This window comes from Manis javanica, chromosome 13 (genome assembly GCF_040802235.1).
Source record: "Manis javanica isolate MJ-LG chromosome 13, MJ_LKY, whole genome shotgun sequence".
Taxonomy (NCBI): domain Eukaryota; kingdom Metazoa; phylum Chordata; class Mammalia; order Pholidota; family Manidae; genus Manis; species Manis javanica.
The window spans coordinates 31,866,440-32,010,618 of record NC_133168.1 but is presented as its reverse complement, the minus strand read 5'-3'; the positions used below and the strand labels follow the sequence as shown (position 1 = coordinate 32,010,618).

The following is a 144,179-nucleotide window of genomic DNA, read 5'->3' as shown; positions in this document are numbered from 1 at the left end:
TATTTGTAATAATTTATAAATCTGGTATAGCAATATGTTTGATCTATGAAAGAAAACTACATATTCAAAATAACACTCAATTCGAATGCCCAGACCTTCTCTGCTCCTGTGTCTCTCAGCCGCTTACAAGGATGTGCGAGCTGCAGATGGTCTTCAGTGTGTGCTCCTCCTGCTCCTAACACGGAAGCGTGGGAGAAACACGCTTGAAAATATATAGGAAGCCTGCTTCCCAACTTAAATGTCATCTGCTATTAAGAGTATTACAAAGTATCGTGTGCTCTTAAACCAATAATTAATGAAGACTGGGTGAATATAGTACCACAGCAGGACTGATCATCAGATACACAAGAAGCCACGTTTATTTTTTTTTCCCGGCAAGAACAAGTATTGACCAATACCTTTTCTGGCAGAAACTAGAAATCTCCCTACATAATAAAGAAGAATGAGAAACATAGGTATATTTGATTCCACTGTTTATAAACTCTTGTCAGTTTCAAAAAAAATAATAATAATTCAATAAAATTCTCAGCTCAGTTACTGTATCATCAAAGTCATCAGGCACATTTCTTTCACCTGCCAGAAAAAACCTCTTCGGTATTGTTGCCTTAATGCACAAGGAACTTTTTAAAAAATGAATAAATGAGATTTAAGGAAATTGCTGATATCTGCAGGAACACTTTGGCATGACAGTGAGGAAAACAAAAGAAATTTAAGTGCTCCTCTCTTTAGTTATTTTCACCTTTTTAGATTCCTTGTTAACATCCAACATCATTATGACCCCATTAGTTTCCATATTTCTCATCTTAAAATACTACTTGTTTTATATGATAATAAATTATATACCTGATAGGTATCAAGCACTTTCACATGCTATATTGCATTAAATTACTATAAATACTGATTCAATTATTCAAATTAGTTAGCATCTGTTATGGCAAACATATGCTATGAATCTTGACATAATAAACATATGAATAAGGTAAACTCACAGCAGAGTTGGGGAAGCAGGATGTGGAAATATGCTTCTAATATACTGTTACATGTAGTGTAATATATGTAAGCACATTGCTCTGCCAGATCATAAGGAGTTAAATAAAGCACCCTGGGAGAGATGACCCTTTTGTTCAACATCCAAGAGTAGATGGCCATCAGACAGTGCAAGTGGAGAGGAGGGACCAGCACATGCTGAGTCAGAAGAGCTGTGGACTTGCAGGTGCATCACTGTGACTAGAATATAATTATAACATGGAGAAAATGCAAGAAAAGGATTACAAGATAACCAACTATGAAAGCCTTCATATCTCATGGTAAATATTTTAGATTTTATTGCAGTGTGGGGCCATAGTTGGAGTTTAACCAGTCGAATACTTGTTCAGATTATCATATTAGAAAACACTCTCTGGCTGCGGTGTGAAGATTACACTGGAAACAGGCAAGAGTGCCAATAGGGAGACTGGTTCAGGTTTGTCGTAATCCAAAGAAGCCTGAGGAAGTCAATGGCAACAGGGATAAAGAAGAGGGGAAGATTCCAAACAGTGGATGTGACTCTGGTTTTGGGATGTGAAGAGTAAGGAAAGAGAGTCTAGGTTTCTGTCACAACTGAGTGTATAGTGGTGCCCAAAACTAGCAAAGGAAATTAAGAAGGGGATAAAATTTCACATGGAGGATGGTGAGTTTCTTTTTCCACACATCTACAGAAAATACCTGTGGTTTATCCAAGGTCAGACATATTTTGATCAGTTGGTGAGGGCTTAGTTGAGATGTGGGTGAAAGATGAAGATCTGAGATTTACCACATCTTAGTTGAAGCTATGAAAGTGGATGATACAAGCCAGGAAAATTTATAGAAGATGGAGCAAAAATTTTAGATCTGGGAAACATTGACATTTAAAGAGTAGGCAGAAGAAATGGAAAATAGAGGCAAGGGGATTTCAGATATAAGTGAGAGGAAGTAGTCCCTGGCATCTAGAAAAACTAACAATAGAAAAACTAACAAGTTATTGAGATTTAGCATCCTGGTGGTCACAGGTGACCCTTGGTTAGCTCTTTTGAGGTATGAACGTCATTTCGATGTTTATATAGACAATAGCCAGCCTGTAGGACTTTGAGAATCGATTGGATTGTGGGGATCATTGATGATGGTTATACAGGGAGTGTCTACCACAAGAACTTGCAACCAAGTGGGTGAGTGTTGGCTAAACATACCTACTTGGTTCACTCAGTAAGTGTACGCTCTGGTACAGGGTAGTATATGTCCTGAGGAATGCGCAACTCTTCCTAATTTTTTACAAAAGCATTAATGGGTTAGCTGGAGCCTTAGGGAAGATGCTATTCCCCATAACATTAACTACAAAGAGGAAAAGGAAGGGAACAGAGGGATATATGATCTGTTTGATTTTTAAGGGTCACCTGGATTTTATCATACTTAAAACCTAGAGGCTGAGACACAGTAGAAAGAGACTTTAGAGACAAGTGAAAAGGAAAAAATATATCAGCAGAGGCCCTGATCAAAGGTAGAAGAGAATGGGATCTAGAGACAATTTAAAAAATTGGACTTGGGGGTGGAGGGAGAGATTTCACTTTTACTGATATGGAAAAAAAGGAGATAAGAACAGGAGAAGATGCAGAGAAGCTTACAGGTGAAGAGAAATAGCCAAAGACAAACACAAAACTGAAACAGGCAAAAATAAAACAACAAATGGTAGCCAAGAGAAACTGATCTGAAATACCAAAAGTTGTAAATTTGCTATTTGAAAAACACTTAATACACAAACTACTAGAACTTAATACAAAGTAATATGAGACAGATAATTCAGCAGTTTGTCCAGAATGTAGTAAAAGAGAGAGATAAATACAGAAAAGTAAAGAGAAACTAAGACACAAAAGGTAGAGTGAACAGTTCCACAGATATATAAAAGAAACTCCAGAAGAGGTTATAAAAGAAATGTGCATTTTGAAAGAGATAATGTATGAATTTTTTTCATAATTAAAGAAAGATATGAGCTCTAAATTAAAAGGTTCACACCAACTGCCAGCTTGAAAATAAAACAAACTCTGATTGTGATAGACCAGGGATAAAGAAGAAATATTCAAAGCTACAGGAGGGGAACATAGTTTACCTTTTGTGGCAGGTTGTATTATTTGCTTACAAATCTTTCCACTCTACCCTTGCCAAGATTGATGGTATATATTTTTCTGACCCCTTGATTTTGGACTTGCAAATGCAATATGGGTAGAAATATCCTATAGTTCAAGAATAAAACACTCTTGTGTTTGAGTCCAAGTATAAAGCTGCTCTTTTATGAAAGGCATGTCCCAGGTAGGCTATTTTTACAGCCTTGGTCTTAGCATTAAGAGGGGAGAAAATGATCTGAGCATAACTGAAAACTTGGAACGTAGTTAGACCCATGAAAGCCTGGCCAATGTCAGCTGAGCTGCAGTCAATTTACAGACCTGAGATAAGATAAATGAATCCTATTTTAAGTCAGTGAGATTTTGGAGTTCTTTTGTTATATAATATTATTGAAGCGGAAACCTGAGAAACCTACAAATAAACAGTAATTAAACTACTTCTCATTAAGAATAAAAATAACCTAAGCCAAATAATTAATACCCTAAGAGTCATGCAAGAAGAGTCAACTTAGTATTTCTATCCAATTAGCTACCTTCAAAATTGTGCATGAAATAAGGACATCTTCCATCATATATAGGCTATGAGATTATATAGCTCATAGATTTTCACTGAAAAACTATTAAAGAATGTATTTCAGAATGTACCCGAGAGAAGAAATAGGGTACATTCTGAAGTTATTCATAGTAACAGTAAATTTAGAAAATATTGTTAAGTGAATTGACTATAAAAATACTAATTTTTATTTAAAAATGGTTAATTCTAAACTATAAAAAGAAATGTGTGTATGTGTATGTGCACATGTAGGAGTGTGACCAATATGTAAGATTATATATATGAGTGTGTGTGTGTGTACATAAATTTATCTATTTATTTATTTATATACATAAAAATAAATAAATTATATTTATGTATATAAATCTATAACTGCATGTTATATGTAAACTTATAACTATTCTAGAATTTTTATATATATATATGTTTTATATGTAATATAATTATGTATAGACATGCACATACAAAATATATATTTTCTTTATTGTTTGGAATTACATATTTTTTAAACAAAAATTATTTTTATGGTCAATTACATTTATCAAAAGTTTCTAAATAACTGTGTATATATATTATTTACAATTTATATGTAATTCGTGGTTTCTATTACAAGATTAAAAAATGTCTTTATGACTAAAATCCATATAAAATGGGAAAAGGATGATTGAAGTGAGTCTGAATGTATCAGTACTTTCAATAAATGGACTAGCTACTAAAGAAAAACTGTATTGGCACTTCAAAACAAACAAAAAGACTATCACATATTACTGACAAGAGATTAATCTAAGTCAAAGAATTGCTGAAAAGAAAGATATAAAAATAATATGGCATAAAATTCTAACCCTTTAAGTGGATACAGCAATATTAATATTACAGAAAATAAAATTTAGGGAAAAAAGACTAATAGGTATAGTCAGAGATAGTAGATACTTATAAATGAATTCCTAGAAATAAAGGGTAATCATTTATTTTTTTGCATATAGCAAATTATCTAATGCAAACGGACAAAATTTCAAGAAGATATTGTCAAACAGTAATTACAGTAGTAGATTTTAACACATGTTCCATAAACCAATAGATTTAACTGATAAAAATTTAATAAGTCTATAATAAATTTGAATAAAATTACTTCATGAAATATATATTATTATACTATACATATCTTACATATATTATTTTTTCAATCTCAAATGGACTTGAGAAATTTACCTTTCATAAGACCAGAAACTCAAAGATTTCCAGAGTACATAATATACTGATTATTTTCTCTGAGCACAACTTAATTGAATCAGAAATTAACATACAAAAATGTCCAATTTCCTTATCTAATACTTCTATAAAAAAGATTAAATTAAATAATGTATGGATTAAAGTAATTCATTCAAAATTAGAAAGTACTAAAAGCTAAAATAAATTGAAAATATTATATAAAATATCATGGGATGTACCTGTGGACCAGTGACTCCATCTGTGCCCTTAATTCCAGTCCTTAAAAAAGATTTGTAACTTTAAGCTATTTATTTTTAAAAAATAAGAAAATTGTAAAATAACTTATTTAAGCATTCAGGAACTAGGATCAATTCAGGAACCAGCACAGAAAAATAATAAAAATAAAAACATGAATTACTGAGATGGAAACAAAAATCAGTAATACTAGAACCAATAGAAATGTTTAAAGAGAAAGACCTCAGTATTTGGAAAGATCAACAAAGCAGACAAAGCTGTAGTAAAATTAATGTGAAAAAAGTAAAAGTGAGATAACTATAGAATAGACATTTTAAACATTGCAAGACACATTTTTAAAATCAAGACATTTGAACCAATAAATTAACCAATTAATATATAATAAACAATTTTCTAGGAAAATACAAATAAATTTTGATGAAGAAATCCTAAAAATTAAACTATTAATCAAAAATCATTTATTCCAAAATAAACTAGTTTTAAATTGTTTTACAGATATTTTACCAAGCAGACAATCCCTAGATCATAAAATTTGCTTTCAAATAAGAAAAAAGAGAAAAATGCAATTAAATTAATTTTATGTTGCCTTAACATGCACCCCAGACAGGACAGCATAACAAAAGTCAATTCAGTCTCATTATTGGATATACATGCAGTACTAATTGATAACCCTCAGTCCACAATTTGAATGTTTCAAGGCCAGCAGGTAAATAACATGTGGCAAATGGGGCACACGTGAACATATTGTGAGGTTGGGAGTGTTGTCAGATAGGCCAATTTTTAAAAAAGGTGAATCCAGAAATCTGTATTCTATGTATAACTTCCTGTTTCAAATGTTGACAACATATTGAATTTTTGTTTTCCAACTTTTTGTGGGCTAACTGCACGTGTCCATAGGCAGGATTTGGTTGGAGGGCCAGAAACACCTCGAATATTTTCTGTCTTTGCTTATGAGGGCTTGGGAAGGCTTGGAGGAGAGGAGAACCATCCTGCTCCTTGACCTCTCACACCTCAGTGTCCAGCAGAGCCATCAGCTGTGCCCAGAGCAGAGTTCCTGACTAGGATCCAGGGATCTCTCCAATGGGTGGACCTCACTCAGCCAGTCAGTGGCCTCGAGGAAGCTGTTTGGTCATCTTGTTTGGCTCGATCCCTTTTCTTCACATTTTGCCATTTCTGCTCAAATATGTTTACCAATTTTTAAGATGATCCTAACTATTCTTGCCAACATCTTATAAAGTCTGTTCTTCTGATGTTTATTTTTTAAGGTCTACTGGTAGTGAGATTGTTCTTTTCTTTTGTGGCAGGCATGGTCTGTCACTGACTCCTTAAATTAAAAACTAATATTTGTAAGATTAAACTTAAAATTTATCGAACAAGCGTTATCTTTTCAAGAAAACACATAACCAAAATATTTCCTGCAAATTGTCCATCTGGAAAATATGGCATTATTCAATGTTATCAACTCTATCATGTTGAGAATATAGGACACCAATATTCTTTTTTCTATTCGGTGATTGTTGACCCATTATTGGCCTTTTGCTCTATGATCCAATGTTGTAGTTTTATTTAAAAGATTTTGATTAACTATTATTCCTTCTGCTTTTGTTATTCCTATATTGCAATATTGACAGATAAGATTTCTCTCAGCAGCACAGTAAAACAACTCCAAAATCATAACCAGAAACAACTCAAATGTTTTCCTTAGTAATATAAGGGGTCCATCTGAACTGGTCTATAGCTTGCCAAGAACATCAGCCTTTTAAGCAATAGGAAATCAAGTTACTTTTAAGGTACTCTTCCTGTTGCAACTTTCTTGATCAGATTATGCCTATACACAGAAAGGAAAATTGAATATTTCTAGCTTTAAACTTGTTTTTGGCTAATATGTTAAGATAAGTGATGCCAAGGTGATAGCTACAGTCCTAAATTAACTGATTTGTTTCCTCATTTCTTCATTTTACTTTGCATTTTGTGATACACTCTGTATCAGAAAATGGGATGGGAAGTACTGTGCTTATTCTAGGTATAGTGTGGGAAATCTAGGGGATTCTTAGAGTAGGTGCTTGCACATTTTTTAACTATAAAAAGGAAAGACTTTTATAAAATTATGATTATCAAGCCAATTCTTCTCCCCAGGTTTGATACTGCCTTCGTTCTAAAGCCTGTCATTATTCTGCCTGCAGAAGACTTGTATGAGCTTAAGCAAGTATATTTTCTATTTTATTTAGCATTCATGACCAAAACAGGGCTATTTTTGATGACTACAATCAACTGCCTTCATGCCTAATTCTAAGCTTCCTAAATCAGAAAGTGCCAGAAATTATACTTTGAACCTCCAAATAGTGTGAGATGAACAGAAGTGTATTTTTGGATACCAAATGTGCTCTCATATCCTTCCAACTCTGCAAAATCAAACAATCAGGAATTTCATTATCTGGGTGCTCAGCCTTTATTCCTCACAACTGGCCCTGTCTTCTTGTGATCCTGTTCCACTGCACTAGACAGAGCTGTAACTGTTTCTCAATGTTCATTTCCCTCATGCCATCAACCCCCTCTATCTCCCTCCTTCTCTCTCTCTCCTCTTGCATCAGTGAAATGCTGAAACAGGAGGGAGAGAAAACTCAAAGAATCCCCCTTTACTAACTAGAACTAAGATGAATTGTGTCAGAGTTCAGAGCCCCGTTGTTGCTTTGGTATGAAATCACTGCTTTTGGTTTCTGCCAAGGCGGCTGTCAGCTGGTGAATTATAACACTGGCAGACAGGACTGAGATAAGCAAAAAATACAATGACAGCTGCTACACAGAACTATTCTTTCTGGCCTAGTGAATACAAAAATATATTGTGTAAATAAAGACAGACAGCTTCATTATGCAATTGTCTGCTACTGTGTCACTGCTAAAGAGCAAGTATTGATTCCAGAAAATACATCCAGACTCTTCAAACTAATATGGTCTTGCTGTTGGCATGCATTGGGCATTAAGGAACAGTCATCTAATCTAACTTCTTAATATTAGAGCTGAACCAGTATGTAAATTTAGTATAATTTCTCATTACAATAGAAATTAGAAATTTAGTTTTCGGTTAAAAGTCTATTTTGTATTCAAGTTTACAACAAAAATGTATTTTTAAGTAAAATTCTAGGGCTTTGACTGAGTTTTCATAAATTATAAGTTAAGTGGGAATGTTAGTCTGCTCAAGTTGTCATAACAAATACCACAAAAAAGATACCAAATACCATAGAATGAAATACCACAAAATACTGGGTGACTTAAACAAAAGAAATTTATTTTTTCATGGTTATGGATGCTGGACCTCTCAGATCAAGGTCCAGCAGGGTCACTTTCTGATGATTCTCTTCCCATCTTGCAGAAGGCTGCTTTCTCACTGTGTGCTCACATGGCAGAGAAAACAAGAACAAGCTCTTTGGGGTCTCTTCTTAGAGGATACTAGTCCTATTGCATCAGGTCCCCACACTTACTTTCCCTATTTAACCACAAGTACTTCCTTAGAGTTCCCATATCCAGATAACCACAGTGGTGGTAGGGCTTCAACATATGAATTTGGAGGAGACACAAACATTCAATTCATAACAGAATGTTTGGGCCAATTCAATTTTAATTATAAATAAATTGTTTAATTAACTTAACTACTTAACTTCTGGTTAGTGATTCCTAATAACAACATTTTCAGTAAAATATTCTGTAGTGACTATTTTATTTTATGTTTTATTTCATTTGGTAACACAATACTAAAAATTAAGCAGGAGAAACAAGACATGTATATAGTTTAACAGCCTTAAACTTTGTTTAATGGACCAAAAAGAGCCTCAGTAAATTCAAAAATATTGACATTCTACCAACCAGTTTCTCAGATCACAAAGCCATGAAACTAGAAATAAATTGCACAAAGAAAATGAAAAATCCCACAAACACATGTAGGCTTCATAACACACTCCTAAATAACCAATGGATCAATGACCAAATAAAAACAGAGATCAAGCAATATATGAAGACAAATGACAACAATAACTCAACACCACAAAATCTGTGGGATGCAGCCAAAGCTGTGCAAAGAGGAAAGTATATTGTAATACAGGCCTACCTCAAGAAAGAAGAACAATACCATATAAGCACTCTGAACTCACAATTAATGAAACTAGAAAAAGAACAACAAATGAGGCCCAAAGTCACTGGAAGGAGGGACATAATAAAGATTAGAGAAGAAATAAATAAAATAGAGAAGAATAAAACAATAGAAAGAATCAATGAAAGAAAGAGCTGGTTCTTTGAGAAAATAAACAAAAGAGATAAACCCCTAGCAAGACTTATCAAGAAAAAAAGTCTACACACATAAACAGAATCAGAAATAAGAAAGGAAAAATCACTATGGAACCAGAGAAATACAAAGAATTATTAGAGAATACTATGAAAAATTATATGCTAACAAACTGGATAACCTAGAAGAAATGGACAACTTTCTAGCCTTCTAAGGCTGACCAAGGAATAAACAGAAAATCTGAAAAGACCAATTACCAGCAACAAAATTGAACTAGTAATCAAAAACCAACCTAAGAACAAAACTCCTGGACCAGATGGCTTCACTACTGAATTTTATCAAACATTTAGTGAAAACCTAATACCCATTCTCCTTAAAGTTTTCCAAAAAATAGAAGAGGAGGGAATACTTCCAAGCTCATTCTATGAGGCCAGCATCACTCTAATACCAAAACCAGGCAAAGACACCCCCCAAAAAAAGAAAATTACAGACCAATATCCCTGATGAACATAGATGCAAAAATACTCAACAAAACTTTAGCAAACCAAATTCAAAAATACATCAAAAAGATCATCCATCATGATCAAGTTGGATTTATGCCAGGGACGCAAGAATGGTACAACATTTGAAAATCCATCAATATCATCCACCACATCAACAAAAAGAAGGACAAAAACCACATAATCATCTCCATAGATGCTGAATAAGCATTCAACAAAATTCAACATCCATTCATGATAAAAACTCTCAACAAAACGGGTATAGAGGGAAAGTACCTCAATGTAATAAAGGTCATATATGACAAACTCACAGCCAACATTATACTTAACAGTGAGAAACTGAAAGCTTTTCCTTCAAAATTGTGAACAAGACAAGGATGCCCACTCTCCCCACTTCTATTCAACATAGTACTGGAGGTCCTAGCCACATCAATCAGACAACACAGAGAAATAAAAGGCAACCAGATTGGTAAGGAAGAAGTTAAACTGTCCCTGTTTGCAGATGACATGATATTGTTCATAAAAAACCCTAAAGAATACACTCCAAAAGTACTAGATCTAATATCTAAATTCAGCAAAGTGGCAGGATACAAAATTAATACACAGAAATCTGTGGCATTTCTATACACTAACAATGAACTAGCAGAAATAGAAATCAGGAAAACAATTCCATTCAAAACTGCATCAAAAAGAATAAAATACCTAGGAATAAACCCAACCAAGCAAGTGAAAGACCTATACTCTGAAAACTACAAGACATTCATGAGAGAAATTAAAGAAGATATGAATAAATGGAAACACATCCTGTGCTCATGGATAGGAAAAATTAATATTGTCAAAATGGCCATCCTGCCTAAAGCAATCTAGATTCAATGCAATTCCTATCAAAATACCAACAGCATTCTTCAATGATCTAGAGAAAATCATCCTAAAATTCACGTGGAACCACAAAAGACCTCGAATAGCCAAAGCAATCCTGAAAAGGAAGAATAAAGCAGGGGGAATTATGCTCCCCAACTTCAAACTCTACTACAAAGCCACAGTAATCAAGACAATTTGGTACTGGCACAAGAACAGACCCATAGACCAATGGAACAGACTAGAGAGCCCTGATATAAACCCAACCATATATGGTCAATTAATATATGATAAAGGAGCCATGGACATACAGTGGGGAAATGACAGCCTCTTCAACAGCTGGTGTTGGCAAAACTGGACAGCTACATGCAAGAGAATGAAACTGGATCACTGTCTAACCCCAAACATGAAAGTAAACTTGAAATGCACCAAAGACCTGAATGTCAGTCATGAAACCATAAAATTCTTAGAAGACAACATAGGCAAACATCTCCTGAATCTAATCATAAGCAACTTCTTCCTGAACCCATCTCCTCGAGAGAGGGAAACAAAAGCAAAAATGAACTCATGGGAGTACATCGAACTTAAAAGTTTCTGTATGACAAAGGACATCATCAACAAAACAAAAGGCATCCTACAGTATGGGAGAATATATTTGTAAATGACATATCTGACAAGGGGTTAAAATCCAAAATATATAAAGAACTTACACATGTCAACACCCAGAAAGCAAATAACCCAATTAACAAATGGGCAGAGGATATGAAGATACAGTTCTCCAAAGAAGAAATTCAAATGGCCAACAGACACATGAAAAGATGCTCCACATCACTAATCATCAGGGAAATGCAAATTAAAACCACAATGAGATATCACCTCACACCAGTAAGGATGGCCAGCATCCAAAAGATTAAGATCAACATATGTTGGCGAGGATGAGGAGAAAGGGGAACCCTCCTACACTATTGGTGGGAATGTAAGCTAGTTCAACCATTGTGGAAAGCAACATGGAGGTTCCTCAAAAAACTAAAAATAGAAATACCATTTGACCCAGGAATCCCACTCCTTGGAATATACCCAAAGAATACAACTTCTCAGATTCAAAAAGGCATATGCACCCCTATGTTCACTGCAGCACTTTTTACAGTAGCCAAGATATGGAAGCAGCCTAAGTGTCCATCAGTAAATGAATGGATAAAGAAGAAGTGGTACATATATACAATGGAATACTATTCAGCCATAAGAAAGAAACAAATCCTACCATTTGCAACAACATGGATGGAGCTGGAGGACATTATGCTCAGTGAAATAAGCCAGGCAGAGAAAGACAAATGCCAAATGATTTCCCTCATTTGTGGACTATAACAATGAGGCAAAACTGAAGGAACAAAATGGCAGCAGACTCAGAGACTCCAAGAATGAAGTAGTGGTTACCAAAGGGGAGGGTTGTGGGAGGGCGGGTGGGGAGGGAGGGAGAAGGGGACTGAGGGGTATTATGTTTAATACACATGGTGTGGGGGATCACGGGGAGAACAGTAGTAGTATATCACAGAGAAGGGGCATAGTGGATCTCTGGCAACGTGCTGCACTGATGGACAGCAACTTCATTGGGGGTATGCATGGGGACTTGATAATATGGGTAAATGTAGTAACCACATTGTTTTTACATGTGAAACCTTCTTAAGAGTGTATATCAATCATACCTTAATAGAAAATTTTTTAAAAAGGTATGTTTCGTGGACATCTATGGGTCCCCAAGACCTCTTTGGCAAGGTAAACCGATTCTCAGAATAAACTCAGTTGTTATTTACCTTTTCATTGTGTTGACAACCACACTGAAGGTGCAAAAGTGATATGGGAAAAATTACTCACACCTTAACATGAATGGAGGAAGTGACAACAAAGTAGAACTAATAGCCATCATATCACTTACCACTTGTAGAGTTTGGTGTCATTGCCTCAATTCATGTTAATGTGCCAGCGATTTTTACCTCTATCAGTTTTGCACCATCAGTATGAATACATATAAACACACATACATATGTATTTATGTGTTTATACACACACACATGCCAATTTCAGTTAACATTTTCCTTGATAAAAAAGGAAAATTTAATAAATTTTATTCCATTTCACTCTTGAGTACACATCTCTTTAAAATCTGTGTGTCAAGATGAGATGTATGCATAAAGTACTTACTACATACTGAAATATGGTAGTTGATGGTAATCCTGAGGAAAAGCATTTATGTGATTGAGTTGTAAGAATAACTGGCCACTTTTTTGTGAAACACCATTTTTACTTGCAATAACAATTGACAAACAAATTATAGTTATTTAGACTGGCAGACCTTTTCTTGAAAACCAGTGAAGTGAGCATGTTCCTTTAAGAAAAACAATTGATAGAATTTGTTTCCAGTGATAAAATTTGAGCTTTCAAGAAAAAATTTGAATTTTGGAAAACTTGTATTTAAGTACTACTGTGGCATGAAAGTATTTAAAAGACTTCAGTAATGTTAACAGATGTGATTTCTTTTTTTAATCATATATAAAGAAATGTGTCCACATTTAGCAGGTATATAACTTGGTGAACCACTATTTTTTTTTTTTTATATGATCAATGCTTGATATTACACAATCATTCATGAATAAAGGAGTCATTCAGCATGTACTATGCACAAGTGAATTTCTAACAGAATTCAAAGAATTCCATAGGAACTAACCTTTAAGGAACTACCTCTGATTGAGGTTTTCGCACAGTATCAAAGATTTAGATATATACAATATCTAAAAGGACCATTGAACAATCCTTTCTGTATCCATTTGTATGTTGGTATGAGGCTGAATTTTCTTCATATGCTTAAAGCAAAACAATACATTTTGACAGATTGAGCAGAAGCTGATCTGAGAATCCAGATGTCTTCTATTATACCAGACATTAGACAGATTTAGTAAACATGGAAAACAATGTCAACTCTTCCTAATTATTCCTTGTTTTGAAAAGAATGTTATATTTTGGTAAAAAATTGTTATTTATGTTAGCATGTAATGTGTTTATTAGTATTGATTTAAGTGAATTAATAATATTTTATAAAATTTTCAGTTTTATAGCAAACCTTGAGAGAGAGGGCCCACATAAACAATGCCTCTGGGGTCTTCAATAGTTCCTAAAGGTGTAAAGCGTCCTGTGACAGAAGCAATGTAACGACCACTGGTAGAGTGGAAAGGTGAGGGCATTTGGCAACTGGAAACATTTTGGTATTTTTTAGTGTAACTTCTGCTAGTTATTTTGTGAGTTGGGGAAAGAGACATAATTCTGAGCTGTAGTTGTATCATTTTATGAAATAGAGAAAATAAGGCCTACTTCACATAGTTTTTAATAAGGATTTATTTAATGAAATCATTAATATGAAAGCGCTTTATAAAGTGTAAAGTGTGAAATAATTTCAGTTCTTAGTCTTTAGCATAGACTTACAGAACTGGCAAGACACTGAAAGCTCACAGATTTTTCCATTACCTTTTATTCCTAATTTTTCCATCTTAATCCTACTCAACAACAAAAACACAACTGTGTTGCCCTTTTATTGAGGCTCTTCAAAACTTAGCCTCAGGTTACATGTCCCCAGGGCCTTGCAGAAGTGCTGTGTGTGATCAGGATTCACCTAAGGCTCCGGACAAAGGAGCTCTATGTGCAGGACCCACATTGTGCTTTCTGCCCATTCTGTTGTTCCTGCTTGGGAGGGTACATTGATCTGCTCCACCTTCAACACTTGTTACAAAATCCTTATGAAGCCATTCCTGCCATCCCCCTTCTCTCCTGAATTTGGAAGTAATTTTCTCTTTTTTTTTTACTTTGCATATTACTCTCTTTATATGTGCTTTACCTGGTTCACTTGCCTTTGTAGTTATTTAAGCTTGGGCCACTTCTCTTGGACAATGATTCTCAATCAAAAGAATTTTGTGAAGCTTACCTCTGCTATTCTCTAAAGAGAACATCATTCAGGGGAGGTATTTAATAAATACATATTGAGTAGAATTTAACTTACAAATACACCAAAGCCATTTTTATTATTTTTATTTATTTATTTAATTCTTGCAGTTTTTTAATTAAGGTGTTATTGATATACATTCTTATGAAGGTTTCACATGAAAAACAATGTGGTTACTACATTCACTAATATTATCAAGTTCCTCCATACCCCATTTCAGTCACTGTCCATCAGTGTAATAAGATGCCATAGACTCACTACTTGTCTTCTCTCTGCTACACTGTCTTCCACATGATTCCCCACACCATGTGTACTAATCATAATACTCCTCAATCCCCTTATCCCTCCCTTCCCACCTGCCCTCACCTACCCCTCCCCTTTGATAACCACTAGTCCCTTCTTGGAGTCTGTGAGTCTGCCTCTGTTTTGTTCCTTCAGTTTTGCTTTGTTGTTAAACTCCACAACAAATGAGTGAAATCATTCGATACTTGTCTTTTCTCCACCTGGCCAGTTTCATTTGAGTATACTACCCTGTAGCTCCATCCATGTTGTTGCAAATGGTAGGATTTGTTTCTTTCTTATGGCTGTATAGTATTCCATTGTGTATATGTACCACCTCTTCTTTATCCATTCGTTTAGTGATAAACATTTAGGTTGCTTCCACTTCTTGGTTATTGTAAATAGTGCTACAATAAACATAGGGGTGCATCTGTCTTTTTGAATATGAGAATATTTATTCTTTGGGAAAATTCCTAGGAGGGGAACTCCCAGGTCAAATGGTATTTCTATTTTTAGTTTTTTGAGGAACATCCATACTGCTTTCCACAATGGTTGAACTAGCTTACATTCTCACCAGCAGTGTAGGAGGGTTCCCCTTTCTCCACATCCCTGCCAGCATTTGTTCTTAGTCTTTAGAATGCTGGCCATCCTAACTGGTGTGAGGTAATACCTCATTGTGGTTTTAATTTGCATTTCCCTAATAATTAGCAATATGGAGCATCTTTTCATATGCCTGTTGGTCATCTGAATTTCTTCTTCGGACAATTGTCTATTCGTATCCTCTGCCCATTTTTTAATTGGGTTATTTGCTTTTTGGTTGTTGAGGCATGTGAGTTCTTTATAGATTTTGGATGTTAACCCTTTGTTGGATATGTCATTTATGAATATATTCTCCCATTCTGTAGAAAGCCTTTTTGTTCTGCTGATTGTGCCCTTTGCTGTAAAGAAGCTTTTTAGTTTGATGTAGTCCCATTTGTTCATCTTTGCTTTTGATTCCCTTTCCCACGGAGATACATTCTGGAAAAAGTTGCTTATGTTTATATTCAGGAGATTTTTGCCTATGTCGTCTTCTGAGAGTTTTATGGTTTCATGACTGACATTCAGGTCTTTAGTGCATTTCAAGTTTACTTTAGTGTATGGGCTTAGACAATAATTCAGGTTCATTCTCTTGCATGTAGCTGTCCAGTTTTGCCAACACCAGCTGTTGAAGAGGCTGTTATTTCCCCATTGTAAGTCCATGGCTCCTTTATCGTATATTAATTGACCATATGTGGTTGAGTTTATATCAGGGCTCTCTAGTCTGTTCCATTGGTCTATGGGTCTGTTCTAGTGTCAGTACCAAATTGTCTTGATTACAGTGACTCTGTGGTAGAGCATGAAGTCAGGGAGCGTAATCCTCCCAGGTTTATTCTCCTTCTCAGGATTGCTTTGGTTATTTGGGGTCTTTTGTGGTTCTATATGAATCTTAGAACTATTTGCTCTAGTTTCTTGAAGTATGTTACTGACATTTTGATTTGGATTACATTGAATCCTTAGATTACTTAGGCAGGATGGCCATTTTGACAATATTAATATTTTCTATCCATGAGCACAGGATGTATTTCCATTTATTGGTATCTTCTTTAATTTCTCTCATGAGCGTCTTGTTGTTTTCAGACTATAGGTCTTTCACTTCCTTGGTTAGGTTTATTCCTATGTATTTTATTCTTTCTGATGCAATTGTAAATTGAATTGTTTTCCTGATATCTCTTTCTGCTAGTTCATCATTACTGTATAGGAAAGCAACAGATTTCTGTGTGTTAATTTTGTATCCTGCAACTTTGCTGAATTCATATATTAGATCTAGTAGTTTTGGAGTTGATCCTTTAGGGTTTTTTATGTACAATATCATATCATATACAAACAGTGAAAGTTAACTTCTTCTTTACCAGTCTGGATGCCTTTTATTTCTTTGTATTGTCTGATTGCTATGGCTAGGACTTCCAGTACTATGTTGAATAGAAGTGGGGAGAGTGGGTATCCTAGTCTTGTTCCTGATCTTAAAGGAAAGACTTTCAGCTTCGTGCTCTTAAGTATGATGTTGGCTGTGGGTTTGTCATATATGGCCTTTATTATGTTGAGATACTTGCCCTCTATACCCATTTTGTTGAGAGTTTTTATCACAAATGAATGATGAATTTTGTTAAATGATTTTTCAGCATCTATGCAGATGATCATGTGGTTTTTGTCCTACTTTTTGTTGATGTGGTGAATGATATTAATGGATTTTTGAATATTGTGCCATTCTTGCATCCCTGGCATAAATCCAACTTGATCATGATGGATGATCTTTTTGATGTATTTATGAATTTGGTTTGCTAATATTTTGTTGAGTGTTTCTGCATCTATGTTCATCAGGGATATTGGTCTGTAGTTTTCTTTTTGTGTGGTGTCTTTGCCTGGTTTTGGTATTAGCGTGATGCTGACCTCATAGAAAAAGTTTTGGAATATTCCCTACTCTTCTATGCTTTGGAAAACTTTAAGGAGGATGAGTATTAGGTCTTCACTAATTGTTTGGTAAAATTCAGTGATGAAGCCACTTTTGGTCTTAGGTACTTTTTTGATTACCAATGCAATTTTGTTGCTGGTAATGGTCTGTTCATATTTTATGTTTCTTCCTGAGTCTACCTTGGAAGGTTGTATTTTTCTAGAAAGTTGTCCATTTCTTCTAGGTTATCCAGTTTGTAGCATATAATTTTTCATAGTATGCTCTAATAATTCTTTGTATTTTTGTTGTGTCCGCAGTCACTTTTCCTTTCTCATTTCTGATTCTGTTTATGTGTGCAGTCTTTCTTTTTAGCTTGATAAGTCTGGCTAGAGGTTATCTATTTTGTTTATATTCTCAAACACCAGCTCCTGCTTGCATTGATTATTTCTATTATCTTATTCTTCTCAACTTTATTAATTTCTGCTCTAATCTTTACTATGTCCCTCCTTCTACTGAGTTTGGGCCTATTTGTTCTGTTTCTAGTTTCATTAATTGTGAGTTTAGACTGTTCATATGGGATTGTTCTTTCCTGATGTAGGCCTGTATTGCAATACACTTCTGTCTTAGCCCAGCATTCACTGAGTCCCATAGACTTTGTGGTGTTGAAGTATTTTTGTCATTTGTGTCCATATATGGCTTGATCTCTGTTTTTATTTAGTCATTGATCCCCTGGTTATTCAGAAGCATGATGTCAAGCCTCCATGTGTTTATGGGCTTTTTTGTTTTCTTTGCATAATTTGTTTCTGGTTTCATACATTTGTGCTATGAGAAGTTGGTTGGTGCAATTTCAATCTGTTTGAATTTATTGAGACTCTTTTTTTGTGTCCTTGTATATGATCTATTCTTGGAAATGTTCCACGTGTACTTGAGAAAATGTGTATCCTGCTGTTTTTGCATGGAGTGTTCTCTAGATGTCTGTTTGGTCCATCTATTCTAATGTATTGTTCAGTGCCTATGTCTCCTAAATTATTTTCTGTCTGGTTGAACTGTCCTTTGGAGTAAGTGGGGTGTTGAAGTCTTCTAAAATGAATGCATTGCTTTTTATTTCTTCCTTCAATTCTTTTGTTATTTGTTTCACATATGTAGGTGCTCCTGTGTTGTGTGCACAGATATTTTTTTTTTATTTTAATTTTTAATTTTTTTATTTTGGTATCATTAATCTAAAATTACATGAAGAACATTATGTTTACTAGGCTCCCCCCTTCACCAAGTCCACCCCACATATCCCTTCACAGTCACTGTCCATCAATGTAGTAAGATGCTGTAAAATCACTACTTGCCTGCTCTGTGTTGCACAGCCCTCCCCGTAACCCCCACCACATTATACATGCTAATCTTAATGCCCCCTTTCCTTTTCCCCACCCTTGTCCCTCCCTTCCCACCCATCCTCCCCAGCCCCTTTCCCTTTGGTAGCTATTAGTCCATTTATGGGTTCTGTGATTCTGCTGCTGTTTTGTTCCTTCAGTTTTCCTTTGTTCTTATACTCTACATATGAGTGAAATCGTTTGGTACTTGTCTTTCTCTGCCTGGCTTGTTTCACTGAGCATAATACCCTCTAGCTCCATCCATGTTGTTGCAAATGGTAGGATCTGTTTTTTTCTTATGGCTGAGTAATATTCCATTGTATATATGTACCACATCTTCTTTATCCATTAATCTACTGATGGACATTTAGCTATTGTAAATAGTACAGCGATAAACATAGGGGTGCATCTGTCTTTTTCAAACTGGAGTGCTGCATTCTTAGGGTAAATTCCTAGAAGTGGAATTCCTGGGTCAAATGGTATTTCTAATTTGAGCATTTTGGGGTACCTCCATACTGCTTTCCACAATGGCTGAACTAATTTACATTCCCACCAGCATTTATAATGGTTATATCCTCTTGTTGGACTGACCCCTTTGTCATTATGTAATGTCCTTCTTTGTCTCTTGTGACTTTCTTGGTTTTGAAGTCTGTTTTTTATGATTCAAGTACTGCAACACTTGCTTTTTTCTCATTCATTACAAGAAATATCTTTTTCCATCCCTTCACTTTCAGTCTGTGTGTGTCTTTGCGTTTGATGTGAGTCTCTTGGAGGCAGCATATAGACAGGTCTTGTTTTTTATCCATTCAGTGACTTTTGATTGGTACCATCAGACCATTTACATTTAGGGTGATAATCAATAGGTGTGTACTTATCACCATAGTAGGCTTAGAGTCGTGATTACCAAAGGTTCATAGGTAACTTCCTTATTAACTAACAGTCTAACTTAACTCACTTAGTATACTATTATGAACACATTCTAAAGGTTCTTTTTTTCCCCTCCTTTTTCTTCTTCCTCCATTCTTTATATATTAGGTATCATATTCTGTACTCTTTGTCTATCCTTTGACTGAGTTTGAGGAGAGTTAATTTAATTTTGCATCTGCTTAGTAATTAATTGTCATACTTTCTTCACTGTGGTTTTATTTCCTTTGGTGACACCTATTTAGTGTTAGGAACACTTCCATCGATTGACAAGATTAGTTTCACTTTATCCTTTTTCAGGTACTTAAGGGATTTTTGTTTGAGCCAGTTTCCTTCGACCTTTAGTATTTGTATGTGACACCCTCTATTGCCCAGAAGCTCTACTCTGTGGAGCTGCTCAGCCCTTGGAGCAATGTTTGGAGTCATGGGGAGCAGCACTGGTGCCTGGGGGGAGGAAAGGGATGTTTCCTGCTTCCCAGCTGTTGTGCCTGTATGCACTCTCAGAACTAGTGGGCTGATCACACAGGTGTAAGCCTCTGTGCCTTGCATTTGTAGCTGCCATAGGCAGGGCTTCCTCTGGCTGGCCTGACACTAGGGTAGGGGCTGCCATTTTGTAAGCCAGTGCTGGCTGGCTGGGAAGAAGGCGCCATAGGCTGTGTATCAAAGTGGGGGGGCCCTGGAGCTGTGTAGCCAGCCAGGGAGCTAGAGCACCTGAAGATCATGAAAACTCCCAACCTGCTGGGCAGAGTGAGCCCAGACAATTTTGTCCACCTGTCCTTTCTCCTGAGCAGCAAGCTCTGTTCAGTCCTTGCCCCTTTAGCAGCCCTCTCACTGTTAGGAAGTTTGTCAGACTGTCCACTTTTCTTTTGTCCCAGAGCAGCCAGATATGGATCCCTGTTTTCCACAGATAACTAGAATCTCAGTCTCTCCAGGTATTCCACCTGTCTCAGCTTTCCAACCCAACTAATATCCAGAGCACCACGCAAAGTCAATTCATGCTTCCAGAGCAAATCTCCAGGGCTGGGTGTTTAGCAGTCCTAGGCCTCCACTTCTTCCCTTCTCCATTTCTTTTCCTCCATCCAGTGAGCTGGGGTGCAGGAAGGGCTTCTGTTCCACAGGTCACAGCTTCGGTATGTTACCCTGTTCTGTGAGGTCCATTTTTTTCTCCATGTGTATGCAGTCTGGTACAGCCTTCTTTCCTATTGCTCTTTCAAGATTAGTTGTATTAATTATATTTTCATATTTTATGTGGTTTTGGAAGGAGGCTTCTGTCTTACCTCTCATTCCACCATCTTTAATCCTATCTGTGACCACAGTCTTTTTTTAAACAGTGAGTACAATTTGTTTATGAGGAACAAGGTGGCATCTGAGGCTCAAATTCTTTTGAAGTCTAAAATCAATTATCTTAGCATATGTTAGAGGGGGAGTGTCATAAGGTTATTTGTGCTTTTCTTACTGAAGTAGGTAAGTATTGCTGCCCTCTCATATCTTCTCATAATTTCCTGTCATTGTTTATGTATATGTCATGCATAGCTTTACAGCACACCTATACGTTTCCATAGGCCAAGTCAGTGAGTTGATTCAATAAATTGACTTAAAAGAATGTTTCAGTTTGTGGTTCATTTATGAAGCATTATTTAGCTTTTGTTTTCCATTATTTACTTTTATTTGCTTCTGTAGAGATCACTGAATTATTTGTTCACATCTAGAAGTATCCCTATCCTTAAATCTATGTTTAAAGATGGCCTCATAGATTCCCTGTCCTTCTTGGTAACCCAGAAAAATCAGTTTAGTTTTGAAAAATAGGACTTCTACAGTGACAAAAATGTTCTCTATTTTTGTTGTCCAGAGCAAAAGCCACTAGTCACAGTGGCTTTTGAGCACACAAAATGTGGCTAGAACAACTGAGAATCTCAAATTCAATTTCATTAAAATTAAAATTTAAACTAAATTTAATTTAAATAAGATTGGCTAGGGCCACTGAATTTGATATCACAGGTATATACTGTGAATCATAAACTTTTGCCTGTCTAGGACATCTGGCTAGTGAAATGGTAAACTGAGGAAAATAATCTAAAAGAAACTCAAATTGTTATTTTCTTTTTTTCTAAGAAACACAAAACAGGAAATGCCTTTAATTTTAAACTGAAGGAACAGGGAAGAATAATAAATTGTGTAAGACAAAAAATGTAGGAATTGGAAAAACAAAAACAGATGTACAAAATGACTGACATATACTTAAACTAATAGGGAGGGAATGGAAAAGTAGACAGAACACTGGGGATTTTGACGAGTTAATTATATACATTTTTATTTTACCTTGCATTTCATTTGGATCATGTCTTCAGATTATTATTACTTCAAATCTTGCTCTTTTATATTCTTGTCATTCTCATTGTTCTGTAATTGTTTTCTTTCATCAAACTTAAGGAAAATTGGTGTTCCCTAAGATAATTCTAGAATTTCACTAACATGAAATGAATTCACTGTGTTCCCAAAGTGGTGTCTAGAAAAGTGTTATCCCTAAGGATGCATGAAAGTAAGTCAAGGGTGGTGTGGGTATGGATTTATTCAGAAGTATGAAGAAAGTAAGTATCAGATAAAGAGTATTCTTACTCATTGAGAAAGAGAAAGAAAATAAATATTGTTTTAAGTTTTATGGAAAATTTGGATATACATTAGAGAATCTGTAGCTTCTTCCTTGATCACCTCATTCCTTTACTAAATAATCTATGAAGCTGTAAGGGCAAGCATGTTCAGTAAATGCCATTAGGTTCCATAAAAAAGTTTTTTGCATTCTCTCCTTAGTAATGTCTGGACTATGAATAATACTGATTCAGCTATACCTGTTTAGACCTAATGAACACTTTAAGATGAAATCAAATCTATAACCGTATTGTAAAAACTTATGATGCTCTTAAAGACCACTACTAAAGTTGTGAGAGTAGTAAGTTGGAAATGTTGCACATGATATACTTCAAAACAGATTAAATTTATGTTCCCTACTTCTAAGAATACTTCTCACACTTTCGCAAAACTCTAACACTGGGGGGGATTATACCTTCCCAGTCTGGGGCAAAATACCTTTGAAACCAAAATCAGTGAAAGGGAGAAATAAAGTGGGAGAAATCCAATATTGCTAACAAATAGATGTCATTCGTGTCTCTCATGACCCAGCTGCAGAAAAAGGGACCCCACCCAACCTTTCAGGTCCAGATATGCCCTCACTACCCCTTGTAATTGCCTATTGATATGGAGATGGACTAAGGTCAGGTGAGAGATTCTGGAAAACATTTTTTTTTACCCAACATGCAATTTTACCCACACTCAAGACCCTTTAAGCAGTAATAATCTATAATATTGCTATGATTTCACTAGTATTAAAAAGGAAACAGTAAAAAGGAACTTTGAGGTAAATTTCATTAAACAATAGGTCAAAAAAAAGACAGTGTTTATTAAACTAATAATTGTAGAATATTGTGAAATTGATTTAGGGGCTCTCATCAGCTGTGTTTATCTCATTAAGCATAATAGAATTCAACCAGAGTGAATTGCATCTAGTAAAAGTACATATTATATTGTGAAATTTTGTTCCATTTAGATAAATATAGATTTATTTGTATATCAGTTACATGGTTTAATTTTTTGTTGTTATCGATTACCTTGCCATAGATTATTCTAAGTAATCATTCAATTGATTGAGTGCTAGTTCAAAACAGGGTTAACCTACATACAAAAGATACAAAAGCACACATTGTTTTTCTTAGCAATAGATAAAAATTCCAATATATTTTGTCTCCTGCCTCCCCTCCCCATCACAAGTTCACTTTGGATTTGGTGAGATGAATAATAGCAACAGAACATTAAGAGTAAAAGGGTTTATATCAAGCTTTATTCTAACAGTGGCAGGTTGAGCACTGGAATCATGTCTGCTTCTGGGGAGTTTGCAATCCATCTCCATCTCTACCTCAGTGCAGAACACTGGGCAAAGCTCTTTATATAGTAACACTGACAATTATGGTTCATTGCCAATGGGTGTGGAAGCATTATCCTAGCAGTAGGCCATTTACATCATTAAGGAGTTTAGGGTCAGGTGAGTATCTTAACTATAGGAACATTCATTTTTCCTGCACTCTACCCCTCCAGGATTCTCACCTCATAATCTACAAGCCCTCAATCTTCTGTGATGGTCCCTGTGCTAGAAGGCTGGAGCATTGTAACCAGATTCCACAACAGCTACAGAGGAAAACAACAACATACATATAACAATGAAAATTATGGTACAGATAACAAACAAAAAAAATACAATAATAGTCATCCTCAAGCCTGAGGAAATTGATTGCCACCAAGTGGTCATTCCAGCTGTATTCAAACCATTCCCAGTACTAGATTCGCACTTTCCATGGGAGGCTAGTAATTGTACTGATAGGGAGCTCCATGCATACCCAGTGAGTAGCAGTTTTTCCTAAGGTGTGTGCCCAATCCAGAGGGACATTAGAGAAGATCCACCATAATGGTGATAAGATATATGTTTTAATTATACCAACATAGGCAAATCTTATCCAGCAGGTAGGATACATGTAAGAGACTGGTCTTATGACAGAAGCATGGTAGGAAGGGGGTCACTTCTTGGTGTAGTATACCATGTCTTTACTCCTCTCCCTTTGGGGGTTACTTAGAGGTATATGTATAGTGCTATTGGAGGTGCATGCACTGGCCATAAAGCTAAAACAAAACTACCCAGTAAGATGATCTTACCTTTTGGCCATTTAAGGTATATGACTATGATCTTTGGGGGCCACTCTGCTGTTAGTACAGGAATACACAGGAGGTCAGCCTCCAGGCCTTGTCCCCAAGGTGCCAGGAGGGCCGGTCATCACTCTATGTTTTGAAACATCTAGGGCCATATCCATTGATCAAAGTCTCTGTCTCAGGTTTGTTGCAGTCAGTGCTGATTGCAAGATATTATTCTGATGGTCAAAACCCAGCTTCAATGATTCCTTCTTAATTTGTATTTGCAGTTGTATGGGGGAGGCAGCAATGCATTAGCATGTCTACAGGGCTCAGGGCCCCTTTCTGGGCTTCTCATTCAAATGCCATAGCACTGTCCATAAGGGGACTGACTGGCCATGTAGACTACTGCTGTCTGACTTCAGGACAGGTTTTAACAAACCATTCTACCTCTCTATCATGCCTGCCCCAGTAGGATTATAAGGTACATGAAACTTGCACTTTATCCTTAATTGTTTCACCCATTCTTGTAGTGCATGTCCAGTAAGGTGGGTCATGCTTAATTGCCTGTGGTCAGCCATAGGCTTCAAAGAGATGCTCTAGGCCCCTTTTGGTGGCTGATTTGCACAACATTCAGGAAAAGTAACGAACAGTCCAGTAACCATGTCCACACAAGTCATGACATACTGATATCCTTCTGACACAGGCAAAATCCCAATATAATCTATTTACCACCTAATGAGGGGTATCAGTCCCTTAACTATCATCCCAAGTTGCTGTGGGACTCACTGTAAGCCCCTTTTAGAGCACAGAATGCGCTCCTGCTGGGCTCTGCTGACTTATTCAAAGATTAAGGGCAGGCCCCATCAATGGCTACAACCCACATTTTAGGGAATGCCAACAGATGAGCCATCTGTGGACCATGCATCTTTGGGTATAGGGGCTCTTCCCTCCTGATAAGGCTCTCTGCCACTAATGTCCCTAAGGCAAATTCTTCCTGCTTTTCACTGGTATATGTTGCTGCCATAATAAGTTTTGGAGTTTTTCACTCAAGGGGCTAGTAGAGAGGGCACTGTGCTGCTGTAGGTATGTGCCTCACTTGCCCAGTGTGAGCATCTGTGCCACACCATTCCATGGATTTTGGGTCCAGTCTCATACCCACTCTACAATGGTATAGGTGGTTATTACCTTTATCAGGGCTGTTCCAGTGATGTGCTCCACAGCCATCAAGGCATGGGACATGGCAGCAAATTGTTTTTCTATTAAGGTGTACCTCTGCTCCATTCCAGAGTTGTGAACAGAACCCAATAGGTTCACAAGTTCATTCAAGGTGCTGTAAGAGAGTCCATCCATAACCATCTTTGGTCATATGAACATCCAGCTCATATGGCCTTGATGGGTCTATCACACTCAAGGCCTGCACAGCCTTTACTGCCCATTTTGCAGCAGTAAAAGCAGACACATGTCTTATCCTAATCCCACCTGATGTTCCTTCATACCAAACAGCAAAAGGGATTCAGAATTTGTTTCAAGAATGGGCTACTATTCAGTAGCCAAAAAGACCCAAAAACTCCCATAACAATGCCATAGTTGTAGGGATAGGAAAGGACTGGACTTTATCTATAACTGCTTCTTATATAATTTTAGTTTTACCTGACCAGACAACCCCCAAGAATTTGACTGACAAACCAGTTTCCTGAGCCTTGGTGCTGTTCACAGCCCATCTTTTCTCCTGTAGATGTTGCAGCAGTCTAGGAACTTCCCCTTCTAAATCTGCAAGAGAATCAGAAGTGAGCATGATATCATCAAGATAATATCACTATTGGCAGTTCCTCCCATGCTGCCAAGTTCTGGGCTACCAGTCCATGATAGAGGTTAGGCTGTGGAGGTAACCTTGTGGAAGGATAGTGAAAGTACATTGTTGTCCTTTCCACGTGAAGGCAAATTGTTCATGACTTTCTTGCTCTATGTCAAAGGAAAAGAAGACATTAGCAAGATTCACAACATAATGATATGTCCTAGTTCATGACTGAGGGTGTCCATAAGGCCTTCAATAGAGGGATGGCAGGATGCAAAGAGGGAATGACTTTATTCAGTTCTCTGCAATCCACAGTCACCTACCAGAAGATGTCTGGCTTTTTCACTGCCATGCCAGAAAATTTAAAGGACTACGGGTGGGCTTATGATACTCACCTTTTCCAGTTCCTGGAGGAATTCCCAATTTCTTTATGTCTTCCAGGCAATTTGTATATATTGTTATTAGTTACCCACTGAAGTACAGGCAAAACTGTGGGTGGGAGCTTAACATGTTCCTTCAGAACTGCCTTCACTGCACATATCCTCAGTCTGAACTCACCTGCAGTGATCTGTAATCCTAGGTCCTTCAGGGTATCTATCCTCAAAATGTATTTGGAGATTGAAAAGATATACACTGTATACTCCTTTGAGCATTGATGTTCTATTCCCAATGCTATTTGGGCTTGTTTCTCTCTGATATCCTTATCCCTGTATGCCTTATAACAGCAGGGGTCCTGGGAAACTGATCAGGGTTGCCATAAATAAGTGAGCATTCAGCTCCTGTGTCCACCAAAGCTAGGACATTTTGTACATTCTCTGTGGACCAATGAATTGATATTTCAATATGTGATCCCTGGTACTCACTTAGTCTCCCAAGGCAGGTCTCTCTACCCTCACCTCAGTTAAACCATATTGCCTAGCTGTCTTCCTGTGTGTGTTCAGGCAAGTTTGGTTCACCTCTAGCAGGAAGTACTATAGGTACACAGGCTGAGCTTGTGGCTTTGTCTCCAGCCTCCACTCTTGGTCCTCAGTGACCAAAACTGTTGTTCTGACTTCATTTGTTGCCACAGCTCCAGTAAGATTCTCTTTGACTTGCCATCCAATATTTCAGTCTGCTCTTTCCCCTATTAAATCAACACACACCTGGGTCTTCATGACCTTCATGGGCCCCAACTAAGTTTTCCTGTCAGTAGCAGACCATATTCCCTTCTGTGCCCACATTACCTCCACCTCCTATAAATCTACCACAGTACAGGTAACCACTGTCCTATGTGAGGAGCAAGAAAGGCCATTAAGGGCCCAAGGAAGAACAAGAGAGCCATTTGTCCTCATCCCTGCTGTAAACAGCTCCTCATCTGGGCCATAATTTACTGAGTTATAACTGTCATTTTTTATGCTTAACTCCTGTAGCACTTGTTGGAGCTCAGTATATATCTGCCATCTAGTGGGGGAAGATGGTAAGTCACCCTTATTGGGCCATCCAGTGTCAAGCATGGCCATTAGCCACTTAAGAAGTGAATGAATGTGCATTCTACAATTGCTGCCACAAAGCAAAATGAGTTGTCAGAGAAGCCAGCTTTCCTATTTCTGATCAAGACAGAATGATCTCATCCACCCTTACATCCCAAAGTTGCAGGAGCCAGGCTGATATGGACTCTGAGGGTTTCTGCTGAAACTAGGGGCCCAAATCCATCAACTCCAGCTCTGCCTATGTGAGGGATGAAAAGTAGAGTGCTCCATGACCTGGGAAGGGGATGCACACTCCTGCACCTCTCCTGGAGGAACCTATGGTTGTTGCATCTTTATTTCCTTGACTACAACTGTGTGGGATTTCAGTATGTGCCTCCTTGTTCTTCCTGGATCCTCCACCATTTCTGGGGCTGACAGCAGCTTCCTCATTTAGGATTAGGTGAGGATCCTGGCCATGGAATTTCCATTTTGATTTTCTCATGATTTACTGTGGGTGCCCTGAGGTGGAGCTCCTAGAGGTAGAATGGGCAGTACTGTGGAGATTCCCCCAATGGGTTTCCTGGAGATTTTAAGTCTCAGACTTGTTTCTAATGAACCTCTAACAAGTAGACTCAGTTCAGTTTGTCCTACCAGAACCAATCTGTGTTTATGCACTAGGTTCCTGCCATGGCTGTAACCACTCCTTGGTCTCTGCTCAGGTTAAGTTGTAAACACTCTTCTTTATTCGCAGCTGTTTCTGCTCCTGAGACTAAGCTCTGATAAATTGTAAATATGTTCATTTTTTAAATAGTATTTTGCTTTATAGTTTCAATATGTTCTCTTATCTCTAGAAGATATATAATTTTTCATTTGTCTTCACCCTCCTTGCCTAGTCTGTTTCCTCCACTTTGCTCATTTTCTGTTTTGGACTATTATTCACATTGAACACTGTCATGAAATGTCAGTGTTGAATATTTGTAACTATTGGCTCATAATCTAAGAGTAGAGTGCTGCTGAAAAGCTGGCTGGAAGCTCTGTGTGGGAACTGTGGACATGGTCTTCATGGTGGATTAAGCTACCTGGGCTTTGACTTTGTGGGACAATTTATGTCAGTGTCTTAAACCGTGGCTCTTTGCCATCTCTCTCCATCTTTGGGTTGATCTTTTGAATTTGTATATAAATTTTAGAATGTTTGTTATTCTTACTGATTTGTATTTTATGTAAATTTTATATGAAATTTAGAATTAGTATTTTGAATTTCCACAAAAGAAAACCTTTCTTGAATTTTAACTGAATTTTTCAATCCTTAAACACAGCCCCCACCAACATCCTATTTATTTAGGTTTTTATTGCTCTCATTGTTTTAGAGTTTTCTCTGTAGAGGTCTTGCATACCTTTCACTGGCTTTATCTGTAGATATTTGATGCTTTTAAATTTCCTTTAGTAAATGGTGTATTTTTTTAAAAAATTTTCCTAACTGCTTGTTGTAAGTTTATAGGATTATAGCTATTTATGTATAGTGACCTTTTTTCAATGAACTTTAAAATTAACCTTTTAATTTTATTTGTGTATTCTTTTGTAATTTCTCCCGGTGTAATCTTGTCTGCTAATTGGAAACTAAATTTCACTCTTCCTTTGCAATCCATTACACCTTTTGCTTCTTGACTCATTGTATTGCCTAGAACTATGGAGGAAAAATAAAGGAATTTTTGTCTCCTTACACTTTAAAAGTATACTGTTCCATAGTTCAGCAATAAGCATAATACTTAGATTTCTTTTCTTTAAAGATGTTACCAGATTCTGGAAGTTTCTCTTTATTCCTTGTTTATGTTGTGTTTTTTAATTGTTGGATATTTAATTTTATTAGTGGCTTTTCTGCATCTAAGATTATCATGATTTTTCTGTTTTATCCTTTTAATATAGTGAATTAAATGTATTAATTTTTAAATGTCAAACTAATTTTGCATTCTTGAAAGAAACGTATTTTGGTCATGATATATTATTTCTACATATTGCTAGACTTTGCTATTATTTTGTTTATGATTTTCATATGTATGTTCATAAAAGTGGTATCTATTGATTTGTAATTTTCCTTATAATGTCCATTAGATTTTGTTATCAAGTGTTGTCGGTCTCAAAAAATGTAAAAAAAAAAAATTCTCCTTTTTTCTGATTTCTAGAAAACTTTTATGAGATTGGTTTTATATCTTCTTTAAATGTTTGGTAGGAATAAATATGCACCTTTATTTGGAGATTTCTTTATTGGAAGGTTATTAATTTAGATTCAATTTTTTTTAATTGACATAGCACTGTCAGATATTTTATACCTTGTTGTATTAATATTAATTATTTGCATTTTCTTAGGCATTTGTCCATTTCATCTATTTTTTAAATTTATTGGGCTATAGTTATCTGTATTATACTCTGACTAATGATTCTAAAGTCAGTGATTCCCCCTTTTTTATTCATAATATTAATTATTTCTGTTAACTTTTTTTCTTTCAGTCTCATCTGAGGTTTATTCATTTTATTAGCTATTTCAAAAAGCCAACTTTTGTTATTTTTTCTCTCCAATCTGCTTTATTCTGTATTACTTCTGCTCTTATTATTTCCTTCCATTTAGTTTCTTTGGATTGACTTCCTCTTATTTTTATTTTGCTTCTCTGCCCTTGAGTTAATGAAACCATTAATATTGGGCATTTTTAAAGCGTGTACTTTCTAAAATTAATCAGGTGTGTGTGGTATGGATGAATGAATAATACATTAAAGACATAATTTAAAAACTGATTAACACTTCCTGTGAGAAAATTGTAAACAGCTTTTTGAGACAGAAATTTAAAACATTCTGATAAAATCATGTAATTGGGAAGATCTATATAGAATTAAAAGGTTTTGATCAACAAATGTCTTAGAGAAAAAAAGTTACCAAGAGTAACAACACTCTTAAAATTGTAAGAAGTGAGTATAAGAATTCTTTGAATTTATAATAAAGTAATGCACAGAATGAAACAAATTATTACTAAAAATTAACTTTAAAAAGCTATATGTAAATTCCAAATAAATTGCAATTATTGATGTATTTAAACTTCTAAAATAAGTTAGAAAATAATTCATACATTATTAATATTTATGTATTTTTACTTACAGAAAAGGCAACAATTATGAAACTATTATAATCTTCCACATGTTATTTTTAAAAATTATATATTATAGACCAGCTTCATAAAAATTCTGAAAGTCATGGAATAAATTTTTTAAATGTGAATTTCTCACACTGCTTTAAAAATGTACTATTATCAAATAAAATATTGAATGGATTACAAAATAAGATTTAATGATATTTTAAAATTACTATAAATTCATGAAAACAGCTTCCATTTTCTCCTTCTACTCTTTTTTTCCTTACTCTTCTGCTTTGATGTAATCTTTCCTTTAACCTCTTTTGCTGAACATGTGCAAGAGTCTAAATTGGCCTCATTTAAAATACCATTCTTTCAGAGTATATGTATTGAGTATGTTATGAAATAAGCTTTCTCATGAATATTTGTGATTAATAACATTCTCTCCAAGGCAGTAATAATGATTGGGTGATCATAGTTCATAATGGTTAGGCTATAACTTGTGCATTGTATTAGTAAAGAATCCTTAAGAACAAAACAATAGTCATTTGGGCTCATAATCTAGGACAATGTTTATAATTTATTAGTGTTTCAGGTATTCAGTATGTACTGCATAGTATACCATTCTACTTATATACAAATTCTTATGTAATGCTCATAAGAAATTACATAAAGGAGGTATTATTTGACTCCTTTAACTGGTAAATTAAGATAACTAAGGATTACAGAGGTTAAGCAGTTGCTCGAAGTAAGCTGAGTAATACTGAGATTTGAATCAAAGAATTCTGGTTAGAGTGCTCATTTTAAAAGTATTTCTTTAAAAATGCAGAATAATGAAAATAAATAGTATAGTTCTTTATTATTTAAACAAATGGCATCATGGAACTTAATGTTATCATTCAGGTGAAAGATATTTATAGCTCACTGACTAACATTTAGAGCTTTTTTATGTTTGAGTTGATCTTGTATTTGGAATTGATTTTTCTGAAGCCTTTGATAGTCAAAGATACCACTGAGAATAAATAGCAAGAAGCTTTTCTTGTTCTCTGAATATCCTCCTGTTTAAAAAGTGTGTTAAATTCACACAATGTTTGACTTATTTTTCTTGACTCTCAAAGAAGTAATGTTCTCTCGCATCAACAATGATTTTCCTCTTTAAAATATTCTGTTTACTTAACACCTAGATTTTACTGTTGAGACAAATTTTAAACACATTTGTAGAGCAAATATACACGTGATACAAATAATTAGAACTGCTTCTTTTCAAATCCAAGGGCACTCAATACAAACAAAACTTCATTTCAAAATACCACAAAATCTTAAAATTTTAGCTTTCTTTTCTCAATGGTCATTTCATGTTCAAATGCTTCTTATTTCCTGTGCTTTACAGACAAATAGTTTCACTCATGTAACCATGGCTGCCATCCCCAGCTCTTTTTCCTCAGTTGTAAGCTGTTTTTGTTTTGTTGGGAAAGAATTTGTCACTGGTTAGGTAAGGCTGATGAAAGAAAATCACATCCCACACAGAAGGGTGTTCCCTCAATGCTTTCAGAAATTAAAAGTAAATTGCTAAAATGGTGATGACAAGTTTAACCATTGTCAAAATATGGTCAAAAAAGAATGCAAAATTTGGTAGAGGATTTTTTTATTTTAATGCCAAGGTTACATGATTTCAAACTAGTTTTGTGGTAAAGAGAAAGAATTCCCTTCTGAAGCATGAAACAAAATGTCTACTAACAAGTACCCCATAGGATTGCTTTTCAGAATCTCTGTGTTTTTGTAGCAGTGAGAGATAAAAATTAATATTCTTGGATTCTTTTTCTTGTTTGTAGCAAAATCTGATGCTGTGAGTGCATGGTGCTTTCACCATGCCCGTATCTCAGAATATTGACAGTGAGTTTATGATGAAGCTTATATATCTTGTTTTCACTAAATTGGAGAGAGGAGATGTAATCATCTTGTGCACTTTATTGCTATTGAAGCATCATATTATCACTCAATGTGGAATGTAGTTGACATGAAGACTTGGTACAATTTCTTCCAAATTTATTAATTTCATTTTGCTCTGGAATTCACAATGCTATGGCCATTATTCTTAAATATCTTTGCTTCATTTTTTCCCAATCCATCTCCAATTTTATATCCTTCTCAATCTCTTCATAAAATAAAACCAAAACAAAGCAAATAGCTAAAGAAGAACATTAGTTGCAAGTATTCTCTGTTGTGATACTGAATAGTCTTACTATCAGTTTTAAGGATATCCAAGCAAAGGAGTACAGTAAGTTAAGTGATTAAGATGTTGTAACTGCATCTGTTCTGTGCTTTACTTTAATGGAGAAGCTAACAGGGTCAGAATCTACAGGTCTTTGTTTCTAATATATTAGTATTTTTAAATCAGTCCTTAAAGTTACAAAACACATTTGATTGTATTCTGTCTTAATATCGACAGATTTCACCAAGTCTATATTTTAGATTAGAAGAGCTGGACTGGCTCTTAAAGTTCATCTAGCTCAAACTGTGTATTTCAAAGTCAGGACAGTGGAATGCAGAGATAATGTACTGTGACTCACTCAGAGGCACTCAACCATGTGATAGATCTAAACAGTTAGCACAGGGTCCTGACTCCCAGCCCAGTATGCTTAGTAAGATCACGCTGCCCTCACCAGAATCCAACATCTATTGGTATGTACACTTTCATGTCCTAAAGTGTATATAAATACACTGTGCTTCTCTGTGTCTGCAAAGGAACATATATTGGTGCAAGATCAAAGCCGGTGGTTAAATCAGAGTACGGGAAGTCATGGAACTTAACCAATATTTTTAGGACAAAAAAGGAAGAACATACATAGCAAGTGGAAGGTATTTTAAGCCATGAAATGTTCTGTCAAACAAATCCAAACAAGCTGCATGTGCAAGGAAAAGAAAGTACATCCTAAGGAAGTTCTAGTTGGTTGAAAAGCTTGAGCTGGAAATGAACAAAATACAACGTTCACATGGAAAAGTTGGTTCAATGTCATCTTTGATTAAAATGTTTGAATTAATGTGTATCTGCTACAAACTAATAATCAAAGTAATTCATAATGTACTGAACAATGAATGTGAAATGATAATCAATTATTTATGTGAACTATAAGAATCACTGCTTAGAAAATTCAAAGATATTTATATTTGATTCTTTTTCTTTTCTCAAGAGATTTTTGCTTAAATAATTCATTCAACCTAGTACTGCTTTTTACCCTTACCTGGGAATATGTCTTACTGTCTGAAATGCCGTAATATTGCCCACCTCCAACTTACATGTATATATTAAATACACACTTAAGCTATGTTTTGCATCTTTTTTCCATATCTATTATAGCAGTAACTTCTTTCCAAAGCACTTTTCCTTTGAGAATATTAAACAATAAGAGCACTAGGAGTGCTTCTGAGTCGATAATACTAACAAAGATGTCTTAAGGAGCTTCATATTGATAGTTTTTCTTTGAGTAATATAAAAAGTATCTTAAGCATATCTACAAATTAGTAGACCATCTGATAATTAAGGATTGCAAATTTCATGACACTTGTGGTCACCAAGTATCCATCATATGTATTAACTTGAAAATAACAAAATTTTTGCCTTCTGATGTTCTGTTTCCCCCCCTCCCCAAGATGCTCAAGGCTATCAAATTAACCTTGTCTACATAGAAGGATGATTTTGCAGATTATCCATTGTTTGTGTTGCTATTATTTAGAGAGGTGGTGGGAAGTTCTTGCCCAACTACTGCTTCCTCAGTGTCCCATGTACTTATTGTTTCCTCTGGACACAAATATTCTGAAGGTCTGCCCTGCCCTGTCACCTTGTGTGTGCCTCAAGGAAAGGAGGGACACCCTTTAACTCCCTGATAGTACAAACCATTGAGATGATAGAAAGAGTAGAGGAAAGCTATGCTATGTGTCAGAGAGCCTGCTTCTCTAAAGGGGGAAGCTCCCTCCAGCTGATGGACTTTGTCTCTCCATTACTTAATGCATCTCAAATTCTTGCAAAACATTACCCAATTGTTTAAAAACCTGTAACCAGTTATTTTTCCAAAGTCTAAGCTTGTCCTTTAGACTACAGTTTGTTTGTTTTTTAGACTACAGTTTGTTTGTTTTTTTCAAGAAAATAACTGTTCATGTAAAACTCTTGGTAGGGATCAACAAATGGCTCAGAATACCTCCTGTTTTTCTTAAAAACTCTATTATATTTAATGTACTTACCATTTTTAAAGTATCTAGGAATAAGTCAAAAGTTATTGTATTGTGTTCTATGAGATCCCACCACATTCAGTTTTCCAAGTTTACTTCTAACCTGGTATAGGTAAAATGTTTTTCTTTACAAAACTTATCTGAAAGACTCAAAGTAGTGTTTAACTTCTCTTTTTCTTTCAATTTAATAAGCTTTTATTGAACTCTCACTGTGCGTGCTACTTATACTAGTTACTCATCTCACTATTCTGGATGCTAAGAATATGAATATGAAGAGAACTTCACCCTTGTAGATTTCTAATAAAATAAACAAACATTTACTATACTAATAATATGTGTAATTCATTAAATAAATGCAAGTACATATAAGGCCCAGAGGAGAGAGAAGTGAAGGATGACAGAGTCAGGGAGGCTTCCTGAGGAGGACCTGTCCGGCCAGGTTTCTGACAGTTAAATGATTATTTGCTTAACAGAGAGGAGATGACGAGGTGGGTACCCCAAGCAGAGATATGGTACTGAATAGTGTCTCCAACACCTTAGAATATGACCTTATTTGCATCTTTACCTAGTTAAAATTAGGGTAGACCCAGTACAAAACTTCTGGTGTCCTTAGAAAAGGGGAAATTTGGAGACAGACTGGCAAATCAGGCGAACACCATGCAAACACTCAGGAGAGATGAGGGTGGTACATCTCTCTTCTCCACAACATCCCTCAGAAGGAACCAACCCCACTGACACCTTGATGTCAGACTTTCTGGTCTCCTGAACTACAAGACAAGACATTTCTGTTGTCTAAATCACCTAGGTTGTGGTACTTTGTATGGCAGCCCTAGCACACTGGTACAGATGGGCAAAGTATTGGTGGTAGTGAGAAAAAAATATGAGTTGTTCGAGAAACTGCCAGTAGTTCAGAATGCTAGGCTCATAAAAACCTGTGATGGTGGAGTACCCAGGGGTGAGGTCCTGTCAGTTAACAGTCAAGGTTTCCATAGGGCTCTGCCCAGGAGGTGTACTTTATCAAGTAGATAATGGGAAAATCAATCAAGAATCTTGACTATAAAGTGATGTTTTCATATTTTTATTTAGAAACAGCAGGGTTAATGGTCTTTTGGGGAAGAAAGAGTAGGATGAGAAAATATTGTAAGCAGGGATCTCCTTGGTCACACTTGCCATATTCTAGCAACGCATGGGTATTTTAGAGGCATCTGCAGTGCAAACTGCAGATGGTACCAAGGAGTCTGTCCTGCAGAGAACCAGACATCAAACAAAATCAATAGGAAGTTCATTCACATGTGTGTTCTCCATGTTAAATAAAAGAATAAAAAATATTTCCTGAGTCTTACAAATGATCATAATTTCTTACTTCCAAAGTACAGTCACTATACTCCATGGAAAATATCTATAGGATAGGGATTTTTCTTGACTTATGGGGAATAAACAATATAGTAAGGTACATTTTGCTGATCATAGGTCTCTCCTGTACTAATAAATAAACTCCCAAAGGGCTAATCACTGTCTTTCATTGGATTTTTACTAAGTAACTTGTAGTGCAGATAATAATTTTCACTGAACCTGACATGCAGCCTAGTTGAACCAGCCTGGAGAAAACCTTAGGTTGAAAAGCCAAAGTCTTAAAAATGAAAATAAAGCTGAGAATACTTTTGAGCCAGTTGGTCTATTCAGCAGCAACTTAGTGTGTGACAATATTATAAAGGGGCATGACTGAAAATAAAAACAATTCTAAAAATACATTTCTATGTGCTTAGCAAATTATTACTCTTAGCATCACTGCTTAAATACCTCTTTGTGATTTATTCTTTTTTTTTGGTATAGGCTTAGTACGTACAACAGTATATTGACATTTTCATCTATGAGATCACTGAACATATGTGCAGAGCCTTACATACACATGTTCACAAATTTTCTTGTCCTATTATCATTTCTTATTTGTGCAAGTATATTTATATGTTTATATATTTATTTATAATTTCCTATATATTTATTAAATCATGACCTATATATTTCCCAGATCAGCCTACCAATGGCTTCTCCAACTAGCAACAGAAGTAAGACCAGTTGATCATTTAAATTGTAAACAGGAATAGGAAAATTTCTGAACAGTTTATTATGAAAAAGTATATAATACAAAAGTAAAATCCATACAAAAATTGCCCTTGTGTTGAGAATATTATTCTTCCAAAGCCCTTTCAAAAGTAAAATAGAGCTGTTAGGACAATCATGGCTGCAGGGTTTTAATAATACATTAACAATTCCCAGCATTTACTGAGTCCTTATTATATACCAGGCATTTTACCATATACCTTGTGTGTTTTATTTATGTAATTCTCATAATGCTATATGGGATTATGATTATATCCTTACTTCATAAGGGGAAATAGAGTCTTAGAAAGTTTAGCAAATTACCTAATACTTTAGTAAATGGCAAAGATAGTTTTTCATGTGAAGAAACAATCATTAGGCAAAACAGTGTCAAATGATCATGGGAAATGGTGTGTGTGTGTGTGTGTGTGTGTGTGTGTGTGTGTGTGTGGTGTATGTGCATGCTTATATTTGTGGTGTGTGTGAGATATGTATGTTTCTATTTGTACTATGTGAGTGTGTGTGGTGTGGTATTATTGCACATTGGGGTCAGGGGCTGTTGGAGGACAGGAGATACCTTCAGCCTTAAGGAATTTGTGTTGGTGTGACCTATACCTGTAATGGGTGTAATAAGATTTTTCTTTGTTTTTGAGGAAATAGGATTTACTCTATTAGTAGATTTTCTTAAATTAAGATTTGAAAAGGAAATTTGTCATCCTAAATGTGTATTATACCGACCTTTTCCATTTTCTTCACACTCACATTTCCACAGGAGCAAACACATGTTGTATACAACTCCATACAAGGCCACAATCCAAATGGCCCAATTCTCAGAAGTCCTTGCGAGGAACTTCCTCATAAACTGAACAAGAATGACCACATTAAAAGGAAAACTGTATGGACCTATAGAATGCACCTAATTATGTACCTCAAGGTACACCATTTTTGTGTATGAACTATGTATTGTATAATTTCAGTTGTCAGCTGCTACTTGATGATTCATACAAATTGGGGAGGTGAAACCACAGCTTAAGGAGAATGTTCTCTAACAAGTGTTAGGGTTCTGGAGGACATGTTCCTGTTTGCAGAATCCCTTCCCCCAAAGACAAATACTTTGGTACTACACCTCCAGATTTCTGATGGTGGATTATTTTTCCCTCAACTTCAAGTATTCTAATCACACTAAAATACTCACTTATATTTTTTGGAATCCCTTAATCTAGAAGGAAACTTCTTTTGGACAGGAATCAATTTATATAAACAAATGCAAATATTAAACTTCAAAAAAGAAGTCTAAAAATAAATTTCTTTAGACTGTGTGACCTTGGAAAATATCTGCCAGTTGGCAGCAGCCACTTTGTATAATCTTGCTGTTGACCTCAGACTTCTATGAACTCAAATAGTAACAGAGCTCTTAAATGAGAAAGGGACTGTTCAGTTTAAACATTCTGTTTTCAATTCTCTCACACCTGCTACTACACCCAGGGAGGAGGTTTGCAAACAGAGATAGATTCAGTGGGAGAGATCTTAGGTCAGGCCTACAAAAACAAACACTGTTTGTTTGTTTTGCAGTAACAAAAAATGGCCACTTCCTCTCTGAAGAGGAGTGATAAGCACTCCTGGAGGCTTCTGTTGCGCTCTTAATGAAATTAATCTTTCTATCTTCAGTCACAAAAGAGTCTACAACCTTCATTGTTAATGCAAAAGTCCACACCCCATCTCCTCAATACCACCCCTTCTTCCCCAAGCCTCCTTCCTCTTTGTTTCAGCCCCAACAAATTCAAGGGAGGTGAAGACACAAAAACCGTAAACACACACACACACCTCTCACAAGGATACCAGTATTTCCAGAGATTGATATTTCAGCTTGCAAATGGATTATCTAACATGAGGCAGATCAACATAAAACGTATATGTTCATTTCTTCTCCCCCATGCCATTAGTGTAGGAATACACTGCAGTCTACTGATAGGAGGAAAAGTAATTTCAAACCTATTGAAATACTCAATGTAAGTATTGTTAATTGCAGCAAATACTTGTTGAGTGTAGTAGATTCCTTCACTTGGTATTAGAAGAGTAGCGATTCAGCTTTGAAACATGTAAATAAATAGTACAAATTTGCTAATTCTAGCAGAGAAATGGCTCATTTAAGATGTAGATTTGAATACAATGTTTAATTATTTCTGCAAACCATTTGCTTGTTACAGCAACCTTCCTAAAAGACAAGAGGTAAGTAAGGCCTTCTAAGGCAGCATTAACCTTCCTGGGAAGGAATAGACAATAACCTTCATAGCTACCATAACAGGGTTGGAAAAAGAGACTGGCTTCCTAAGAGAACCATTTTGTGGGTTGATGTTTGACTTATAGTTCACTAGGAAAACACAAATACTAGAAGAGGCAATTATTTCATTGATTCTAACTGCATTTCAAAGAAAAGCCCAACTTGGGCTATTTAACTGATTCTTGTTACCATTTTTCCCCACAAACTTGAGACTTTTCTTTTCCAATGATAGTTTTTATTTATGGAGATAACATTAACAGTATCAAACTTTATCTAAAATGTATAGAGAAAGGATAGTTTTCTCTATATCTGCACTGTGCATGTGTCTATTATTTGAAATGCCACTCATTTCAATTGAATTTTTTATAAATGTAAAATGTATATTGGATTTCAAAGATTGAAAATAAAAATGTACAGTATCTTGTACATAATCTTTTAATATAGATTACCTGCTGAATGATAGTATTTTAGATATTTGAGTTAAATAAAATTTATTAGAATTAATTTTATTTGTTTAATCTTACTTTTTAAAAATGTGATGGCTCAAAACATTAAATTACACATGAAACTCAAATTCTATTTCTATTAGCACAGTGCTGCTTTAGGCAGTTAATTTTATTTTCCATATCACATGACCAGCTATGAGGATATACTTTGTGAAGGGCCCCCACCAATAAGATGGCGAACTTCCGGCTTCTCTTCCGGGTCCTTGGTTCCTGACGGCGCCACCTGAAGACCAATCACCTCTTTCCCCCCTCCCACTCCCAGCATCTAGCCAATAGCCACCAGCCCCATAGAAGTGACACCTCAATCAGCTCATGCCTCTTCCTATATAACCCAGCACCTTTCCCTAATGAAGCAGATTTCTCTGGTGAATTGCTGCTATGTGTCGCTCCTTTCCTTTCACTTTGTAAAGCTGGGTTTTAAAATTTCTTTTTTCAAAAAATACAACTTTCAATTCATAGATATTTGATATTATTTTTATTTCTCTATAGAGTACCCTGGCAGTTATTCAGAGTGAAAAAAGTTAAATTTAATGGAAATTTATCTTTTTACATGTGTTGAGTATTTCTTTGTTGTATGTATATGTCTATTTTGTGTATGACTAACATTTACTCTCTGTACTGTCAGTAATGTTTTACTCAAAAATACTGTCTAATCTTATTCCTAACAACCTAGCTCCTTTCTACAATGGCATCACTTTTGAAAGGTTCCTAGATATTCTTTCAGCCTTAAAAATCTGTATTTTTTAAATAGTTTTTGAATATTAGCTCTATAGAGAGTGGCCTATTCCACCCCAGAAATGACATGTCTGTCAGTTAATCACCAATATTCAGTATGTTTTCTTTGGCCTTGGGTCCCAGCTTATACTTTTGAACACATAGAATGAAAGTTTTGATTCCTACACTCAAGAAACTGATAGTTTTGTAGTTGAAGGGACAAATGACTTAGATTATGCACAGGTAAAATGATATATGATAGAATATTTCATATTAAAATCCACAATTCTGGCTTGTTTTGAAAAATGGCAATACTGGCCTGCATTAATATGATGGCAGTCATTATCTGATGTTATATAGCTTTTGCCCACATTAGATGGGAATACAATCTCTTACTTCATATTATCTGGCTGGCTCATACAGGTAGTTAAATTTTCAATTTCTGGTCTAGGTAATTATTAATGTCCCTTTCAATTACCAACTTTGATTATGAGATTTTTGACCTAGGAACTTAGGAATCTTCCTCAGAGGACTATATTGTCAAAGTATAATTAGGTTCATTATCCTACATAATTTCTACTGAAAAAGCATAAGCCTAAAAACATTCTTTTTCTCTACAAGTGTTTGGAAATATCTGAGGTGGTAGTTTACATAAGCATTACAGAAAATCATTTCTTATCTGGATGAACTTTTCATGATAGTAAAATGAACTCAGTATTTGACAGATACAGGTTCTACTCTTACTTTGAGATAAACTTTTTGGTAAATAAACACTGGCATGAGATTACTAAAATGTTATTCATGTGTTTATGCTATCTAACAAGTAAAAGAAGGAAAATCTGTATAGTAAAATATTGTGATGTTATTGTTTACTAGTCCATCCATAACCGAAAGTGATAAAATGCTGGAATGGAAAAGTGAATTGTCAAATTTTTTCTGTATATTCTTAGATATCAAAATATATGCTTGTCACATAAAATTCCCTATTGGGAATTACAATGAGCCAATATTGCTTTTATTAAACATCTCCAAGGAACACAGTATGTTAGTGATTTGTGGTATTATGTCCTTTTAAATACTAGACTGTGATAGAATTCTATCTAAAAAAAAGATACTAGGAGAAAGAAGTATGACAATAGGTAAAATGAATGTATTATTACAAGAAAATTTAAAAATCTCAATTACATTAACTGAAAAATAATAAAAATTATTGAATATACATTATGTGCCTTTATAAAAAATGGTAAGTTATTCTTTCCACAATGTAGATCAGAGTACTTTAAATAATTCAATATATAATTGGACAGCCCCTTTAAAAAATTTCTGCCATTAAACAACAAAGAGACATTGTACTGATTATTCAGAGCGATATACAAGAAAGCATTACTAATAGAGAAAATGACATTCTGGGCAAATGAGAACAGTTGTCTGAAGCAGAGGGAATGACCAGGCCACATATTAAAAAATTGAACTCTAGCTTGTATTTTTTTTATATATTAATTTGGTAGTTTTTCATTATTCAAGGACTGACAAAGAAATTAATAACCAGTATTTATCAACTCACTCTGCACACTGAATAGCTTTCTAGATTATGTGAGAGAAACAGTGAGATACAACACATAATTCCTACCTTTAATAACTAGACACTTTGTTTTGGGATTTGAGTTGGAAGTAGATAATAGACCCTACGTCATAATATGTGATTGAGTCCTGTAGGATTTTAGCAAAATTTGGTGAAGTTCCAAACTGTAATAGTTTGTAAAAGCTTCATGGATGAAGTAGGGCCTGAGAACATGGATGAGGCTGAATCATAGTGCCTGCATATGGTAAACGTGGAACAGGTAACAGGAAAACTTAGGCAGAAATTCCTTTTTATACACCATTTCTACATTTTATGTTTCTTTTTTAAGATGGCAAATCATGCATTTGAATTCTGAAACACTTTTTCACATGTGAAAAGGAGATAATACTACACTTTTTAATTTTCCCTATAATCCCTTATAATATAGAATGTGAGGCAGTCAGCTCACTTCTTTCACAGGCAAAGAACCTGAGTCCTGAGGAAATGAAGTCGTTTGGCCAAGTTTATTCACTTGCTTCTAGATGTTCATGAAGAAAATAAGCTGATAGCTACTACCCTGGCTGGTCTGTATAGAGAACAGATTAAGCATGTTTATAGAAGACTATAAGGTGCAACCTCAGAAATATTTTGGGGGGAGATGGCAAAAATTTTTATGTTAATATTGAAAATACTATCAAAATAAAAATCTGAGTTTTGAATTTTATACTTATTTTGTGGTTCAGGATTTTTGTTTTTTATTTTACATTTGAGTAGATGAGTGGTTATGAGTGAACATAGTGATTGTTCAGTGTAGGAATTCTCAAAATCTCCATATAACCCTTTTGCTTGACATTTGCCTTGGTCTTGGTCTTTACTTTAAAAGCCATCTTTACATTTTTATCAAAAGAATTTCAATTTAGCTGTAATTATTTATAATTCATATAAAAGTGTATATGCTACCCTCAGGCCTAGCTTCTCTGGGCCTTTCCCTTAGGTATGTGTCTTTCTCTGATGAATACCTGGACTTTAGAGTGGCAATTATTTCCTCCTAATGAAACCTGGGTGACAGACCAGGCATGCAGATGAAGGGAATCAGGCAACAGACATAGGCGGGTTTCTGTAGCCATGATCTGGGTTTTGCTTTTCTTATACCATCCTAAAAGGAGCAAAAGTTTTGGGTGGCCAATAGATAAAGGTCACACATAAGTTAGCAAAGAGGCAGCTTTTCCCATCAAAAGTACTCATACTTGCTATTAGAATGCACTTTTATGAATCAGGCTCTCAGAGATTAAAGGATCCATGGCTTGATCTAATACTTGCAAAAGAACATATTACCAAGAAGTAGGTTTAATGGGAAAACTGTTACATAAGAGTTGCCACACTAGTGGAAGGAGATGGAATTTCATTAGTCATTTATTTGAATATTACCTGAAGATCAGTTAAAGGGATGATTTTTATCCATATCTTTAATTCATCCAAATGGCTGGTAGCATATTTGGCCAGTAGAGTGAGAAACTTCATTAGATGTTTGAAATCTGCACCTTTGGCATATGTGGAAAGCTTCTTGTGATATTTATAATATAAAATAAAATAAAACTTGCATTTTAATCATCAGTGTTTTTTTTACCAATTAACCTTATATGGTTATTTAACTGAAACAAATCCATTATACAGTGAAATTGCACTTTGTTATTTGTTTATCGAGGTATAGTTGATATACAATCTTATATTAGTTTCAAGTACACAACACAATGGTTCACCAGTTACCCTGTGATCAGCTTATATTATGATTGAGAATTGTTGCCCTCCTACCCAGCCATCACAACCCCTTCCCCGTGGTAACCACCATTCATTTCTCAGTATCTCTGAGTTTACCGCTGTTCAGTTCATTTTGTTTTATTTTGCTTTTATTCTATAAATAAGTAAAATCATATGGTATTTGTTTTTCTCCATTGGTTTATTTCACTTAACATGATACCCTCTAGGTCCATCCATGTTGTCACAAATGGCAGTTTTTCTTTCTCTTTTTTGACTGAATAATATTCCATTGTGCATATACCATCTCTTCTTTATCCATTCATCTATTGAAGGACACTTAGGTTGTTTCTATAGCTTGACTACTGTAAATAATTCAGCAATAAAATAGGGGTGCATATATCTTCTTGAATGAGGGATTTTGTTTTCTTCTGGCAAATTCCTAGAAGTAGAAATACTGGGCGATATAGCATTTCTATTTTTAGCTTTTTGAGGAACCTCCTCAAAAACACTGCACTAATTTACATTCCCACCAACAGTGTAGGAGGGTTCCCTTTTCTCTCTGTCCTCACCAACTCTTGTTATTTCTTGTCTTTTGGATAGGAGCCATTCTGACTGGTCTGAGATGATACCTTATTGTGGTTTTATTTGCATTTCCCTGATGATTAACGTTGTGGAGCAGCTTTTCATGTTCCTCTGGCCATCTGTATTTTTTCTTGGAAAAATGTCTGTTTGAGTCCTCCACACATTTTTTAAATCAGGTTATTTGTTTTTTTGGTGTTGAGTTGATTGAGTTCTTTAGATATTTTGGAAATTAACCCCTTATCAAATAAATCATTTACAAATATATTCTCACATACTGTAGCTGCCTTTTTGTTTTGCTGATGGTGTCCTATGCTGTGCAGAATCTTTTTAGTTTGATGTAGTCCCACTTGTTCATTTTTTTATTTTGTTTTCCTTGCCCAGGAATATTTGTCCAGAAAAAAATTGCTTATGCTTATGTTCAAGAGATTTTTACTAATGTTTTTTTCTGAGAGTTTTATGGTTTCATATCTTACATTTAGGTCTTTGATCCATTCAAGTTTACTTTTGCTTATAGAGTTACACAGTAATCCGGGTTAATTCTCTTGCATGTAGCTGTCCAGGTTTTCCAACACCAGTTATTGAAGAGACTGTCTTTTGTTCAGTGTATATTCATGGCTCCTTTATCATATATGAATTGACCACATATGTGTGGGTTTATATCAGGCTTTCTATTCTGTTCCTTTGATATATGGGTCTGTTCTTGTGACAGTACCATACCCTTTTAATTACTGTAGCTTTGTAGTATAGTCTGAAGCCAGGGAGCATAATTCTGTCAGCTTTGTTCTTTTTCCTCAAGGTTGCCTTGGCAATCTTTGAGGTAGGTCTATTGTGCCTCCATAGGAATTTTAGGATTATTTTCTCTAGTTTATTGAAAAGTGTCATTGGTATTCTGATAAGGATTGCATTGAATCTATAAATTGCTTTGGACAGGATGGCCATTTTGATAATATTAATTCTTCCTATACATAAGCATCCATTAAATTTCCATTTATTTATGTCTTCTTTAGTTTCTTTCATGAGTATCTTAGTTTTCAGAGTATAGGTCTTTCACCTCCTAGGTTAGATTTATTCCTTGGTATTTTCTTCTTTTTCATGCAATTATAGATGGAATTGTTTTCCTGATTTCTCTTTCTTCTAATGCATTGTTAATACACAGGAGTGTAACACATTTCTATGTATTAATTTTGTAACCTGCAACATTGCTGAATTTGGTTATTAGGTCTAATAGATTTTTGGTGGAGTCTTTAGTGTTTTCAATGTATAATATCAAACAGTGAATATTTAACTTCTTCCTGAACAATTTGAATGTCTTTTATCTCTTTGTGTTGTCTGATTGCCATGGATAGGTTCTCCAGTACTATGTTGAATGAAAGTGGTGAGAGTGGGCATCCTTGTCTTATTCCCAATCTTGATTTTAGCTTTTCACTATTAAGTATAATGTTGGTGTGGGTTTGTCATATATGGCCTTTATTACACTGAAGTATGTACCCTCTATAACCACATACCCTGTATACCCATTTTGATAAGAGTTTTTATCATGAATGGATATTGAATTTTATCAATGCTTTTCAGTATCTATTGAGATGATCATGGGATTTTTGTCTTTCCTTTTGTTGATGTAATATATGATATTGATTGATTTAAAAATATTGTATCATACTTTTATGCTTGGAATAAATCCCACTTAGTCATGATCAGTGGTCTTTTTGATATATTTCTGAATTTGGTTTGCTAATACCTTGTTGAAGATATTTTCACTGATGTTCTTCAGGTGTATTGGTCTATAATTTTCTTTCTTTGTAATGTTTGACTGGCTTTGGTATGAGAGCCATGCTGGCCTAGTAGAATGAGTTTGGAAGTATTCCCTCCTCTTCTACTTTTTGGAATACTTTAAGAAGGAGGGCTGTTAGCTCTTCTTTTAATGTTTGATAAAATTTAGCTGTGAAGCCATGTAGACCAGGAATTTTGTTCTTGGGTAGTTTTTTGATTACTAATTTCAATTCATTGCTGGTAATTTGTCTGTTCAGATTTTTTGTTTCTTCCTGGGTCAATCTTGGAAGGTTGCACTTTCTAGGAATTTGTCCATTTCTTCTAGGTTATCTCATTTATTGGCATCAATTTTTCATAGACTTCTCTAATAATTCTTTGTTATTTCTGTGGTGCCAGTTGTACCTATTCCTTTTCCATCTCTGATTTTGTTTGTATGTGTCCTCTCTCCGTTTTTTAATGATAAGTCTGACTAGGGGGTTTGTCTATTTCATTTAGCTTTTCAAAGAACCATCTTTGATTTCATTGATTTTTTTTCTGTTGTTTTATTCTTCTCTATTTTATTTGTTTCTGCTCTGATCTTTAACATGTCTTTCTTTGTACTAACTTTGGGTTTCATTTCTTCTTATTCTAGTTTTTCTTTAGTTGTGAATTTAAAGTGTTTATTTGGGATTTTCTTGTTTCTTGAGGTAGGCCTATGTTGCAATGTACTTCCTTTTGTGGCATTCCACATATTTTAAACTGTTGTATTTTTGTATTCATTTTTCTCCTCCACATATTGTTTGATTTTTTTCATTGATCCACTGATTATGTTTAGAAGCATACTAGTTAACCTCCATGTATATGTGGGTTTTTTTGTTGTTGTTGTCTTCTTTTTGAAATTTATTTCTTGTTTCATACCATTGTGGACTAAAAAGTTGCTTGATACAATGTCAATATTTTTTAATTTATTGAGGCTTTTTTTGTGGCCTAGTATATGATGAAATTTTGCATTTAAATAATTTGTAATGCAATAGGTTTTTTCTTTAGTTGATTTCAGTTCTACCTGATACTGAATTAGGTAACCCTTTTGATGATAATTTCTGTTAATCCCTGTGCTAAACCTCTAGTGCATGGTAAGTGGATGTGAATTGATGAGGATGATATAATTTTGTCAGTGTCATGAAAAGGAGGAGCTGAAGCTTTAAAATAAGGAAAGATGTAAAAGCAAATTTTCAGTAGACTCAGCTAACATGCCTTAGTTGAAATTTGACTCTTTTTGGTTGTTTGTTACAGAAGATACAAATTCAATCTGCTTGTCTTGCTTTATTTATTTATGATACACAAATATTTTCCACAAGAATCTGGGAGAAGAGTGCCCCCATAGTAGACACATGTCAGGCAACGTTGTTGGAGGTTCTAATTGTGTTCTCTGCTCTACCTGTGGTACTACTTAATTTCATTGTGAAATAATGGGGACAGCAGAAGAATTCCTCATAGGGCTGCTATGATTAAGCTTTTCATAATTTGTTTATGTTGTATGTTTTATCAGAAATACACTGAGGAAATAGGATTTTGCCTGCATTATGAATTTGATTTCTTTGTTGATAGTTCATGAATATTAGTTATTGAGTGACAAATTATGTTGTATGTGCTAATAATCACTGCTCTCCAGAGTGGTTGTTTTATCTTGAATATACCAGCTGTCTGTTGGGACCACTTCACAAAATGAGAGGCTTTTCTCAAAGAATAGTATTTTTCTCCATAATGTGGAATTCAAGTTCTATTTTTTTCCTTCATTATTTGATAAAATTAAATACTGTGAAGGAAAAACATTTCCTTTTCAAATTATTTCTTTCAAATTAATGTCACTGGATTCAAAGATTTTTTTGTATTTTTCCCCAAACATGAGTAGTACAAAGAAATCTGGCTTGAATTTAAAGGATTTACATTGTAAACACTTCATAGCACATAGAATTGCCTTCAATAATGACATGTAATAAGCCACTTATGTCAATAAAACACTATAGAATAAAATCTGCAATTCCTAGAAATTCTTTATGATGAAAATTTACATCTGCAGGTAGGAAATGGGTATCCCACTGAAAGTAAATGTGAAACATAATAAATCTAGATAAAGATAATTGTGTCTGGTGCTAAACAAGATATTTTCATGATATCCCCCCTGTATTGAGAAGGAGTTTAAGTCCTAAATCAGGAGTAGCTAATATTGAAATCTATGTACATTTTACAATAGGTGATAATTACGAATTGAAGAAAGGAGTCACAGCTTCCTGTTAAAGGTGTAATGTTTAAAGACTGAGACAGTAAGTTTCAGATAACACCACTAAGATTGAGTTTAACAGAGAGCAGCAGCGGAAGACCATGGGCCTACTTGAGTATGAAAGATTGGTGGGAACAGGATTCCTTCTTACACTGGCAGATCTATGCTGGAGGCTCCGCTACTCCGCTCCACAAATTCATGGCTGACATATGGAAACCAGGAGGGTGGAAACATCATCTCTCCAACCCAGCAACCTAGTACACCAGGGTATACCAATAAGCTAGCCAACAAGAATCTGGCTGATGCAAGATGAAGAAAGTGAGCTATATAGGAATATAATCCAATTAATAGAAATTAGGCCAGCTTCACAGGGAAAAAAATCTTGGCAGGATTTGCATATTAAAAAAATTACGCTGACTTGCAAATCCTTTGTCCCCAAAATCAATTCAACCAATAAAAGAGAACGCTTGTAGTTCAGAAAGCCATCTTGCTTGGTCTTTTAGAGGGAGGGGAAAAAATTCCCAGTTTGTGATGATATTGATATCCAGAAAGGTGGTGTCTGTCAAGTGGTAGGAGCCCATTCACGCAGTGAATACTCTAACATCCAAGCAATTCTTTACATCTCCTAGAAGATCAGAATGTATCTTAGAAATCTTATTTTCTGAATGCAAAATCAGGGCCACTAATGGTTGAATCACATGCTCTAACTAGGACATGACTACTTCCCCTTATCTACCTCCTTAGGGCCAGATTGTGTGAATGTGCCCCTCTTTCATCAATATAGAGTTCTATCCCTTACCAGAAGCTAGGATTAATTCTGTCCACATGCAGTTAACTGTGTCTTTTTAAGAGTCCATGATCACTATTGTTAAGGTACACCTTTTCATTTTGGAGGTTGCAAAAAGGAGAGTAAAAAGATCACATCTTTCAGCTGGGGTAAATGTCCAAGTGTTTGTTGAGATACCAGGTATTAAGTACAGCATCATTAAAATATGTTCATAGATTTCTCAAGACTTCCTACCCAATCAGTGATATTACCCCAGAAAAAAAACTTATCTTCTTCTCCAGGGTGAGCAGTTCCACTGGAGCCTCCAGCATAGGAATGCAACCAAGAAAGCCTATGATAATCAGCTGGATCATTTCATCTTTCGAGACCTAGAGAATTCTTCTCATACCATTTGAACACTCAAGAAACTCTAAATAATGGAAGAGCACTTAAAGGCAGAAAGGCATTTATCTTCCTCATAGTTATAGAAGCTAAAGTTTAATGCAAATTTATGTGTCAAGCACTATCTTCAACACTTTATAAGCAATACTTTATTTTATTGTCTCAACACTTTTATAAGGTAGATACTAATATAACTACCATTAATTTTGTACTGGCTCTTTCCTAGACATTATTATTTATGTCCATAACAAGTTTTACCATATCCATTTTACATATGATAAAACTGAGTCTGAGCCACAGTAGCTCATCCAAAGTCCCATAAGCTAGGAAATGATAAAATTAAGATTTGAAACCCATGGTTGACCAGTTCCAAAACCTATCCATCTACTGGAAGGCTACTTTACAAACATCTATCTGGAAACATATTTGCTTTATTTGTAATTAACAAATGGTCAGTAACTTTATAGAAAAATAAGATAACAAAAATAAAGTACTGAGAATGGAAAAACCAAATGTGTAGAAAGCAACAATAGCAAATAAACAAAGAAAAATAACTTTATTGGTCAATAAGACATTTTTAAGTTAAAATAAAGGGATAAAAAAATTCAAACAAAAACCAATGGTAAGTCTGAACAAAATGATTGAGCCAGAGTTCCTATTTTATTCCTTAATAATATCCAGTGACAGTGAATATGCAAAAAGATAAGTATCCATATATACACTGCTCATGAGAAAGTCAATATAATCTTTCCAAGAGGAAAGTTTGGTAATATTAACTTGAAGCCCTAAAAGTGGATATTGACTTTGGTTCAGTAATTTCATTATTAACAATTTATCTTAGATTTGAGAAAGATATGATGAAATTTAGCTACAGCATCTTTTTGAATGGTGTAAGAATGGAAGTGAAGTGAATGTCTCTCAATAGAGATTGGTTAAATAAGTTAGGCTACATTTATAAAATAGAATTTGTTGCAGATTCTTCAAATGGTATTAAAATACATATGCATTGATAAGAAATAAGGTTACAATATAAAAGAAAATACTTAAATAGTATGTACACCAATGACAGCTTTTTTTGTTAAAAAGTTCATAGAAAATTCTGAATACACAGACTCTAAAATATTAGGATTTTTTTTTCAGTAGATTTCTGGATGGTTTCTTTCTCTGGTTTACTGAATTTCCAGTTTTTCTTGGTTGAGAATGTTTAAAAGTTAAGCAGCAAAGAGTCTAGTATATGCACACACATACATGCACACACACAAAGTCTCCAATTTAGAAAGGGTTATGAAATTACAACCAGATTTTCCCAGATGGGGATAAATTCTGAATCTCCAAACAGTTTAATGTCTGATAAATTAGCTTCAGGTACAATTTAAGTAAGAGTTGATATGATTTATCTGAATACTGATGAGCACTAAAATATTACATTTCTTTATTTGTAAGAAGACTATGGGGATTGAAAGAATAGATGTTTCTGACTAAACAGTTATTTGCTTAATAAACAAAGAAATCAACATCAAGATGAAATATACCCCATAGGTCAATTATTTCTTAATCTGATGATAAATACTGCTGATGTTCCCCAATATATAGTCTGAGTATTGTTTACCAACAACATTATTCACCAACAATGGATTAACATATTTAAACAACTAATAATTCTTGTATAGAAAATTTAAAAAATTTGATATTTATTCCCAAAATGAATCATTTTGACTTTAGGAGAGCAATAACATTATTGGTTATTTAACTTAAAGAAAAAAGTCAATTTGGTGTACCTTTATTAATTGTATCTTCATATAGATAATGTTTATTATATATTGCAATTATAAATTGATTAGTTTGATAGTTTCAGAATACCTTTTCACAGTAATTCAGATTTCAGTCAATATCCTTGTAGGATAACAGAAGAAAAAATATTATTGTTCAGGGTTTTAAAAAAATCACATATGCATAAAATGACAACTAAACTGAAAATATTTTTGGTCTGTGATTCCTCAGCTGTCAACACTTACCATTCATTTCTCTGTTCTATCTGTCATATATTTATTATAAATACAAAATTTATTGAGTGTCAGGAATAGAAATAAATGGACATATATACTAATTTGGAATATTACATATGAAATATTTATTTTTGAAATTGTATTTTGTCAACTAGAATAAGTCTCATTTGAAAACTGTAAGCTAATTCTCCGAAAAAGTCTGTACATTATCTAAAAATATGAAAAATTTAAAAAATCTTTTGACATTGATTTATAATGATAAGCAAATGTCAATTCACTTTATCAGTTTTGGGAACATATTTTTCTGTCACTCTTCCTGCCTTTCTTTTCTACTTAAGAATTATTTCTACAAGGAAAAAAGGCTTTTTTTTGATATCTATATGAAATGATGGATGTTACCTAAACTTACTGTGGTAATTTTAAAACATATGAAAGTGAAGTCATTATGTTACATACCTTAAACTTACATAGTGATGTGTATCAATTATATTTCCATAAAACTGGAAAAGAAAATGAATTATTTCATGAGAATTAAAGTGAATTATTTCGTAAGTATGAGCAGACTTCTGAGGAGGACTGTCCTGAGGATTTCTTAACTTGAATAAAAATTATTCTTCACACACACACACACACACACATACGCGGGGTAAAAATACAATAATAGAAGAATTGTATCAGGAAGAAGACTTTGTCATTGATAAGGATGAAAACTCTTAAGGAATTCTTAACACAAGACCAGAGAAACTGTAATTAACCACAGCCTTCTAACCCTTAGTTTCAAACAATTGGTCTTAAACGGCGTTGCGTCTATGATGTTATGCCTCATTCAGTACAATAATAAAACCCAAAGCTGTTTTTCCACAGTCAACTATCTGCTTGAGTTGGGGCCTCCTGAATCTCATAAATGATTTCTTCCTCTTTTAAAATTTATTATTAGAGACATACACTCTTCTCACTCCAGTGGAAAAGTGCTGTGCTGGCAGGCAGTGTTGACGAGTGCAGACTGTGCTTTCCTTTCTGGCTGAACCTGGAGGAAAGGAACGTGTCTTCCTGCAGCCCTGCACTGCCCTCCTGGTAGGATGCTCACGCAGCTGCACAGCTGGCCACCTGGGCCGGCGGCCTTATTCAATAGCTGGATATCCTGTTCTGCTTTTCTGATGCTGAGCTGTCCAGGATGATCGCCTGGGAAGTGAATTGTGACTTTCCAGGGTTTTAAGCTTGCCAAGATTAGTTAGGAAAACATGGTTTGGGGTTACACAAATTCCAAATCTTCTAGCATTCTTTGTGCATGAAATTTGATAGAAGGGAGTTGTGAGCATATATTTTCTAAAATGAGGTTTTTTGTTGAAAATGTATAAATTATCAGAGAATATATTTGATATGCAAGCCCAGGCACCCTATTGAAATGGCTTTTAAATGATGCGTTTAAAATTTACAAGCTCCCTTTGTGTTATGCAGATTAATGTGTGGAAATTGTTCTCAAAAGCAGTATGGCAAAATAAATGCTGAGTGTGGAAGCTAAAAAACATCTTTGAGAAGTGGTTGAATATTTAATGCACTCAAAGTTTAGAGGAATATTCTTTCTTTAGAATTATCTTGATGCTCCAGGAGATGGGGAGAAAAACAGATGCTTTGAGGGGAAACATTAGTTTTCTGTCTCACTGACAATCCTGATACTTTGCACAGAGGGTCCTACTACAGAACGAATTCAAGTGACAATTGGTTTAGGACGACCCTTAGCTCCCACAGCATCAAAACATTTGCTTCAGCCTCACTTGAATGGGTAAAGTCATGAATCTGCAAAGTCGGAATTGTAATGAATCTGACCAAATTCTCTCTACGTTATAGTGCCTACCGATAGCTCTTTGGCAGCTGCTTGTTAGGGAATATTCAGAATCATTGCTTCTGTTTGGTTTCAGATCATGTTTTGAAGTCCTGAGCTTTCTTACTAAAATGTCTGACATTTTTTTTGTCTAATTTAGCATTAAAAGATATTTCTTTTTTTAATTTTTGTTTGTATGTTTTAGAAGAGTGTCATTTGTGAATGAATCCATTATTTCTACCTTGAAGATATGCTGGCTTATGCAATTAAGCTGGCTGGATATGTTTGGAAAAAACAAGTATATTATTTTATTACAGAATTGAATTATTGATGTCACATATCAGATCTTATTATCAGAATATTTAACATTACATAGAGCTTTCTAGGTTAAAAAATAGCTTGCACAAAATTTAAAGAGTGAGTGAAAGAAAGTGAATTTATTACCTTTTTTTCAACTCCACCTCCACCCCCATCTTCTAGTCACACAGTATGGTCTGGTATGTGCCAAGCAATTTCAAGAAGACACTCTAGGAGGATATTTATGAAACATTTTCTTTCCTTTCTGGATCACCATTCATTTTTTGCTGTGCCAAATCAGACTCATAATTACTGATATTTTGAGAGGTATATAAAAATCAAATGCATTAAGAAACCATGAATTCACTAAAGGCTGTTATTAATTTGGGAGTATGCATTTTTATATGAGTAATATAATCAGATCTTCATCTAAACACTATAGTTCACTTTGCCAGTCCTAAACAATAGAATATAAAAACTAAAATTTCATTCGTAGAAATGATTATTTGCTACCGCCAACCTTCATAAACAATTCTGGGCTTAGAGTATTGGCCTCCAATGTTCTTTTCACTATCCTTATTATAATATGAAAAACTAAAATATCCAACTATTTTTAAAAGTATATTTATTTTTATGTTTTAGGATCTGTAGTTTAACTTGAAAATTTACTGGGATTGTATCAAAATTTTCCAGGTTTACCCCTGAGTGTATCTTTGAAAAGTTAAGTATATAAATGTAAAACTATTTGAGACTCTTGCCAAGAATGAATTTTTATATTCTATGATTTTTACTATGTATAGAGTTTTCTTAAAACTCCAATTTGAATTCTGAGGACCCGCTTCCTAAATGTGTAGGTACACACATACACACACACACACACACACACACACACACACACACACACACACACAAATATGTATGAATATATAAAAAACTCAAGAGTGTGGATCCTAAAAGAGGTCAGTTTTAAAAATGTATCATTTAAATTTTGATTTTATGTGCAGATGTGGCTTTCCCTCTTCTATTTTTAATAGAGCTGTATCTTCTGTTTTTAGTGAAAACAAAAGAGGGAAAATTGAATATTTACTTATGCTGAGAGTGAATGTCAGCATTCAGTCTATAGGGTAACTGTGTATGTATGCGTTTAATTTAATCTATCAATATGGTTAACCATGATATTAAATGGTGAATTTCAATTTTGTTAATCTAACAGTCTTAATTTGATTTAAGTTTTCTAATAAAGAGAATTAGGTTTAGAATAGCAACATTAAGAGAGGTGATATTTGTTCAACATTAATGTAATGTGAGTAATATAAGTCACCTTGTCTTTGAAGCTTAATTCCTAACATACCATCAAATAATCCAGACTGAATGTTCTTTGATCTCCATACTTCATTTAATTAATCTATTCACACAATCTTTATTGTCTGACAAAAGATTAATTCAATTTACTAAATAAATTGACCATAATAAAATAAAAAATATTTTGTGAATATTTTTATATTAGGATATAATTTTTACTTATCCTTACCTGTTTATCCAGTGAGGTTAAGAGAAGCAAATACTATTCTAAGGTTGACTATGGGAGGTGTCTATACTTTCTAGGCAAAAAATGTAACATCATTTTTATAATTTCACATCTGCACTATATGGGCCACAATCTCTTAGCATATTACAAACATGAAAAGTCTATAATGAAGTGGGTCAAAATATGTATATGGATCAAAAGAGGTGAAAATATAAGATAGAATACTTCAGAAAGTTGATTTTTTTGGTATAATTAAAAAGAATGAATTATATGAATGAGCATGGCATGGCATATTTCATTTATATGCTTTATATTTCATATCAGGTATAAATTTTATACATATCCAAATATAATACAATTTTAAAAAGATTCAAATCATTTTCTTAATATATATTTAATAGATTAAAAAAATTTAAAGATGATTTAATGAATTTAATCAATTTAAAGAAGAATTAATATCATCCTTAAACTCTTCTATAAAGGAAGGTTGAATACTTCCAGTCTTATTCTATGTAGATAGTATCACACTGTTGCCAATGCCAGAAAAAGATACTCTAAAGAGATTAAAAAAATCCTCAACAAAATACTAGTAAACTAAGTTCAACAGCATGTTAAAAGGATCATACACCACAATCAAGAGGAATTTATCCCTGGGATGTAAACATAGTTTAACATAAGCAAATCAATAAGTGTGTTGTACCACATAAACAGAATGAAGGATAGAAGTCATGTGATCATCTCAATAGATGCAGAAAAAGCATTTCACCAAAATTCAGCATACTTTTATGAGAAAAACTTTCATCAAAGTAGCTATAGAAGAAATATACCTCAACATAAAAAAAGGCCATGTATGACAAAACCACAGTCAACATCATACTCAACAGTGAAAGTGTGAAGGCTTTTTTTCTATGATCAAGAACAATACAAAGATATCCACTCTCATTATTCTATTCAAGATGGTACTGTAAGTCCTAGCCAAGAACTTTAGGCAAGAAAAAATAATAAGGCATCCATATCGGAAAGGAAGAAGTAAAACTGCCTCTGGTAGCAGATTACATGATTTCTTTGATATAGAAAACCCTATAAACACCAAAAAAAAAAACTGTTAAAACTAATTGCCTAATACAAAATCAATGTAGAAACGCATCAGATTTATATATATGCTAACAATGAATTATTCAAAAAAGAAATTAAGAAAACAGTATCATTTAAAATAGCATCAAAAAACAACAAAATACTTAAGAATAAATTTAACCAAGGATATGAAAGATCTATACACTGAAGACTATAAATAGTCATGCAACAAACTGAAGAAGATGAAACTAAATGGAAGTTATCTTGTATTCATAGATTGAAAGAATTAATATTCACCTGGCTACATCACCCAAAGCAATCTACAGATTCAATTCAACATACAAACCATAAATTTTTCAATAAATTGCACTGGGAAAACTGGATGCCCACAGGTGAAAGATGAAATTAGACCCCTTAGCTTATTCCCTACACAAAAAAATCAACTGAAAATCAATTAAAGGTTTCAGCATAAGAACTGAAACTGTAAAACTCCTAGAAGAAAATACAGGGGACAGCTTCTTGATAGTTTTCTTCGCCATGAATTTTTGGATCTGGCACCAATATCATAGGCAACAACAGCTCAAGTAGACAGTGGGGCTGCAGGTGAACTGAGGCTTCTGCCCAGAAGGAGGGAGCGCAATGGAAGGTCGACCTGCACAAGAGAGAACATTTGCAGGCCACATATCCAGTAAGGACTGATATCGAAACACGTATAAGGAACTCATATAACTCAATGGTGAAAAAATGACCTAATTGAAAAATGGGCAAAAGACCTGAATAGACGTTTCTCCAAACAAAATATACAAATTGCCACAGCTATATGAAAACAGCATTCAACATCATTGATCATCAGGAGAGAAATATAAGTCAAACCACAGTGAGGCATCATCTCATATGGTATCACCTCATACCTGTTAGGATGTTTATTACCCAAAAGCCCAGTGATAACAAGTGTTGGTGAGATGTATAGAAAAGGGATCCCTTGTACACCATTGGTCAGAATGTAGATTGGTGCAGCCACTATAGAAAGCAGTATGGAGGTTCCACAAAAATTAAAAATAGAACTAACATAAGATCTAGAAATCTTACTTCTGAGTATATATTTAAAGGATTCTGGATCTTAAAGAGATATCTGCACTCCCATGTTCACTGCAGCATTATTCCCAATAGCCCAGAGGTGGAAGTAGCTTAAATGTCCATCAGCAGATGAACGGATAAAGAAAACTGTATCTATATATGTAATGGCATGTTATTCAGCTGTAAAAAAGGAAACCCTGCTATTTCCATCAACTGGAGGACATTATGCTATGTGAAATAAGCCAGATAGAGAAAGATAAATGCTGTTTGATCTTATTTATAAATGGAATTTTAAAAAGTCAGACTGACAGCAACAGATACTAGAATGGTGGTCAGCAGGGCCTTAGAGGTGGGAAATGAGGACAAGGTCAAAAGGTACAGATTTTCAATGAGAATATGTTCTGGAGATTCAATGCATAGCATAGTGACTATAGTTAATAGCGATGTACTATATACTTGAGATGTTCTGAGAGTAATCTCAGGTGTTCTCATCACACACATGAAAATTTAACTGTGATCAATATCTTAATTAATTTGACTGGGATAATCATTTCACAATGTATACATTTATCAAAATATCACAGTGTACCTTAAATATATACAATTTTCATTGTCATTCATATCTCAAAGTTAGAAAAAAAATTTAGAAGTGAAATAAATGAGTTTGAGTCATTGTTTTAATTGATGTGATTTCTTCAGTTTTGTATTTTTAACATCTTTTTAAATCAGGATTTATACTTCAGTTACAATTATATATGTGTACATGATCTATATATAAACATATGTAAATAGATTAGAAAAATGACTAACATAATAAGTTCAATAAACGTTAGCTTGTGTTTAAAAAAATAAGAAAATATATTAACAAATACAATTTATGAAAGAGGCTCTTTCAATGTGAGTTAAAAGTTTAAATGAAAATGAAGACATATAAATCAGGAAATTGACTGAAAATGATGTTCTTATGTACATTTATTGTCTATCAACACAAATAAGACTATTTCAATATACACAGTACAGGATAAGTTTAAAAGCTCAGCATGGGACACTGGATGTGGTTCAAGGATACCAGATGTGGGAAGTATCTGCCAAATTTAGGTGAAAAAAGTATAACTATCAGGATGATTTGTGAATATATCTCTGAAACTACTGAGAACTTGAGATTGTGTCTACATATTTCTTATGGAGTTTGTGCAAATAACTGCCTTTATTTACTATTTAGTAAATACTGGTAGTTTACATTATTTTAGAAATACCAGTTGCTTTAATGCATAATTTATTTTTATTTTATGTAGGCTGTTTTGTGTTCAGTAGTTTTAATTGATATGAACATCGTGACAACAAAAATTGTCAAATTAATACATTGTTTGTGTGTTTGTATAAGATTCAGTTAAATTCAGCAAGCAGAATAATATAAATCTCAACCAATATGGAAAAGTGTTTTTTTAACTTAGTAATCCATACCATAAGAAGTAATTCGATTAACCATTCTACTATGAATAAAGCTCTTTTTAAGAAAGATGTGTGAGCCCAGAGTTGAGATTATTTTCTTCATGTTTCATCACGTTTACAAAGAAGGAGAAGAGGGAGAAACCAGAAAGGAGGAGGAGGAGCAGTGTCATAAAGGTCTTCAATTCTCAACAACTACTCAACAAATCTTAGATATATTATACATATACAGATAGGTAGTAGGCAGGTAAGTAGATTAAATGTTTATACTTTCTGACTTATTTCATTAGTCATCACGTATCTGTCCCAGAAGACTACCACTGAAAGACATCTTTTTCATTAACAGAATAATGGTAATGATATTTGCTAGTTAAAGAAACTATTGAAGACACAGGTATTTTAAGACCATTTCCCAAACAGTGCTTGGCAACAAAAGGCTAAGTCTCTAAAGCAGCTTTAAAATTTACCAATGAATGGTAATTTTAAATGTTTCTTTTGAAACATTATACAAGCTTATTTTCTAAAATGATATATTATAAAATTTCTTCTAAAAAGATTACAATTTTAAAGAAATCTGTGGAAACAATGAAACAAAGAAAAAATAAAGCAGATGAATATTTCATTGAAATACGGCATACATTTCATTGAAAAAATATAGTCTATATCTAATAATCTTTGTATTAATTTGCTAGGGTTGCCAGAACAAAACACCACATAATGGGTGGCTTAAGCAGAAATTTATTTTCATACAGTTCTGGAAGCTGGAAATCCAAGATCAAGGTATTGACAGATTTGGTTTCTCTTGAGTCATCTCTCATTGTCTTGCAAATGAATGGCTTACTGTTTGAACTCCTGTGGTCTTTTCTCTCTGTGTCTCTGTGTTTATAAATTTTCTCTTCTTTTAAGAAGTCAGATTGGATTAGGGGCAATACAAATGGCTTCATTTTAATTTAATCATATCTTTAAAAGATTTATCTTCAAGTATAGTCACATTCTGAGCTACAGGATTTTAGGCCTTCCACATATTAATTTTGGTGTGAAGCAATTCAACATATAAAAACCCTCTAGCCAAAAGTGAGAAAGCATGGGTATTTTTAAAGTAACTTGAAAGTTTTGCTTACAATACTTTTAATGATTGAGATGATTTTATCTGAAGTTAGCATCATAATTCAACTAGTTAACTATCATCAAGCACACTGAGGTGGAAGTGTTCTAATGACAATTTGATAGTAGTATTTGTACCAGCAACAATAGTAAGAGCGCTACCTGTACTGGTAACAGTAACAGTGCTACTACTACTGGTAGTAATGTTGGATTCCCCTGAGGAAGGCGCCGCCCCAAATCACTCACCAAAGACGTTTCTTGATGCAACAAGCAAGAGGAATTTATTCGGAAGCCAACTAGTTGGGGTCCAAGTCAGCCTGTCGCAGCAGGTCTCAACGAGGACCCCGAGCACACTAAGGCAGAAGGTTTTATAGTATTTTCAAAAGGGGTAAAATTTTCCATAATCACAATACAGAGTTTTTTCTATAGGCTCATAAATCTTTTGCTGGCGCCACATCCTGGGGTCTGATTAGATGAGATCACCTACGGAATGTCTAGGGTGGTTCTAGTAAGATAAGCTAGGCATATATGATTAACTGATTTACGGTTAGCTAACTAAAGGTCACTACAATTGACACAGAAAGGTCACTACAATTGACACAGGCTAACTAACTTGTTTTTCAAGATTCTAATGATTTTGCTTCTTCTGGGTTAGGGGGTGGTATTTAGGCCTTAAGATGGCTGTACTTATGCTAACTTTTGATTCTTCAGATCCTACATTTCCCCATTTCTCTTTTTGGGGCATTCCAATCATGGAATGTTTGTATCTTCTTATGAGTTGAGTGAGTGGTATTGTTGCTTCAACATTAGTACATGAACGGCACTCACTCTTTCTCTAACAAAAGTTATTAACCGGTTTAACATGCAGGGTCCTAAAGTTAGAAGCAACACAAGGATGAGTAGGGGCCCAGCCAGAGTGGATATCAGGGTTGTAAACCACGGGGACCTGGTGAACCAAGATTCAAACAGTCCTTGGCCTGCTTCTCGCTCTCTCTTCCTCTGATCTAGCCTCTCTCTAAGTTTTGACATTGAATCTCTTACTATCCCGGAATGATCTGCATAAAAGCAGCATTCTTCTCTTAAAGCTGCACACAGTCCTCCTTCTTTTAGGAACAGTAGATCCAGCCCTCGTCTATTCTGTAAGACTACCTCAGAGAGGGAAGTTAGAGATTCTTCAAGTTTTGTAATGGATTGCTCTATTGTTTTTAGGTCTTCATCAATAGCAGTCCTTAGTCCTTCATAATGCTGGTTCCCTTGAACAATAGCGGCTGCCCCCGTTCCCACTCCGGCTGCAACTCCTATCCCTAACAACACGGCTAAGGTCAGCGAGACCGGCTCTCTTTTATATCTATGCCTAGGTTCAAATTCAGTTACGAATGAGAGATCATCATGATACATTAACCTGGGTACTAGCTGAACCATAATACAGAAATCGCGAGAGGAATTGAAGGCAGAAGTAGAGACACATGGGGTCACTCCAGTATTACAAGCCCACCATCCCTCGGGGGGAGGGACTAGATACTCATTTTTACCTGAGGGGGTTATAGCTACGGTTTCATTACACAAGGCTTTATGGGTGGGGGGGACTGTACCTAAACATTTTCCTTTTCCAGTTACTTCAGTTAGAGTTAGTTTCCGGTGGCTTCCCCAGCTACAGATCTCGTGACGGGTTGTTTTATTAAAATTGCCTAACAATCCTAATCCTTCATAATAAGGCGGCCCAGAAGAGAAACACAACCAACAGGATTCAGTAGTTTTAGGATTGGTGGTGTTTAAGGCCTGAAAAGCTCCTTCAAGGAGGTTAAGGAGGCGTCGTCCTGTGCTAGGGAAAGGGGCAACTTGACCAGGAGTGGAAACAGAGGGAGCGGCGGTAGAGTCTACAGGGGGGGCTGGGGTCTGCTCGGGGGCCGGGGCTGGGAGACGCGGCCGGTCCTGCAGGACAGTGTTGGGTCCCACTGGGATAGCCGGGAGAGTTTCTACTTTTAGCCTGAGCATAAATAAGACTCCATTGTCATACCCACTCTGGTACAGTCTTAGTCCCCAAGTAAGCCCCTTTTCCCAGTTTGCTGCCCTTTTTCCTGCATCTGTGAAGGAGATATCAATGAGATTGCAGGTGGGATGAGTCTTGCACTGGGCATGAGTGGCACCTCGTTGGATTTTTATAAGGCCTGGAGGGGGTCTCCCTGCGCTTCCTGTCAGCCAATGGCATGTCCCTGTCTGTTCACAACCCCAATTCTTACAGAAAAAATCTGTCTGCCCTCCACATTGTGAGACCTCGGCATCAGTTGAGGGGGCCGGGCATACATAAAAGCAGGCACTTTGAATTTCTTTCATAGTCCCAGAGCCCCAATGCACTATATAATCCCAAGTGCTACATCCGGGTACTCCAACTGTGTCCTCATACCTAGGGTCTTGCTTGAAAAGAGTGCATACGTCTACAGTGAGGGTAGGCCACCAGGTTCCCTTAGGGTGTTGTCCTGTTATCTGGACTACTATTTGGCGGGAAGCTGGGGTAATGATTTGCCATGTCAGTAACCTGGGCTCATGAGGGTTAGGGTTCTGGTGGGTTGGAGGTAGCAGAAACATCAGAATTACTAACAGCATAATTCTTTTTACACAAGCGAAGCTTAAGGGGGTTATCAGTCCGAGTTACTCGCCAGTCTGGGTCCGGGGGTGCCTTCTTTAGATGTGAAGCGTGTATCCAGGAAGAGACGCCGTCCACTTTTACAGCTGTGGGAGTAGTCAGGAGGACGACGAAAGGCCCCTTCCACCGTGGCTCGAGGTTTCCTGTTCGGTGCCTTCTTACATAGACAGGGTCTCCCACCTGGAACTGGTGAGGCACTGAGAGTTCCTCTGGCCGATAGGCTTCCTTGATGGAGGCCCACACCTCTTTCTGCACAGCTTCCAAGGCTCGTAACCTTTCAAGCAAAAACTTATTAGTTGCACACTCAGGGAATACATGAAGATGTGCTGACTGAAGCGGAGCTGGGGCCCCAAACATTATTTCAAAAGGCGTTCGTCCAAAGCGGCCGGGAGTGTTCCTGACTCTAAATAGGGCGAAGGGAAGGAGGACTAACCAATCACATAAGCCAGTCTCTATGGACAATTTAGTCAAGGTCTCTTTTAGAGTTCTGTTCATCCTTTCTACCTGTCCTGAGCTCTGGGGCCTGTATGCACAATGCAATTTCCAGTCCGTCCCCAGGATCTTGGCCAATCCCTGACTTACCTGGGCAACAAAAGCAGGGCCGTTGTCGGAGCCGATTACCTTTGGGATTCCAAACCTGGGAAATATTTCTTCAAGGATCTTTTTAGACACCGTCTGAGCTGTCTCAGTTTTGGTGGGGAACGCCTCTGTCCATCCTGAAAATGTGTCTAGAAAAACTAGAAGGTACTTATATCTATACTTGGCAGGCTTAATTTCAGTGAAGTCAACTTCCCAATAAGCTCCTGGGCGATCTCCTCGAAGTCTTTTCCCGGATATTGCTTGATTTTTGCTCACGTTTACTAATTGACAGGGAACACAATTTTTTACAATCTCGTCAGCTAATTTTCCTAATTTAATAACATGATAAGGGGAGTCTCGAACTAAGGTCTTTAGGTTTTTTGCTCCCAAATGTGTCAGTTGATGTAATTGCCTTAAGTATTCTGCTGCCTCTCTCTGGGGCAGGACAACTTTCCCTTTTTCAGACTTGTATATCTCTTGGGGCAAAGAATTTTTGAACCCTAATTTGTCTATACAAATGAGATCTTCAGGTGTGTACTGGAAGCTCTTGATGTGAGTGGCTTCCGGACACACTTGGAGGGGCAAAATGTTCATTCCCTGAGCCGCCTGCTTTGCGGCTTGGTCTGCTCTCCGGTTTCCTCGAGCTATTGGAGAGTCATCTTTCTGGTGTCCAGGGCAATGTATTATTGCTACTTCTTTAGGCCTATGGATGGCTTCTAGCAAATCTAAAATTTCTTGTTTGTTTTTAACATCTTTCCCGGCAGAAGTTAGCAGCCCTCTCTGTCTATAAATAGCCCCGTGTATATGAGCAGTGGCAAAGGCGTATCTGCTGTCAGTGTAGACGTTAAGTCTCTTACCTTCTGCCATCCTTAGGGCCTGAGTCAGAGCGATGAGTTCTGCTCGCTGTGCAGAGGTGCCCGTTGGGAGTCCACTGGCCCATACAACTCGGTCATCATCTACTACTGCAGCTCCAGCCATTCTTTTACTATCCATGATGTAACTGCTCCCGTCCGTGTACCAAGTCAGGAGTCCTGTTCCCCTTAAGGGCTGGTCTTGCAAGTCCTGGCGGGTTCCTGTCTCTTCAGCCAGGATTTCCTGGCAGGTATGAAGCACTTCTTTCCCCAACTCGGGGAGCAGAGTGGCCGGGTTTAGGATGGCAGGGGGGGCAAACTCTACTCGATCACGATTCAGGAGTAAGGTTTGGTAGTGAGTCATTCTGGCATTCGACATCCATCTCTCGGGTGGCTGCCGAATCACACTCTCCAATGCATGTGGAGCAACCACAGTAAGTTTCTGTCCCAGTGTCAGTTTGTCAGAATCTTTAACTAGGAGGGCCACAGCTGCCACTACTCTCAAACAGGCAGGCCATCCACTACTTACTGGGTCTAATTTTTTTGACAAATAGGCGACAGGTCTCTTCCAAGGTCCCCATTGTTGGGTCAACACTCCCCGAGCTACTCCACTCCGTTCATCCACAAAAAGGACGAACGGCTTAGATACGTCTGGGAGGGCCAGAGCAGGTGCCGACAGGAGGGCCTTCTTGATCTCATCAAAGGCCTGTTGCTGTTGAGGTCCCCAAACAAACGGGGCTGCCCCTTTGGTCAGGGGGTACAGGGGGGCAGCTAAGGTGGCATATCCGGGTATCCATAATCTGCAGAACCCTGCTGTTCTCAGAAATTCGCGGACTTGGCGCGGAGTGGTAGGGACCGGGATCTGCGTCACAGTCTGCTTCCGGGCTTCAGTAAGCCACCTTTTCCCTTCTCTCAGGGAATACCCTAAATAAGTCACTTGTTGTTGGCAGATCTGTGCTTTTTTGGCAGATGCTCTATACCCCAGCCTAGCAAGTTCAGTCAAAAGGGCTTCAGTAGCCGCTTGGCAGACTTCCTGTGTAGGAGCAGCTATCAGTAAGTCATCAACATATTGTAACAAGGTTACCTGCGGGTTGGAGGCTCGGTAAAAGGCCAAGTCCTGGTGTAAAGCCTCGTCGAAGAGGGTAGGTGAGTTCTTGAATCCTTGTGGCAAGCGAGTCCAGGTCAATTGTCCAGTAGTTCCTGTGGAGGGGTCTTTCCACTCAAAGGCAAACAGCGGTTGACTACTCTGATGCAGGCGCAAACAAAAGAAGGCGTCTTTTAAATCTAAGACTGTGTACCAAGTGTTTTCTGGGGCCAGAGAGCTTAGCAGGTTGTAAGGATTCGGCACAGTGGGATGAATGTCCTGTGTTCTCTTATTAACTTCTCTTAAATCTTGCACTGGTCGATAATCTCCTGTCCCCGCCTTCTTTACGGGCAGCAAGGGAGTGTTCCATGGGGATTTACATTTTACTAATATCCCCTGCTCTATGAGCCTCTGGATATGGGGCCTAATCCCATCTCTGGCCTCTTTACTCATTGGATATTGTCTCACAGTTACTGGTGAGGCTGAGGCTTTCAATTCTATGACTACCGGGGGCTGGTTTACAGCAAGTCCCATACCTGCCGTTTCTGCCCAGGCCCCTGGAAACTGGTTGAGCCACCTCTGATTAACTCGGGAGGGTTCTGGTTCTTTAAAAAGGCGGTACTCGTCTTCTAACTTTATGGACAGGATGCTTAGGCCCAAGGGTCTCTTTTTGCTATCAGTCACTTGGGTATCTTCAGTCTGAAAGGATATTTGGGCCCCGACTTTGGTCAAGATGTCTCTTCCCAACAAGGGTGTAGGGCATTCTGGTATAACAAGGAATGAGTGGTTTACTTGTCCCACTCCTAAGTCCACTGTTCTTTGGGTAGTCCATGCATATTGTTTCTGACCCGTGGCCCCGAACACCCAAGACTTTTTACTAGAAAGGGGGCCTCTAGCTTGGGTCAGTACTGAATGTTGAGCACCGGTATCTACCAGAAACTCAACGGGTTGCCCCTCCACTTTCAGAGTTACCCTAGGCTCGGGGAGGGGCTCCGAGCCCCGTCTTCCCTAATCTTCATCTTCTAGCAGGGACAACACTTTCTTCGGAGGTCCCCGTGGTGGTTTCTTAGGGCATTCTTTCACCCAATGCCCCTTTTCCTTGCAGTACGCACACTGATCTTTATCTAAAGGAGGTCGGTTGCCCAGGGACCCTGCCTTACTAGTTTTACCACTAGAGGGCGGTCGTCCCTTACTTTCTACTATTGCGGCCAAGATCTTTGTTAAATTTCTCTCATGCTTTCTATCTCTCTTTTCTTCTTTACTTTCCCTCTCCTTCTCTTTCCTTAACTCTTTCTCTTCCTCAGTCTCTCTCTTATGATAAACTTTCTCTGCTTCTTTCACTAAATCTTTCAGCGACAAATCCTGTAAGCCTTCCAATCTCTGAAGTTTTTTCCTAATGTCGGGTGCCGATTGCCCGATAAAAGCAAGGGCCACTGAAGCACTATGCCCCTCAGAAGTGGGATCAAAGGGAGTATACCGCCTGAAGGCTTCTATCAGGCATTCTAAGAATACTGCAGGTGCTTCAGTGGCTCCCTGGCTGACCTCTCTTACCTTGGCCAAATTGGTGGGGTGTCTGGCGGCCCCACGGAGACCCGCCACCAGAGCCTGGCGATAGATGGTTAGTCGCTCCCTACCTTCTGGAGAATTAAAGTCCCAGTTGGGTCTAGTCAACGGGAACCCCCTCTCTATGTCATGAGGGAGTTGCGAAGGCCGTCCGTCGGTTCCAGGCACATTCTTCCGTGCCTCCAGGAGAATCCTCTCTCTCTCTTCCGTGGTGAAGAGCACCTGTAAAAGCTGCTGACAGTCATCCCAGGTGGGCTGGTGGGAAAACATCAGAGACTCTACTAAACCAGTTAGTTTCTGCGGTTCCTCTGAAAAGGGCGGGTGGTTAGCTTTCCAATTATACAAATCAGCAGAGGAGAAGGGCCAATATTGCAGAGGTTGGAAAGGCGGTTCCCCTTCTTCTCCAAGGATGGGAACTCCATAAGACCGGAGAGGAAAGATACCCGGTGGGTCCAAGATGGCCCCTCGGCGGCGCCGGGTGCCCTGGGCAGGTCCCGGAGCCGGCCCTACTGCCTCAGCACCAGGGACTGAGGGTGCCGGAGCTGGGGGTGCTGGGGGTGCTGGGGGTGCTGGGGCCGGGGGCACCTGGGGTGCCGTGGGGGCAGGAGGGTAAGGAGGGGGAGGGGGATCATCAATTATAAGCGAATCTTGAGTATCAGGGTAAACTTTGGTAGTTTCTTTTTCTTTTTTCTGAGGTTGAGTCTGGGCAGCTAAAACTCAAGGGCCCATTTTCTTTTGCACCCAGGGCTTTACCCAGGGTGGTGGGTTCTCCACCAACTCTTGCCAGACTACAATGTAGGGTTGCTGATCCAGGTGTCCTTGAGACGAATCCTGAAAAACAATAGCTTTTACTGCTAGTAAAGTGGGGAGATCAAAAGTCCCCTCCGAGGGCCACCCAACATTGAAGGTGGGCCATTCGGAGGAACAGAAAGTCTGCCATGGTCCCTTTTTCACTTCTACTGACAAGTTACGTGCCCTCGCTCTAACTTCCGTCCAATGATCTAGTGTCAGGCTAAGGGGGGTCGTCACTGTCTGTCCCATTGTCAGTATAACAATAATTAGACACGTAAAGGACACAAAAAACAAAGACACACACAGATTAGACACACAGCGGCCGCTTTTGGTTCTTTTCAGAGCCTCGAACAGAAACCGAAAGGAATCAGAGGGTTGAAATTCTCGGCGCCCAAAAATCAACCCTATCTCATCAGGTTCAGTTTGCCGGAAAAACAGACGGGAGGCTACCAGGCGTCCCTGGCCCCCCAACCTCCCTGAGGCGTCCCCCAGGGTTGCAGCCTGCGGTGCTCTAGTACGTCTACCGACCGCAGTCACAGCCCCTATACGGGATTGAGACGGCTGCCAGACAACGGGTACCCTTCAGAACTCTGACCAGTCTCACTGAAACAGAAAACAGAACACAAACAACAACTCAAGGCGCCACTAATCTTACCTCTTCCTCCAAGAGCGACTTCGGGAGTGAAGCGGGGTGGACAACCGATCCCGGACGAGCCCCCAAATGTTGGATTCCCCTGAGGAAGGCGCCGCCCCAAATCACTCACCAAAGACGTTTCTTGATGCAACAAGCAAGAGGAATTTATTCGGAAGCCAACTAGTTGGGGTCCAAGTCAGCCTGTCGCAGCAGGTCTCAACGAGGACCCCGAGCACACTAAGGCAGAAGGTTTTATAGTATTTTCAAAAGGGGTAAAATTTTCCATAATCACAATACAGAGTTTTTTCTATAGGCTCATAAATCTTTTGCTGGCGCCACATCCTGGGGTCTGATTAGATGAGATCACCTACGGAATGTCTAGGGTGGTTCTAGTAAGATAAGCTAGGCATATATGATTAACTGATTTACGGTTAGCTAACTAAAGGTCACTACAATTGACACAGAAAGGTCACTACAATTGACACAGGCTAACTAACTTGTTTTTCAAGATTCTAATGATTTTGCTTCTTCTGGGTTAGGGGGTGGTATTTAGGCCTTAAGATGGCTGTACTTATGCTAACTTTTGATTCTTCAGATCCTACAGTAATAGTAGTTACAACATTTATTTGTCCTATACTAGGGCCCTCTTTACAATAGTTTTTTCTTTACAACCACAAAATCATTATCATCCCCATCTTATACACAACAAAATATAAAGTAAGTAAAATAACTTATTCAATATTCTTAGCTAGTGAGTTTTAGGACAAGGGTTGCTCCAACTACTAAAAGCAGTAAAAGAATCAGATGTTGATTACGTGCAGATGACCTGTGGCATTCTTTATAGAATATTGCTTATGATTGTGGGATGAGGAAATATATTCATTTAATCCTTGAACAATATTTAGTGTGCACCTACTATGTTTCAGGCCCTATAGACATGACTGCAAGTGAGATGGGGAAAAGACAGAGGCAGCCCCTGTTTGGTTCAAATAGGATAAGGGGCCTTAAGAAAGAACAAAAGCAGGGAGCTTACCAACAGACACAATGAATATACCAGAACAGGATGCCTGCGGTGGGAACACCCTTGTTGTTTTTCTTTTTTTGCTAGCAGTAAGGGTCACATGAGCATGGCAAATTTGGAAATATAGACAACTTTCAATAAGATTGATCAAAACAAGGAACAGCATCCCAGTGGGAACCAATAGAAATTTGACAACTCATCTAAATCTAAGATATATACCCCTAGACACAGTCCAGACAGGCACTCTTGCCCTTCCCAGCATGCCTTGGGAGTTCTATACTATCACTTTTTCTAAATAAAAAGCCTTTTTTCCTGCTGGCCTACTTTGAGCATTTGTGAAGTTCATTTTTTGACACTATGAACAAGAACACTGGTATCCCATGCAAGACAGACTTAATATTCATGCTCACGAATTAAGTGCTAGAGGGAATATGTGAAGTGCTTCACTCGAGAGACAGTTTACAATTCTTAGAAGACGTTTTCTGCATTCCTTTATAGCAGTGGCTTGCAGATGTGCCAACAGCATTATTTTTACAGCTTGTTGTTGCTTAGTCATTTCTTTGACCTTTGGTGTTTTCTAACTTTTATTGTTTTGGTTTTGTTTTTTGATAGAACTTGATACTTTTAATGAGTTAACCCAGTCAAAGTAATTTTATTTTGATACAAGAAAATACTTTTCAAATAATTATTTATAAAAATAAATGTATGTTTTTGGTGTTGAAGAGTTTGGGGAAATGAAAAAATGTAGCACAAAATAGTCTGTAATTCCAATTTCAAGGTTTTTTCTTATAATCAAGATTTTTAAATTGTGAAACAGGGCAGAAGATTTCCTTAAGGTGTATATAATTGAAAGGAAGTGTAGAAACAAAAAGTCACCTCAAGTGTTTTCATTTGAAATGGAAATTATGACCAAGGATTTGTTCTTGTCTAATTTCTTATTTTATTAAATTCATTACATTAGTGAGCATTGTGTCCTTTTCCCCTGACATTCTACTGAGTGAAAAATGATTGAGCTCAGCTAATGATTTGATTATAGTATAGAATTGTACCTGATATGAAGACAAATGTTGGCACTAATACAGAATTTATGGATTTGTAGGCAGTAATTAATTTTTGGAAAGAAATCTCATCAAAATCATTAATTTATTATTATCAGAAGAACTGTGTGGCAGGTTTCATTACAGTGCAGTAGAAGATGCTGAGAGAAGAAATTTCTAGCCTGACCCTCATGAAATGTCCAAATCATTTTGAAAAGGAACAATTTTTATCTGTCTTGTCACAAAGATTTATACCACCACAGTTCTGTATAAAGAGAAACCCTGTGCCTGGAGAGAAAACAAACCTGCAAGTAAAATGTACATCAGTGTAAATGTGCCTCCATGTGCTCACTGGGGCCAGAGGTCTGGTTACCAAACCATTTTGTATTTGTGGCAAAAAACAAAAAAAGAAACTAATCTTTTAAACATTAAAAAAATTCTACAAAATTGCTTTAATGCAAAATTAATTTATATTATACTTCCCATATCTGTTGGCTTGAAAATAAGTTCTGCTTTTATTTTAAGTAAGATAACTCATAAGAAGAATGCTTCTATTCAACATCCAACATGCCAAGTAAAATATAATAACTTACAAGCAGTTTTCAAAATCTGGAATATTTTAAGTACAGTCCTATTCTTCCTTAAAGTGAAATGCTAAATTGAAATGTAGTTTTTCACCTGATCATTTTAGTAGTCAGTCCATTTGCTATATAATTTTAGTGATTTAGTGACACTCTTCTTAGCACATTAATTTTTTGTTCATGTATAGGGAAAGGCACAAATAAGCAGACAGCAGAAATAAAAAGATCATTCCTGAGTGACCTAAACTGAGGGTCCTGTGCTGTTATTTTAAAGAAATAACTAGTTACAGCGGACAGAAGCAAATGGTATGATTTCTCAGGGTAATTCATCTTGAAATGAAGTGCTTATGTAAATATAAGGTTTAAATCATACATGTAAAATCATGTGAATTATGTGCTCTGGTGAATAATTTAAAAAACAATGACTTCAGTATATTGAAAACTAAACTTTTCTGGTCTTAAGGAGTTAATTTGTTTTTTGAAAAGAAACAAAAGCAATTTACTCCTAGGGAGTAAATTATGCACGGGGAAAATTGGATTGAAAAATGAAAACTTGTAAATGAAAGCCAATCTTTAATGAATATTACCATAAAAATCTATAGAGTATACACAAGATAGCAATTCACAATTTAGTTGAATTATTTTGAAAGACAATCTTGATTATGGCCTAAATGGGAAATTATACATATACATTTCAGAACAATAATTTATTTTAAAAGACCTTCTTCATGACATGAGAAAAAATAAAATTAGAAGGTTTGAGGTTTACATTGAATATATACTTGGCTATTCCCCCCCGCCCCCCAGTTAATGACCTAATGTGATGAGCCTTAAAACTTTCTTCTTAAGAACAAATGTTGCCTGTGTTCATTGGGAATTTTTCTTCAGCTGTCAGTACCAAATGAAATGGATAGTAATGGAAGATGTGAACAGTTTTCCTTCTATAAGGAAGTATTTTATATATGAAGTGCTAATATTAGTGACAATAGCTTGCTTTAAATAAAAAATGAGGATCAGTGCCTACTTATCTAATGATCAGATAAACAAAGGATTTAGAAGAAAACAGGACAAGTATCATTTACTAAAATGACATCTCCACAGAATTTGTCCATGTCAAACATGGGTGCTTAATCAGGACTGACACATCCATGCTATGCCTTCTTACAAAGATAAACCACATATACATCTGACCACTATTTCAGGTCCTTCCCTGAGTGCCCTGATCTATCTTGAGTTGTTCCTGAGCTGTGGTCACTTCTAATCTGCTCTTCATCTCTTATTTATGGTTTAACTTCAGCCGATTAATTTTAGCATCTGTATTTGTTCTTTCTTCATTGATTCTTAGATCTCACTCAGGGACTTAGCCTAACATTCATACTGACTGTTGCTGTTCTCAACTTCACATTGAATTGGTTATGGACTCATGGTAGTTTTCCTCAACAGTCTTTTGATGAAACATTATGAATGGATTCCCCCCATATTTAATTAATACATCCATCACCTCACATATTTATCTTTTTTTTTTGGTGAGAACATTTAAGTTCTACTCTTGGCAAATTTCATATTATACAATACAGTGTTATCAACTGTAGTCACCATGTTCTACATTAGATCCTGCAATCCTATCCATCTTACAGCTGAAAGTCTATACTCTTTTATATTTCATAGCTTTGTGCTTTTGTATTTGTCTTCTCTACTATACCCTTCCTTATTTGTTTATGGCAAGTATAAATAAAGTTCTGAATATGAACACTAGCTGTGCACTGCCATAGGTAGGAAAATGTCATAGATGAGCTGAAACTTGAATGGCCCCCAAAGTATCAGTAGCATCATTGAAGACTATTAGAAAATAACAGGAGCCCAGGTTTTGCTTGATAGAGTATCCAACTATCCCAGTTCACATTGGACTGAGGACTTTACCATGACGCATCATTTTTAGTTCTAAAACTCTATAGTCCTGCACAAACGAGAAAGGTTAGTCACCTCGAGACGCAAGAGACTCTAGACAAAAACAAGTCTTTCTCTTATATGTCCCTAAAGTTTCCTGAATTTCTGCTCTAACCCTTACCATTCTCTATTGCAACCGTTTTATATTTGTGTCTGATTCCCACACTAGACTATGAGCATCTTTAGAGACCTGGTCTTACTCACCTTTGTGTTTTTAGCAACTATTTGGTTACCAGTCACATTTTTTCCCCCAGGAAATGTCTGATAACTATGAGTGGGGGAACTGATAAGTGAATGAATCAATGATTAATGATATAGAATGATTGGAAAGGCAGTACAGAACACATGCCCAAAGGTTTTAGACAAAGTAACAAAATGGATCAAGGAACTAAGACCTGGGACACAGATCTCAAAATCCAGGAAGGAACTTCTCAGATTGTGGGCAAACAGTAATTTAGGTCAACAGAAGTCTCTTGACCTCTAAAAATGTGAGGGGCATTAGTTTGAACTCTAGTTCCCACATTGCATGGAAATCTCTCTTCAACACCTTAGTAGATTCTGGGGGGTGGAGGATTTATGGGATGATGTTCACATCTGCCTTTGGGTTCTTAGTTCCTCAAGTACCACTGCATTAATACTAGCCAAAGACCGACGCAAAATCCGGTCCTGTCCAGAGATTTGCCCAAACAACCCACTGACTCAAGGCATCTGCTGGCTTGTAGAATCCTCTGAAAATTTGGAGTCAGGCAGAAGAAATGTTTATATCACAAAACTGTTAAAAAATAGCGACAACAAAACTTCTAAGTGAACATACGGCGCCTTTGTCTCTGTCCTAGAGCGCCCTCCAGCTACTTGTGAGGGGGAGTTCTCTGAGCCCCCTGGAGCTCCCTCATCTCACACAGACTTTGGGCACTTGTCTCTCTCCTTTTTCTTCTCTGTTCCTGTTTTTCTTCTCTTTCCACAGAAATAAGGACGTTTCTCTTTTTGTTTCCTACTGAGCAGTGCAGCCTTGGTTCTCTCGAACAGCTGAGTCCCCTCGGGCCCTTGCTGCTCCAAGTGGCTTATCAAGGTGTATCTCTATGAAAACAGTTCCCACCCTAAAGGGAAGTTCTGGCCAGTCTTTCTGATGATTAAATCTCTATCTCATTATCAAAGGTCAGAAATGGATTAATTACAATGACACAGATGATGAATCTCGGTGTCAGACAGAAGCTAATAATTTCTTGTTGCCTAATGATAGGCAGACAGCTCATGAGTGGAAATGGATTCTAATCTGTGGGTAGAGATCATTCTGATTCTAATCTGAGGATAGAGAACATGTGTAACCCTGGGGGGAAAATCCCAGGGCAAAATACCTTTGAAACCGAAATCAGTCAAAGGGAGAAATAAAGTGGAAGAAACCCATTTATTCCTTACCAACAGTCATCCACTTCTGCTCTCCCCTATGTCTCACAACCTGGTTGCAGAAGAAGAGACCCTACCCAACTTCTCTGGTCGATGATATGCCCTCTCGCCCTTGTAATTACCTGTTGATATGGAGATGTCGACCCCTTGGAAACAACTATTGATATGGATGGAGAAGTACTAAGGCCAGGAGAGAGATTCTGGGAATATTAAAATTTTACATGATTTATCTACAAATGTATCATTAGCACTTAGCCCAGTGCCTGGCACATGGTAAGTACTCACTAAGTGTTTTTGAATTTTGAAAGAATGAATGAGTTTGCAAGTCTGGTGACACAAAAATTTGATCTAATTAAGTCACTGAAATAAATGGTCAATTCTGGGAAAAGGAATCAGTTAACCTACTTAACAAAAGTGAATGGCTAGTTTATTAAATGCAATTTCTAGCAATCCTGAGACTTAGTACTGCAATTTCACAATTGTTTGAAAAATAGAAAAATAAAATTCTTGAATGATCCTTTTCATTTCACTGGAAAAAAATTTATATGTTAACTAAATTTTGCTTTAAAAAATTGGATAGGCAGAAATAAAATCAGATATAAGCATTTTTGACTTAAGTGTACTACAACACAAGGCATGTTATTGATTTGGGTTCAAAATTAATATTAAGGTATTACATAAATAAGTGTATATATTGGGAATCTATAATTAAATTATTGAAGTAAAGCAAACAGTCCCATAAAAGAATGTTTTATATTGTTAACACTATTTATTCAAAGTTATATAGAATGGTAAAGGTCTAATTTGTTTGAACAAACAATTCATAAATACAGCCAGTGATGTCAACATTACCAAAAATGTAGTAGTGATTTATTTCCATAACAGTATTAAAGAATATCTTCACTGATAATCACAGTAAATTTAATCATCAACATATATGAAATACAGTAACACCCCCCCTTTTTATCTGAGGGGAATATATTCCATGTTTCCCAGTAGATGCTTGAAACCATAGACAGTCTGAATCTTATATATACTATGCTTCCCCTGTACATACATACATACCTATGATAAAATTTAATTTATAAATTAGGCACAGTAAGAGACTACTAGCAATAACTACTAATAAAACAGAACAATTATAGTAATATACTTTAAAAATTTATGTTAATGTGTTTGCTCTCAAAATATTGTACTGTACTCATCCTTTTGGCGATGCTATGAGCCGATAAAGTGCAAACCTGATGAATGAACTGAGTTGAATGCCATAGATGTGAGGGAGTGTTAGGCCACTGCTGGCCTCTGACACCAGGAGGAGGAGCGTCTGCCTCCAGGGCATGGCTCACCACAGGGACTGAAACCCTGGAAGGTGAAAGTGTGGATATGAGGGAACTACTGTATGTAAAAACAACAACAACAAAAAAAACACACACAAGAATTTTAACTGCACAGTTACATTAAAAACAATACGTTAGCAGGAATGGTTTCAGGGGCTTTTGTCATTTTTAACTTCCTTTGTAGTTTTGTAACTTAAGCATACACAGACATTCAAAATATTTTTGGGAGCCCCGGAAACAATGTTTTGGTCTTTATTCAATTTCGATTATTCTTATGAATTATTTTTACACTTTTAAATTCAGAGTCAAAGAAACAGTTCTAATGACTTTTTAAAATTCTGTTGTTAACAGTCAGTTGTAGAGTATCATTAATGAAGTTCTGGTTTCTAATTTTCTAGACCACGTTTAATGATGGTTGGCAGGAACTTGAGAATGATCAAGAACCTAGATATTGTTTCAAATCTCTAAAAGTTAAATAATCATGAGATCATTTAAAGCCTATCAATGGGTTTGCTCTTAAAACAGTTCTTCTAAGTGTTTATTATTTTCTCCTTCCATTTTACAGTGCTCAGAAACGGGAAGGCAGATGCCTTTGCTCTGGCCTTCATTTTTCACTATCCCCCAAGTGTGACTCAGACATCAGCTATGTTAGCTAAAACATGAGCCAATTCTGTAATGTGAGTAGATTCAGATTGTTTAACAGATCCAATGACAAAAATTCCCATTTTACTATCTTTCTCAGGGATAGCAAGAGTTGCAAGCATTCCAATTTGAAAAAAAAAACAAAAAACTATGAGTAGGAAGAGAACTACTCCACACTGAAAACCTGATGTGAGGAAAAGGAAACAACTTTGATTTGTTAAATGAATCAGTTTTATAAATCTTTTGAATGACTGAAATCCAAATATATAACTAATATTCATTTTGATGTGTCATTTTTAAGACTTTAATTTTTAAAAATGGAAATGACTGCAAATATGGCACAAAATGGGTGCTTTAATTTTTTTCTTCTGAAAGTCTCCCCTACACTATGCTTTACCTCACATCAATTGTAGGTCCAAAGAGACTGTTGATTTACTTGTATTATTTATGACAACAAAGTCTGTTTCTGACTTCTTTTGGTGAAAAGGTGTCTGGGAAAATTTTTTATACAGTTCTTGAAATTGTTATATCACCCATGCCTTTTTTCCGTTATGAACACTTTAGTCACTGCTGAAGTTCAGTATTTTAAAAAGGGACAAGGCTGCCCTTAAACAAACAAAACACAATTTAATTAGAGGAATAAGGTATTTACTTGTTTGCTTTTCTCAGATAAAAAAGGATTATCCAGGGCCTGTGTATTGATCAGGCAAGTCGCCCTTGTTATACTATCAGGTGCCCTTGGGGAGTCACATTAAGTGGAAGGGAAAGCATGTGAAATGGCTTCCATTAAGTTGAAAGAGTTCATGCAAATTCCAAATGTACGTCCTAGAGTATAATTTATATGCATAAAAAATCCGTATCTTAAAGACCAAATGTATGTGTTATATCCCATTTTTTATCATTATTCATTATCATGGATTTTAAAAAATGAAACATTTTTAATGTTTTAGGTATTTAATTTTCCCAGAAGCAAAATTATTTGTTTATGTATATTTTTTTATTAAGGTATGATTGATATACACTCTTATGAAGGTTTCACATGAAAAACCAATGTGATTACTGCATTTACCCACAGTATCAAGTCCCCACCCATACCCAAATGCAGTCACAGTCCATCAGTGCAACAAGATGCTGCAGATCCACTATGTGCCTTCTCTGTGCTACACTGTTCTCCCCGTGATCCCCCACACCATGTGTACTAAACATACCTCACAATCCCCTTCTCCCTCCCTCTCCACCCGCCCTCCCACACCCCTCCCCTTTGGTAACCACTAGTTCATTCTTGGAGTGTCTGAGTCTGCTGCTATTTTGTTCCTTCAGTTTTGCTTCATTGTTATACTCCACAAATGACGGAAAACATTTGGCACTTGTCTTTCCTGCCTCGCTTATTTCACTGAGCGTAATGTCCTCCAGCTCCATCCATGTTGTTGCAAATGGTAGAATTTGTTTCATTTTTATGGCCGAATAGTATTCCATTGTGTATATGTACCACTTCTTCTTTATCCATTCATCTACTGAGAATATCTACTGAAATAAATGGTCAATTCTGGGAAAAGGAATCAGTTAACCTACTTAACAAAAGTGAATGGCTAGTTTATTAAATGCAATTTCTAGCAATCCTGAGACTTAGTACTGCAATTTCACAATTGTTTGAAAAATAGAAAAACTTGCAGGTTAGGTTGCTTCCATATCTTGGTTATTATAACAAATGCTGCAATAAATATAAGGGTGCATATGTCTTTTTGAATTTAAGAAGTTGTATTCTTTGGGTAAATTCCAATGAGTGGGATTCCCGGGTCAAATGGTATTTCTATATTTAGTTTTTTGAGGAACCTCCATATTGCTTTCCACAATGGTTGAACTAGCTTACATTCCCACCAGCAGTGTAGGAGGGTTTCCTTTTCTTTGCATCCTCATCAGCATTTGTTGTTCTTAGTCTTTTTGATGCTGGCCATCCTTACTGGTGTGAGGTCATACATCCTTGTGGTTTTTAATTTGCATTTCCCTTATGATTACTGACAATGAGCATCTTTTCATGTGTCTGTTGGCCATCTGAATTTCTTCTTTGGAGAACTGTCTTTTCATATCCTCTGCCCTTTTTTCATCAGGTTATTTGCTTTTTGGATGTTGAGGTGCGGAAGTTCTTTGTATATTTTGGATGTTAACCCCTTGTCAGAAATGTCATTTACAAATATATTCTCCCATACTGTAGGATACCTTTTTGTTCTGTTGATGGTGTCCTTTGCTGTACAGATACTTTTTACTTTGATGTAGTCCAAAGAGTTCATTTTTGCTTTTGTTTCCTTTGCTTGAGGAGATGGGTTCAGGAAGAAGTTGCTCATGCTTATATTCAGGAGATGTTTGCCCAAGTTGTCTTCTATGAGTTTTATGGTTTCATGACTTACATTTGAGTCTTTAGACCATTTCGAGTTTACTTTTGTCTATGGGGTTAAGCAATAATCCAGTTTCATTCTCTTGCATGCAGCTGTCCCGTTTTGCCAACACCAGCTGTTGAAGGGGCTGTCATTTCCCCATTGTATATCCATGGCTCCTTAATGGTATGTTAATTGACCATATATGGTTGGATTTATATCAGGGCTCTCTAGTCTGTTGCATTGGTCTCAGGATCTGTTCTTGTTCCAGTACCAATTTGCCTTGATTACTGTGGCTTTGTAGTAGAGCTTGAAGTTGGGGAGTGTACTGCCCCCGTTCTCAGAATTGCTTTGACTATTTGAGGTCTTTAGTTGTTCCATGTGAATTTTAGAATGATTTTCTCTAGTTCATTGAAGAATGCTGTTGGTATTTTGATAGGAATTGCATTGAATCTATAGATTGCTTTAAGCAGGATGGCCATTTTGACAATATTAATTCTTCCTATCCATGAGCAAGGATGTGTTTCCATTTATTGGTATCTTTAATTTCTCTTAAGAGTGTATTAAAGTTTTCAGGGTATAGGTCTTCCACTTCCTTGGTTAGGTTTATTTCTAGGTATTTTACTCTTTTTGATGCAATTGTGAATGGAATTGTTTTCCTGATTTCTCTCTCTGCTAGTTAATCGTTAGTGTAGAGGAATGCCAAAGATTTCTATATATTAATTTTGTATCCTGCAACTTTGCTGAATTTAGATATTATATCTCATAGTTTTGGAATGGATTCTTTTGGGTTTTTATGTACAATATCATGTCATCTGCAAACAGTGACAGTTTAACTTCTTCCTTGCCAATCTGGATGCCTTTTATTTTTTTGTGTTGTCTGATTGCCATGGCTATGACCTCCAGTACTATGTTGAATAGAAGTGGGAAAAGTGGGCATCCTTGTCTCGTTCCTGATCTTAAAGGAAAAGCTTCCAGCTTCTTGCTGTTAAGTATGATATTGGCTGTGGGTTTGTCATATATGGCCTTTATTGTGTTGAGGTATTTGCCCTTTATTCTCATTTTGTTGAGAGTTTTTATTATGAATGGATGTTGAATTTTGTCAAATGCTTTTTCAGCATCTATGGAGATGATCATGTGGTTTTTGTCCTTCTTTTTGTTGATGTGAGGGATGATGTTGACGGATCATCGAATGTTGTACCATCCTTCCATCCCTGGAATAAATCCTACCTGATCATAATGGATGATCTTTTTGATGTATTTTTGAATTCAGTTTGCTAATATTTTGTTGAGTATTTTGGCATCTATGTTCATCAGGGTTATTGGTCTGTAATGTTCTTTTTTTGTGGTGTGTTTTCCTGATTTTGGTATTAGAGTGATGCTGGCCTCATAGAATGAGTTTGTAAGTATTCCCTCTTCTTTTACTCTGTGGAAAACTTTAAGGAGGATGGGTATTAGGTCTTCACTAAATGTTTGATAAAATTTAGCAGTGAAGCCATCCTGTCCAGGAGTTTTGTTCTTAGGTAGGTTTTCGATTACCAGTTCAATTTCGTTACTGGTGATTGGTCTGTGCAGATTTTCTGTTTCTTCCTTGGTCAGCCTTGGTAGGTTGTATTTTTCTAGAAAGTTGTCCATTTCTTCTAGGTTATCCAGTCTATTAGCATATAATTTTTCATAGTATTCTGTAATAATTCTTTGTATTTCTGTGCTGTCTGTAGTGATTCTTCTTTTCTCATTTCTAATTCTGTTTGAAAAAAAGAGATTTTTTTCTTGATAAGTCTCTTTTTTTCTTGATAAGTCTGGCTAGGAGTTTATCTATTTTTTTATTTTCTCGAAGAACCAGCTCTTGCTTTCATTGATTCTTTCTATTCTTTTATTCTTCTCTATTTTATTTATTTCTACTCCAATCTTAATTATGTCCCCCCTTCCACTGACTTTGGGCCACTGACTTTATTGTTCTTTTTCTAGTTTCGTTAATTGTGAGTTTAGACTTCTTATATGGGATTGTTCGTCTTTCCTGAGGTAGGCCTGTATTACAATATATTTTCCTCTTACCATGGCCTTGGCTGCATCCCACAGATTTTTGCAGTGTTGAATCATTGTTGTCATTTGTCTCCATATATTGCTTGATCTCTGTTTTTATTTGGTCATTGATACATTGTTTATTTAGGAGCATGTTGTGATGCCTCCATGTGTTTGTGGAATTTTTCATTTTCTCTGTGTAATTTATTTCTAGTTTCTACCTTTGTGGTCTGAGAAACTGGTTGGTACAATTTCAATCTTTTTGAGTTTACTGAGTCTCTTTTTGTGGCCTATGGCCTAGTATATGATCTATTCTTGAAAATGTTCCATGTGCACTTGAGAAGAATGTGTATTCTGCTGTGTTTGGGTGTAGAATTCTGCAGATGCCTTTTAAGTCCATCTGTTCAAATGTGTTCTTCAGTGCCTCTGTCTCCTCACTTATTTTCTGTCTGGTTGATCTGTCCTTTGGAGTGAGTGGAGTGTTGAAGTCTCTGAGAATGATTGCATTGGATTCTATTTCCCCTTTTAATTCAGTTAGTATTTCACGTTTGTAAGTGCTCCTGTGTTGGGAACATAGATATTTATAATGGTTATATCTTTTTGTTGGATTGACCCCTTTATCATTATGTAATGTCCTTCTTTGTCTCTTGTGACTTTCTATGTTTTGACGTCTATTTTGTCTGATACAAGTACTGCAACTCCTGCTTTTTCTATTAGTTGCATGAAATAATTTTTCAATCCCTTCACTTCTAGTCTATGTATGTCTTTGGGTTTAAAGTGAGTCTCCTGTAGGCTGCACATAGATGGAAGAAGACTTTTATCCATTCAGTGACTCTATGTCTTTTGATTGGTGCATTCAGTCCATTTACATTCAAGGGTATGTACTTACTCGCATTGCAGACTTTAGATTTGTGGTTACCAAAGTTTCAAGGTTAACTCCCGTTTCTATCTAAGAGTATAAGTTAACTCACTTAATATGCTATTACATACACAATCTAAAGATTCTTTGCTTTTTCTCCTTTTTCTTCCTCTTTTATTCTTTATATATTAGTTATCATATTCTGTACTGTTTGTTTATCCCTTGATTGACTTTGGGGATAGTTAATTTAATTTTGCATTTGCTTAGTAATTAGCTGTTCTACTTTCTTTACTGTGGTTTTATTTCCTTTGGTGATAGCTATTAAACCTTAGGGACCCTTCCATCTATAGCAGTCCCTCCAAAAATACACTGTAGAGATAGTTTGTGGGAGGTAAATTCTCTCAGCTTTTGCTTATCTGGAAATTGTTTAATCCCTACTTCAAATCTGAATGATAATCTTGCTGCCTAAAGTAATTGTGGTTCCACACCCTTCTTCTTCATTGCATTAAATACATCATGCCACTCACTTCTGGCCTGTAAGGTTTCTGGCGAGAAATCTGATGTTAGCCTGATGGGCTTTCTTTTGTTTGTGATTTTATTTCTCTCTCTAGCTGCTTTTAATAGTCTGTCTTTAACTTTGATCTTTGCCATTTTAATTACTATATGTCTTGGTGTTGTTCTCCTTGCATCCCTTGTGTTGGGAGATCTGTGCACCTCCATGGCCTGAGAGACTATCTCCTTCCCCAGATTGGGGAAGTTCTCAGCAATTACTTCTTCTAGACACTTTCTATCCCTTTCTCTCTCTCTTTTTCTTCTGGTATCCCTATAATGTGAATGTTGTTCCATTTGGATTGGTCACACCATTCTCTCAATATTCTTTCATTCTTAGAGTTCCTTTTTTCTCTCTGCACTTCAGCTTCTTTGTATTCCTTTTCCCTTCTGTTTCATTTTTGTCTCCTCCACCGTATCCAATCTGCTTTTAATAACCTCCATCGTGCTCTTCAATGATTTGATCTCCAACTGGAATTCACTCCTGAGTTCTTGAATATCTTTCTGTACCTCCATGAGCATGTTAATGATTTTTATTTTGAACTCCCTTTCAGAAAGAGTCATGAGGTCCATGTCATTTAAATCTTTCTCAGGAGTTGTATTAATAATTTTACTTTGGTTCAGGTTCCTTTGGTATTTCATATTTGTATATGGCACCCTCTAGTGTCCAGAAGCTCTAATTTCTGGAGCTGCTCAGCCCCTGAAGCAATGTCCACAGTCGCAGGAGAGTGTTATTGGTGCCTTAAGGGAGGAAAGAGCTGTTCCCAGCCTCCTGGCTGCTATGCCTGCCTCCACTGCCTGAACCAGTGTGCTGAGAACACAGGTATAAGCTTTTTTCCCAGAGAAGCCAGATATGGATCCCTGCTTTCCACAAGCAGTTGAATTCCCAGTCTCCCCAGGAACTCCGCCTGTCCCAGCTTTCCAACCCCGTAATCACTAGAGTATGATGAAACCACCATGAAATGTAGGTTTGTGCTCCCAGAGCAGATCTCCAGAGCTAGGTATTCAGCAGTCTCAAGCTTCCACTCCCTCCTGACTCAGTTTCTCTTCCTGGGGAAGGGCTTGGGTCCCACCTGGCCACAGCTTTGGTATGTTACTCTGTTCCATGAAGTCTGCTCTTTTCTCCAGGAGTATGCAGTCTGGCTCAGTCCTCTTTCCTGTTGCTCTCTCAGGGTTAGTTGTATTAATCATATTTTCATATTATATGTGGTTTTAGGAAGAAGACTCTGTCTTACCTCTCATGCCACCATCTTTAATCCTTTCAGAAGCATATTTTAAAAAATTATCCTGACTACTTTTCTTAGTCAAATGATTTCAAGTTTTTTTAAATAACTGACCTGAAAAAATTTCAAGTTGGTACTCAAATTTTACCTCTGTTATCTGGTATAAATCCCTCAACTTTACTAAAGCCAATTTACCTAAATTAGTCTTCTGTACTGATAGTCTTGAATATGTGTGGAGTAGAGCAACTAAAATACCTCTGTTTTTGTTTCTATAAGAATTTATTGAAGTCACTTATTAGTTCTGAGTATCTTTCTTCTTTAAACTGTGAGATACATTTTGCTACATTTTAAAATTCAGAGTATCTGTTACATTTTTTTTAATTTATTTATTTTGTTGTCATTAATCTGCAATTACATGAAGAATATTATGTTTACTAAAGTCCCCCCTTCACCAAATCCCCCCGACATACCTCGTTACAGTACTGTCCATCAGCATAGTAAGATGCTGTAGAATCACTACTTGTCTTCTCTGTGTTGCACAGCCCTCCTAATCCCACCCCCAACATTATACATGCTAATCATAATGCCCCCTTTCGTTTTCCCCACCCTTACCCCTCCCTTCCCTCCCTTTCTCCCCAGTCCCTTTCCCTTTGGTAACTGTTAGTCCATTCTTAGGTTCTATGATTCTGTTGCTGTTTTGTTCCTTCAGTCTTTCTTTGTTCCTATAGTCTTTGGGTTTGAAGTGAGTCGCTTGTAAGCAGCATAGAGATGGGTCTTGCTTTTTTATCCATTCTATTATTCTGTGTCTTTCGATTGGTGCATTCAGTCCATTTACATTTGGGGTGGTTATTGAAAGATATGTACTTAATGCCATTGCAGGCTTTAGATTCATGGTTGCCAAAGGTTCAAGGTTAGCTTCTTTAGTATCTTACTGTCTAACTTAACTCACTTATTGAGCCATTTTAAACACTGTCTGGTCATTCTTTATTTTTATTCCCTCTTATTCCTCCTCCTCCATTCTTTATATTTTGGTTGTTTTATTCTGTGCTCTTTTGTGTTTCCTTTAACTGCTTTTGTGGGTAGTTGATTTTATTATTTGCCTTTAGTTAGTACTTGGTTGGTCTGCTTTCTTTGCTGTGATTTTATTTTCTCTGGTGACATCTATTTAGTCTTAGGAGTGCTCCCATCTAGAGCAGTCCCTCTAAAATACCCTGTAGAGGTGATTAGTGGGAGGCAAATTCCCTCAACTTTTGCTGGTCTTGGAATTGTTTAATCCCTCCTTCATATTTAAATGATAGTCATGCTGGATACAGTATTCTTGGTTCAAGACCCTTCTGTTTCATTACATAAAATATATCATGCCATTCTCTTCTGGCCTATAATGTTTCTGTTGAGAAGTCTTATGATAGCCTTATGGGTTTTCCTTTGTAGGTGACCTTTATCCTCTCTCTAGCTGCCTTTAAAACTCTGTCCTTGTCTTTGACCTTTGCCATTTTAATTATTATGTGTCTTGGTGTTGTCCTTCTTGGGTCCTTTCTGTTGGGAGTTCTGTACACTTCCATGGTCTGATCGATTATTTCCTCCTCCAGTTTGGGGAAGTTTTCAGCAATTATTTCTTCAAATACACTTTCTATCCCTTTCTCTCTCTCTTCTTCTTCTGGTACCCCTATAATGCGGATATTGTTCCTTTTGGATTGGTCAGACAGTTCTCTTAATATTGTTTCATTCCTGGAGATCCTTTTATCTCTCTCTGCATCAGCTTCTATGTGTTCCTGTTCTCTAGTTTCTATTCCATCAATGGCCTCTTGCATCTTATCCATTCTGCTTATAAATCGTTCCAGAGTTTGTTTCACTTCTGTAATCTCTCTCCAGATGTCTGTAATCTCCCTCTAGACTTCATCCCTTTGCTCTTGCATATTTCCCTACAACTCCATCAGCATGGTTATGAGCTTTATTTTTAATTCTTTTTCAGGAAGACTGGTTAGGTCTATCTCCTCAGGGTTTGCCTCTGTGATATTGGTCTGTATCAATTTCTTCTGCCTTTTCATTGCGATAGCTATATTTGTGGGGAGCTGGCATGTGTGTTGGGTAAAAGAAAGTCCCTTCTTGCCAGTTTGTGGCCTTCCTCTCCTGGGAGAACAGTGGCCTCTAGTGGCTTGTGCTGGGCAGTTGCATGCAGATGGGGCTTCTGATCTTGCCCGGACGCTATGGAGTTCATTTAGCTCTGCAATTGCTGTGGACTTGGCCTGCCTCAGGCTGCTTCTCCAATATGGCGGAGCCGCGTTGGAGGGGGAACAGGCAGGAGGCTGCTTATCCCAAGGAAGGGCCTCCGAGCTACACTGTGAGGGTTCATGTGCCCAGAGTTCCCCAGGACTCCTTGTTGCTGAGCTAGGTGTCCCGGGGCACTTTCGTCCAGCTGTGGGGTCCCTGTCCCTTTAAGACTTTCAAAAAGCACTCGCTTTTCTTTGTCCCTGGGGTGCCAGCTGTGGGCACCCACTCACAGGTCTTACTGTTCTGTTTCCCTAGTTTCCAGCACCCTATGCACTGTGTGTCTGCACTGTGGTGCGGATGGCTGGGGCTGGGTGTTCAGCAGTCCTGGGCTTCCTCTCCCTCACCTCTCCGACTCCTCTCCTCCTGCCGGGAGCTGGGGTGAGGGGCGCTCGGGTCTTGCCGGGCCATGGCTTGTATCTTACCCCCTTAGCGAGGCACTGGGTTCTCGCAGGTGTGGATGTAGTCTGGCTGTTCTCCTATGTCTTCTGGTCTCTCTTTTAGGGAGAGTTGTATTTGTTGTATTTTCAAAAATGTATGTGGTTTTGGGAGGAGATTTCTGCTGCTCTACTCATGCCACCATCTTGGTTCTCTCTGTGTGTTACATTTAATAATATAACACACAGAGAGAACCAATTTAATAATAGAAATTTCATGATTGTTTTGCTTTCAAGGAATACTTATTGAATTGCTTATGGATCAGGCTGTTATTCAAACTGTTATTTCCTTGCACTGCAAGTACTGGTTGATGTATCCTTCTAATGAAGTGATACAATATAGTAAAATATAAAATAGAATGTAATTTCCTTATTTTCTTTAAATTGAAAGTTGAAATGTACTCCTTCCCTGTGTGTATACATATACCAAAAAAAACTATGCCACCTCTGCATTTATTTGCCTAATATCTATTGAGGGTTAACTATGCCCCTGCTCTAGGAATTAAAGGATAGTTGTCTCAACAATTTGAGAAAATTACTTTGTCTGTGATCATTCTTAAAATTTCAGATAATCACCCTATGATGTCATTGCAAATGAGTTATATATTATCTATTAACCCTATGCTTCACAGATATTTAAATAGCAAATGTAAGCTAGTAACATAAATGCTCAAAGTCCATCCACAGTGTGTTCTGTTACTAGTATTTGCAGCAAACATGCAAGAGGATATCAACAACTTTCCACAGTGGCATTTGGGGAGAAAAAATATGAAAGTTTTATCAAGGAAAGTAAACCGTAAAATGAATTGCCTATTCTTTTGCAGCACAAAATATGGAGTATCCACATATGTATTTCTTTTTTTCCTTTTCACATTTTCTGTCACTAATGAAATATACTGGGCTTGGATAAATTATTTGACTTCTTAGAATTTTTTAAATGTATATTAACCCTGTGAAATTAATTCTTTCTTCTTGACTTTTCATTAGAACTTGGCAAACTTTGGATACAGAAGGTTTGTCTTCTTTCCTGAGGAAATAGTTTTTAAGAAGGATGAATCAGAACAATTGTAGATAAAATACTTTTCATGCTAGGAAATCCAACATCATAAAAAGTTAAATCACAATGTAAGTTATTAGTTACTGTAAGTGTCAGTTACTACCCTCCAGACAGCAGTCCCTCTATTGAAAAGAATATGGCTCTATGTATACCTAATCTGCTTTGCAATATCATACCCATCTTACAGAAGTTAGAACTCAAGTGAAAAGAAAATACTTCAAAAACTGAATTGTATGGAAAGTACTCAAGTATATGTATATGTCTCTGCATGTTTGTGCTATATATAGTTTCTCTTTTATATTGGGTTGTAACCTCTCAGAGAATTCTGAATACATATAGCTCTCAACAGGGAGAGGAATAGGAGACAAAGATAGAAGTCTAAAACAGTAAACATGCACATAAATATCAAAGGTAAGCCATTGAAGACCCAACACATTTTTATGAAAGTATATGCCATGATTAAATATGGATTTCAGTTTAATTCAAAACAGTTAATTTATATACAGGTATTTTGAATTTCTATGAATGTGTGTGTTGGGTATATGAAAGAGAGGGATCCAATTTACTTAATCTTGCTAAGAGATTAATTTACATTTTCTGTGTTTTTTCAGTCAACATAAAAAACAGTGGAACTGAACTGATCTTAAACTAATTCATGACTTTAAATGTTACTATTATCATAACAAATAAGTCTAATTAAATGTATCTAGTAATATATATAAAAATCAAAGTGTACACTCTTGAAAAATAATGTACTAGATTTTAGTGTTCACTGGACTTATTTAAAGTTTTTATAGTGGAACACACACACACACACACACACACACACACACACACAAACATACACACACATGCTCTTGAATATTGAGGCTAACCTCCCCAAAATCAGAATCATTTTCAACCCAAATATACTCAAGTATTAACATCTTTCTTTTTATATTTCTAAATAGCTATGAATAGTGTAGAATTATAAGACCAATTTTATGCCAAGATTCGATTTCATAGTGTCAAATGCCCCAGAAGTGTTTTAGACATTCATTCCCTGAGAAAGACATACTGTCTATCCTCACCAAGGCAACAGGTCCATGGTTAAATATTAGTCTCAGACAAAATACTAAGCACAGTATTTTTCAGACAGCTATAAAATACTTGATTTTCTCACAAGGAATCATTGTGATGTTTAAGAATCCTTCTATTCAATGTCATTGAATTGTCCATATTACAGCCATATTATTGCACAGTTTATGCTGGAATTTTATGCTAGAACCAACTCTCACTTTCTTCTTGTGTCCTTAGTAGATACAAAATTTCTGATACTTGCTAAACTATTAACAAATTTATTGAATGAATGAATGTACACATGAACAAATAACTAAGTTACAGTGTTTTGTTTATAGACCTTCACTGGCCAATATATATATATATATATATATATATATATATATATTTAAGGGTATTAGCATAGTTTTATTTTTAAATTTTTCCAGTTTTATTGAGAAATAATTGACATAACCACTGTATAAGTTTAAGGTAAGCAGTATGATGGTTTGATACATATATTGTGAAATGATTATTGTAGTAGGTTTTGTTAACACCCTTCATCTTATATTATGCATTATATTTCTCCTTGTGAAGGAACTCTTTGGATTTACCATCTAAACAACTTCCTGTTTATCACACAACAGTAGTAACTATAAATAGTTATAAATTATATCCCTTTATACATATATATGTATATGTACTACACATTACTTCACTAGTACTTATTTGTCTTCTAACTGGAAATTTGTACCTCTGACCCCTTCTTCCTATTCCCTCTCCCACCACCCTAATCTCTGGTAACCAGAAAAGTCTGATCTCTTTTCCTATGAGTTTGTTCAGTTGTTTTTGTTTGTTTGTTTGTTTTTTAAGATTGTACATTTAAGTGTACAGTGCTGCTCTTTCTCTATGGGCTATTATAAATAACACTGCTGTGAACATGAGGGTAAAGATATCTTTTCAATTTAATGTTTTCATTTCCTTTGTATAAATACCCAGACGTGGACTTGCTGGATCATACGTAGTTCTATTTAATATTTTGAGGATCCTTCATACTGTTTTCTATAGTGACTATAGCAATTTACAGTCTTACAAACAGCATAGAAGGGTTCTCTTTTTCTTCACATCCATGCCAGCCTTAATTATCTCTTGTATTTTCAATGATATTTTTGGTAATATTTAAGTATAAAAATGAATAATTCAAATTGAGTTTTCCCACTATTTCCATTGCATTGATTTCTCTCATAATATATTCAATATAATATAGCAGAATACTGAAGCCATGCTTTTCATGTGTAAGATAAACCTGCTCTGTGTGTTTCCTGCTCCCAAACCTGTAAACTTCCCTATCTGGGCTATGCTGGTTTCCCTCTATTTTTTCTCTTTATTTTTTGTCATGTCTTCCTATTGTTGCATTTCATTTCACCCTCCCAGCTCCAAAGGGACCTTGGTCCACCAGCAATTCTGCTTCCTATGCTATGATCACACTTTATCCCTCATTTATCTAAGGAATTTTTCAGTATCAAGTGTCTTCTAGCTTGAAACAGGAAATACAGAGTGGTTTACACTTGCTGCCCACCCTTCCTTCACTGCTATTCATGCCTTCCTCATGATCCCACTTCAGCTGCTCATACAGTTTCATTACCAGCTCCTTTACTGTACATTTTCCAGTTTTCATCTAATTTGACTTCTCAGCATTGACAGGATGAGTTTCCTTGTTGGAAACTCACTTTCAGAAAAACCATTCTATTTTCTAATTTGCTAGGTACTGCTTCTCAGGTTTGCAATCATATTTTTTCAAGATTTAAATACCACTCCTCCACTTCTCCCAGAGTACAGTCATGGGTCTTCATAAATACAGATGTGGGTCTTTATTCCGTATCCTGCAATCCCTATGAATTCATCCAATCTGACAGCTTCCGCCATCACTGAAAACAATGAGGATAACCAAAAAACGATCTGGATCTCAAGGAGAGGATCCCTCCCCAGGGCATTAGGGGCAATCCGGGTCCGGCAGTCCCAGAAGTATCTGGTGGCTGAGCCTGTCAGCTTCTAGGAAGTAGCTGGTATAGTTCTGATTCTAACTGACCTGTTTTAACTCTTCATGTTTTTGGCAATTTTTCCCTATTTAATTATGTCATTTAAAGTAAAAATAAAACTCAATGTAAATTGTTAAGCCTATGAATATTATGATTTTTAATTCATTTTATAAATAATAGGAAAATTTAAGGATTGAATTGACTGAACATGAGCATAGATTATAATACATAATGTTGCATTTATATCATTTTATTGTTTTCAAAGGAATACTCATATATAAATTTAAAGAATACTCATTTAGTTAATGAATCTCACAAACCACCACATAACCTATTATTATTATTTATTTATTATAGAAAACTTTGGCTTCTAGAGGTTTGTTGGCTTGCCAAAGATCACACCAGTAAATGACAGATAAAGGACTTGAAATATTTAGTAAAAATTACATATCTTTGCGTAAATACCACATAGTCTTTAATTGTTATTGATCACAAATTAAATCTGGCACCGCACCTAAGAATTTTCCTCAAAAATGCTACAAAGAAGGACATATTGTTTCTTATTCTTTGCTACTTATCCACTTTTTTGATAGAATAATTTAGTTCTGAGGCATAAGGCAAAGTATGTTAAAAACCACATATCAGCTGCAACTTGAGTTTTATAATTTGCATATAATCAACAGTTAGTTGTTATATGTATCCTTTCTTTTGCATGAGATTTACAATAAATGCAAGCTGGACAATCTGTATGTAAAATTGGAAAATAGATCTCTTTTTTCTTAAAGGATTGAAAAGGTACGTCACCAAGGTCAGAGAAACAGACTCTGCCTGGTATGTTTGCCGCTCTGCTCTCTCGTATGTCAACGGCCTTTGCCATTTACCCTAAGGCCTTTGCTGATCTTGCCACTCATTCCACATGTTTCAACAAAGCATACGGTTTTGCCAGTGCCCTGCCACCAATAGGGAAAGATAACCTCTGAATGAAGCGGAAGCCAAGACCCCATAACTCCCTAAGAGTTGATCTGGGACCAGACTCCTGGCTACCAGTGAGAGGGCAGTCACATTCCTCTCTGGCGCCTGCTGAAACACATTTCAGGAATGGTAACAGGCTTATTTCAGGGTCATAAAACTATCCGTCTGGGATCAGCAGCCTGCTCTAAGAGGAGGTAGATGCCAAATTCCAGCTATCACAACTTGCTTCTGTGAGAACCTCTGGCTCTGTCAGTCAGAGACTTGGAAGATGAACTTAGTTAAGACGATGCTCCACAATTCTCTTAAAAGACAGAACAAACCTAAACCGCAAATCTCCCTTTGAAAAACCTGGTCATTCCTTCCTGGTTTGGAATACTGGGTCGACATGAGGTTATCTGTAGGTTGGGTGTGAGCCCCCAAACAAAATATTTAGCCAACTGTATGACTACTTTGTGGTTTCAGGCTTTTATTTCAAAATCTTTGCAGTCCATTAATCACTACCATGAAAGAGTCTTCATCAAGAGTGCATGCACAGTTCACTTATTAGGTTACAGAATCAGTATTGGTATTTTCATAGCACAAGGAGAAAAGCATAACTGACAAGTTGAATCATACACATGCCTAGTATTTGGGACCTCTAAGCAAACATTGTTCTCTGTATAAGATTTTCAATGTACAGTGTCCATGACTGTACAGTAGCTATTTGGGTAATGTTAGTTTTCTTAGGGAGGGAAAGGTCAGTTCCACATGTCCTTTCTCAGGACCAGATTCATGACTAATGAACTGCTCACCAATGGGAAGAATAACTTACCTTCACAAAGTTAAGTGTGCAGCTGATTAGCTGCAGTGAAGTGTATACATAAATACAGTGTTTACTGGACCTGAGTGCTCTCAGATTATACTGTGTAAAGAGAATTTTCTAAATTATTCTCAATAGCAATTAAGTAATAGTTAACTATAATTGAATTCTTATTAGGTATAGGGCACTATTTTGTGCCTTTTTCTTGTATCAATGCATTTATTCCTCAGAATACTACTATGAGGTGTCTATTTTCATTATACCCATCTTACTGATGAGAGATCAGAGCCCCAGAAAAGTTAATTAACTTGCCCAAGATATCATTATTAGAAAGTAGAAGAAACAGGATTCGACCTTGGTATAATGGCTTAAAATAATAGGAAGCAATGGCTTGAAGACTATGCTTATTATTGTGAAACTTTCTTAGTCTTTTGGCTCCTCTCTCAAAACTCACAGGAACAATTTATAGACTAGGCATGTCAATGAAATGATAGAATGATTGGATTTTTAGTAACAGTGTTTTCCCCATTATTATGGTTTAGCTTTGTTATATGAGTGGTCATTTCCAATAAGTCAACTGCAATGTTAATACTCCTGATCAAGGTTTTGGATGGTGTACTAGGTTTAGAGTGAAGAAGCCTGGGTTTTTCTCTGTACATAGACAAACTCTGTCCTTAATAAGTCACTTAGCCATTTTGAGCCCGTTACCTCTCTATCTTATGGTGATAAGTTTTGTCCTGCTCTGGCTAACTAACATAACTACACATCAGAGACAAGAAATGTTAAATTATTGTGTCCACAAAAATGTGGATGTAAGGTATTATTTATTAATGATAAATACTAATCTTAAAGCCATCTGAGTGACTTAAACAAAAGCTAATAGCTGTTAATTATAAAGCCATAAATTCTGTCAGATGTTATAGTGCCGAATTTTGATGAAGTACAACATATTTGCTTCTTCAAAGCTTTTGGTGTGGTTATCTAAAAACTCATTATTCAACAAAATCACTTAGATTTTTATCCTATGTTTTCTTCTAGGTTTATAGTTTTGCATTGTACAATTAGGTCTATGATTCAGTTTGAGTTGGTGAAAGGTATAAAATCTATGTCCTGATTATTATTTTTGCATGTTCATGTTGATACCCAAATTTTAGCACAATTTGCTGAAATGACTATCCTTTTCCATAATTGCCTTTACTGCTTTGTCATATATCAGTTGACTATATTTGTGTAGGTCTATTTCTGGACACTCAATCTTGCTTAATTGATTTGTGTCTATTCTTTTTTTTTGTATCATTAATCTACAATTACATGAAGGGCATTATGTTTACTAGGCTCCCCCCTTCACCAAGTCCCCCACACATACCCCTTCACAGTCAAAGTCCATCAATGTAGTAAGATGCTGTAAAATCACTACTTGTCTTCTCTGTGTTACACAGCCCTCCCTGGGCCCCCACACACAATATACATGCTAATTGTAATGCCCTCTTTCTTTTTTCCCGCCCTTATGCCTCCCTTCCGACTCATCCTCCTCAATCCCTTTCCCTTTGGTAACTGTTAGTCCATTCTTGGGTTCTGTGATTCTGCTGCTGTTTTGTTCCTTCAGTTTTCCTTTGTTCTTATACTCCACATATGAGTGAGATCATTTGGTACTTGTCTTTCTACACCTGGCTTATTTCATTGAGCATAATACCCTCTAGCTCCATCCATGTTGTTGCAAATGATAGGATCTGTTTTTTTCTTATAGCTGAGTAATATTCCATTGTGTATATATACCACATCTTCTTTATCCATTCATCCACTGATGGACATTTAGGTTGCTTCCATATCTTGGCTATTGTAAATAGTACAGTGATAGACATAGAGGTGCATCTGTCATTTTTAAACTGGAGTGCTGCATTTTTAGGTTGAATTCCTGGAGGGGAATACCTGGGTCAAATGGTATTTCTATTTTGAGCATTTTGAGGAACCTCCAAACTGCTTTCCACAATGGTTGAACTAATTTACATTCCCACCAGCAGTGCAGGAGGGTTTCCCTCTCTCCACAACCTCGCCAACATTGTTTGTCTTTTGGATGGTAGCCATCCTTACTGGTGTGAGGTGATATCTCATTGTGGTTTTAATTTGCATTTCTCTGATGACAAGCGATGTGGAGCATCTTTTTATGTGTCTGTTGGCCATCTGAATTTATTCTTTAGAGAACTGTTTATTCAGCTCCTCTGCCCATTTTTTAATTGGATTATTTGCTTTTTGTTTGTTGAGGTGTGTGAGCTCTTTGTATATTTTGGATGTCAACCCTTTGTCAGATTTGTCATTTATGAATATATTTCCCATACTGTAGGATACCTTTTTGTTCTATTCATGGTGTCCTTTGCAGTACAAAAGCTTTTCAGCTTGATATAGTCCCACTTGTTCATTTTTGCTTTTGTTTCCCTTGCCCGGGGAGATATGTTCAAGAAGAGGTCATTCATGTTTATCTCTAAAAGATTTTTGCCTATGTTTTTTTCTCAGAGTTTTATAGTTTCATGACTTATGTTCAAGTCTTTGATACATTTCGAATTTACTTTTGTGTATAGGGTTAGACAGTGATCCAGTTTCATTCTCTTACATGTAGCTGTCCAGTTTTACCAGCACCATCTGTTGAAGAGACTGTCATTTCCCCATTGTATGTCCATGGCCCCTTTATTGAATATTAGTTGATCATATATGTTTGGGTTAATGTTTAGAGTCTCTATTCTGTTCCATTGATCTGTGGCTCTGTTCTTGTGCCAGTACCAAATTGTCTTGATTACTGTGGCTTTGTAGTAGAGCTTGAAGTTGGGGAGTAAGATCCCCCCCACTTTACTCTTCCTTCTCAGGATTGCTTTAGCTATTCGGGGTCTTTGGTGTTTCCATATGAATTTTTGAACTATTTGTTCCAGTTCATTGAAAAATGCTGTTGGTAATTTGATAGGGATTGCATCGAATCTGTACATTGCTTTGGGCAGGATGGCCATTTTGACAATATTAATTCTTCCTACCTAGGAACATGGGATGATTTTCCATTTGTTAGTGTCCTCTTTAATTTCTCTTAAGAGTGTCTTATAGTTTTCAGGGTATAGGTCTTTCACTTCTTTGGTTAGGTTTATTCCTAGGTATTTTATTCTTTTTGGTGCTATTGTGAATGAAATTGTCTTCCTGATTTCTCTTTCTATTAGTTCATAGTTAATGTATAGGAAAGCCACAGATATCTGTGTGTTAATTTTGTATCCTGCAACTTTGCTGAATTCTGATATTAGTTCTAGTACTTTTGGAGTGGAGTCTTTAGGGTTTTTTATGTGCAATATCATGTCATCTGCAAATAGTGACAGTTTAACTTCTTCTTTACCAATCTGGATTCCTTGTATTTCTTTGTTTTGTCTAATTGCTGTGGCTAGGACCTCCAGTACTATGTTGAATAACAGTGGGGAGAGTGGGCATCCCTGTCTGGTTCCCGATCTCAGAGGAAATGCTTTCAGCTTCTCGCTGTTCAGTATAATGCTGGCTGTGGGTTTATCATATATGGCCTTTATTATGTTGAGGTACTTGCCCTCTATAACCATTTTGCTGAGAGTTTTTATCATGAATGGATGTTGAATTTTGTCGAATGCTTTTTCAGCATCTCTGGAGATGATCATGTGGTTTTTGTCTTTCTTTTTGTTGATGTGGTGGATGATGCTGATGGATTCTCGAATGTTGTACCATCCTTGCGTCCCTGAGATGAATCCCAATTGGTCATGGTGTATGATCCTTTTGGTGTATTGTTGAATTCGGTTTGCTAATATTTTGTTGAGTATTTTTACATCTACAATCATCAGGGATATTGGTCTGTAGTTTTCTTTTTTTGGTGGGGTCTTTGCCTGGTTTTGGTATTAGGGTGATTTTGGCTTCATAGAATGAGTTTGGGAGTATTCCCTCCTCTTCTATATTTTGGAAAACTTTGAGGAGAATAGGTATTATGTCTTCTCTGTATGTCTGATAAAATTCCAAGGTAAATCCATCTGCCCCGGGGTTTTTTTCTTGGGTAGTTTTTTGATTACTGATTCAATTTCATTGCTGGTAATTGCTCTGTTTAGATTTTCTGTTTCTTTCTCGGTCAGTCTTGGAAGGTTGTATTTTTCTAGGAAGTTGTTCATTTCTCCTAGGTTTTCCAGCTTGTTAGCATATAGGTTTTCATAGTAGTCTCTAATAATTCTTTGTATTTCTGTGGGGTCCGTTGTGATTTTTCCTTTCTCATTTCTATTATGTTGATCTGTGTTGACTATCTTTTTCTCTTAATAAGTCTGGCTGGAGGCTTATCTATTTTGTTTATTTTCTCCAAGAACCAGCTCTTGGTTTCATTGATTTTTTCCATTGTTTTATTCTTCTCAATTTTGTTTATTTCTTCTCTGATCTTTATTGTGTCCCTCCTTCTGCTGACCTTAGGCCTCATTTTTTCTTCTTTTTCCAATTTCGATAATTGTGACATTAGACCACTCATTTGGGATTGTTCTTCCTTCTTTAAATATGCCTGGATTGCTATATACTTTCCTCTTAAGACTGCTTTTGCTGTGTCCTACAGTAGTTGGGGCTTTATGTTGTTGTTGTCATTTGTTTCCATATATTGCTGGATCTCCATTTTAATTTCGTCATTGATCCATTGATTAGTTAGGATCAAGTTGTTAAGCCTCCATGTGTTTGTGAGCCTTTTGCTTTCTTTGTATAATTTATTTCTAGTTTTATGCCTTTGTGGTCTGAAAAGCTGGTTGGTAGAATTTCAATCTTTTAGAATTTACTGAGGCTCTTTTTGTGGCCTAGTATGTGGTCTATTCTGGAGAATGTTCCATGTGCACTTGAGAAGAATGTGTATCCTGTTGCTTTTGGATGTAGAGTTCTATAGATGTCTATTAGGTCCATCTGTTCTAGTGTGTGGTTCAGTGCCTCTGTGTCCTTACTTATTTTCTGTCTGGTTGATCTGTCCTTTGGAGTGAGTGGTGTGTTAAAGTCTCCCAAAATGAACACATTGCATTCTATTGCATTCTACTGTTTCACATATGTTGGTGCTCCAGTACTGGGTACATATATATTTATAATGGTTATATCCTCTTGTTGGACTGAGCCCTTTATCATTATGTAATGTCCTTCTTTATCTCTTGTTACTTTCTTTGTTTTGAAATCTATTTTGTCTGATACTAGTATTGCAACACCTGCTTTTTCCTCCCTGTTGTTTGCATGAGATATCTTTTTCCATCCCTTGACTTTAAGTCTGTGCATGTCTTTGGGTTTTAGGTGAGTCTCTTGTAAGCAGCATATAGATGGGTCTTGCTTATTTATCCATTCTATTACTCTGTGTCTTTTGATTAGTGCATTCAGTCCATTTACATTTAGGGTGATTATTTAAAGATTATTGCCATTTCAGACTTTACATTCATGGTTACCAAATGTTCAAGGTTAGCTTCTTTACTATCTTACTGTGTATCTTAACTTGCTTATTGAGCTATTATAAACACTGTCTGATGATTTTTTATTTCTCTCCCTTCTTATTCCTCTTCCTCCATTCTTCATATGTTGGGTGTTTTGTTCTGTGCTCTTTTTAGGAGTACTCCCATCTAGAGCAGTCCCTCTAAGATGCCCTGTAGAGGTGTTTTGTGGGAGGCAAATTCCCTCAACTTTTGCTTGTCTAGGAATTGTTTAATCCCTCCTTCATATTTAAATGATAATCGTGCTGGATACAGTATCCTTGGTTCAAGGCCCTTCTGTTTCATTGCATTAAATATATCATGCCATTCTCTTCTGGCCTGTAATGTTTCCGTTGAGAAGTCTGATGATAGCCTGATGGGTTTTCCTTTGTAGGTGACCTTTTTTCTCTCTCTGGCTGCCTTTAATACTCTGTCCTTGTCCTTGATATTTGCCATTTTAATTATTATGTGTCTTGGTGTTGTCCTCTTTGGGTCCCTTCTGTTGAGATTTCTGTGTGCTTCCGTAGTCTGAGCAACTATTTCCTCCCCCAGTTTGGGGAAGTTCTCAGCAATTATTTCTTCAAAGACACTTTCTATCCCTTTCTCTCTCTTCTTCTTCTGGTACCCCTATAATGCAGATATTGTTCCTTTTGGATTGGTCAGACAGTTCTCTTAATATTGTTTCATTCCTGGAGATCCTTTTATCTCTCTTGGCGTCAGCTTCTCTGTGTTCCTGTTCTCTGATTTCTTGTCCATTAATGGTCTCTTCCATCTTGTCTATTCTGCTTTGAAGTCCTTCCAGAGATTGTTTTATTTCTGTGTTCTCCCTCCTTAGTTCTTGCATATTTCTCTGCAAGTCCATCAGCATGGTTATGACTTTTGTTTTGAATTCTTTTTCAGGAAGATTGGTTAAATCTGTCTCTCCAGATTCCTTCTCAGAGGAAGATATAGAAGATGTCTGGATCAAATTTTTCTACCGTTTCATGTTGATAGATGCAGTGGTATGCTGTTGACTCATCTGTCACCTGGGAGAGCCAAGACTCTTGCCACTTACTCCTGGCCTTTCTTTACTGGGACAACGGTGACCCCTCACGGCTTGTGTTGGGCAGTTGCATGTAGACTGTGTCTCTGTATCTTGCCCTGCCACTATGGAGGAAGCTCCCTTGCTGTGGGCATGGCCAGCCTCAGGCTGCTGCTCTGCTATGGTGGGGCCCCGGAGGGGGAATGGATGGGGTATTTGGCTCTTTACCGCAGTGAGGGGTCTCAGAGCTGTTGCCCAGGGGGTTAGTGCACCCGGACTTCCCTGGGATTCCCAGCTGCTGTCCTAAGTGTCCTGGGATGCTTCCGTCCACCTGTGGGGTCCCTGTCCCTTTAAGAATTTCAAAAAGCACCCACTTTTCTTTGCCCCAGGGGCTCCAGCTCTGGGTACCGTCTCACAAGTCTTACTGTCCTGTTTCCCTAGACACTGTGTGTCTGCACTCCAGTGCAGATGGCTGAGGCGGAGTGATTAGCAGTCCTGGGCTCCCTCTCCCTCCCTGCTCTGACTCCTCTCCTCCCGCCAGGAGCTGGGGTGTGGGGTGCTTGGGTTCTGCAGGGCCGTGGCTTGTATCTTACCCCCTTCATGAGGCGCTGGGTTATCACAGGTGTGGATGTAGTCTGGCTGTTCTCCTGTGTCTTCTGGTCTCTCTTTTAGGGATAGTTGTATTTGTTGTATTTTCAAAAATATGTATGTTTTTGGGAGGAGATTCCCACTGTCCTACTCATGCCACCATCTTGGCTCCACCCCCTCTTCTTCCTGTGTCTATTCTTTAATAGTCAACCAATTAATACTATACTGCCTTTTTTGTTCTATTGATGGTGTCTTTTGCTGTACAGAAGCTTTTTAGTTTGATATGGTCCCACTTGTTCATTTTTGCTTTTGTTTCATTTGCCTGGGGAGATATGTTCATGAAGAAGTTGCTCAAGTTTATATTCAAGAGAGTTTTGCCTATATTTTCTTCTAAGAGTTTTATGGTTTCATGACTTACATTTAGATCTTTGATACATTTGAAGTTTACTTTTGTGTATGGAGTTAGACAGTAATCCAATTTCATTCTCTTACATGTAGTTGTCCAGTTTTGCCAACACCAGACTGAAGAGGTTGTCATTTCCCAGTTGTATATTCACAGCTCCTTTATCATATATTAGCTGACCATATGTGCTTGGGTTAAATATCTGGACTCTCTAGTCTGTTCCACTTGTCTGTGGGTCTGTTCTAGTGCCAATACCAAATTGCCTTGATTACTGTGGCTTTGTAGTAGAACTTGAAGATGGGAAGCAAGAATCTCCCTGCTTTATTCTTCCTTCTCAGGATTGCTTTGGCTATTCAGTGTCTTTTGTGGTTCCATATGAAATTTAGAACTATTTATTCCAGTTCATTGAAGAATGCTGTTGGTATTTTGATAGGGATTGCATCGAACCTGTAGATTGCTTCAGGCAGGATGGCCATTTTGACAATATTAATTCTTCCTGCCCAAGAGCATGGGATGAGTTTCATTTATTAGTATCCTCTTTAATCTCTCTTAGGTTTCTTGTAGTTTTCAGGGTATAGGTCTTTCACTTCCTTGCTTAGGATTATTCCTAGGTATTTTATTCTTTTTGATGCAATTGCAAATGGAATTATTTTCCTGATTTCTCTTTCTGGTAGTTCATCATTAGTGTATAGGAATGCAACAGATTTCCCTGCAACTTTGCTGAATTCAGGTATTAGTTCTAGTAGTTTTGGAATGAATTTTTCAGGGTTTTTTATGTACAATATCATGTCATCTGCAAACAGTGACAGTTTGACTTCTTCCTTACCAATCTGGATGCCTTTTATTTCTTTGTGTTATCTAATTTCCATGGCTAGGACCTCCAGTACTATATTGAATAAAAGTGGGGAGACTGATCATCCTTGTCTTGTTCCCAATCCTAGAGGAAAAGCTTTCAGCTTCTCTCTGTTAAGTATGATGATGTCTGTGGTTTTGTCATATATGGCCTTTATTGCGTTGAGGTACTTGCCCTCTATACCCATTTGTTTAGAGTTTTTATCATGAATGGATGTTGAATTCTGTTGAGTTCTTTTACAGCATCTATGAAAATAATCGCATGGTTTTTGTCCTTCTTTTTGTTGATGTGGTTGATGGTATTGATGGATTTTCAGATGTTGTAACATCCTTGCATCCCTGGGACGAATCCCACTTGATCATGGTGTATGATCCTATTGATCTATTTTTGAATTTGGATTGCTAATATTTTGTTGAGTATTTTGGCATCTATGTTCATCAGGTCTGTACTTTTCTTTTTTGTGGTGTCATTGCCTGGTTTTGGTATTAGAGTGATGCTGGATTCATAGAATGAGTTTGGAAGTATTTCCTCCTCTTCTATTTTTGGAAAACTTCAAGGAGAATGGGTATTATGTCTTCTCTAACTGTCTGATAAAATTCAGCAGTAAGTCCATCTGTTCTGGATGTTTTGTTCTTGGGTAGTTTTTTGATTAATGATTTAATTTCATTGCTGATAATTGGTATGTTTAGATTTTCTGTTCTTCCTTTGTCAGTCTTGGAAGGTTGTATTTTTCTAGAAAGTTGTCCATTTATTCTAGGTTATACAGTTTGTTAGTATATAGATTTTCATAGTATTCTCTAATAATTCTTTGTATTTATGTGGTGTCCATCATGATTTTTCCTTTCTTATTTCTGATTTTCTTTATGTGTGTAGATTCTCTTTTTCTCTTACTAAGTCTGGCTAGGGGTTTACCTATTTTGTCTATTTTTCTCAAAGAAGCAGCTTTTGGTTTCATTAATTTTTTCTTTTATTTTATTCTTCTCAATTTTATTTATTTCTTCTCTGATATTTATTATGTCCCACCTTCTGCTCTCTTTGGGCTTCATTTGTTCTTCTTTTTCCAGTTTCAATAATTGTGAATTTAGATTATTCATTTAGATTGTTCTTACTTCTTTAAATAAGCCTGGATTGCTGTATACTTCTCTTTTAGCTGGGTCCCACAGAAGTTGGAGCATTGTGCTATTGTTTTCATTTGTCTCCATATATTGCTCGATCTCTGTTTTAATTTGGTCATTCATCCTTTGATTACTTAGGAGCATGTTGTTAATCCTCCATGTGTTTGTGAGCCTTTTTGTTTTCTTTCTATAATTTATTTCTAGTTCACCTTTGTGATCACCTTTGTGATCTGAGAAGTTCATTGGTACAATTTCAATCTTTTTGAAATACTTAGGTGCTTTTTGTGGCCTCATATATGTTATTTTCTGGCATATGTTTCATGTGCACTTGAAAAGAATGTGTATCCTGCTTCTTATGGGTGTAGAGTTCTGTGGATGTCTGTTAGGTCCATCTGTTCTAGTGTGTTTTTCAATGCCTCTGTGTCCTTACTTATTTTCTGTCTGGTTGATCTGTCCTTGGAGTGAGTGGTGTCTTGAAGTCTCCTAGAATGAATGCATTACATTCTACTTCCTCTTTTAATTCTGTTAGTATTTGTTTCACATATGTAGGTGCTCCTGTGTTGGGTAAATATATATTTTTAGTGGTTATATCCTCTTGTTTGATTGTCCCCTTTATCATTACTTAATGTCCTTCTTTGTCTCCTGTGACTTTTTTTGTTTTGAAGTCTATTTTGTCTGATAGCAGTACTGCAACACCTGCTTTTATCTCCTTATTAGTTGCATAAAATATCTTTCTCCATCCCTTCACTTTAAGTCTGTGTATGTCTTTTGGTTTGAAGTGAGCCTCTTGTAGGCAGCATATAGTTGGATCTTGTTTTTTTTATCCATTCAGTGTTGGCAGCCGCGCTCAGAAAATAGCGCCCAATGCAGGGCAGCCAGAAGGCCCCGAACTTCCTAATGACAAATCATCCCACACCACTAAACTACATGCTAATTGCGCCTTGGCATAAGGACCAATGAGACCCACCAAATTGTTATGCTAATAAGGCATATGGAGCCGCACCAACCAGGTCAGAGCATGAGAACTATATAAGCAAGCCTCTCCTTCCCCTCTGGGTCCTGCCCAACTCATTTGTTTCACAAAGAGCTGAAGAATAAAGCTTTCTGCAGAAGAATCCTGCTGTTGTTGCGTGCTGTTCTTGCCGGCGAGGACGGGGCACACAACAATTCAGTGATTCTGTGTCTTTTGATTGGTGTATTCAGACCATTTATATTTTGGATTGTTATTGATTGGTATGTAATATTGCCATTGCAGGTTTTAGATTCGTGGTACCAAAGGTTCAAAGTTAAATTCTTTAATATCTAAGAGTCTAAATTAACTCTCTTAGTATGCTATTACAAACACAATCTAAAGTTTCTTTCCCCCCCTCCTTGTTTTCCTCCTCCATTCTTTATATATTAGGTGTCATATTCTGTACTCTTTATCTATTCCTTTTTATTATCTCTGGTGACAGCTATTTAACCTTATGAACACTTCCATCTATAGCAGTCCCTCCAAAATACACTGTAGAGATGGTTTGTGGGAGGTAATTTCGCTCAGTGTTTGCTTATCTGGAAATTGTTTAATACCTCCTTCCAATTTAAATGATAATCTTGCTGGATAAAGTATTCTTGGTTTGAGGCCCTTCTGCTTCATTGCTTTAAATACATCATGCCATTCCCTTCTGGCCTGTAAGGTTTCTGCTGAGAAGTCTGATGATAACCTGATGGGCTTTCCTTTGTATGTGATCTTATTTCTCTCTCTGGCTGCTTTTAATAGTCTGTCCTTATCCTTGATCTTTACCATTTTAATTATTCTATGTCTTAGTGTTGTCCTTCTTGTTTCCCTTGTGTTGGGAGGTCTGTGTACCTCCATGGCCTAAGAGACTATCTCCTTCCCCATATTGGGAAAGTTTTCTGCAATTATTTCATCATAGATACTTTCTATCTCATTTTCTCTCTCTTCTTCTTCTGGTACCCGTATAATACAAATATTGTTCCATTTGGATTGGTCGCACAGTTTTCTCAGTATTCTTTCATTCTTAGAGATCCTTTTTTCTCACTGTGCCTCAGCTTCTTTGTATTTCTATTTCATTTATTGTCTCTTCCACCATACCTAATCTATTTTTAATACTCTCCATTGTGTTCTTCCATGATTGGATCTCTATCCTAAATTCATTCTTGAGTTCCTGAATATTTTTCTGTACCTCCATGAGCATGTTAATGGTTTTTATTTTGAAATCTCTTTTGGGAAGATTCATGAGGTCGATTTCATTTAAATCTTTCTCTGGTGTATTTATTATTTTGCTTTGAACAAGGTTCCTTTGATGTTTCATAATTTGTCTGTGGTGCCCTCTAGTGCCCAGAAGCTCTGCTCTCTAGAGCTGCTCAGCCCTTGGAGCAATGTCAGGGTTTGCAGGGGGCCAGTACTGGTGCTTGGGGGGAGGAAAGAGATGTTTCCTGCTTCCCAGCTGGTATGCCTTTCTCCACTGGCAGAACCAGTGGGCTGAACACACAAGTGTAAGCCTCTATGCTTTGTGTTTGTACCTGCCATAGGTGGTTCTTCCCTCTGGCTGGCCTGACACCATGGCAGGGGTTGGCAGTTTGCGAGCCTGATCCATGTGCAAACTAGCCTGGAGGAAGACACAGCAGGCTGCATCTCACAGTGGGGGGGGGGGCCTTGGTGCTGTGTAGCCAGCCAGGGGCTGGAGTACCTGAAGATCATTTAAGCTCCCAACCTGCTGGGCAGAGTGCACCCAGACAATTTTGTCTGCTTATCCTTTCTCCTGAGCAGTAAGCTGTGTGTAATCCTTGCCCCTTTAGCAGCCCTCTCACTTTTAGGAAGTGTCTCAGACTGCCCACCCAGAGCAGCCAGATATGAATCCCTGTTTTCCACAAGCAGCTGGAATCTCCATCTCTCTAGGTATTCCCCCTGTCTTTACTTTCCAACTGCACTAAATCACCAGAGCACTATACAATGTAGGTTCGTGCTCCCGGAGCAGATATCCAGGGCTAGGTGTTCAGCAGTCCCTGGCCTCCACGTCCTTCTTGCTCTGTTTCTCTTCCTCCCACCAGTGAGTTGGGGGGGGGGAGGGCTTGGGTCTCACCAGGTCACAGCTTTGGTACATTATCCTGTTCTGTGAGGTGCTCTTTTCTCCAGGTGTATGCAATCTGGTGCAGCCTTCTTTCCTGTTGCTCTTTCAGGATTAGATGTATTAAATTATATTTTTGTATTATGTGTGGTTTTAGGAGGAGGTCTCTTTCTCACCTCTCTTGCTACCATCTTTAATCCAATCCCCTAGGAATCCTATTTACAGAAGTGAAAAAATTAGAGTTGCAGTTTTTGGAGCACTGGATACATGAACATCACTCACAAGAACACAAAAGAACCAAGGTATGAGTTCAAAGGTTTCTTATATCTCATCAGGCACTAGAAGTACCACTGTATTATAACTGTGTACATCCATTGCTTTTACATGGATATCACTGAGTCCTAAAGAAAAGTGTGAACTGGATCTCCAATGTATCCATTCTACATACCCATTCATTTTAGAGGAGAAAAAAATTTAATGTAGTTCAGACAATCTGCCAGAAGAATAGTTACATCAGTAGACAAATTGTTCTAGGATACAGTAAGATTCAACTATCTTTAAAATACCAAGATATAATACCACATTCCCTAACAATGGCAGATTAAGTTAATTTCAGTACATTATGATACAGTGTTTGATTTGCGAAAGTACTCTTGGACATAGCATTTTTTCTGAGCTTTTTCTTCCTAGGGTAGCAAACTCAAATTGAGAACATAGGGATGGGCAGTAAATGGCCATGCAAGCAGCACCTTTCAGCCTCTGTTCACATGGGACAGTCTCGAGTCAGGCTTCACTGGGCTGGTGTGGCTCATGGCTCGTTTGCCTCCTCGCCTCTGCACTCTCAGTCAGTGGCGGCTGTGTGTCACCTCCTGCTACTTACGTGAAACCACTTTAATTATCGACTCCAAAGCATCCTTTCCTTGCATTCTACTGAATTTTGTGGTATTTGAAAGTATTGACCACTTTCTTTAATCACTATTTCTCTTGGTTTTTGGACATGACGCTGCCCTCATTTGACCTTGTATTTCTGGCCAAATCCTCTTGGTCATGTTCACAGTCTCTTTTTCTTTCACTAATTCATAGACACATACATCACCCTTCCCTAGAATTTATCCTTGTCCCTCTGATCCTCTCACTTTGAACTCTACCCATGAGTCATTTATCTAAACTCATGGTTTCAGTGGACTCTCCAGGTGCTCGTCTCAGGCTTCATTTTGGCTTCCTGAATTTCATATCCCACATGTGCAGCCCTACCTTGAGGCTTCATGAATACCTTGAATGCAATCTGGCCTAAACTAATATCATCTTCCCCCTAACTTGCTTTCTATCTATAGCCCCTATTGTGTTCATTTCTTATTGCTGTTTTAACAACTTAGCACAAACTTTGTAGCTTAATACAATATACATTTATTTTTTACAATTCTGGAGGTCAGAAGTCTGAAAAGGGTCCCACTGAGCTAGAATCAAGGTGCTGGATCTAGCATGTTCCTCATCAGTGCCCCAGGGGAGAATCTGTTTCCTTCCTCTCTCAGCTTCTAAAGACCACCTGAGTTCCTCGGTATATGGTCCCCTATTCCAGCATGTGGCATCTTCAAAAATCTCTTTGATTCTTACCCTTTCTGCTTTCCTCTTTCATATTAAAGTAGTCTTGTGATTGCATTGGGTCTATTTGAATAATCCAGAATAATATCCTTGTTTTAAGTTCAGTTCATTAGAAACTTTAATTCCATGGGCAACCTTCATTCCACCTTGCCATGTTACACAACATATCACAAGTTTTGGAAATTAAGACAAAATAATTTGGAGGAGGCCATTATTCTGTCTCTCACACCTACATTTGTGAATGGCATACCCACAAGCTAAAAGCCTGGGGGTTATCTTAGATTACTGCTCTTCCTTAACTCTGAACACAGTATGCTTCCAAGAATTATCAACTCTACACTCTGAGTTTTCTTAAATCATCTTTTCCTCCACATAATAAATGACTGCTTCTCAAACACAGAATTCATGCTTTCATCATTTCAGTAACAGTTGTTCCTGCCTAATTGCTCTCCCTGTGACCATCCTGGGTCCTGTAGTCTTAACCCCCTTGCATATTTCAATATCTGCTCTCCGCAAGCATGTATCTATGTCAATATTTATACTGATGTTAGTGTCAATATAGATATACAGAGATAAAGATAGATTCATATTTTAAGAATCACAGCTGACTGTTTCATTTACATTGAGGGCTTCTTCAGTGGCTCTTTACAGCATCAGACTGTGACAGTCAAATATTTAAGACTACCACACAAGGCCCTCAGACCTCGCTCCTGCAAACCTATTTACCCTCATACTCAAAACACTTTCTTCCATGTACTCCATGTTCTAGCCACAGGACATTCTACTCAGTTTCTGATTAAGTGATGTTGCTTCTTGCTTTATTTGCTTTTGGACTTCTATATCTTATATGTCAAGTGCATATCCTCTATTCATCTTTTTTTTTCCTAGCTATCCACACTCATCCTTCAAGACTGCACAAATAAATCTTCCATTAGAAAGACTCTTCTGCCCTGTGTGTGGGGGGAGAGTTATCCTTTATCTATGCTCACAGAACACCACATTTTATCAGAACACTGAATCTGTTGTGTTATAATTCTGTCTTACTTGTCTGTCTGTGTTACTGGTCTGTTTCCTTCATTGCCTCCTTGAAAATAAGAACTTTGTTTTCCATTTGGTACCTTCAAACCACAGAGTGATTGGTAAAAAGCAGATACACAGAAACTCTTTGATGAATTAATGAGTCTTGGGGATATTGATCTGTTCTAAGAGTTACAGGAATATTTCATCTTGAGCTTGCTGAGAACAGTACTGGAACTAATCTAGTCTTCTGGACGTTCCCCAGGTAGAAGCAGAAATTATACTTCTCTACATCCTAGGAACTGGATGAGAAACTAGATGCTTTCTTTAAGAGGAGGTCAGGAAAACATTTCTTCTGGCTCTAGTTTAGATCCATAGAACATAGCAAGCTTATGAAAGGCAGCAAGGATGAGTGCACCAGATAGATTTTACAGGAGCTGAAATGACATTTCCTTCTTGTCTCAGTTCTTAATTGGCTGCTCATGGTCACTGGGGTGTTCATACAGCCTACAGGCTGGCTCCATTCTCTGCCATCTGGCTTAGTTATAAGTACACTACAAATTCCATATGGCTCCTTAATTCCAATGAGCCCAGAGCATTTTCGTGTTCCACAGGGTCAGCTGAAACAAATGACTTGCCTTATTTGTTTTGGGTTTGAAATAATTAGGACATGACATTAACAGTCACCAAAATCTCTCAAACTAGCATTCCTTTAATAGAAGAGACTACTATGGGCAACTGGCACCTATGTCACATTTTCTCACATGTTTATCTATTTTCTAAATAGAGAAGATGTTTTTCTTTGAAAATGGAAAGGTTATATTTTCATTTGTAATTAATAAAACTAACACAATATCCTCCAGATTCATGTTCAACTTACTCTTTTTTTCATAGCATGCATCATTATTTTTATTTAATGATGATAATAATGCTATTTTGCTGTACCTGGGCACCTCATGATTAAAAATTACATATACATTTATTCAATCAAATGCTTTTATTCAATGCAAAGATTTCTCAGTTAACAACTTGAGCTGTTCTTTCATGAACACCCTTTGAATCTTCATTTACCTTGCTCTTTTTTTCTATTTCATAACTACCTGATAAGTCCTAATCCTTGATCTGTGCAACCATCTATCTTATCACCTATAAATAAGCAGTGCTGGAGAACTTATGAAACCATGTAATTTGGCCTCAGCACAGATTCACCTATCTCAGGTTCTGAGGACCTGTTTGTTATCAATTCCTTACTTGTCCTTCAAAAGCTTCTATCCTATTGCCATCAACAAAAATCCTGAACCCTTACCATTCTCTTCACAGTCCAAAGTCTTCCTCCTCCCCACACCAATTCAACTTCTCCCTTCTTATAGCTACAAACTACTCAATGGTGCCACGTCATCCTGATCATCCTCACTCTAATATAGGAGGCTTAATCATTCCATTGAAAGATAATCCATCCAACTGTGCTCTCTGAAACACTCCTTCTTACCTTCTCAGGGGCCCTTGCTTTACAGTTGCTTGATTTTCAATCAAGATCCTCTGCTTTACTGGATCCTTTTTTTTCTCAATAAAACATTCAGGTCAACATACCCTCCTTTTGTAAAACATAAAGCAAAGACCGTGATACTAATACTACTTTTGGATTATACCGGTCTCTTATATTCCTTTGTCATCAAAAGTTCTTGAATACATTCACTGTACTTGCCATCTTCATTTCCTCCATCCCTCCCACTAACTCCATCTCCATTAACTATCTTTAAGGATACACTCTTATCTTTCATTAGCCATGTTTTCTTTATATGTCTGTCATCTATGTGGTTTCCTTATTCTCTGTCCTTTAAATATCAATATTTCTAAGACTTTGCAAACTGACCTAAATTAACTAGGCAATTCATGATCCTAAGCTTTATTTTTTTGGTAGGCAATTACAGTCATTCTAAGAGTGAGGTGGTAGAAGTTAGAATCTTCTCCAGACTTTCTTTGTATCTCTATGACTTACTTATTTTATAACTAGGAGTTTGTACCTTTGGAGCCCTTTCACCTATTTCACTTACTCCTCTCTCTCAGACCAGTCTGTTCTATCTATTAGTGTATTTTGTTTTTGTTTTTAGATTCCACACATAAATGAGATCACAAAGTATTTGTCTTTGTCCAACTTATTTCAGTTTAGCCTAATGCCCCCAAAGTCTATCAGTGTAGTCACAAATGGCAAGATTTCATTATTTTTATGACTGACTAATATTTCATTGTTTATATATACCACATTTTATTTATCCATTCAACTATATATGGACACTTAGGTTATTTCCATATCTTGGCTACTGTAAATAATGTTGTAATGAACATGGAAACGCATATATCTTTTGGAGTTACTGTTTGTGTTTTCTTTAGATAAATACCTAGAAGCAAATTTGATGGATCATATGGTAGTTCTATTTTTAATTTTTTGAGGAATATCTATATTTTATTTCATAGTGGCTGTGCCAATTTGCATCCCCAACAACAATGCACAGATTGCCTTTTCTCCACAACTTCATCAATATTTGTTATTTCTTGACTTTTTGGTAATTGCCATTCTAACAGATATGAGATGATAACTCATTGTGGTTTGGATTTGCATTTCCCTGATGATTAGTGATGTTGAGCACCATTTGTTAATTGAAGTATCATTAATATACAATTTTATATTGGCTGCAAGTATGTAACAGTGTTCAACAGTTACCCATATTATTAAATCCTTACTCCCACTAGTGTAGTTACTATCTGTAAACATAGGAAGATGTTACAGAATCATTGGCTATATTCTCCATACTGTACTACCATTCCTGTGACCAACTATTATTGTGATTGAGAATTTTTGTGCCCTTTTATATCCCTCAACCTCCCCACTCACCCATCCCAACTTCTCCCCCATGTTCCTGTTGGCCATCTGTATGTTTCTTTGGAAAAATGTCTATTCAGACTTCTGCCCACTTTTAAATTGGATTGTTTTATTGCTGAATTGTTTGAGTTTTTTTGTATATTTTGGATATTAACCCTTATCAAATATATGATTGATTTGCAAATATATTCTCCCATTCAGTTGGTCGCCTTTTCATTTTATTGATAGTTTCCTTTGCTGTGCAGAAACTTTTTAGTTTTGGTGTAATCCCACTTGCGTATTTTTGCTTTTGGAGTCAGAGCCAAAAATTAATTGCCAAGACTAATGTCAAGGAGCTTACCATCTCTATTTTCTTCTAGGACTTTTATGGTTTCATGTATTGTATTCAGACCTTTAATCCACTTTTAGTTAATTTGTGTTTATGGTGTAATAGAGTGGTCCAATTTCATACTTTTGCATTTGGCTGTCCAGTTATCCAAACACCATTTATTCAAGAGGTTGTCCTTTCCCTATTGCATATTATTTTCTCCTTCATCATAAATTAATTGGATATATATACATGGATTTATTTCTGAGCCCTCTATTCTGATAAAATTGATCTTGGTGTGATTTTAATACCAATATCAATACCATATTGTTTGGATTACTACAGCATTGTAATATAGTTTGAAATAGGGAGTATGATGCCTCCTGCTTTGTTCTTCTTTCTCAAGATAGCTTTGGCTACTGTAGGACTTTTATAGTTCCAAATTTCAGGTAGTATGGACATTTAGCAATATTAATATTAATTTTTCCAATCTACAAGCACAGAATACCTTTCCATTTATTTGTATCTTCAGTTTCTTTCATTATTGTTCTATAGTTTTCAGTGTACAGGTCTGTCACTTCCTTGGTTAGACTTATTCTTAGGTATTTTGTTCTTTTTGATGCCATCATAAATGGGATTATTTAGTTAATTTCTCTTTCTGATAGTGTCTTAATGCCCACTCCTTTGTGGACATGACTTACAATAAATACTTTCTTTGTGGACAAGTTAGTTAATTAAATTCCTAAAGATTTTCCTGATAAACAAAGACAACCCCCAAATATTGTTTTATATTCATGACCCTTCAGGCACCTATTAGGTTTTTGCTATAGAAATTCTCCACAAGTAGTTATCGTGTACTAGAGTAATTTGGAAAAATATATTTGTGTATATAATAAATTGTAAATATATATGTGTGTCTGTATACATATTTGTATACATACATATGTAACAAAGACAGTTCTTATTAGAATAAAAATGAGTAACTAAAATATGTACTGCTTTACATATTTATTTTAGAAATTAGAGTTACAAGATACCAAGTGAAACTCATGAGAAAGGTCCCATATCTCAGTCCTCTGTACACCCCAGCATGGCATTCTATCTTGCTACATTGATCAATAAAATGAAACTTCTCCTGTCACTATCAAAAATGTTCTTATTTCTTATTTGAATTGGTCTGTTTATACAATGTGAAATTTAATTCACCTGACATAGATTCACCAGAGTGTACTTATTTTATCAAAAGTTACATCTAGAAAGTCTTGGGAGGCAGAGCCAGGATAGTGGCATGAATAGAGCAGTGGAAATCTCCTCCCAAAACCACATATATCTATGAAAATATAACAAAGAAAACTCTTCCTAGAATAAAGACCTGAGGACACAGGACAACATCCAGACCACATCAACACCTGCCAGAACCCAGCACCTCACAAAGGGGGTAAGATACAAACCCCAGCACAGCGGGTCCCAAGTACCCCAACCCCCAGCTCCCAGCAGGAGGAGAGAGGTCTGAGCGGGAGGTAGAAGTAGCCCAGGACTGTTGAACACCCAGCCCCAGCCATCTGGACCAGAGCACAGACACAGTGCATGCGTGGGACCCTGGATACTAGGGAAATAGGGCCACAAGAATGGTGAGCGGGTACCAGAGGCTGGCGCCGGAGGACAAAAGAAAAGCGAGCGAGTGGCCATCTTTTTTTTTTTTCTTTTTCTTTTGTTGTTGTTGTTTAGTTGTGGTGAGTGCTTTTTGGAAGTCTTAAAGGAACAGGGACCCCAATACTAGGGAAACAGGGCAGCAAGACCGGTGAGCGGGTATCGGAGACTGGCACCAGAGAACAAAAGAAATGCGAGCAGCCACATTTATTTATTTTATTTTATTTTATTTTCGTTGTTGTTGTTTTGTTTTGTTGAGCACTTTTTGGAAATCTTAAAGGGATAAGGACCCCAATACTAGGGAAACAGGGCAGCAAGTCCAGTGAGCAGGTGCCCGAAGCTGGCGCCGGAGAATAAAGAAAAACGAGTGGCCTTTTTTTTTTTGAGGGGGGGTCATTGTTTGTTTTGGCAGGTGCTTTTTGGAAGTTTTAAAGGGGCAGGGCAGGACACTTAGTCCAGAGGTAGGGAATCTGGGGATCTCTGGGAACTCTAATCCCCTGGACTGCAGGGAGCACTGAGGCCTCTTATGAAGATAAATAGCCTCCCAGCCGCTCCCCCTCCAATGCAACTCCACCTCTTTGGAGTAGCTGCCTGAGCCAGGCCACGCCCACAGAAACAATGGAGATAAATTCCATAGCAGCTGGGCAGGAAGCAGAAGCCCTGTCTGCACGCAGCTACCCAGTACGAGCCACTAGAGGTCACTATTCTCCTAGGAGAGGAAGGCCACAAACCAACAAGAAGGGAAGTTCTTCCAGCCATCACTAGTCCCAGCTCTGCAAACTATTCCTATCACCAAGAAAAGAAAAAATTACAGCCAAACCAAGATCACAGAGACACCAGAGAAGGAGACAGACCTAAAGAGTCTTCCTGACAAAGAATTCAAAATAAAAATCATAAACATGCTGACAGAGACGCAGAGAAATACGCAAGAGAAATGGGATGAAGTCTGGAGGGAGATCACAGATGATGCCAGAAAGGAGATCACAGAAATGAAACAAACTCTGGAAGGATTTATAAGCAGAATGGATAAGATGCAAGAGGCCATTGATGCAATTGAAACCAGAGAACAGGAACGCATAGAAGCTGACATGGAGAGAGATAAAAGGATCTCCAGGAATGAAACAATATTAAGAGAACTGTGTGATGAATCCAAAAGGAACAATATCCATATTATAGGGGTACCAGAAGAAGAAGAGAGGGGAAAAGGGACAGAAGGTATCTTGGAAGAAATAATTGCTGAAAACGTCCCCAAACTGGGGGAGGAAATAATTGAACAGACCACAGAAATACACAGAACCCCCAACAGAAAGGTTCCAAGGAGGACAACACCAAGACACATAATAATTAAAATGGCAAAGATCAAGGACAAGGAAAGAGTTTTAAAGGCAGCTAGAGAGAAAAAGGTCACCTATAAAGGAAGACCCATCAGCCTAACATCAGACTTCTTGATAGAAACCCTACAGGCCAGAGAGAATGGCATGATATATTTAATGCAATGAAACAGAAGGGCCTTGAACTAAGGATACTGTATCAAGCATGACTATCATTTAAATATGATGGCAGGATTTAACAATTCCCAGACAAGCAAAAGCTGAGGGAATTTGCTTCCCACAAACCACCTCTACAGGGCATCTTACAGGGACTGCTCTAGATGGGAGAACTCCTAGAAAGAGCACAGAACAAAACACCAAACATATGAATAATGGAGGAGGAGGAATAAGAAGGGAGAGAAGAAAAGAATCTCCAGACAGCTCAATAAGTGAGCTAAGTTAGGCGGTAAGATACTGAAGAGACCAAACTTGAACTTTTGATAACCACGAATTTAAAGCCTGCAATGGCAATAAGTACATATCTTTCAATAGTCACCTTAAATGTAAATGGACTGAATGCACCAATCAAAAGACACAGAGCAATAGAATGGATAAAAAAGCAAGACCCATCTATATGCTGCTTACAAGAAACTCACCTCAAACCCAAAGACATGCACAGACTAAAAGTCAAGGGATGGAAAAATATATTTCAGGCAAACAACAATGAGAAGAAAGAAGGGGTTGCAGTACTAATATCAGACAAAATAGACTTCAAAACAAAGAAAATAACAAGAGATAAAGAAGGACACGACATAATGATAAAGGGCTCAGTCCAACAAGAGGATATAACCATTCTAAATATATATGCACCCAACACAGGAGTACCAGCATATGTGAAACAAATACTAACAGAACTAAAGGGGGAAATAGACTGCAATGCATTCATTTTAGGAGACTTCAGCACACCACTCACCCCAAAGCATACATCCACCAGGCAGAAAATAAGTAACAACACACAGGCACTGAACAACACACTAGAACAGATGGACCGAATAGACATCTATAGAACTCTACATCCAAAAGCAACAGGATATACATTCCTCTCAAGTGCACATGGAACATTCTCCAGAATAGACCACATACTAGCCCACAAAAAGAGCCTCAGCAAAATCCAAAACATTGAAATTCTACCAACCAATTTTTCAGACCACAAAGGTATAAAACTAGAAATAAATTCTACAAAGAAAACAAAAAGGCTCACAAACACATGGAGGCTTAACAACATGCTCCTAAATAATAAATACATCAACGAACAAATTAAAATAGAGATCAATGAATATATGGAAACAAATGACAACAACAACACAAAGCCCCAACTTCTGTGGGACGCAGAGAAAGCAGTCCTAAGAGGAAAGTATATAGCTATCCAGGCACACTTGAAGATGGAAGAACAACCCCAAATGAATAGTCTAACATCACAATTATCAAAATTGGAAAAAGAAGAACAAATGAGGCCTAAAGTCAGCAGAAGGAGGGACATAATAAAGATCAGAGAAGAAATAAACAAAATTGAGAAGAATAAAACAATAGCAAAAATCAAAGAAACCAAGAGCTGGTTCTTTGAGAAAATAAACAAAATAGATAACCCTCTAGCCAAACTTATTAAGAGAAAAAGAGAATCAACACAAATCAACAGAATCAGAAATGAGAATGGAAAAATCATGACAGACTCCACAGAAATACAAAGAATTATTAAAGACTACTATGAAAACCTACATCCCAAAATGCTGGAAAACCTAGAAGAAATGGACAACTTCCTAGAAAAATACGACCTTCCAAGACTGACCAAGGAAGAAACAAAAAAGTTAAACAAATGAATTACGAGCAAAGAAATTGAAACGGTAATCAAAAAACTGCCCATGAACAAAACCCGCGGGCCCGATGGATTTACCTCAGAATTTTATCAGACACACAGAGAAGACATAAAACCAATTCTCCTTAAAGTTTTCCAAAAAATAGAAGAGGAGAGAATACTCCCAAACTCATTCTATGTAGCCAACATCACCCTAATACCAAAACCAGGCAAAGACCCCACCAAAAAAGAAAGTTACAGACCAATATCCCTGATGAATGTGGATGCAAAAATACTCAATAAAATATTAGGAAACCGAATTCAAAATTATATCAAAAGGATCATACACCATGACCATGTGGGATTCATCCCAGGGATGCAAGGATGCTACAACATACAAAAAACCATCAACATCATCCACCACATCAACAAAAAGAAAGACAAAAACCACATAATCATCTTCAGAGATGTTGAAAAAGCATTCGACAAAATTCAACATCCATTCATGATAAAAACTCTCAGCAAAATGGGAATAGAGGGCAAATACCTCAACATAATAAAGGCCATATATCATAAACCCACAGCCAACATTATACTGAACAGCGAGAAGCTGAAACCTTTTCCTCTGAGATCGGGAACTAGATAGGGATGCCCACTCTTCCCACTGTTATTTAACATAGTACTGGAGGTTCTAGCCACGGCAATCAGACAAAACAAAGAAATACAAGGAATCCAGATTGGTAAAGAAGAAGATAAACTGTCACTATTTGCAGATGACATAATATTGTACATAAAAAACCCTAAACACTCCACCCGAAAACTACTAGAACTGATATCAGAATACAGCAAAGTTGCAGGATACAAATTTAACACACAGAAATCTGTAGCTTTCTATACACTAACAATGAACCAATAGAAAGAGAAATCAGGAAAACAATTCCATTCACAATTGCATCAAAAAGGTATTTTATTCCTAGGAATAAATCTAACCAAAGCAGTGAATGACCTATACTATGAAAACTACAAGTCACTCTTAAGAGAAATTAAAGGGGACACTAACAAATGGAAACTCATCCCATGCTCGTGGCTAGGAAGAATTAATATCGTCAAAATGGCCATCCTGCCCAAAGCAATATACAGATTTAATGCAATCCCTATCAAATTACCAGCAACATTCTTCAATGAACTGGAACAAATATTTAAAAAATTCATATGGAAACACCAAAGACCCTGAAGAGCCAAAGCAATCCTGAGAAAGAAGAATAAAGTAGGGGGGATCTCACTCCCCAACTTCAAGCTCTACTATAAAGCCATAGTAATCAAGACAATTTCGTACTGGCACAAGAACAGTACTGGCCACAGACCAGTGGAACAGACTAGAGACTCCAGACATGAACCCAAACATATATGGTCAATTAATATTTGATAAAGGATCCATGAACATACAATGGCAAAATGACAGTCTCTTCAACAGACGGTGCTGGCAAAACTGGACAGCTACATGTAGGAGAATGAAACTGGACCATTGTCTAACCCCATATACAAAAGTCAATTCAAAATGGATCAAAGACCTGAATGTAAGTCATGAAACCATTAAACTCGTGGAAAAAAACATAGGCAAAAATCTCTTAGACATAAACATGAGTGACCTCTTCTTGAACATATCTCCCCAGGCAAGGAAAACAACAGCAAAAATGAACAAGTGGGACTATATCAAGCTGAAAAGCTACTGTGCAGCAAAAGACGCCATCAATAGAACAAAAATAAACCCTACAGTATGGGAGAATATATTTGAAAATGACAGATCTGATAAAGGCTTGACATCCAGAATATATAAAGAGCTCACATGCCTCAACAAACAAAAATCAAGTAATCCAATTAAAAAATGGGCAGAAGAACTGAACAGACAGTTCTCCAAAAAAGAAATACAGATGGCCAACAGACACATGAAAAGATGCTCCACATCACTAATTATCAGAGAAATGCAAATTAAAACTACAATGAGGTATCAACTCACATCAGTAAGGACGGCCACCATCCAAAAGACAAACAACAACACATGTTGGCAAGGCTGTGGAGAAAGGGGAACCCTCCTACACTACTGGTGGGAATGTAAATTAGTTCAACCATTGTGGAAAGCAGTATGGAGGTTCATCAAAATGCTCAAAACAGACTTACCATTTGACCCAGGAATTCCACTCCTAGGAATTTACCCTAAGAATGCAGCAATCAAGATCAAGAAAGACAGATGCACCCCTATGTTTATTGCAGCACTATTTACAATAGCCAAGAATTGGAAGCAACCTAAATGTCCATTGGTAGATGAATGGATAAAGAAGATATGGTACATATACACAATGGAATACTACTCAGCCATAAGAAGAGGGCAAATCCTACCATTTGCAGCAACATGGATGGAGCTGGAGGGTATTATGCTCAGTGAAATAAGCCAAGCAGAGAAAGAGAAATACCAAATGATTTCACTCATCTGTGGAGTATAAGAACAAAGGAAAAACTGAAGAACAACACAGCAGCGGAATCACAGAACCCAAGAATGAACTAACAGGTACCAAAGGGAAAGGAACTGGGGAGGATGGGTGGTTAGGGAGGGATAAATGGGGGGAAGAAGAAAGGGGGTATTAAGATTAGCATGCATGGATGGTGGGAGAAAGTGGAGGGCTGTACAACACAGAGAAGACAAGTAGTGATTCTACAACATTTTGCGATGCTGATGGACAGAGACCTTAAAGGGGTTTATAGGGGGGACCTGGTATAGGGGAGAGCCTAGTAAACATAATTTCTTCATGTAAGTGTAGATTAAAGAGAACAAAAAAAAAAAGAAAGAAAGAGAAGGGGGATTGCTCCCTGATAGGATAAAACTAACTATAAATCAATGATTAATGCATGCTTTAAATATACTTAATATTGATCACTTAAAGGGTGTCAGATGATCAGCTATGGATGTACACTTTTCTGATAATATTACTTTCTCTTAAAAAAAAAAGCAGTTCCTGCGTGGTGACCTCCAATGAGTTCTACACAATGGTATAAAGGGCATATCAAAGTGTGGGTAAAGGGTCTGTTTGTGTTTATACAGAGGATCAAAGCCAAATTTGGCTACCCAGAAAAGAATTAAGATACAATATGAAGAAGAACTTCCACCATCAGCACTCTCTGGAAGAGACATACCAGAAGATGATCATCAAAAAAACCTCAACAAAGATCCAGGTGGTGCCGCAGTTGTAGCTGCATTCATCCCACCGGTTCCTGGACTTGCAATAGGAATGAAGAAGGATATATCAAAGCTGGCCTGTGCATACAGTAAAACAACAAATTTGACTGGATCTATACTGTTGGAACTCAACCAAGAATTAGGAGAAGTGCAAGTTGTAGCGCTCCAAAATCTTACAACTACAGACTATCTACTGTTAAAAGAACATATGGGATGTGAACAGTTCCCAAGGATGGGTTGTTTTAATTTGTCTGATTTCTCTCAGACTGTTCTAGTTGGACAATATCCATTATATCATAGACAAATTTTCACAAATGCGTAGGGTGCCTAACTGGTTTTCTTGGCTTCACTGGAGATGGCTGGTAATTATAGATCTGCTTTGGTTATGTAACTGTATTCCTATTATGTTAGTGTGTGTGTGCAATTTAATTAGTAGTTTAAAACCTATACATGCTGAAGTTACTCTACAAGAAGATATGTCAAAGAAATAATCAATCCTCCCATGTTTTCTTCCATCTGCTACCTCTATAACTTTTCTTCTTCCTTCCTAATTACAACCCTTAAATAGAATTCGTGCCTCATATCGAATTCACCGAGTATCATAACTCCTCCAAGTGGTAAAGATACCTCAAGACAAATGCTGGGCATAGAAGCCACAGGGCATAAATCTGCAAAGAACAAAAAAGCTAACCTTTTCAAACAATATGGCTTCTCTCTCACTTACCAACTTCACATTTCCCTATATATCCCTGAAAGATGACTGGTTAGCCAGAGTCAGGTAAGATTCCTCAAGGGAGGAACAACCTAAGACAGGCACAGTTGCAGGGGGGCCATCAGGTGAGAAATTGGGGATCAACAGAGGTGAGGCTTAGAACCTCACACCCCCTGTTTTGAGAGAAATCTTCTGCATCCGTGGATGTTTAATTGCCTTTGTCTAGCTTGGATTAACACAGTCTACAGGCACACACCTGATCATCTACATTTGCTCTTTTACAACACTAAACTATGTTTTCTACCTTTATCTTGCATCTACCTACCAGTTCAGCATTTTATTTTAAAAAATAATAATAATAATAAGGGAGAAATGTGGGATTCACATATGAATCAAGTATAAAAATCAAATGAATATTCATATTTGATCTGATTGTTTATAGTTCATAATGACTGATCAAAACCGAAAGTTTTTGTGATGACTGCCCTTGTACTGTTCACCATGTAAGAACTTATTCACTATGTAAGAATTTGTTCACCATGTAAGAACTTGTTCGTTATGCTTCAGAAGATTGGAGATTGACAAGCATTAGGCTTGGGGTGGACTAATGATTGTGCATTGAGCATTGACTCCCCTATACAGAATTTTATTGTTGTTAACAACCATTTGATCAATAAATGTGAGAGATGCTCTCTCTCAAAAAAAAAAGTTACATTTACACTATACTGTCTATGTAAGTCTACCAAGTGTGCAATAGTGTTATGTCTAAGTAAACTATATAAATCCCTTAACTAAAAATACTTCATTGCCAAAAATGTTAACCATCAAAAAAAAAATTACATCTAGTCATCACCTCTTTAATGAAATCTTTCACAAAACTCTTCTTTCTCTTGATTTTGAGAACATTACTTGTCTGCTTTTCCATCTCCTTCTGTGCCTACATTTTCTCAGTGATAAAGTCCTCTCCTCCACCCATAGCATAACCTTTACAGCTTTTCAGCACTCTGTCCTCAATTTCCATTTCACTATGATATTCCTGGGTTAATTTTATATATCTCCATGGTACCAAATATTATTTACATATGTTTATCTGTATTTATTAAATGTACCCAATTGTACTTCCCAAACTTACTTCCAAAATTTATTTAATTATTATCCTACTGCCTGGACATATCTTATCTTCTGTACTCTCTCCATCAAGGAGCATCATTGACAGGCCAAAAGAAAACAGCAACAGCATAGACTACCAGTACGTTTTTCCTAACTCTCTGCACGTAAATCCAGCACGCCAGCACATGGGCAGTTATATACTTCTGAAAAGAGTAATGGTGATGGATGGACCATGAAGTTTGTTGTTTGTAAAGCCCTCTAAACTGAGAAAACTTCTCTCCTGCCTATATACACCACAAACTCTTTGAGGGAGAGGATAGTGTGCTTTTGCCTGAATCCTCAGTGCCGAACACGGTACTCTGTGAGGATGTCATCTCATATAAATTATTTTATGCCATATGTTGATATTGCTGTGAAATGTAAGCTAAAAGGAGTTGAATGACTCTTGCAATTTACTGCAGCCTTTCAAACCCTAACTCTTTAAGTAAGGACTGAAGTGATTTTACTTCAATGTTTTTCATCAAAATTTGCTTTTGTAACAACCATCTCTAAGACTGCTATGGCAGTTACCACTTGGTGGTAAATGTTAGGGTGCAACACTGGTTTCCACATTTAAAAATTACCATAATAAAACTGATCAAGGCTTTCACAAAACATTCTTTACATATGTAAGAGTTTGAAAAGCAAGATGAAATTTCTAGTTGCATTTTCAGAAGACTTCTGCATTTTTAGTTGCGCAAACGGATAACAGAACTTCCATTTGGAACTCCGGCTCTTTGGAATGTCATGCTCAGAGAGATGGTATTCGGGCTTCCGTGGCTGACTGCATCTCCCTGTGAGTGTCCAACAGTGGGCAGACTACAATTTCTGCATCTGACACACAGAGTACTTCTACACCTACCCAAATCCTTATAAACAGAAATGTGGAAAAAGAAGCCTAAAGAACTCTTTACATTGGGCTTTGGAAAAACGTTATGCTGGTGAAACATTAGCAGCCTGGCTGAGTTTGGGATCTTACCTCTTGCTGTTGCCATTCCTCTAGTTATGTTGGTTCCACTCATGATTTTTATCTTCGGAAGTGGCTATAACTATTACTATTGGATTTCCTTCAGTCTCATAATATTAAAAATCAACAATAAGGATATCATCTTTATTCTGAGAAATATAACCAATTTAAATTTATTAATAGACATAATACTTTTACACTGACATTTTTTAACTTTATGGTTTACTGTAATAATAATGATCACATTCTTGCCTTCTTTCCAGGTAAAACAATGAACATACTAAAGACATCTAGTAAATAAGAATGGGCTCCATTTTTCAAAAAAGAAAGTAAGTAATGGTGAGGCTTTATGACTTCCTTATGGCACATGGTGTACAGATCAGTGACAACCAAGGAAGCAAATTGGCAGCTGTCTGACTGCCTGCAGATTCCTGGACATACCAAACCCTATGGCAGACATGATAATAAATCACTGAGAGTTAAGAACGTTCTTTTCTTCAAATGTTACCAAATACAATTTATCTCAAATACAGACTTCATTTTTGTTTTTTTTGAGAAAAAGAAATAAGGATGAAGAGTAAAGTTTAATCTCAGACAATAGTTTTTTATTTCTGTGTATTTTTCAAATGATTCATTCATTGAAATAGATAACACATGCATATGATAAGACAAATAATAAAGTACAAGGTGTATATAATAAAAATGTCTTTATCCCATCCTCTCCCTGTCTTCTATTTCTCTCCAGAGTCAACCAGTTTCTTGACTCATAGTTAAGACCTGCTCTTGTACATTTATACACACATTTTTCTTTAAGAGATTTGAAAGCTTTCTAGTCTCAACTCAAATTTTTTACAGATAAAATAAGGTGGATATTAGAGTAATATATATTGTATTTTCAAAGAAAACAACATATTCAGAGTCAGTGTAAGTCCTTAACAGCTCTCTCACTATAAAGTCAATACATTTGTTTCTGTCAAAGCTGCCTATACTTGAGACACACATAAATATTTAAAGAGATAGCAAAAGCTGCAAATTAAATATAATGATATTGACTGAACTGTCACAGTGCATATTATGTGCAACATTAGAGGCTTCTTTTAGAGTCATTCTGGAAAGGTTATTGTAAAGGTCTATTTAGGAAGTAAAATTTAATGCTTGGTTTTGGAAATAGTGAATGTCCTCAGCTACATGTGTAAAAGAAGATTTTGTAAGAGAATTATGATATTATTGCTAAGATATAATAAAGTAAAATAGAAAGGTAACTTCATTTTTCACTTCAGGAACTCCTCTGCTTACTTCTGACTTTCTTTTTGGAATCCACAAGGCAAGGTGGAGCGCCTAGAGAAATCAAAGAAAAGGTATCATTTTTGCTTTTATCTCCTAATTCCAAATTTTTAGGATCTAGAATTTATTCACTGGATGACTTGTTGTGAAATAAAATTGCATCTTGGAAAATTTAGAGCTTAGAAAAATCTTGGAAATAATACGGAGTTAATTCAAAATTTCTTCTACACTTAATCACAAGGATAAATAGTTCTTAGTAAAAATTTAATTCTGTGGTAAGGATGTTGGTCATGATGGTTAACTAAGTATTCAATCAGTTCTTAAAATGAATTATTTTGATTTCTTTCATCAACTTTTTGTAGTTTTCATCCTGCAAATTCTATACTTCTTTTAATAGATTTGAGCCTAACTATTACATATTTCGAACCATGAAAATAGTGTTTTTAATTTTCATTTCCACATGATAGCTGTTGGAATATCGACATGATTGACTTTTTAAAATTTTTCTATCTAAGAATAGTTAATTCACAACATTGGTTCACACATTGGTTCCAAGTATACATTTCAATTACACACATTATTAAGTGCTCACCCCAACTAGTGTCATTACTACCATCAACATAGAAAGATGTTAAAGAACCATTGACTATATTCTCCCTTTGGTACTACTATCCCCGTGATCAACTTTTCATTGAGATTTTTGTGCCCCTTCATTATCCTCACTCACCGCACCACTTCCCCTAACTCCTACTCCATTGTAACCACCAGTCACTTCTCAGTGTCTTTGAGTCTGCTGCTGTTTTGTTCATTTTGTTTTGTTTTGTTTTTATAGTCCACAAATAAGTGAAATCATATGGTATTTGTCTTTATATGCCTGGTTTATTTCACTTAGCATAATACCCTCTAGATCCATTCATGTTGTCACAAATAGAAGGATTTATTTCTTTTTTATGGCTGAATAATATTTGATTGCATACATGTGCCACATCTTCTTTGACCATTCACCCATTTGTGGACACTTTGGTTGCTTCCATATCTTGACTATTGTAAATAATGTGGCAATAAATATAGGGGTACATATACCTTTTTGAGTCAAAGATTTTGTTTTCTTCAGATAAATTCCTAGAGTGGAATTACTGGGTCATATGATATTTCTGTTTCAATTTTTTTGAGGAACCTCCATACTTTTTTCAAAAGTTGCTGCACCAATTTACATTCCCACCAAAAGTGTAGGAGGCTTCCCTTTTCACCACATCCTTGGCAACATTTGTTATTTCTTGTCTTTTGGATAATGGCCATTCTAACTGGTGTGAGGTGATACTTAGATTTGCATTTCCCTGATGATTAGTGATGTGAAGCTTCTTTTCATGTGCCTGTTGCTATCTGAATTTCACCCTTGGAAAAATGTTTGTTCAGATCCTCTGCCAATTTTTTTATTCAGTTTATTTATTTTCCTGTTGTTGGGTCATGAGTTCTTTATATATTTTGGATGTTAGCCCCTTATTGGATAAATCATTTAGGAATATATCCTCCCATACTGTAGGTTGCCTTTTTGTTCTGTTGATGGTGTCCTTTGCTGTACAGAAGCTTCTTAGTTTGATGTAGTCCCACTTGCTCATTTTTTATTTTGTTTCTCTGCCTAGGGAGATGTGTCCAGATAAAATTGCTCATAGTTATGTTCAATATATTTTGCTTAGGTTTTCTTCTAAAAGTTTTATGGCTTCATGTCTTACATTCAGGTCATTGATCCCTTGTGAATTTACTTTTGTATGTGGATTTAGACAGTAATCCAGTTTCATTCTCTTGCATGTAGCTGCTCAGTTTTCCCAACACCAGTTATTAAACTGACTGTATTTTCCCCACTGTATATTCATAGCTCCTTTAACATATATTAATTGACAATATATGTGTGGGTTCATATCTGGGCTCTCTATTCTCTTCCATTGAGCTATGGGTCTATTTTTGTGCCAGTACCATATTGTTTTAACTATGTTAGCTGTAGCATAGCTTGAAGTCAGGGAGCATAATACTCCCAGCTTTGTTTTTATCTCTCAAAATTACTTTGGCAATTTGGAGTCTTTTATATTCTATATGAATTTTAGGATTATTTGTTTGAGTTTATTGAAAAATGCCATTGATTTTTTTATAGTGAATGCAATGCATTGAATTGCAAATTGCTTTGGACAGGATGGCCATTTTGACAATATTAATTCTTCTTACCCATGAGTATGGGATAGATTTTCATTTATTTGTGTATTCTTCAATTTTTCTCATGAATGTCTTACAGTTTTCATGTTATAGTTTTTTCACCTTCTTGGATAAGTTTATTTCGAGGTATTTTATTATTTTTCATGCAATTGTAAATGGAATTATTTTCCTGATTTCTCTTTCTGCTATTTCATTGTTAATATATAGGAATGCAGCATATTTCTGTGTATGAATTTTGTATCCTGCAACTTTGCTGCATCCAGCAATTAGTTCTAACAGTCTTTTGGTGGAGTCTTAAGGGTTTTCTCTATATATTATTATGTCATCAGGAAACAGTGATAGTTTTACTTCTTCCTTACCAGTTTGGATGCACTTTTTTCTCTTTATCTTGCCTGATTGCCAGGGCTAGGACCTCCAGTATTATGTTGAATAAAAGTGAGAGTGGTCATCCTTGTTTTGTTCCTGGCCTTAGAAGAAAAGCTTCAGCATTTCAATATTGGGTATAATGTTAGCTGCAGTTTTGTCATATATTGTCTTTATTATGTTGAGGTATGTGTCTTCTATACCCATTTTGTTGAGAGTTTTTATCATGAATGAATGGTGTATTTTGTCAAATGCTTTTTCAGCATCTATTGAAGTGATCATATAATTGTTATCTTTTTTGTTAATGCAGTGAGCTTCATTGATAGATTTACAAATATTGTACCATCCTTGCATCCCTGGAAGAAATCCCACTTGCTCATGGTGGATGATCCTTTTGATGTGTTTTTGAATTTGCTTTACAATATTTTGTTGAAGACTTTTGCATCTATGTTCATCAGGTATATTGGTCTATGGTTTTCTTTTTATTTTGTAGTGTCTTTGGCTGGCTTTGGTATTGGTATGATGTTGACCTCATAGAATGACTCTGGAAGTACTTCTACCTCTTCTACTTTTTGGGATACTTTAAGAAGAATGGGAATTAGCTCTTCTTTAAATGTTTGGTTGAATTCTGCTCTGAAGCCATCTGTTCCTGGACTTTTGTTTGTTGGAATAAAACTAGTTTATTCCTAGTTTCATACTATTGTGATCTGAAAGGATGCTTGATACAATTCCAATATTTTTGGATTTATTGAGTTTTCAATTAACAATGCAATTTTCTTACTGGTTATTGGTCAGTTTAGATTTTCTGTTTCTTCCAGGGTCAGTCTTAGAAGGTTGTACTTTTTATGAATTTGTCCATTTCTTCTAGGTTGTCTCATTTACTGGCATGTAATTATTTACAGATTTCTCTAATAATTCTTTTTATTTCTGTGGTGTTAGTTGTAAATATTACTTTCTTGTTTCTGATTTTATTGATTTGTGTCCACTCTTTTTTTTTTCTTGATAAGTCTGGCTAGTGGTTTGTCTATTTTGTTTATCTTGTCAGAGAACCAGCTCTTGGTTTCAAGGATTTTTTCTATTGTTTATTCTTCTCTATTTTATTTATTTCTTTTCTGATCTTTATTATGTTCCTCCTTCTACCAACTTTGGGTTTCAAGTCATCATTTCCTGTTTCTTTAGTTGTGACTTCAGACTTTATTTGGGATTGTGCTTTTTTCTGACGATAGGCCTATATTGTTATGTACTTCTCTTTTAGTACCACTTTTGTGGCACCCCACTTATATGTAATGGCTGTATTTTTGTTTTTATTTGTCTCCATGTATTGCTTGATTTCTTTTTTGATTTATTCATTGATCCATTGGTCATTTAAATGTAGGTTGGTTAGTCTCCATGTGTTTGTGGGATCTTTTTCTGTTTGTTTTCTTTGTGTAATTTATTTCTAGTTTTATACTATTGTGATCTGAAAGGATGCTTGATACAATTTAAGTCTTTTTGTATTTACTGAGACTCTTTTTGTGTCCTAATATGTGATCTATTCTGGAGAATGTTTCATGTGCCCTTTAGAAAGTTTTGTATATACTGTTGCTTTTGAGTGGAATGTTCTGTTCTGTAGATAGCAGTTAAGTCCATTTGATCTACTGTGTTGTTCAGTGCCTCTGTTTCCTTATTTATTTTCTGTCTGGTTGATCTGTTTATTGAAGTCCATGGTGTGTTAAAGTCTCCTAAAATGAATAAGTTCCGGTCTATTTCCCCATTTAATTCTGTTAGTATTTGTTTTATGTGTTCAGGTTCTCCTCTGTTGGGTACATAGATATTTATAATGCTATATCCTCTTGTTGGATTGATCTCTTTATCATTATATAATGTCCTTCTTTGTCTCTTGTTACTGTATTTGTTTTGAAATATATTTTGTCTGATACAAATACTGCTACTCCTGCTTTTTTCTCCCTTTTACTTGCAGGAAATACATTTTTTTCCATCCTTTCACTTTCAGCCTCTGTCTTTAGGTCTGAAATGAGTCTTTTGTAAACAGAAGATATATGGATCTTTGTTCTTTACCCATTCTGCTACTCTATGTGTTTTGATTTGTGCATTCAGGCCATTTACATTTAAGGTAATTACTGATAGGTATATACTTATTGTCATTGTATTAATTATTTTCTGGTTGTTTTGATAGTTTCTCTTTGATCCTTTCTTCCTCTCTTATTCTCCTCTTTTGTTATTTGATGGTTTTCTTTCATGTTCTGGTAGGATTTCTTCTTTTTATATTTTCTGTGTATCTTTTATAGGTTTTGAGTTTGTGGTAACCATAAGGTACATAGTTTCCTAAATATATAACAGTTTATACTAAATTGATAGTCTCTATTTTGAACACAGTCTAAAAGTACTTCTGTTTTAATTTTCTTCTTCCTCCACACTTTATTATATATCATAATTTGCATTTGCTATGCATCCCTTGACTGATTTTGTGTATAGTTGATATTACTACTTTTTTTTAAACTTCAAGGTTGCTTAGTAAGTAATGTGTCTAATATTTTTAGTAGTAGTGTTGGTTTCCCTGATGAAAAGTGTTTATGCTTAAGAACATTTCCATCTATAGAAGTTCCTTTAACATATTCTGTAAGGTTGGTTTAGTGGTGTTGAATGATTTTAACTTTCATTCATATGGGAAACTTTCAATCTCCCTTCAATCCTAAATGATAACTTTGCTGGGTAGAGGTTTCTTGGTTGTGGGTTTTTTTTTTTTTTCTATTTCAATACATTAAATATTTCATGCCACACCCTTCTGGCCTGTAAGGTTTCTGCTGAAAAATATGCTGATTGCTTAAAGGAGTTTCCCTTACATGTAATTATCTGCCTCTGTCTTACTGCTTTCAATACACTCGCTTTATCTTTAATCATGCCACTTTAATTATAATATGTCTTGGTTTTCTGTTCCTTGTGTTGCTTTTGGTAGGGGTTCTCTGTGCTACTTTTGGTAGGGGTTCTCTGTGCTTCCATGACCTGGATGTCTACTTCCCTCCCAAGACTGACGAAGCTTTTAGCAATTATTTCTTCAAAGACACTTTGTACTCATGTGTCTCTCTCTTCTCTTTCTGGTACCCTTAATATGTAAACACTGTTTCATTTGGAATTGCCACACAGCACTTTTTTTTTTATTAATCTACAATTACATGAAGAACATTACATTGACTAGGCTCCCGCTTCACCATGTCCCCCCCACATACCCATTCACAGTCACTGTCCATCAGCATAGTAAGATGCTGTAAAATCACTACTTGTCTTCTCTGTGTTGCACAGCCCTCCTCATGCACCCCCCACACTATACATGCTAACTGTAATGCCCCCTTTCTTTTTCCCTACCCTTATCCCTCCAATCCCACCAATCCTCCCCAGGCCCTTTCCCCTTGGTAACTGTTAGTCCATTCTTGGGTTCTGTGATTCTGCTGCTGTTTTGTTCCTTCAGTTTTTCTTTGTTCTTATACTCCACAGATGAGTGAGATCATTTGGTACTTGTCTTTCTCTGCCTGGCTTATTTCACTGAGCATAATACCCTCTAGCTCCATCCATGTTGTTGCAAATGGTAGGATTTGTTTTTCTTATGGCTGAGTAATATTCCATTGTGTATATGTACCACCTCTTCTTTATCCATTCAGCTACTGAAGGACATTTAGGTTGCTTCCATATCTTGGCTATTGTAAATAGTGCAGCAATAAACAGAGGTGTGCATCTGTCTTTTTCAAACAGGAGTGCTGCATTCTTAGGATAAATTCCTAGAAGTGGAATTCCCGGGTCAAATGGTATTTCTATTTTGAGCATTCTGAGGAAACACCATACTGCTTTCCACAATGGTTGAACTAATTTATATTCCCACCAGCAGTGTAGAAGGATTCCCCTTTCTCCACAACCTCACCAACATTTGTTGTTGTTTGTCTTTTCAATGATGGTGATCCTTACTGATGTGAGGTGATATCTCATTGTGGTTTTAATTTGCATTTCTCTCATGACAAGTGATCATGTGTCTGTTGGCCATCTGAATTTCTTCATTAGAGAACTGTCTATTCAGCTCCTCTGCCCATTTTTTAACTGGATTATTTGCTTTTTTTTTGTTGAGGTGTGCGAGCTCTTTATATATTTTGGATGTCAATCCTTTATCAGATCTGTCATTTATGAATATATCCTCCCAAACTGTAGGATACCTTTTTGTTCTATTGATGGTGTCCTTTGCTGTACAGAAGCTTTTCAGCTTGATATAGTCCCACTTTTTCATTTTTGCTTTTGTTTCCCTTGCCCGGGAAGATATGTTCATGAAGAAGTCAATCATGTTTATGTCCATGAGATTTTTGCCTTTTTTTCTAAGAGTTTTATAGTTTCATAACTTACATTCAGGTCTTTGATCCATTTCGAATTTACTTTTGTGTATGGGGTTAGACAGTGATCCAGTTTCATTCTCTTACATGTAGCTGTCCAGTTTTGCCAGCACCATCTGTTGAAGAAACTGTCATTTCCTCATTGTATGTCCATGGCTCCTTTATCGTTTATTAATTGGCCATATATGTTTGGATTAATGTTTGGAGTCTCTATTCTGTTCTGGTCTGTGGCTCTGTTCTTGTGCCAGTACCAAATTGTCTTGATTACTGTGGCTTTGTATTAGAGCTTGAAGTTGGGGAGTGAGATCCTCCCCACTTTATTCTTCCTTCTTAGGATAGCTTTGGCTATTCAGGGTATTTGGTGGTTCCATATGAATTTTTGAACTATTTGTTCCAGTTCATTAAAGAATGCTGTTGGTAATTTGATAGGGATTGCATCGAATCTGTATATTGCTTTGGGCAGGATGGCCATTTTGACGATATTAATTCTTCCTAGCCACGAGCATGGGATGAGTTTCCATTTGTTAGTGTCCCCTTTAATTTCTCTTATGAGTGTCTTGTAGTTTTCAGGGTATAGGTTTTTCACTTCCTTGGTTAGGTTTATTCCTAGGTATTTTATTCCTTTTGATGCAATTGTGAATGGAATTGTTTTCCTGATTTCTCTTTCTATTAGTTCATTGTTAGTATATAGGAAAGCCACAGATTTCTGTGTGTTGATTTTGTATCCTGCAACCTTGCTAAATTCCGATATTAGTTCTAGTAGTTTTGGAGTGGAGTCTTTAGAGTTTTTAAGGTACAATATCATGTCATATGCAAATAGTGACAGTTTGACTTCTTCTTTACCAATCTGAATTCCTTGCATTTCTTTGTTTTTTCTAATTGCTGTGGCTAGGACCTCCAGTACTATGTTAAATAACAGTGGGGAGAATGGGCATCCCTGTCTTCTTCCTGATCTCAGAGGAAAAGGTTTCAGCCTCTAGCTGTTCAGTATGATGTTAGCTGTGGGTTTATCATATATGGCCTTTATTGTGTTGAGTTACTTGCACTCTATGCCCATTTTGTTGAGAGTTTTTATCATGAATGGATGTTGAATTTTGTCGAATGCTTTTTCAGCATCTTTGGAGATGATTATGTGGTTTTTGTCCTTCTTTTTTTAATGTGATGGATGATATTGATGGATATTCGTATTTTATACCATCCTTGCATCCCTGGGATGAATCCCAGTTGGTCATGGTGTATGATCCTTTTGGTGTATTTTTGAATTCGGTTTGCTAATATTTTGTTGAGTTTTTTTGCATCGATGTTTATCAGGGATATTGGTCTTTAGTTTTGTTTTTTGGTGGAGTCTTTGCCTGGTTTTGGTATTAGGGTGATTTTGGATTCATAGAATGAGTTTGGGAGTATTCCTTCCTCTTCTATTTTTTGGAAAACTTTGAGGAGAATGGGTATTATATTTTCTCTGTATGTCTGATAAACTTCTGAGGTAAATCCATCTGGCCCGGGGGTTTTGTTTTCAGATAGTTTTTTGATTACTGCTTCAATTTCATTGCTGGTAATTTGTCTGTTTAGATTTATATCCTCTTGTTGGACTGAGCCCTTTATCATTATGTAATGTCCTTCTTTACTCTTGTTACTTTCTTTATTTTGAAGTCTATTTTGTCTGATACTAGTATTGCAATATCTGCTTTTTTCCCCCTGTTATTTGCATGAAATATCTTTTTCCATCCCTTGAATTGTAGTCTGTGCATGTCTTTGGGTTTGAGGTGAGTCTCTTGTAAGCAGCATATAGATGCTTCTTGCTTTTTTATCCATTCTATTACTCTGTGTCTTTTGATTGGTGCATTCAGTCCATTTACATTTAGGGTGATTATTGGAAGATATGTACTTATTACCATTGCAGGCGTTAAATTTGTGGTTACCAAAGGTTCAAGGTTAGCTTCTTTACTACCGTACTGTCTAACTTAACTCACTTATTGAGCTATTATATACACAGTCTGATGATTATTTCTCTCCCTTCTTATTCCTCTTCCTCCATTCTTCATATGTTGGGTGTTTTGTTCTGTGCTCTTTTTAGGAGTGCTCCCATCTAGAGAAGTCCCTCTAAGATGCCCTGTAGAGGTGTTTTGTGGGAGGCAAATTCCCTTAACTTTTGCTTGTCTGGGAATTGTTTAATCCCTCCTTCATATTTAAATGATAATCGTGCTGGATACAGTATCCTTGGTTCAAGGCCCTTCTGTTTCATTGCATTAAATATATCATACCATTCTCTTCTGGCCTGTAATGTTTCCGTTGAGAAGTCTGATGATAGCCTGATGGGTTTTCCTTTGTAGGTGACCTTTTTTCTCTCTCTGGCTGCCTTTAATACTCTGTCCTTGTCCTTGATCTTTGCCATTTTAATTATTATGTGTCTTGGTGTTGTCCTCTTTGGGTCCCTTCTGTTGAGATTTCTGTGTGCTTCCGTAGTCTGAGCAACTATTTCCTCCCCCAATTTGGGGAAGTTCTCAGCAATTATTTCTTCAAAGACACTTTCTATCCCTTTCTCTCTTTTCTTCTTCTTCTGGTACCCCTATAATGCAGATATTGTTCCTTTTGGATTGGTCAGACAGTTCTCTTAATATTGTTTCATTCCTGGAGATCCTTTTATCTCTCTCTGCGTCAGCTTCTCTGTGTTCCTGTTCTCTGATTTCTTGTCCATTAATGGTCTCTTCCATCTTGTCTATTCTGCTTTGAAGTCCTTCCAGAGATTGTTTTACTTCTGTAATCTCACTTTTACATCATCCCTTAGCTCTCGTATATTTCTCTGCAGCTCTGTCAGCTTGTTTATGATTTTTATTTTGAATTCTTTTTCAGAGAGATTGGTTAGGTCTGTCTCTGCAGATCCTCTCTCAGGTGTAACTATCTTGGACTGGACTAAACTTTTTTGCCTTTTCATGGTGATAGCGGTGGCTGTAGGCAGGTTGCAGGTGTTTCAGCTGGGAAAAGAAAGTCCTTTCCTGCTTGCTGGATGCCTTGCCCTTCTCTGCTGCCTGTGTCAGTTACCAGCATTCCTGGAGCAACCACCAGGTTAATCCCCTAAACTGATGTGGGCAGGGTCTCCATCAGAGCTGCATGGAGCCCTGTGGGGAGTGGCCAGCATGCCAGGTACGCTCCTCTGCAATAGCGCCCTCCCCCCTGCCGGGCAGCTGTGTGCCTGCAGTGGTCATTGGGTCTGGCCCACGTAGCTGTGCATCGGGCTGGGATTCTGGACGGCTGTTGTGATTGTGGCTGCTCCCTCTGGCACCGCTGCAGGTGCGCACGGACCCCTCCTGTGCGGACCTCTCCTGGGCTCCTCTGGTGCCACTGCCGCTGGTGCACACAGGCTGTCACCTGGGCTGTTTGGTCACTGTGGTGGTGGGCTCCTCTGGTACTGCCAGTGCACACGATCTGCTCCCTGTCCCCTGGCACCGCTGCCCCCGACACACACTGCCACTCTCCCACTACTGGGCCCATGTGTCAGGGTCCAGGTCAGTTTGGGAAACGACTGGCAGGTTTCTTAGTGCCATGAAGGGCTTCAAGCTCTGCTGCCGCCCCAGGGTTTAGATGCCTAAAGTTCCTCAGGTTTCCCAGCTGCTGGCTAAGTGTGCCGGGACAACTTCATCCAGCTGTGGGGTCCCTGTCTCTTTAAGACTTGCAGAAAGAACTCACTTTTCTTTTGTCTCAGGGGTGCTGGTTGCAGGAACCTGCCCACAGGTTTTGCTTTTCCATTTCTCTAATATCCATCACCCTGTGCACCTTGTGTCTGCACTCTGGGTGTGGATTTCTAGAGCTGGTTGTTTAGCATTCCTGGGCTTTCACTCTCTCCCCATTCCAACTCCTTTCTTCCTGCTGGGTTCTGAGGTAGGGGAGCATTCAGGTCCCACCTAGCTGCAGCTTGTATCTTACCCCCTTCATGTGATTCTGAATTCTCACAGATGTAGATGTATCATGGCTGTTGTACTGCATCCACTGGTGTCTCTTTTAGGAATATTTTTATTTATTGTATTTTCATAAATATATATGTTTTGGGGAAGAGATTTCCACTGAACTACTCATGCCACCATCTTCCCATGATCCACTGATCCACACAGCTCTTTTAGCATCCTCTTGTTTCTAGAGATTATCTTTTCTCTCTGTTCTGCAGCTTCTTTGTTTTCCTGTTCACTTATTTCCATCTCATTGATTGTCTCCTCTAGTTTCAGCAATCCAATTATTCATTCTGTCCATTGCATTTTTTATTTCAGTCACTGTATTCTTTAGCTCTGATTGGCTCTTTTTAAACTCTTCTATCTCTTTGTTGAAGTTCTAAGATATCATTTGTTTTCTGTGAGTCAGTTTGCATATTTATGACTTTTAGTTTTAGTTCTTTATCAAGAAGTTTGGTAATCACTGTTTCATTTAGCTCTTTCTCTTTTTGGTGTCTTATCTTGTTCTTTTATTTATAACATGTTCCTCTGCCTCCTCAGTTTGTCTGTGTTTCTGTGTTTCTTCTTATGTATTAGATAGACTTGCTAAGCCTCCTGGAGTAGAGAGTAATGGCTTTAACCAGAAGGCATCCTGTGGTGCCCAGAAGCTCAAGAATCTTCCTTCTGCAGTGTCTGGTCCTTCTTTGGTGAGCTGTGGGCAGGCAGGGCTGCCTTTCTGCCTTTCTTTTGATAATGGCTAATCTCTGTCAGCAGCAGCTGACAGCTCCCTTTGTGCCCTTTGTGAGCTGTACCGTAGCACTTCTATTGAGATCTTTTTTGGATGGAGCTGCCTTTTGCTTGCTGGGAAGCAATTGCAAACCTGCTGAGCTGACATAATGAGTGGGGCAGGTGTGTGGCAGCCAATGCTGGTGGGGTCTGAGCTGCCAGCAATGGAGAAGGAGTGTTTGGAACTGGCTCCTGTAGGTGCTTCCCAATTTGGATTGAAAGAGGGCCAGGAAAGCTGGAAAATTATCCCTCTGCCAATCAGGCAGCAGTCCGAGCACTGCTGAGCTTAGTGGGCTGGGTGAGTACACAGGTGCAAAGTGAAGCACAGGTCTGAGGTGGTAGAGAGGTGGATGGATTGCTGGGGGCTGGCTCCCGTGAGTGTCTGACCAGACTGGCTCAGGGAGAGCTGAAGTAGCATTTTCCACCTGCCCTTTCTTCTCCAGGGAGAGCTCTATCCAACCAGCACCCCTCTGGCACCCTTCCTGATGCTAGTAAATCTTTCAAACTGCTACCTCTGTGTTGGGTCTCAGTGAGAAAGAGTCTTAGCCACTCAGAGTGCTCCTACTCACCTAGGTGTCCAGCCTAATTAATTACCAAAGCCCAGTGCAATGCGGACTCATGTCCCCACAGCAGATCTCCAAGGCCAGGTGTGAAGTATTCTGGAGCACTTTTCCCCTCCTTGCTCCATTCCTCTCTCTTCTGCTTATGAGTTGGGAGGATAGAAGAATTTGGGTCCCAGTTGCTCATGGCCCTGCTACTTCACCCTTCTCTGTGTGGCCTTCTCTTCTTCACCAGGCATAGGTGGTCTGTTCTGCAGTCTTTAGTTCTTTTTCAGGATTAAATGTATTTGCTGTATTTGCTTCCTTTGTGTGAATGTGCAAGGAGTTTTCTGCTTTGCTTCCTATCTGCCATCTTTTTCCCCCAAACTCAAATATGATTGATTTTTGTATGGTGATCTTGTATCCCCTGACCTAACTAAACTCACTAGTTCTAGGAGTTTTTCTTTAAATTCCTTGGCCTGTTACATGTAGACAATTTTTATGGACTAAATATTTGTGCACTCTCAAAATTCATATGCCAAAATATAATCTCAATATGATTTGGTGATGGGAGTTTGGGGAGGTAATTATGTCATGAAGGTACATCTCTCAGGAATCAAATTAGTTTCCTTAGAAGAAGACACCAAAAAGCTATCTTACTGTCTTTCTTCCATGTGATGATTCAATGAGAAATAGGCAGTCTGTAACCCAGAAGAGGATACTCACCAGAACCCAACCATGCTGGACCTGTGACATCAGACTTTCAACTTCTATTGTAAGAAATAAATTTTTGTTGTTTTAAGCCACTGAGCATATGGTTCTATGTTATAGTAGCCCTATGTGACTAAGACAAAAATCATATTATCTGTAAATATGTACATTTTATTCCTTCTTTTCTGATCTGTGTGCCTTTTATTTCCCTTTTTTCCCTTATTTCACTAAGTAGAACTTCCAGCACCATGCTGAATAAGACTGGTAAGAATGGATATCTTTGCCTTCTTAATCCTAAAGGAAAAAAAATTTTCACTAATAAGCATACTAATTAGCTGAAGGTATTTTAAATGCCCTTTATTAAGTTGAGAAAATTTCCTTCTATTACAGCTTGCTGAGAGTTTTTATCATGAATGTGTTTTTTTGTTAAATTTTTCTTACATAAATTGATAGGATCATGTGGTTTTTCTTTTTTATCTTGTTTATCTGGAAGAATAGATTGATTTTTGAATACTGAACCAGCCTTTCATTCCCAGAATAAAAATAACTTAGTCATGGTGTGTAATTCTTTTTATATATACAAAAATTCTGTTTGGTAATACTTTATTAAATAATTTTGGGTTATATTCATGAGGAATATTGGTCCATAATTTTCTTTGTTTATACTGTCTGTCTAGTTTTGATATCAGGGAAATACTAGCTTCATAAAATAAGTTGAAAAGTGTTCCCTCTACTTTTATTTTCTTGAAAAGATTGTGTGGAATTGCTGTTAATTCTTCAAATGTTTGGTAGCATTCTCTAGTGAAACCAGGGCCCAGAGACTCCTTATTGTGCATTTTTACTTACAAATTAAATTTGGGATGAATAGGGGTGGTTGATGCTTTTAAGGACTATCCTGTTACATCTAAGTTGTCAAAAGTTTGTGTGTAGAATTATTCATAATATTTCCTTATTATCATTTTAATGTCTATGGGGGTCTATAATGGTAACCTCCTGTTTCACTCCCAGTGTTGGTAATTTGTATCTTCTCTCTTTTTTTCTTTGTTAGTCTTGTGACAGATTTGTCAATTCTGTTGGTTTATCCAAAGAGCTGACTGTTTCACTGAGCCTTTTGTGTTTTTTGTTTGTTTTCAATTTCATTGGTTTCTACTCTTACCTTGGCTTACTTCTGCTTTTTGGGGTTTATTTTCCTAACCTTTGTTTAATTCCTTAAGGTAGGCATTTAGATTATTGAATTGAGGTTTTTCCTCATTCGTAATACATTTACTTATTACTATAACTTTACCTCTCATCACTGTTTTAGCTACCTCTTTGATTCAAGGAATATTTGAAGAAAGTTGTTTACTTTCCAAGTGTTTGCAGATATTCCTGTTATCTTCTTGTTATTGATTTCTAATTTTATTTTATTGTATTCAAAGAACACACTCTGTATGATTTTCAATTTATTTAAATTTGTTTTTTTATGGCCCAGAACATAACTTATCATGGTATATGTGCCATGATCACTTGTAAAAAGAATATGTATTCTGTTGTTATTGTGTACAGTGTTCTATAAATGTTCCTTACTTTATGCTAATTGGTGGTGGTGTTAAGTTCTCTGGTATTTTGTTGATTTTTCTATTATTTGTTGAGAGAGTAGTCTTGATGTCTCAAAGTATAATTGTGCATTTATCTATTTCTCACTTCATTTCTACCAGTTTTACTTCACATATTTCGCAGCTGTGTGTTTTTGGTGCATACATATTAGAATTACTATGTCTCGTTGGTGGCTTGGCCTCTTTTTTCATTATATAATGTTTTCCCTGCCTCTGGTTATTTTCTGTGCTCTGAAGTCTGTTTTATCCAATATTAATATATCTACTCCTGCTTTTTTTTGATTAATGTTTAACTAATAGATCTTTTTCCATCCTTTTCACTTCAGCTTGCCTATATTGTTATATTTTAAGTGAGCTTCTGTTAGTATATATTTAAGTCGAGTTTTTTAATCCACTTGACTGATACTGTCTTGATTTTTGTGTATCTAGGTCACTTGCATTTAATGTAATTCAATACTCTTCTTAATTTTTGTGTATCTAGACCATTTACAGGTAATATAAATTTCTTTAATGTATTCTCTTAGGACTCACATATGCCTTTTTGTTTTCTGTTTTCTATTTGTTCCCTTTGTTGTTTCTCTTGTTTTCTTTTGCCTGCTTTCTTGCAGGTTATTTGAACACATTTTAAAATTTTATTTTGATAAACTGTATTATTTTAATAGTAATTGCTTCATTTAGTTTTATTTAAGTGGTTGCTCTATAATACCATTGTACATAAATAACACTGTCTATAGTGTTGTCATTTTAGCAGCTTAACTGGTGTACAAACTATTCTTTCCTTTGTGTCCTTTTGCCTTACCCATTTATGATATAATTGTCTTAAATATTGCCTCTACATATTTAGAACTATATCAGATGTTTCTATAGTTTTTGGTTCAATCATTAAACTTAATTTAGAAGACTCATCAAAAGGAGAGTCTTTATTTATTTATATTTTTGCTTATTGTGTTATTTTTTCCCCGTGATATTCCCAGGTCTTTTCCTTTATCATTTTCTTTATGTTTAGAGAACTTACCTTAGTCTTTCTTTTACTTTAGATTTGTTGAAAACAAATTCTTAGTTTTCCCTTAGCTGAGAATGTCTTGATTTCCCTTTCACTCCTAGAGAATATGTTCAATGGATAAAAGATTCTAAGCTGAAGTTGTTTTCTTTCAGCCCTGAGAAAATGGTGTGCCGCTACATTCTAGCCTCTGTGGTTCCTGATGTTAAATCTGTTGTTATTGAAGTAGTTTCTCTCTGATAAGTAAGGTGTTGTTTTCTCTTTCTTCTTTCAAAAATTTGACTAAGCTGTGTGGTATTGTGGATTTCTTTTGGTTTATTCTATTTGAGGATTCCTCAGTTTCTTGAATTTGTAGGTTTATGTTTTTTTTCCAAATTGGGATCTTTTTACTTCTCTGTCCCATTTCCAAAGGCATGCATGTTAGAACTTTTTTTATAGTTCCAAAATTCTCAGAGGTTCTGATTTTTTCTTTTTGTTTTAGTTCATTTTTTCTTTGTTGTTAAGATTGGGTTATCTTCCAATGCACTGTTGTTTCATCTTCCAGTTCATTGATTCTTTCCTCTGTTCCCTCCACTCTAATTAATTATATTTTGGTTATTATATTTTTCAGATCTAAAATTTCCATTTTGTCTTTTCTTACTTTCTTTCTTTCTTTCTTTCTTTCTTTCTTTCTTTCTTTCTTTCTTTCTTTCTTTCTTTCTTTCTTTCTTTCTTTCTTTCTTTCTTTCTTTCTTTCTTTCTTTCTTTCTTTCTTTCTTTCTTTCCTCTTTCCTTCCTTCCTTCTTCCTTCCTTCCTTCCTTCCTTCCCTCCTTCCTTCCTTCCTTCCTTCCTTCCTTCCTTCCTTCCTTCCTTCCTTCCTTCCTTCCTTTCTTTCTTTCTTTCTTTCTTTCTTTCTTTCTTTCTTTCTTTCTTTCTTTCTTTCTTTCTTTCTTTCTTTCTTTCCTCTTTCTTTTTCTTCTTTCTTCTCTCTTTTATTTCTTTGCTGAGACTTTCCCTTTTTTTCCACTTATTTCAAGTGCATTTGCAATTGCCATTGACAGATTTTTATGATGCCTGCTTTAAAATCACTGTAACATTATTGTAACATCCCTGTTGTCTGGATGTGGGCATATATTGGTTGTCTTCATTCAGTTGGAGAGCTTCCTGGGTTTTGGTTTGACGTGTGATTTTTCTATTGAAGCTTGAAAATTTATGGCATTATAGTAAGAGACTATAGATCTTATATAAACCTTCTGTTTTATCTGGTTTTGTCTGACATTTCTCCATCATGGTGAAATAGGGACTTTTGTTTGTTACTAGCAGGTGGGGGCAAAAGTTCAGGTTCAACCAGTAGGAATAGAACTTCAGGTTCTCTACTAAGCCCTTGTTGATGATATTAAGAGAAAAGAGCTTATACTTGCCATGGGATGGGTGTGAGATTTCTGGCTCCCCAGCAGTACACCACTGATACTGTCCTTGCTGAGAGGGATAGGAATGTCTCCTTACTGCTCTACATGTAGCTACCAGCCATAAAATGATGGGGTGTGAGTCCTACTGCTGAGTGGAGTTAAGTACTGACTCTCTTCTAGGTTTCCTCCTATACTGCCCCAGTAGAGAGACAGAGATGACATGTTACTATTGAATGGGAGTAAAAGTTAGATACTTCCATTCTCTATTAACACCAGTCACTGTATGACAATGACCTTGTTAATGCCAAATGGAATGAAAGTTCTGGTTCCCTTCTTGGCCTTCCCTGCCACCACCTGGAGGTGGGTAGAATGGATAATCTCATTATATCCTGGTAAGGATGGAAATCTGTGCTTACTATTTAGCCTTTGTTGACATGGCTGGGGAATGGGGTTTCATTTTTCATTCCCTATGGTGTTAGGTTGGAGTAATGTGGTTACTGTCTGAAAGTTCTCTATTTTATTGTTTTCTTTTTCCTTGTCCTTGACATAAAGCGTGACTTTTGGTTTTTATTTATCTATTTATTTGTTTGTTTTGCCTATGCCTGTTAGTGTTTGTAGGTAGTCAGCTTCCTCACCTCCAAGTCTGGCATATATGAGGCAGAGAGAAAACACAATAGAGCTCACCACATCCCCATTCTTAGATTGTTTGATTTCCCTCTCCAGTTTTCAGAGGCTTCCTATGTTTGCTTTATACTTTAATGTCCAGGAGTTTTATTTGTACTTAGCAGTAAAAATAAAGTATATATATACTTCACCTTCTCAGAAGCAGAAGTCTGAAAGTCTTTAAGATTTCAGAATTCATAAAAGTATAACATTTTAACATAATTTGTTTTAATCCTTAGGAGAAGGCTAAATGCATATTTCATTAGGGTATCAATCTAATGTCACTTATGATAACATATCTGTCACAGGATTACCTAATCACCAATGAAATAATCACAGATCTTGTTCAGAAATGTCCTGTTTACTTCAATTTGGACATGATCTAATAAAAAATTGACATCAGGTCTACCACAGAAAGTATCCAAAAGGTGGAAAGTTCTGATTAAAGTATCTCATGAGGGCATCATTTGTCTTTCTCCATTTGTCTGCTTTCTTAAATTTACCCTAACATTCCTAATTTGGTCCAATATTATTTCATTTGGGAGGAGTACAACTGCAAAGATAAGAACTCCAGAGTTTTAAATTTGTTCACTTGTTTTATATTGTTTTCTTTTAATATATCTTTTTTCTATTCCCTAACTCTCGGCTGGTATAAGATTTGCTTGATGTTGCTTAGATTAAGCTCCCAACTTGATGAAACAGTAAGCTTTTTGGTAAAAAAAAAAAAAAAAAAAGCAGCAGTGTGTTTGAGAAATAAAGTTTGAGCATGGTGCTTATAGAGGCCTTTTTCCCTTTAGCATATGGATGTGGGCTTGTGGCTGTATGGGGCTGTTTATACTGAAGCAAGTGGAGCCAGGGGAAAGCAATGTCTTTGAACATTTGTTTCTGCAAGAAGGTCGTTCTCCTTGCTTGAAGACCAATACGCACTGAGTCTGCAGGGATTGCCACTTTCAGAGCCACACTTGACTTTTCTCAGATGGTCCCACTTTACCAGCAGCGGAACAACATTATTATCTCACTCCTTGCCCATTTTCTTACCTATCTCTATTCACTTAATAAAGAAAATACTTTTATTTTAGTAATAAACTATCCCATTCTTAACCAGAAGATAGAAGGTGTTTCAATAATTCCTTCAGGTAAAAAATCAGCAGTTCTAGATCAGTTAAGTCTTGGCAAGCTTAGATGGGCATGAAACTGAAATAGTTTGAAATTAGGAGTCTTATATGTAGATACATGCATATACTTCAGTCTGTCACATCACATATACTCAATAATATCCTGTAATCAAACTTCCAAATATTTTTTAGAGGAATCCTTTAGAAATTGCTAACCATTGATTGTGCTAACTTGCCTTCTTGACCAAAGCTTCAAATATTTATTTTAATTGCAGCCACTTTTGTGTGCACACAGGTTTCCAAAACAGTGAACACTTACAGTTCTTTTCCATATGCTCAGTATGCGTTGGGGAATATTTAGTATTTACATTTTGTCCATTGAAAAAAGAGTTTCTGTGGAGATAAACATAAGGAAATCATTTCTGTTCTTTTATATTTGTGCTGCTTTACTACAATAGAAAACAGAGTACAAACACAATATTTATATATTTAATGCAAGTTCTTAAGCTATATTGATATCTAACTAGTATGGCCTAGTTTCCAGCCATAAAATCACCAGATATTACTTCTGAGTGAAGTTTATTTTCAGAAGCACTATGAGAGAGAGGGCATATAATTTGAATTCTGTTTTAGATATTTTAAGGTAATTCCAAACATATTTAAGAAAAGCTATATGTGAATTATATGTTTATTAAGATAGAAATGTGTAAATAAGGATTAATAACTTTTCTAAAACTGTGCCTACAAAGAAAGAAAAAGGTGGAAAAAGGGAAAGTTGTGAGCAACCTTTTGTCTTTTCCCATAACTTTATTTCTGAGAAAGGAACATTATGGCAGATCAATGACTCTGTTTTAGGAGTGATGCTCTGAGCGTCAGGAACTCAGCATAAGCAGAGACATCCCCCTTCAGCTGTTTTCACTCAGATTATGTTTCTCCACTATTTCAACCTTACAGCAATTACTTTAGTAAGGCATTAAGGTCTCTATTATGTTAGTACTTATATTGTCGATTTGGAGAAATTGATATTTGTTCTTTTCAGTGGGCATTCTGGAAATCCGAGCACCTGACCAGTGATGGAAATTATTATTATAGCATATAATTAAGTTAATTGTTGCTGTGTTTTCTTTCTTTATACAAGTCATAAAATATTCACACTCAATTTATAAAACATTTCTTTACTCCTGGAAAAGAAAGTAGAAATGAGTTCCTTTTTAGCATAAAGATAATAGACTCCTTCACCCACCAGAGGTTCAAATTCACATGTAGCTCTGGTGTCTTGTTAGGAAAAGGCAGGCAGAGATGAAAGGTTTTAGTTAACGAGAAAAACAGTCCTGTTATGTGGCACATTGAAATAAGTCTGTGTTTATTTGCCTTAAAATAATGTCTGAGTTTGTACAATTCAGTAATGCATTAATAATTAAATGTCAGGAAATTTGCAACTTTTTGAAGGTAATAAAAATAGCATAGTAATGTAATCATGTGGTATAGAACTTTTCATTTTCAAAAGTGTTTTCATATGCATAATCTCATTTGCTCCCCACAATATCATTTTATATAGACTGGAAAGTTATTCTTTTCTTCATTTTTCAAAAGACACTAATGTACACACAGATAAGAAAACAATCAGAGTGGTAATCATGTCTGCTGATTTCTACCTCATCTAATGCTCTAATCAACAGATTAATTCCCATCAGTTATGAAATAAAATTAAGGCTAGGTTCCCTAGAAGAATAGAATAGAAATTCTTTTGCAAATGATTTACTAAGGGAGAAAGTTTTCAGGAGAAGCTTCCAGGGTTGTAAGGAAAACAGAATAGAGCAGGAGAAGAAGCCAGGCAGAAACGGGAACTCAGGAGACATCTAGCCTCAGCCTGATCACTCAGGCAGCTCTGGAGAGTAAACTGCATTCAAGGTCTTCCCACACAAAGGTGAGAAAGCTGTAGGCACTGCTGAGGGTCGGGTGGGAAGAGCCTGTCAGCAATAGCCAGGTGCGGGGGCTCCCAAAGGCAACATGCTAAAGAAGGGATCATAGGAGAGTAGGGGCTGGAGATGGGAAATCCTAACAAAATCATTTTTTTTTAGAATTGTTTAATTTTCATTTGTTTTAATTTAAAACATATACCAAGGTAGAGAATAACATAACAAACCCCCATGTACACTTACCCATCACTAGTAATGATCAACACGTGGTGAACCAATTCTTGTTTCATCTTTGGGAGTTGAGTTTTGAAACACAATGACTGTTCTCCGTACTCAGGAACACCAACATAGAAAACATAGCATAAAAGTTATTTTGATTGAAATGATCTCGTTAAAGAGCAATTTAGTGCTGGAGACGGACTAGGAGTCATGATATATGTGTTTCAGTCTTAGTTCTCCAAAGTTAGAGAACTATATGAATGTTTCCTATAATCTTTTGTAATTTAAACATTTGGCAATTTTCTAACCAATGGTAGTATTGATTAAATAGCTCATATCTTTACATTCATTTGTTAAGCTTTGCATTATTCCTCTAGTGACTGTTAAAACCAAAACAGACTCCCAAGTGCAGCTTGTACAAAAGTGGTTTTCCTCAGACCCCATAGTACAGAGGGGCATTGACAATCGGAGGCCTAGGATAGGGGTTTCAGTGGGTTTCTGTTCATCATAGGATGAAGACCACACTCTTAGGTAGTATGCAAGGGTCCACCCAGTCCTGACCAAAGTGCCATTCCTGTTTATCTCTTCGAGTCTCCAACATCCCTGCTGTGTTCTCAGCATAAGCAATGGTTGTCTCAAAGAACCATGCCTCTCGGTCTGATTCTGGACCTTTCAACTTTCAGTCCCTCTGCCTGGAATCTGAGTCTCTATATGTATGTCTAAAAAATTAGTCATGACACAAAATACAACTCAGACATCATCTACTTTAAGAAACGTTATCAGCATTCATTCTTCTTTCCATATTTTCTGTTTCCTTCATCCTCTCTTCTTTCCACTCTACCCCACCCCTTCCTAGGCAAAAAATTATTTTTCTGTCTCTAGTTAATTTACATTCCTAGAAATATCTAGGCGAGTGCTTTGGTGACTTTTTATATTTACACTGGTTGGGGGCCCAGAAAATAGTGTCCAATAAATTA

At 36.6% G+C, this 144,179-nt stretch overlaps 1 protein-coding gene across 1 annotated transcript; it reads right to left on the bottom strand.

The window, feature by feature from the left end:
* Positions 1 to 57,134: 57,134 nt before the first annotated feature.
* LOC140845381 (uncharacterized) lies at positions 57,135 to 132,835 on the bottom strand. Its single transcript, XM_073219460.1, has 4 exons — positions 132,481 to 132,835; positions 64,265 to 64,732; positions 63,450 to 63,688; positions 57,135 to 57,206 (listed from the first exon to the last, which is right to left on the bottom strand). The coding sequence occupies exons 1-4, from the start codon at positions 132,833 to 132,835 to the stop codon at positions 57,135 to 57,137; spliced, it is 1,134 nt and encodes a 377-aa protein (XP_073075561.1).
* Between the last annotated feature and the right edge of the window lie 11,344 nt (positions 132,836 to 144,179).

Coding starts and splice junctions, on each gene's coding strand:
- LOC140845381 (XM_073219460.1), bottom strand. CDS start 132,835: ATGGGCCCAGTAGTGGGAGAGTGGCAGTGTGTGTCGGGGGCAGCGGTG. Junction 64,733..132,480: donor CAGAGGAGCGTACCTGGCAT/GCTGGCCACTCC, acceptor TGGCCCTCCTAG/TTAAAGATTCTGACAAACTG. Junction 63,689..64,264: donor GGCCCTAAGGATGGCAGAAG/GTAAGAGACTTA, acceptor CCTGTCAATTAG/TAAACGTGAGCAAAAATCAA.